At 38.8% G+C, this 144,179-nt stretch overlaps 3 protein-coding genes across 3 annotated transcripts; 1 reads left to right on the forward strand and 2 right to left on the reverse strand.

Annotated features, from left to right (window-relative positions):
- Positions 1-234: 234 nt before the first annotated feature.
- On the forward strand, positions 235-7,920 carry SPX (spexin hormone; the record flags this gene model as incomplete). Its single annotated transcript, XM_003926563.3, has 5 exons — positions 235-336; positions 523-580; positions 1,139-1,201; positions 2,417-2,485; positions 6,535-7,920. Coding segments are annotated over 5 exons (351 nt in total), but the record flags the coding sequence as incomplete, so codon positions are not given.
- A 3,192-nt stretch (positions 7,921-11,112) lies between these two features.
- Positions 11,113-72,146, reverse strand: GYS2 (glycogen synthase 2). Its single transcript, XM_003926564.4, has 16 exons — positions 71,724-72,146; positions 55,155-55,336; positions 51,024-51,215; positions 49,294-49,476; positions 43,765-43,909; positions 38,205-38,322; positions 37,900-38,020; positions 35,101-35,207; positions 34,361-34,420; positions 33,774-33,852; positions 32,887-33,000; positions 23,782-23,908; positions 18,286-18,381; positions 16,233-16,396; positions 15,078-15,158; positions 11,113-12,944 (listed from the first exon to the last, which is right to left on the reverse strand). The coding sequence occupies exons 1-16, from the start codon at positions 71,842-71,844 to the stop codon at positions 12,723-12,725; spliced, it is 2,112 nt and encodes a 703-aa protein (XP_003926613.1). The 5' UTR covers positions 71,845-72,146; the 3' UTR covers positions 11,113-12,722.
- A 17,671-nt stretch (positions 72,147-89,817) lies between these two features.
- On the reverse strand, positions 89,818-112,718 carry LDHB (lactate dehydrogenase B). The gene is made up of 8 exons (XM_003945155.4): positions 112,610-112,718; positions 109,424-109,558; positions 100,407-100,524; positions 98,534-98,707; positions 96,296-96,469; positions 92,741-92,858; positions 91,415-91,538; positions 89,818-90,192 (listed from the first exon to the last, which is right to left on the reverse strand). The coding sequence occupies exons 2-8, from the start codon at positions 109,550-109,552 to the stop codon at positions 90,025-90,027; spliced, it is 1,005 nt and encodes a 334-aa protein (XP_003945204.2). The 5' UTR covers positions 109,553-109,558; positions 112,610-112,718; the 3' UTR covers positions 89,818-90,024.
- Positions 112,719-144,179: the final 31,461 nt, after the last annotated feature.

The following is a 144,179-nucleotide window of genomic DNA, read 5'->3' on the forward strand; positions in this document are numbered from 1 at the left end:
ACAGAATCATTTGATTTTACTAAGAAAAATGCACGTATTTACTTATTCTTCATTTGCGTGAAGTAGTAAAAATAACATTTCTAGATATGTTTTTTTCAATTAACTAGAAGATAGAAGGGAAACACCTCCAGAAACTGAGTACTGAAACAATATTTCGAGAAGTAAGGGATTTGTAACTGTCCAGGAGGTCAAGGAAGGAAGAAGAAGATCCTATTGGCACAGAAATGACCCTTTCTGGTTGATCATATCATACAGGGACTCAGAAGTCTAGCAGCAACAACCTTGGCTCTTTTCCTGGTGTTTTTTTTCCTGGGAAACTCCAGTGGTGCTCCGCAGGTAATCAAATGGAATAAATAAATAAATTTAATTAATTAATAAATTAAAAATGCGCACTGTGTGTCTACTCTGCTCTTTCTTTCTTCCTTCTTATTTTATTGTCTTCTGTTTTTTCTTTATTTTGCTGTATTAGAGGACTGAACTGCAAAGTTTAATTAACTGCTCTTCCCTTCTCCCGGGTTTTAGAGACTGTTGGAGAGAAGGAACTGGACTCCTCAAGCTATGCTGTATCTGAAAGGGGCACGTAAGTTCCAAATATTTTGCTTTTCCTATAATAACGGAATACCCTTAGGAGTGCATGAATCCCTGAACAGATAGATGGAGAGTTATGAAGAGAGAAAAATATCGAGTTTATTCCCTTAAATCGTAGAGGCCATCAAAGAGACCGGTAGGTGAGGGAGGGGTGGGAGAAGGGAAGAGTCCCTGAATATTAGAAATCCTCCATCCTTATTAGAAATCCACCATCCTTAAATGGAGGTTTGCTTGTCTTGGTCCAAATGGGATCTCGGGCTGCCTGGGAAATAACCGCACCGGCCATGAACCCGACCTCGGCTCCAAAGCGCCCCTGCGGCGTCTGGCCAGGCGCGGGGCTTTCTCCAGGTCTCCAGGTCTCCAGGGCGCCTGGCTCCGCCGGAGGTTGCGCTGGGAGCGCTGGAAGCTCGACAGCCCCCCGCGACCCTAACCTGGAGCAACCTGCCCCCTCCCCACGCCCGGGGACTGCGCGGTGCCGGGAGGAGCTGCGGTGTAAGCCCGGGTTGTCCCGGGCAGGGCGGTCGTTGAACCCCGGGTCTCGCCCTTGCAGAGGGTCGGCGCTTCATCTCCGACCAGAGCCGGAGGAAGGACCTCTCCGACCGGCCACTGCCGGGTGAGTGACCAGGGTGCAAGTTCGCTAGTCCTGCGCTTTGGGAACAGGATGGGGCGGGCAGGGCTTGCTCCGCGCTGGCGCCAAAATAAAGTATCTCCCCACCGGGAAGACGCGGCTCGGAGTCGCCCTGAGCTGCAGTCGGCCAGGGCGCAGCCCACGTGCGCAGCAGCAGCCGGACGCCGAGCGCCGGAGCCGGGAGCTCGCGCATCCAGCCCCGCGCCAACAGTGGCAAGGGCGGCTCAGGCTGGCGCTGCGGCTACCCTAGCTTTACCCGCTTGCGGCTGCTGAGCCAGCCATCCGGCCGCCAGGGTGTGCAGAGGTCCCCAGGGAGTTAGGGCCTGAGGTTCAGCTCAGCGGGGTAAGGAGAGAAAGGAAGAACTATGCAAATGCTTCTAGAAATGTATCCGCGTGTTTCTGCAGGAACTTTACTCAGCCTCCTCTTAAACACTTACTAACAAAATGGGAACTTACCTAGGAACTTCAAATGCATGCTTCTGTTTTACTAGAAAGAACTGTCAAAGGCTCAAAATCAAAAGAGTAACATGCGGGCCGTTAAGGATGGGACCACGGACTGTTCTTTTTCATGGTGAACCTTTCCACCGTGCTGTATTAAAAAAATAACAGCACAATTCGATAGAATTGTGGAGATCGAAATGCTAAAAGTAAAAAGTATACTTACTTTGAAAAATATCAAACACTGTTTGAACACATAGTAGGTGCTTAAATTTTAGTGTAGGCTCCTCAAACATGCTGTGTAATTGTGGTTATTTATTTCATGAGGGTAAAATTTGTTTTTCAACTTCAGTTGCCCCAAATTAGAAATCATGTTTTGTGCTGAATCGAATCAGAACAATTTGTCTTTTTTCAACTTAGATTTGAAATAACTTTGAATTATTAACAGATACTCCTTCAGTCAAATAATTACCTCATATTTGGCCAAAAAGGTAAATTATTATCTAAAATTCTCTTTGATATTTTAAAATTATCTTCCATACCTGGTTTGTAAACTTGACATACCAATTGTAAGTCATTTCCAAAGCAAATGTGAAATGTTTCCATTTATACAAAATTAGTCTTCTGCGTAAGGAGCCCTTTCTTGAGAGGTCAAAATCTATTTCATAGAAGTTTTTCTAGTGTTGTAGCATGTTAGAATAAGACTTACCAATATGAATATATAAATGCTAACAGAATCTGTATACATTTTCGTTTCTCCAGAAAGACGAAGCCCAAATCCCCGACTACTAACTATTCCGGAGGCAGCAGCCATCTTACTGGTGACAGAAGGTACTAACATAGTGGCCTCTTTCACCTGCACTGACAGAACAGCTTTGCTTACTTTCAGGATTCTGTGTTAAGTGCAATGCCCCTTGCCCAGAAATTTACAGAGATGTTTATTCTGTAAAGACCAGTATATTTCTCACTGAAGCGAGTCCCAAGAATATAAAAACATTTCCTTGCAAGACTGGGGAATTTTATATGAATTTTGGCATTCTTAGCCTATGGTAACTTTTATTTATTTATTTATTTTAGAACTTTTAAAACTGAAAAAGCTCAAAGTCCAACTGCATTATCTTATAGTTGAACAAACTGAGGCCAAAAAGATTAAATAATCACAAATCCAATTGCTCGTTATTCAAAGTTAAACCAAAGGAAATCAACAATTTTTTTTTTCTTAGAAACACAGCAGTTTCATATGGTTCACCCAAATAGATATGGGCCAGTTCTGATTCCAAACCTGTATAACTTTCACTATCCTATGTAGCTTTTTCTATACCAGGATTGGATCTAATCTTCAAATAGAAGTACTGTGTCCATGTAGCATTAAAACTACTGGTTGAATTGTGGCATCTTGGTAACGGAGCAACCACGTTTTGGGAGTCTAACAGACTTGGGCTTAAATTCTGGCTCTGCTGCTTGTTAGCCTGGTCAACCTGAGCCTTAGTATCATTATCAATTAAATAATGAAATAATGGTATTCATGTGCAAGGTCTCTACAAGAACCCAATGAAACAAGTTATATCATTCTTATTACTATTATGAAGTCATGAACTGTAACAAATAGACTGAAAATTTTCTCTTTCAAAAATTGTAATGATGCCATATTTGTGAAATAATTTACATTTTAAAATGTGTAAAAAACATGTAGTCCCAGCTACTCTGGAGGCTGAGGCAGGAGAATCGTTTGAGCTCAGGAGGCGGAGGTTGCAGTGAGCCAAGATCATGCCACTGCACTCCAGCCTGGGTGACAGAGAGAGACTCCACCTCAAAAACAAACAAAAGAACATGTGGTTAGTGGTCTGGTGGTCGAAGCACATGCTGCTGGCCTAGTTCTATAACATCTGTGCTATTGGAGAAAACGTGTGCTCTGTGCCTCATACTGGACAGCCCATGTGGGAGAAGGGAAGAGAGCAGAAGGCACTTTCTGGCTTCAAACTTTGGCTTTGCTGTCAAAAAATGCCTGTGAAAGGCAAGTGGAAGAGAGTGGGATTAAAAAAGTCTTTTGAACTCAGAGCAAGACCAGGGATAAGGCATGAAGAGAAGACAGTGCTTTTCAGATATTGGATATACACTATCCTCACACTAACCCTAGGAGGTAGGCACTCATCCACATTTTACCCATGAGAACATAGAGGCTCAGAAAGATTAAGAAACTTGCTCACCATCATACAAGAGGTGCATAACAGAACTGGGATGAAAACAGGAGGAAACTTGGTCTTTGAGAATGAATAAGATGATCTATTAATTTTCAGCCGAGAGATGACAAGGTGAAGGAATATGAGTCTGGTTATGATACATAGGGTAACAATAAACGCAATGTGTCAGATATTATTGCTAATCTTTCTAGCTCAGAAAACTGAGCTTTCAAGAGATGGCCTTACCTTTTTAGGATCACATAGATAGTAAGAAGTGATATCAAGATTTTAACTCAGATCTGTGTGATTCTATAGCTCTCTCAATTATTCCATGCCACCTCTCATATGAATTGGATCAAAGAGGAAAGGCTAGAGTGGAGAACCAATAAGAAATTCAGAAAATAATACAGGAGTGAGGTGATGAGGCCCAGTCAGTCAGTGGGAATGGATGCAGGGTCTCAACCCTGAGGTATACCAGAAAGAATAGATGAGTGGGATAGCTGTTCACTAAAGATGTAAGAGAGAACCCAAAGTCAAGCACATTTTTAAAGTGTTGTGTTTGAGAGTTTAAAATGGTGATGATGATAATAAGGAGTGGAAATTTTTGTGAATATGGAGAAGGATTCAATTCAAAGTGACAGGGACCTTCTAGTCAATAAAGTTATGTGGGTCAGAGTTCTCCACTATTCATCTGTGGACTGGTGACATCAGAATTACCTGGAGAGATCACTGAAAAAAAAAAAAAAATAGAGATTTCTTGGCCTTAGGCCTAGAGATTCTAATTCTGTACTGCTTGAGTGAGGCCCAAGAATCTCTGTCCTTAAGGAGTTCTTCCACACTATTCTGATGATTAGTCAGGTTTGAAAACAATAAGAACTTCAGAGGCAGTTAATAAAGGTTGAAATCTTGAGAATGGAGATACCTTCTAGGGCTTAGATATAATGGGAAAATGGAAGATAATAAAACACCAAAAAATCAAGGAAATGGGGGAAAATAGTATCCGTGAAGGGACATTAAAAGGAGCAAGCAGAAAGGTAAGCGGAAAATCAGAATAACCGAGCATCCCAGAATTTATTCAGTAGTGATGCTATTGATTACTGCCCTCTTGAAACTTTCCAAGGATGGAAACTATCAGAATGGTTAACTATAGCAGAATGGTTAGTAAGAATATACAGCTCAGGGGACTTTAAACAGTGCATCACAGGACATCTCCCCACCTCCCGTCCAGTGACACGACTTCCTTCTACTGTGCTGTATCTCAAACCTTGTGTAGACAGAATTTGGTACAAGAAGGTATACTGCAAAGTTAAGAGAAAGTGGGGTCCAAGGCTCCGGAGAGCTGGCATTACTCTCAGAACTCTTGCAATGAAAAGGTGTGAAATAGTTGAGTAATGGGTAGAAGATGCTGTATCCAAGGTGATCTTTTAAAAATCCTAGATGTGGAACCCAGCAATTTTTGAAGTCAGTAAGAACAGAGCTCTGATGGAGATTAATAGTGACGTTTTAGATTTGATTGTTGGGAAGATGTGCAGAGCCAGAAAGGAAAGTGACCTGTAATGGACAAGAGAGAGCTAATTTTAAAAAGGAGAGGTATCTTCATTAGTAATTTGAGGAAAGGATGTGATTATAGGTTCCCATCTCTTTTTTGGAAAATAAATATGTATTTTTTTAATTACTGAAGTTTTCTAAGTAGATGGTCTCTGAAGATGAAATGACTAATTTTATCAGTCTAAATCGATCGAAAAGTTTTTGATTCCCAAATGATAAATTAATCACTAGTATTAATCACTTTAGTACTTTTTTCTATACTCCCTTGATATTATTTAGAAGGCTCTTATTTTATGTAGTGAATATTGGTTTCAGAGGAATTTATACAGGGATAGTGTTCTGGTTTTGTTTTGTTTTGTTATCTTCCTTCCCTTTAAAGAGAAGCCCATTCTCTGCAATGGTTTAAAGTGTGCTAGAAATACAGGTTACGATGTAACCCAGGTATTCAAATTATATTGCAACCAACAGAAAGAATGTGGTTTTATCTAGAGGTGATCTTAGATGAAATTTGAAGATGCACTTTGCCCTAGCACTTTTTCTCCCTACCTTATTGTAACTTTTAGTCATTCTATCCTGTTTTTAGAGTCCCAGGAACCTGCTATTGTTCGACTCTTTAAGTATCCCCACCTCAGGCTCTAAAGTTTTGCCATCTCACCCAGGATGAGAAACTTTCTCATTTCCGCCCCCAGAACTCTAGCTCCCCTAATAAAAGAACATTTGCAAATGTGTTCCTATGTCATCTTTCCCGAGTAAGATCCATTTTCACAGGAAATATAAAGAGATAGTCCTTTGATGAAAGTGAATTATTTTCGTGGCAGGTATTTTAGACATAAGTCAGTTTGTGAGAGCAAGACACATGGCTCTTTCAGATTTTTACCAGACGTCCCATATTGTAGTTTCATTCATTATAGAGATTCAGATTTAAAATATGAAACCCCCAATGTGTCCCAAGCTGAGAAGAAAAGACTTTAAACTGAACAAATCAAAACCTGTATTGTTTAAATTCTCAGTAGCAGAGTTCACGAGTTAACATAACTTAGAAGGCTAAATGTTTATTTACTGAGATTCTCTTTGTCTTACCTTTTCCTCTATTAATTTTCCTCTATTACATGCAGAGCATATATTTATTTTAAACAATTTGTTTTCTTACAGATGAAGAAAAAAACTTTGATCAAACCAGCTTCCTGGAAGATAGTCTGCTAAACTGGTGAAAATATACTAGATTATGTTTAATTATGGTTCTAGTCTCTTTGAAAACATGAACCATATGAATAAAACCTTTGGACTCTTTTATTCCATTTGTAATCTTAAGAATACACACAGATAGTTTTATTCTTTCAGAAACAGAAAAAATATATAGGATGCTTAGCTGAGAACATCATCACCTTCTTTCATTGCTTCAGGTCCTGTTTAGATCACCAAAAATGCTGAGATCACCTTGTGTCTTACTCTTGAGTTTCTTAGAATATTTATAATTATAAGGCTGAAGACTAAAGTGTTCTTTCCTTTTTTTTTTTTTTTTTTTTTGTTACCCACTTCCATTTTGTTTTCACTCAGCAGAAATTCTCCCTCTCTGTTTTCCTTTTAACCCATCCCAAGGAGGTGGGATGAAGGTAAGAAGCTTGGCAGGATGGGAAATGGAAGAGTATGACTCTCTAGAGCTCATCCAGGAGTGGTCAATTAAGAAGATAAATTGGATGGCTGGGGAGAAGCCCTGTGATAGGAACACTTCAGTGTGGTTGCTGGGAGGAGACAGTCATTGAGGTAGCAGGTTTGCCAAAGGTCCAGAGCTTGGAGCTCCCTTTGTAATTCTCGTTGGGAACTACCTTGCATTCAGTTTAGAAACATGTATGTAAAAGTTACTGGGAAATAAGCAATAAAGACACACTCTGTTGTTTACATACTGGAAGAGGGAACAAGCCAGTTTTGTTAAAAGTAACTCATTTTCCATGGCCAAACAGACTCAGCAGATTCATGTACTCTGCTTACTCTAATTGACTAGACTCTAGATTTTATTTGACCTCATAGCATTACATAAATCACTCTGATAACGTAAGTACACAGTAATATGCCTGATTTCCTCCTTTTTAAAAGCCAACTTGAGTTCAGTACCATCTGAATATACACACACACATACATACTCCTGTGGCAAACATAATAATGTATTTATTTAAAATTACAATTTTAAATTATATGACCATCATGTTAATCATTTTTTACCTAATTCAGAGTTGTTATTGACAAATGTCATAAGTGGAAAGTATTGTTAATTTTTATTGTCATAGTATGTAGCCATTATTTAATAGCCCAAGAATATCTTTATATGAATATCTCTATAATGTGGAATTGCAATTTCACTATGTTAAGTAGTCAGAACTCTGCTTTATGTGTATCTTGTTTCATAATAAGGAAACTAAATTCAAGTTAATGTAATGTTGATCTCTGTCAAAAAATAACTTGTGAGCATTAAAAAAGTCTATGTGACGTTATAATAGGCACTTGTCATTAATTATGGTTTGATTTGAAAGTAGATTTACTAGGTAGTGCTTACCTCCAATTTATTAAAATTTTTTTTTCCAAAAGCATTGTTTTTGTTTATACAGAGTCCTAACCACTTTACCATTAGGCGGCGTGGGATATTAAAAATTATTTACTTATCAGACACGAACTTTTACATATTGACTATTCAAATAGTATGTGTATTCAAAGAACCCTTTTAACAAAAATCTGTCTTATGAAATAATTCTTCCCACAACTAACCAGAACAGTCTCAAAAATTTCATACTAATCATTGTTTTAAAAAGCTGTCTCAATGACCAATAGCTGTTAAAATACAGCTTCACATATGCCAAGTACTCAAATTCCTAGAATGTTCACATGTACAGATGTGCTAATTAATTACAAAGGTCCCTCTTCCCAATTTTCTATACCTTTCCAACTCTCTATGGTGTCTGCATACTCTTTATTCCTAGCTTTTTAAAAAACTGAAATGGGTCAGGCATTGTGGCTCACGCCTGTAATCCCAGCACTTTGGGAGGCTGAGGCAGGAGGATCACAAGGTCAGGAGTTCAAGACAAGCCTAGCCAATATCGTGAAACCCCGTCTCTACTAAAAATACAAAAATTAGCTGGGCATGGTGGTGCCTGCCTGTAGTCCCAGCTACTCAGGAGGCCGAGGCAGAAGAATCGTTTGAATCCGGGAGATGGAGGTTGCAGTGAGCTGAGATCGTGCCACTGCCCTCCACTGCATCCCAGCCTGGGTGACAGAGCAAGACTCTGTCTCAGAAAACAAACAAACAAACAAAAATGAGCAAGTGATCATAGATCAGAAAACTTTCACATTGTGTGGCTTGTGTATCTAGCCTTCAACATAGATATATGGACTAGAATACCCTGGTCTCTAGGTAGGGCTTTCAGCCACTTTCCGCACAGTTCCCACTGCCTTTCCCTTTTTCTTCCCTTTTTTGTATCTATAGCCTACCTCGGCTATCTGGCCTCCATTGTGGGATCTTAATTATTCTTTGCTTTTCAGAAGTTGCCTTCTCTCCCCCAATACCACCACTGTGGTCCTAAGAGAGGAGAGAAGAAGGCAAAAGGGCCCTGGCTTGCTCAAGTCAGTCTCTGGCTTGCATTTCTTCTTTACCTGGTTATGATAAATAAAAACGTGTATCTTATCAACCTTGAATGACATTATTTTATCGTGACTAAAAAGAAAGGGAAGTTGGGAATGTAACTTCATTCTGTTCAGTCTCTTTATACTGAACTGTAAATTTCTTTAGAATGAGGTCATTTTCATCTGATTTCATCCTCACAACCACTGTGTGAAATGGGCCATCTTATCACCCATATTACTCATAGATAATTGGGCTCATTCCATGAAGACTCTTTGGACCTCTCTAAGTAGACTTGACCAGTCCCCCTTCTGAGTCTTCCTTGTACCCTGGAAAACTATTAGTATACACCCATAACATTTTGTACTCTCATCCGTTTATGTGAAACCAGGTCTGTGCAATCTAACTCTTACCATGGAAGGAACGGTAGTGTCTTGATCAGTGCAGGCTGCTGAAACAAAATACCAAAAACTAGATGGCTTATAAACAACAGAAATTTATTTCACACAATTCTGGAACCTGAGAAGTCCAAGATCAAGGTGTCAATAGAACCAGTGTCTGATAGAAGGCCCATTCTCTCATAGATGGCACTTTCTTGCTGTGTCTTCACGTGGTGGAAAGGGCAAGGTGGCTCTCTGGGGCCTCTTTCATAAGGGCAGTAATTCTATTCATGAAAGCTCTGCCCTCATGATCTAATCATTTCCCGAAGGCTCTGCCTCCTTTGTGGATACCACCACACTGGGGATTAGGATTTCAATACAGACAGGGCCAACTTATGATGGTTTGATTTATGATTTTTCAACTTTACGATGGTATGAAAGCAACACACATTCAGTACACTCCTTGACTTACCATGGATTTATATTCTGATAGGCCCATCATAAATTAAAAATATCAGTGGGTTGGCCTGGCATGGTGGCTCATGCCTGTAATCCCAGCACTTTGGGAGACTGAGGTGGGCAGATCACTTGAGGCCAGAAGTTCAAAGACCAACCTGGCCAATATGGCAAAATCATGACTCTACTAAAAAGAAAATATAAAAATTAGCCGGGTGTAGTGGCACATGCCTGTGGTCTCAGCTACTCGGTAGGCTGAGGCATGAGAATTGCTAGAGCCTGGGAGGCTGAGGTTGCAGTGAGCTGAGATCACACCACTGCACTCCAGAGTGGGCGACAGAGCAAGAATCTGTCTCAAAAATAAAATAAAATAAAAAGAAAATATGAATGGGTTTATCTAAACATAACCCCATTGGAAGTCGAGGAGAACCTATATATGAATTTAGGAGGCACACAAACATTCAAACTACAGCAGGTGGTACAATCCATAAAACGGGTCTTTCTGTCAGCTGATCAGGCACCACACACTTTTTTTCTATAGTTCCTGTCCTTCAACTTGTGAATATGTACATTCTTTAAAATCAAAAATTTTTTGAATCTCTGTATCTCCCAATAAGACCATTTATTTATGCCACTATTATGTACAAGGCACTGTACTAGACACAGAGCCATCTTCTAACAATCATAGTTGCTTCTCCGTGGGGGAAAAGGACAAAGAAATGACCGAGTGGAGGGATGGCATCACCTAGCAGCAGCCATCTGAATAGGGGACTGAGTACAGGAGAGAAGGTGACTCCTTCACATGCTGTCAAAGCCACGTGTTTGCAAGTCAGCTAAATTCCATGTGCACTATCACTTGTACACACTTCTTATCATAGAACTATTCTTTCATTGAACAAAAACCACTTACATCTTGAGGTATTTTACTATGTAGCCATGTTTTCAACAGCGGTCAAGCAACCAGTTACCAATCAAGAGTATCATTTGAGCCGGGCGCTGTGGCTCACACCTGTAATCCCGGCACTTTAGGAGGCCGAGGCGGGTGGATCACGAGGTCAAGAGATCGAGACCATCCTGGTCAACATGGTGAAACCCCGTCTCTACTAAAAATACAAAAAAAAAAAAAAAAAAAAATTAGCTGGGCATGGTGGTGCGTGCCTGTAATCCCAGCTACTCAGGAGGCTGAGGCCGGAGAATTGCCTGAACCCAGGAGGCGGAGGTTGCAGTGAGCCGAGATCGCGCCATTGCACTCCAGCCTGGGTAACAAGAGCGAGACTCTGTCTGAAAAAAAAAAAAAAAAAACAAAAAAACAAAAACAAAAACAAAAACAAAGAGTATCATTTGAATACACATGTTATGCCCCTTTACTAGGGATACATTTTCATGATTATTGTAACAGTGAACTCCCCATTTATTACAAGATGGTTCTGGTACTTCAGCAAATAAGCCTATAAGTACATCTCATATTTTTTCTACTCTCCAGTACAGAGAATTTCAAACTGTTCTGGAGATGCTGGGTTAACTGGTATCCAAAAAGCATTTGTCAAACGGTAGATTTTAGGTCCACTATTTCTCTTATCTCTGTACATCTAAACAAAGTAAATTTCCAACCACCTTCCATTTTGGTCTGATTTGCTGCTTGTATCCAACAGTCTTCTACCTTTTTCTAGCTAATGGAGCAACAGAAGGGCTGGATTACAGTTTTCTAATGGTCTTGAACCATCTGACACCTTGTGCACTATTCCCTTTTTGCCATCAATAATCCAGCACTAAGAAGACCAAAGCTTTTTTAGAGCCCCTTCAGAAGGAAGTCACTGTGAGTTAAATCGAACTCACAGTGAATAACTACTTATGAAAAAAAAGCAGTCCAATAATGTGATTTTTGTTTTTAGTTTTGGTGCCAATTTAGATTTAATTACACTTAAACTATAAATCTGCTAAATTAATAATCATTCAAGTATGACTCTGCACATTACAGAATATGTTAGAGGCACTGTTCTTATTACAACTAAATAAATGTTCTATTTTTTTCTAATTATTTTTTAAAAGATAGCTTCTCTAGGAATTATTCATGACAGCTGCTTCTCACATATTATTTGAGTATCTAAACAATTTCAGAACAAGGCATTATCAATGAAAGTTATTAAATATTAATGTATTTATTTACTTGGATTTAACAACTTATCATCTATGAAGACTGACCAAATTTTAAAAAACAAAGTTAAACAATCGAAAAATGTTACAGTAAGATGATGGTACCACGCACATGGTAATAGTTATCATTAATTACAACATCAATTCTAGATTTCAAAAGTGACATAAATGTGCATTAATATGCATCAAAATATGGACTTAGGATAGCTATTTGCTCGTGAATTTTGTCTCTGTAAAGCTACGTATAAACCATGGTTCTGATGCATGTGAAAAATAAAAATAATTAGTAAAACTCTAGCTATTTAAAATATGTAGGTGGTGCACATTCATGGGTAAGATCAGAGTTTTCAGAGGGGAAATGGGAGTTTGTGTGGTGGGGTAGAGAAGTTGCATAAATACTAAGCAAAGGTTTATGATGATAATTTAAAAATAAACAGAGTAAGAGAAAAATCCTTACCACTTAAATTCACCATTTTAAAAACACTTTTCCATTTTCTGGTTTTAATTAGTGCTCCTCATGCCTAACTTTATGGGGGAAACAAGTGTTGGGGAAAAATAACATCGATCTTATTCTAAATTATGAAATTGTCATTCACTCAATTTCTTCCACTTTTTGAGCAGAGAATAAATTCCATTATAATACTTAGAAAGAGAAAATGAAATTTGTGACATTTTTATTATTTTAAATAATCAGTCTTATTTTGCTTTTCTAAATAAGCTCTGTTCAGCACAAGCAGAATTCAGTTCTTGTATTCACCATGCAGCTTTTTCTTGCCATGAGGAACGCGGCTCAGTGAAAACGGTGACTTGATATTTAACCGATCCCTTTCAGCCTCCTCTTCCTCATCGTATCTCTCATCCTCCACTTCATCTTCCACGTCGCTGCTCTGAGGACTAGAGGCCTGAGACCCTGAAGGAGAAGGTGGTACTGAGGAAGGCCTGGGATATTTAAATCCTTCTGTCTGCCAAAGACAAAAATAGGACATAAACATCATAACAATTTCTTGGTTTCCAATGATGTAAATTCTATGCATGCACATTCGATTTTTTTTAAGTAGTTATCTTTTGTAGTCTGTTCAGGTGCTATTAAACTTTGATTCATTTTGACTTTGATACCACCAACCTCAAGAGGGATTCATTAAATATATAGCTATTTTTTATTAAGTACTGAAATGTGCCAGGTGCTATATATATATTATATCATCTCATCTTTTAACAACACTCTGATGAATTTGTTTTTTCCATTACAGAAGAAAATGGAGGGTTAGAGAGGTCAAGTAACTTGCCCAACCTCACACAGCAAATAGATAGTAGAGCAAAGATTTGTCCCAGGTCTGTGATGACTCCAGAAGCTTTAGTCTCAATTGCATCTTACATTGCTGATACTGTTAGTCTCTATGTCATCCTTCAAATTTGCTCAACAAAGCTGCTCAATGTGCATAGCCTGGAAATGCCATGGACAGCTACCACTAGAAGGCATGCTGGAAGTCAGGCCACTTAATTAGCCCAACAATTCCACCAGTTGCTGTTATTTCACTTAATGACAAAATACCACTAGATTTTAATTAATTTGCCCTTCTACTTGAGATACTGAGATAATTTATTTGATAAACATAAACTGAGCACCAATTATGTATCAGGCACAACAATGCCACTAAGAAACCAGATGAAAAAACATGATTGGCATGCATATGATTGAATGGGGAGATGGATGTATGAAAATGTCATAGTGCTCGTCACTCTGTATTTCAACTGTTTTATACATTACTATCATGTCACACATGTACAGTCATTTTGAGGTTCAGATACTTTACCTGTAAGCAATACAACAAAAGAACTGAGTTCTGCACTTAGGACCTAGCTTGAAGTAGGTGCTCAATGCTTATTCAATGTAACAACTGAATAAATAAGTATATAGGCAGATAAATGGATGAATATTGCTGAATTATCATTAAGTGGAATGACCACATCTAAATAAGCTAAGCAATCCACTCTGAATGCTAGAATCATAAACACGAAAGACAGAATTTATAGATTGAGGGTTTATGAAAACCTTATCACCTTTTTTATGGGAAAATTTTACCTCAGGTTGACTTTCTAGATCTGTTCCTCTGGAAACTTGATATATAGGTGGAACATAAGTCATGTTATTAGGCATAATTATTTATGACAACAGTCACCCCTGATTGAGAAATTATATCTAAACTGAAAAATCTATAAATACTCGATGAGGAGCCAGAGTTTTTGGGAATCTCTAAATGTGATGGCTCTTGTAATTGGGCATATTCCTTGCAGGGAGCATGAAAGCTGGTTTCCAGGGATTTACATGAGATAGAGGCTTCCGTGGGGAATGGAGCTACCAAGCTAAGGTGATCTCATTTGCAATGGTATGGGTCTTATCTTCTTGCACCTAAGTTGTCACCTAGTATGTAGGGAGCCAAAGATGTTTAGCTCTTGGACTGCTGTGTAGACTACTGCAAGGACCAATCCCAGTAAAGGGAAATGCCTGATGCTACCCTGCTTCGAGCGGCGCCTCCTATCTTCTGCCCTGCTACGTGAATCTGATGACAAATGTGGCCTTTGGCAGTCTCATGAACATAAATGTCTAGTTGGATTTTAGAAGAAGACACCTTGGTGGGCATTGCTGGATGGAACATAAATGCTCATCTAGTTCAATTCCTCCTGGGGTGCTGAACTTACTCTATTTTGCCAAGTGATCACACTATATTTAAACACTTCCTTGGATAGCAAATTCACTTTCGATTAAAGCAGTCCAATTTATTACTGAACAACTCCCTAAAGCCTAAATGTCCATCAGAACCATTTCAAGCATGCAGATAGAGAAATATTTAATTCAGGGACGCTTCTCTAATGACATGAATTAACTGTCTATTCATCTTATATGTAAGGCTGACTCTGAATTGAGAGCTTTAAGATAGTCTGATTTGTAAGTTCCTCTCTCTCTTCTTTGCTTTGATTCAACATTATGGAAAAGTATTATAGCTTGTGTGCAAGTTATTCCAAATTTAAAGGCATTATTTAAGCTTATAAAAAGAAATATAGCTTTCAAAATAAACAATACATTGACTATTTACCGTTGGTGGTGATGTTAGTTCCACGTGGAATTTATCTGGAAAAGCTCTGCTTAATGTCAGGTGTCTGGCATGCTGGTAATACTATTGATAGAAAGCCAAATCACAGGTTAAAAATAAAAACCCTTAGATATCCCAATAACCAAGTTATTAAATAAGGCTTTTTTCTCCTAGTTCTGAAACATACATTTTTTTTAAAGTGACAGAATCTATGCATTCTACATATGAGATTTAGGAAAGAAATTACAGTTTATAGTTTTATTATTTTTCAACACACAGGCAAAGAAATACTATGAAAATCTGGGGGAGAATGCCCAGACCGGTCATAATGAGCTCTGAATTGAGCATTAAGGTGATTGAAAACACTGGTTTCATTTCACAGAGAAGCAGTGTGGCATGGAAAAAAGATAGTGCCTGAATATTCAGATAAATCGGGTGTAAATCCTGCTTCAGACCTTAGATAAGAAATACCACCTCTAAAAGCCTAGTGTATTTATTTTCATTCTAAGATGGAGATAGTAAAATTAATCATCCAGGTCGTAATGAGCGCTGGCATTTGTGTGTGCAGATACTCAGCAAATGGCAGCATCTATCATTCGGCCAAGAGTGTTCAGCACTATGCAGACAGACCCATTAGGTGAAGGCAAAATCAATCTGTTTATTACGAAATCACCACTGCAGAGCTACGTGAGCATCCAGGTGTTTATAAACATATTGCACGATTGAAGGGAGGTACTTCCTGTACTCACCATTTTGAAAAACTGTATTATTCCCACTCCCTGCTATAGTTAAGAAATATGACCACACTATTTCTCTAGAGACAAATGTCGTAGGGACTTTTCTCTTGATGTTTTCCTCAACTTCACAAAATGTTTCCTTATACCAGTAGCACATCAAGTGAAGCACTGACAATGGAATAACTGAAGATTAGTGCTAGATCCGGATGAACTTGCTATTACGGTAAGACTCTCAAACTAAATTTGAAGTATTGGGTGTAGGACTTTGTAAATTCATTTAATTTTAAGAAGTACATGGAGACACTGAGATTTTAACAATTATAATATTGGATTAACTTTAAAGATTAGGACTAGAATCAACCTATGTATAGTTCAGTGGATTTTTTTAAGTGGTCTGCTGTGTTTATCAAAACTTGCTTACTCTGCCTAAGTATCTCCAATCCAGAAGATCTGAGAGCCTCTCAGTTCGGTTCCTCTGGATAATCCTTTGGCGGCGTGACTGTTTGCAAAATCCATAGAGAAACTGAGTCAGCTGATTGCAAGAATCATCTGGAGAACGGAACCGCCTGTCAACGATGTAAATACCTGAAAACACAAAAGCCAAAGCACAAATAAAAGTAGGACTCATCTTAAACATTTGCCTCTTATGACTTACTCTTTGGTTCCATCAAAGACCTATGCATTATCTCCCCCTTACTCAGCAATTGCCTCCACGGTATTCTTTTCTAAGACTCTAATTCCCTTCTAATGGTTTGTAACCATCACCGACATACAGCCAACAAAGTGGATCTTGCTGAAAATAAATTTGGCGGTCTAGGAATCAGTGGATCAGTGATCCTCCATGAGGTTGCTCACTAACCAGAATTTCCGGGGCAGGACATGCATATCTGTGCCTTTTAGGCTCCCCAGTGTTCCCCCTGTGCAGCTGTGGCTGAAAACCACAGCTCTAGCCTGAGGAAAGAGCAACACTACACCTGTAAAAGACTAAGGGAAAGCCAGGGCTCTGTGGCTCACATCTGTTAATTCCAGCACTTTGGCAGACAGAGGTGGGTGGATGCCTTAAGTCCAGGAGTTCGAGACCAACATGAGCAACATGGGGAAATCCCATCTCTACATACAAAATTTAGCTAGGCGTGGTGGTGTGTGCCTGCAAACCCAGCTACTCGGGAGGCTGAGCCAGGAGGATCACCTGAGCCAGAAATGTGGAGGCTGCAGTTAGCCAGTATCAGGCCACTGCACTCCAGCCTGGGCAACAGAGTGAGAGCATGTTTCAAGTAACAAAAAAAAAAAAGACCCAGGGAATTGGCAAGGTATAGGCAGAGAATGTATCTCATTCTAACTTCTTACTGCTAGGCAATATGAGCAGATAATGGTATGCAAATTATTTTGCCATCTTAAACAACTTAAATAATTTAGGTGAATATTGCTAACTGGGCATGGGCCTTTAAAATAATAACAATAATAATAATAATAATAATATACGTACTCTCTATCTAATGACCAATATATGTACTGTAAGTTCATGGTTATTGTAATATCACTTCTAGGCAGTAGAAGGGATCAAAATTCAGAGGTAAAAAAAGGTAAAGCACAAAGTTTATCCAAGTTTGCACTCTTTTTGCAGTAATATATTAATATTAACAGCATTCTTATGTTATTTAGGGACCACATACTTAAAGCTCCTTTTTCCACCACTTTTAGTTTAGGTTGAGGGGGTACACGTGCACATTTGCTACATGGGTACGTTGCGTATTGCTGAGGCTTGGTGTACAAATGATCCCATCGCCCAGGTGATTAACGTAGCACCTGGTAGGTAGTCTTTCAACCCACATCCCCACGCAAGCAGTTCCCAGATGTCTATTGTTTCCATCTTTGTGTCCATATGTATTCAGTGTTTAGTTCCCACTTATAAGTGGGAACATGCAGTATTTGGTTATCTGTTCCTGCACTAATTCACTTAAGATAATGACTTCCAGCTGCAACCATGTTGCTGCAAAGGACATAATTCTATTTATAAATCTACTTTTTTTTTTAAAGACAGCCTGAGGCTCTGTCACCCAGACTGGAGCACAGTGGCACGATCTCAGTTCACTGCTACATCCGCCTCCCAGGTTCAAGCGATTCTTGTGCCTCAGCCTCCTGAGTAGCTAGGATTTCATGCATGCGCCACTACATTTGGCTAATTTTTTTTTTTTTTTTTTGCATTTTTAGTAGAGATGGGTTTTAACAATGTTGTCCAAGCTGGTCTCGAACTCCTGATCTCAAGTGATGCACCCACCTCAGCCTCCCAAAGTGCTGGTATTACAGCCATGAGCCATCGTGCCCAGACTAAATCGACTTTTAATTAAACAAGAAATGTAAAAACATTAGTTTATTATCAGGATAGCTTTAGAGTTAGGCTCTGTAAAGACCCTGTGTCTTGTTTGGTTTGAGGTCACATCTCCCCAGGTTGGGTTAATGATGAAAAACCTCACCGTAAGCAGTAGGATCAGCCACGTGCTCCTGCATGAAACAGCCAAACCCGGAGAGATTCGTGGTCACACTGGGGATCCCCATCACAGTGCATTCAGCTGCCGGGGAAATAGATCAAAACTCCGCTTCAGACCAGCGCCTGTATCTTTGTATGCACTCAAAGGAAGAAAAGGCCCTAGCCCTCCTAATAACGGCAGTGTTCACGTTGTGCCAGGCCCAACAGTAAACTCTTTATGTGTTTCATTAACTTATTTAATCTCTCAACAACCCCGTGAGGTGGGGCTACCATTAGCCCCATCTTACAGCTGAAGAAATTGAGGCACAGAGAAGTTAGTAACTTGCCTACCTTTGCAAAGCCAAGGTTCGTTGTATAGCTGGGATTTGAAGTCAAGTACCCGGCTGCAGAACCCTTGGGCAGAACTGCCAGGCTCTACTGCACCTTCAATCCCAGCTGGTTTTGTTTTTAGCTTCTTTCCAGGCTTTGTTTCTATGTACTTGGCAAATTTATGGAGTAGGTTAAATACATTTGGACACAACCAGCTTCTTCCTCCATTTAAATCTCTCTTGGCATATATTCCTTTCCCTGTCTCAGGAGCTCAATAAATGGATGATCTCTTTCAGTCCTCCCTCACCTTTTAATCAAAACCTGTTATCTAGGACATAACTGATACCTCTTAAAAATGTTACTAGTCTCAAGGATGTCTGCATTTTTAAGAATTTATATTTGGTAATGGAATTACCCTTGGTTGGTGAGTGGAGACGGATGAAAAAAGATCTTCCCATGCCCATGAAGTGATACAGTTTAGACAGCAGCCTTATCTCTTGCTCTGCAAATGTTTCTCCCCTTGGTTTAGCTACATAGCTACGGAGTTGTGGTTCTCTAACTTTAGTGGCAGGTGGTACAGAGGAGGAAAGTGGGATGGGGACTATCAGCCCTTTTGAGAGTCTGATGAACATTTTGGAACTCGTCTCCAGAAATATGCTTTTTTTCCCCCTTTTTACACCTTTTTCTTTCCTCAGACTTCCTCCTGGATTCAGCTCCACCTTCTATGGGAGTTGGGAGTTGAAGAGTATCCTATTCTTTTTCTTTTTTTCTTTTTCCTTCCTCCCTTCCTTCCTTCCTTCCTTTCTTCCCTCCCTCCCTCCTTCCCCCCTTCCTTCCCTCCCTCCCTCCTTCTCTCCCTCCCTCCTTCCTTCCTTCCCCCCTTCCTTCCCTCCCTCCCTCCTTCCTTCCCTCCTTCCTTCCTTCTGTCCTTCCTTTCTTTTTTCTTTAAGTTCTGGGATACGGGTGGTGAACATGCAGGTTTGTTACACAGGTATACATGTGCCATGGTGGTTTGCTGCCCCCATCAACCCATCATCTAGGTTTGAAGCCCCGCTTGCCTTAAGTATTTGTCCTAATGCTCTCCCTCATCTTGCCCCCACCCCCGGCATGGACCCCGATGTGTGATGTTCCCTTCCTTGTGTCCAAGTGTTCTCACTGTTCAACTCCCACTTATGAGTGAGAACACACAGTGTTTGGTTTTCTGTTCCTGTGTTTGTTCACCAAGGATGATGAAAATTTTATATACTTACGTGTCTTCTTATATGTATCAATTCACTATGTAGTAAAATTCCAGGTACCCATGAAGTTCAGTATATATTCACCATATTAATTTAATAAAATAAGTGCTTATATTTATTTGGCTCTCTGAAAACACATTTTGATGAATACGTTCTGGAGAGAGATCTAGTAACGCATAAAAAGATTATTCTAAAAAAAATTAGAGAGCTATCTAATACGCTTAAAGTGTGCTTTGAAGGTAAGACCCGTGACAGTCAACAGATCAGTGACTGCCAGGAGTCAAGGGTAGAGGGAGGGAAGAACAGATGGAGCACAGAGAATTTTTAAGGCAGTGAAAATGTTCTGTATGATGCTGTAATGAATACATGCCACCATACACTTGTCCAAACCCACAGAATGTACACCACCAAGAGTGAACCCTAGAGTAAACTATGGACTTTGAGTGATTATGATGTGTCAATGCAGGTTCGTCAGTTGCAACAAATGTCCCATTCTAGTGGGGGATGTTGATAATAGAAGGCTATGCATGTGTGAGACCAGGGAATATATGGGAAATCTCTGTATTTGCCTCTCAAGTTTGCTGATAATAAAAAAACTGCTCTTAAAAATAAAGTCTTAGCCGGGCGCGGTGGCTCAAGCCTGTAATCCCAGCACTTTGGGAGGCTGAGGCGGGTTGATCACGAGGTCAAGAGATCGAGACCATCCTGGTCAACATGGTGAAACCCCGTCTCTACTAAAAATACTAAAAATTAGTTGGGCATGGTGGCGCGTGCCTGTAATCCCAGCTACTCAGGAGGCTGAGGCAGGAGAATTGCCTGAACCCAGGAGGCAGAGGTTGCGGTGAGCTGAGATCGCACCATTGCACTCCAGACTGGGCAACAAGAGTGAAACTCTGTCTCAAATAAAATAAAATAAAATAAAATAAATAAATAAAAAATAAAGTCTTACCAAAAAAAAAATGTTAAATGTATGCCAACAAAAGTCGCATTCTTTCTAAAACTGTGGGCTAGAGGAAGAGCAGCCAGCTCCCTTGGGATAATGTAAAACACTGACTCATTCACTACGGAGTATTCCAGAAACTCCCTTATTTGTCTGTTTGTAATATCTTTTATAACATCTTCTTTGGCCTTTATCTTAAAACATGAGCTACAGCTCACCTATCGTTTTTGGGTTAAGTGTAACTTTGCCCTGTAAAATGACACTGTGGTGGAGAGTCTGCTGTGAGTTCTGTAACATTTTTTTGACCTGACAGAAAGGACTTCCCACTTGCCTCAGTCACTCATGCATTTGGTTGTGTGTTCCTGTATCCATGATACTTCCAATAGTAAATTGTGTTACTAGAAATAATAAGGTCAAAAACAAAGCGTTCAATTCAACAGTGAAATGTGTGCTTTATGTATCTCAAAAGATAGATACCCTGTTGCAAGCAATTTGAGATGTTCATGTGGACATTTCACAAGTAAGAAGATACCACCTCACAAAAGTAGACAATTTTTAGATCTGCAAGACAGATACCTGAAGGAGTTAGATACAAACATTTGCTATGTCACGTTTCACGATAATCCTTTGCCTATTTTCCCTAAGAAATGTTAACGTTTTTATAGCTGCTGGCAAATCATGCTTGGTGAAACCTAGAACAACAGAAAAGGACCTTATGACCAAAGATGTGCAGCCCTAATGTTGTTCCTGCTGTAAATAATATAGAATTCTATTTTTGTAGAATTTTAAGTTACGTATTTTAATTATAGGGTAAGAATGCAAATAATGGCCAGGCTCATGCCTGTAATCCCAGCACTTTGGGAGGCCGAGGTGGTTGGATCACCAGAGGTCAGGAGTTTGAGACCAGCTTGGCCAATATGGTGAAACCACGTCTCTACTAAAAACACAAAAATTAGCCGGGCATGGTGGCGGGCGCCTGTAATCCCAGCTACTTGGGAGGGTGAGACAGGAGAATCGCTTGAGCCTGGGAGGCAGAATTTGCAGTGAGCTGAGATCGCGCCATGGCACTCTAGCCCCGGGAAACAAGAGTAAAAATTCATCTCAAATAATAATAATAATAGAAACATTTCTTCCTCTTCATAATTCAACCTGTTATTCCACTTCATCTTGGCCTCTGCTGCTCCTTATTTGAGCTTTATGTTAATGATGACACTGAGATACAAAAGGTAAAATTTATTATCTCCATTATAAATAAAAACATTTTCTGAAGTTTTTAAATATCACAAGTGAAGAGGCTGGGTGCAGTGGCTCATGCCTGTAATCCCAGCATTTTGGAAGGCTGAGGCAGGTGAATCAGTTAAGGCCAGCACTTTGAGACCAGCCTGGCCAACATGATGAAACTCCATCTCAACTAAAAATAATACAAAAATTAGCTGGGCGTGAGGGCATGCACCAGTAATCCCAGCTACTTGGGAGGCTGAGACAGGAGACTCTCTTGAACCCAGAAGAAGGAGGTTACAGTGAGCCAAGATCGTGCCAGTACATTTCAGCCTGGGCAACAGAGTCAGACTCCAGCCCAAAGAGATAATAAAATCACAAGTGAAATTTTATTTACATTGAGCAGAAAAATCTCTAATAATTAATAAGAGATGGAAAAGGTATTATTGTATTCTTTGCATTGTCATGTATTTAAAGTATTTATTTCCCTTTTAATTAGACATTTCAGTACAAATACAAATTGATCACTTTTTATAAATTTTATTTATTTATTTATTTATTACTGAGACGTAGTTTTGCTCTTTGGCACAGGCAAGAGTGCAGTGGCATGATCGTGGCTCACTGCAACCTCCGCCTCCCAGGTGCAAGCAATTCTCCTGCCTCAGCTTCCTGAGTAGCTGGAATTACAAACATCTGCCACCATGCCCAGCTAATTTCTGTGGTTTCTTTCTTTTTTTTTTTTTTTTTTTTTTTTTGAGATGCAGTCTCACTCAGTCACCCAGGCTGGAGTGCAGTGGTATGAACTTGGCTTACTGCAACCTCTGCCTCCCAGGTTCAGGCAATTCTCCTGCCTCAGCCTCCTGAATAGCCGAGATTACAGGCATGTGCCACCATGCCCAGCTAATTTTTGTATTTTTAGTAGAGACGAGGTTTCACCATGTTGGTCAGGCTGGTCTCGAACTCCTGACCTCATGATCCACCCGCCTCAGCCTATCAAAGTGCCGGGATTACAGGCGTGAGCCACCGCGCCCGGCCCAAATTGATCACTTTTGATGCTAATGGCAATTATGCTAGGAAGGTCCAGAAAATAAAAATACCTAGTGGATCTGACAAATCTACCATCTGTTAAAATAAAATAAAATAAAATAAGGAGGGAGGATGAAGGAGGAGTTTCTAAATGGAATGATGTCATTGTTGACAATACTTACCACTGAATTGCTAGTCTCTCTTAGTACCTATTATTTTGAGGAACAGGAATGTGAAGAAGGCTTTTCACTGTACACCTTTTTACATTTGTTTTCCTACCATGTGACTGTGTTCTCTATTATATATTAAATACAGCCCTTACATTTTTAGAAAAAATTCTTCCGAAATAAGTTTTAAGGAACTACATTACTAGACTATTATTTCTTATTTCTTATATTAATCCTACTTATAGTCAGTTTCTCCTTCACACTAATAAAGGGGACAGATAGAGATAGCTAAATAATATATTATCTTCATAATACATCCCTTTTTCTTTGGAATTCAATAAGGCAATATCTCACATACCTCCTAAAATATGCCCATACTGTGGTATACTTGTATAATCTTTATCTTTATTCTTAAGTAATCATCTACAAACCATAAAATTCATCCCTGAGAGAAATTCAAAATTTAAAGCTGAAGAAATTAAATCTTAGAAATTTAATATCAACTTTGAATATTATATATATGCACATAGAATAATATACTAACAAAATTTTAAAACATTCTACATTCAATACATGACACATACCTGGAGTATAACCCCAGGGTTCATAGTATGATGGAAATACTCCAAGGTGACAACCTCTGACAAACTCTTCATAATCCATGGGTAGTAAGGGGCTGGTGGAGGATAGAAACTCTGGGTGCAAAATCACCTGAAAAAGGAAAATACTAATTTAAAAAAGAAAAGAAAAAGAAGCAAGTAACGTGAAAACATCTTTCATCTGGTTATCTCAGTACTGTACCAGATTCATGAAGAAAAAAGAGAGAAGACAAAAGAAAAAGGAAAAGGCCTTGGTGGTTTGTTCTCCTCTCTCCATTCTGTAAAAGTGTCTACTCTACATATTTAATGTTTTCTCAGATTCCAAGGCTTAGATTGAAGGATAAGGAGTTAGCGTGCTCATTTTTGCTCTCACACTAAACTACGTCCTCCAATCCAGCTTTGACATGCAATAAAGATTATATTTGATTATCTAATTGCTCCTGTCTTTACTCCATTTGTTCCCAACTCTAGCAGGAAAGAGGGAACTATGTAATGGACCACTCTCACATGCCTTAAGCACGACTTATTCAAGTGAAATGGAACTAAGGCACAGGGAAGACGTTCTCGGAATGCCATCTAGACTACATCATGCTAGAGGACTTCATGCGAAGCCACTATCCTCTCTCACCTAGAGGCCATCACCTCCTAACATACTTGCCTGCTTCTTTCTGTTCCACTACGGTCTCTGTCAACACAGCTAGACTGATCCTTTAAAAATGTCAGCCACTCCATTGATTAAAGTTGTTCAGTGGCTTCCTATTTTACCCAGAGTAAAAGCCAGTGTTTATCATAGCTTCTAAGCAGCGGGGTGCTGGTAAATATTTAAGAGCTGAAACACTGAAGTATAAATATATATTAGTACATATATTTGTTATAATTTTCAACAATGTAAATGATGTATATGTAGTTACCAAATAATAAAAGATAACATGTAGATGTTTATAACAACTTTATTTGTAATTGCCAAAACTTGGAAGAAACGCACATGTCCTTCAGTAAGTGAATGAATAAATAAATTGTGGTACATCCAGACAATGGTGCTAAAAAGAAATAAGCCATTAAGTCATGAAAAGAAATAGAAGAAACGTAAATGCATACTACTAAGTAAAAGAAGCTCATCCAAAAATGCTACATGATATATGATTTCAACTATGTGACAATCTGGAAAAAGTTAAGCTATGGAATCAGTAAAAAGATCAGTGGTTTCCAGGGGGTGGGGTGAGGGAGTGATGAACAGGCAGAGTACAGACAATTTTTAAGGCAGTGAAACTATTCTGTATCATACTATGATGATGAATACATTTGTCAAAACCCATAGAATGTATAACACCAAGAGTGAACCCTAATGTAAACGATGGATCTTGGATGATAATTATGTGTCAATGTAGGTTCATCTATTAGAACGAATGCACTGCTCTGGGGAATGCTGATAATGGGGAGTTCTGTGCATGTGAGGGGGCAGAGAGCAAACAGACACTGTACTTTCTGTTCAATTTTGCTGTGAACCTAAAACTGTTCTAAAAGACAAAGCCTATTAAAAATGAATATAGACAATACTCCTTATTGTGAACTCTATATAGTCAATTAATTCTCACAATTTGCTATTCTTATTTTTGCCAAAATTTTGTATTCATAACCAATTTATGGTCTCAATTGATGACTGAATGTAGCTCTGACATAAATGTTGGTTGATTTCCTTTGTTAGTTGTTAGAAGGAGCTGAAATAACAGAGGCATTTGTTGGAACTTCATAAGTTCATCAGTAATGCAAGTGACTTCTTTTCTGGGTCAGATACTAGTTTTCGAACATGGAGAAAATAGTTTTTTTGCCACTCACAATGCAAAAACTACAGATCTAGAAATCAATACGAAGTAAACGAAGCCAAGATTTGTAGTGTTTAACTATTTTCATTCTAAAAATACTCCCACTACCACCAAGGCCATTTTCAAGCTACCAGTATAATGTTGCTGAATTCAGAGACAGGGGAAGCAGTAGCACATCATTATAAAGCATTTGCACCATAAAGATCTCACAGACAGGCCGGGTGTGGTGGCTCAAGCCTGTAATCCCAGCACTTTGGGAGGCCGAGACGGGTGGATCATGAGGTCAAAAGATCGAGACCATCCTGGTCAACATGGTGAAACCCCGTCTCTACTAAAAATACAAAAAAAAAAAAAATTCTCACAGACATCAAGAGCCTCAAGTGCACAGGTCATGGTAATGTGCAGTAAATAATTAGGATGAGATTAATTCTGAGCATTACCTTTCATTTAATATTGTTGACTTATTTTTAAGTTTACGTAATGTAATTTTAGCAACAGCTGCATTTAAAACTGTCTCCCAAAGTCTCTGAACATTTAACTATTGGCTCTTGTGCACCTGTAGGAACCAGTTCTGGGACAGCACTGCAAACAAAGAAGCAAGAGCAGGGACGTTCTGTATTTGCTGTTCCAGTTTGCTCTGAACCTAAAGCTGCTCTAAAAATAAAGTCTATTAAAATGTATATATACAGTACTCCTTATTGTGAATTCTATATAGTCTATTAATTTACACAATGCGCTATTCTGCCTAGCATGTTTGTTTGTTTGTGGGCCCATATTTTGCCCACATGCTATTTTATCCTTCTGGTTCCTACTATTCTATCTGTCTCTGAATTCAGTGATATCACGTTGAGAGGTTGACAATGGCCTTGGTGGCAGTGAGAGTTTTTAGAGAATGAAAATAGGCAAATACTAAAATCATGGCTTGATTTACTGTGCATTGATTTCTGGACTCAAGACAGTGATGGAAAAATATTAATAGTTCAGGTTTAGCCTCAAAATGTGTTGTATCACTCACAAGGTAATAGCAATCACATTGTGAGTGGCACAAAATATTACTAATGATGAAAGCATGCCTATAATTGGAAAGTTGTGACTACAATAGCTATTTAACTTGCTAACCGTGTGAATGAATTATCCTATTTCTCCCACTTACTACAGTTCTCACTGAGCTATTATTAGATTATCTCTCAGCCTCAGCCATACCTAAGAGGTTATTGAAAATAAATAACATCTGATATAAAAGTACTGGGAATCTCACATTTACAGAAAATTCCAAGTGCAATATGAAGAGAATTAATATATTTTCAAAACCATTCATAAACTGCTGACTTGATATCCAGCATTCCAAAAATACTTAATGTATATTTCCCACAAACAAGAGCATTCTTACATAATCTTTCATAAACATAAAAATCAGGAAATTCATGTTGATACATACCTTATAATCCTTAAACCCCATTTAAATTTTTCTGATGATCAAATAATGATTTTTAAACCAAAGGATCCAGTTCAGAATTACATATTGCATTAGTTGTCATATCTCTCCAGAGTCCCTCAATTTGGAAGAGTTCATGGGCTTTTTTTGGCTTTCCTGACTATATTATATATGATATATATATATATAATATATATATATTTGGGAAGACTATAATCTATTTATTTTGATATATGTTCCTCAATGTGTGTCTGTCTTATACTTCTTCATAATTAAATTTAGGTTATACATCTTTGGCAGATACATCACAGAAGTGATGCTGTGTTTTCACTGCATTTTAATCAGGCAGTAAAGGTTTTCTATTTTTTTCATTAATGATTATGTTTATTTTGATCTCTTGATTGAGGCCAAGCCTTTTTGGCTTCTCCACTATAAAGTTATTCTTTTTTCTCTTTGTTATTAAAAAGCATTGGGGCAGTTATTTTGAAGCTGTGTAAATATCTCATTCCTAATTAAACTTTTAATTACTACTTGCATTGGACTTCTGGTTTCTTATGTCACTCAGTGCATCCTAATTCCTTCCTATCCTTATTTATTTCGACACTCAAATTGTCCATGATTTGGCCAGTGGGAGCCCCTTCAAGATTGTTCCTGTATATATTTAACAAGTCTTCATTGTTCCTCGAGCATTTCTTTGATTTCTGACACAAGAAGTTCCAGGCTCATCTTTTACTTTTTAACCTGTCACCGTTCTAGAATCACCCAATTCCAAAGGCAGCCCTGGTTCTCTTCAGTAGCAGATGGTGTTTAGAAATCAAGACCCGGCTACTAGGTGTGCTCATTGTCATTGGCCTATTACTTCCCCCAAATGCTCTGAGTAGACAAAGAACACACACACAAACACACACACACACACACACACACACACACACACACACTTGGTTTTTGCTAGCTTTAATTTGCTACATATTGGGTCAATTGTCTTCTGTGTAGCTGATCTTTCTCCACACACTCCCTCACATGCACGGATGCCCTCCTCGCTCCACTCTGGCTCAAATATTGCTTCAGGCTGCTCCTCATTTCTCAGCCTGCTTGGATTCTGAGATTCTGACGCCTTTCTCTGAACTTCCACAGCACCCTCCCTGTTCTAGTGCAGATACCTACCTTGTGTTGCCTACCTAATGGCTTTAGAACTTAATTGTTCTGGAAAGCAAAAGGGAAGAGAAAGAATAGAGACCGGGTGCGGTGGCTCACACCTGCATTGTGGGGGGCCAAGGCAGGTAAATCACTTGACGTCAGGAGTTAGAGACCAGCCTGACCAACACAGTGAAATCTCGTCTCTACTAAAAAATAACAAAAATCAGCCAGGTGTAGTGGCACACGCCTACAATCCCAGGTATTTGGGAGTCTGAGGCAGGACAATCTGCTTGAACCTGGGAGGCAGAAGTTGCAGTGAGCAGAGATCACGCCACTGCACACCAGCCTGGGCAACAGAGTAAGATTCCGTCTTAAAAAAAAGAGAGAAAGAAGACAAACTATTTTTACACAAGCACACTATCCTTTTCATGTTTATTCATGAAATAATAAGTATACATTCTTCAGAATAGATTTCTTTGAAGAAAAACCCTAATTTGGATATGTAACAATTATCATTATATTTGTATAACATTTTATATATTACAAATATACATATTACCTCATTTAATCTTACTGACATTGTGCAATAGATAAAGAAGCTAAGACATAAACAGCCCATTAAATTACCAATTTTAAATTGATTTTATCACTTTATAATCTCATCATATGCCAAGGATTAAAGTAAAAAAAATTAGCAGACGTGGTGGCTCACACCTGTAATCCCAGAACTTTGAGAGGCTGAGGTGGGCGGATTATGACGTCAGGATTTCGAGACCAGCCTGGCCAACATGGTGAAACCCCGTTTATACTAAAATACAAAAAAATTAGCTGGGTGTGGTGGTGTGTGCCAGTAGTCCCAGCTACTCAGGAGGCTGAGGCAGGGGAATCGCTTGAACCCAGGCAGCGGAGGACACTGTGAGCCGAGATCATGCTACTGCACTACAGCCTGGGCAACAGAGCAAGACTCTGTCTCAAAATAAAAAAAATTCTTAAATATTTGTTTTATTGAAAAGTTTTACTCCTTGGATCCTCAAGTACATTACAAACATTAGTTACATCTCAGCAGATCCATAAGAAGGAGATCAGTTAAACTTAAGAAGAAATAAAATGATACAGGATCCAAACCCTAGTACCTAAGAATTCAGTCACAGAAATCACAAAATGGCTAAGTAAAAGTGAACAAAAATATTTACATTCATAGAACATGATTTGAGTTTTTACTGTGTGCAAAGTACCACACTACAAAAAGAGACAAAAGACACAGATACCGTCAGATACTGTATCTGGGCCATCAGCAAATTGGCAACCCATTGTACTCTCTTGGCAAAAAACAAGAAAGAGAGATTTGAAAAGCATTGTGTCTACTTCAGCATTTCCAAGCTTAGGAAAATTTGCACAGTCCAGAGCCCATTTTGGAACATGAAAACACCATGGTTTATTTGTTTGGCTCCCAGCACAACTAAAATAAGAAAACAGCTGCTCTGGCCCTAAACCAGCCAATTGCAGAAGCCCAGGGATGAGCCGGGGATATTAGAGGTCAATTCAAGGTTATAAAGAGGATTAAATGAGATCCTGTATACAAAAACCCCCAGGAAAGCTCCTGGCTCTCAGCAGGCCCTACCTAGATCAGTAGAAAAAACAAAACAAGAAACAGACAAAAACTTGTCTGACTCTATTTTTTCTAGAAGAGAAGTCATGTTTCAGGAAGTTAATTTTTATATTGTGGCAGCCCAGGGTCGAAACATGAAATCTTCAGCCTGAGCTTTCCTCAGCTAAGGCAAAAATGATAAATTCAAATTCAAAATAATCTGCAACGTTTGCTGAATCAAACATGACATTCATATCAAAAACCTATCAATGCACTCTGAGAGTTTACAACCACTCTACAGAGTTTCTAAAGTAAGCAGGTGATTAAGTAGGTACTTGACTTAGCACAGGCCTACGTTACTGCCAAGTTTTAAAAGAATTCTGTTAATAAAACGTAATACCTGATTCTGAATTGATGGGAGTTTCTCTCAGTGCTTTGAGTATATAGCGAATATCAGGAAGGTGCTGTACATTTATTTTTTGTATGTCTGTGGCTGCCTTATGATAATAATAAATGAACATCTCAAAATATTCACAACTAAAGCTGTATAGACATAAACTATGAGACAAACTTTGATCTTCACTCACCCTATGAAAGTCAAGTGCTTTGATATCTCTGTGCCTTTTCATCTACTTTTTTCCCTCTGCCTGCCGAGTCCTCTTTCCTGTAATTTTCATAATGAATTTCTGATCATTAATCAAGATCTAGCTAACCTGTCACCATTTTTATAAAACGCCTTACCAAATCCTGCAGGCGAAGATAAATCCACTTTCTTCAACTCTCACCAAACTCTATTCACATCTCTCTTCTAAAAATAATGAGTTTCCATCATGTGTCAGATACTGGGTTAACTACTAAAAGAAGCTAATAATTATCATGTATTTACTATGTGCCAAGCTGTTAAATGCAGCAGCGATTTATGAATTTTTGATGAGACGGGTTTCCACTCTGTCGCCCAGGCTAGAGTACAGTGGCACATTCATAGGTGGCTACATCCTCAAACTCCTGGCCTCAAGTGATCCTCCAGCCTCAGCCTTTTGAGTTACTGGGATTACAGGCAGGAGCCACCGTGCTTGGCCTATGTCTAATTTAATCCTCACACTTCCAAGTGTGAGGCTATTTTATCACCATTCACAGATGAGAAGACTGAGGTACAGACAGATGCAGTGAATTTTCAAATTAGATAAGTGGCCGGGATTTAAAGACAGTCTTCATGGACTCCGCCTGCGGCTGCCTTCTTTGTAAATCTGCCAGCCCTGGAACAGTTCAGCTTGCTTTCTAGAGATCTTAGTCCCAGGGATCTTGACTGACAGCACCAATTGCCTTCCCTCTGGATCTATTGCAGCAACTGCTCCTAACCTGCAGGAACTGGCAGAAACTAGTACCAGTGTGAAGGCATTTCTGCCCAACAGGTGCATTTAATGGGCAATTTTTGTTTGGGGAATCCCTATCCCTGTTAATAGGAATCCCTATTCAATTGCTCATAGAATCAGACAGCTATCTGCCAATCTGAAACTATTTTGGTAAGTAGGAGGTACATATAAAGATAAAACAGAATGGAAAGGTTGCTGAATATAAGAAAAAGTTGTATGTAGTAACATTAACACTAACATATTTAAAATAAGTTAATGGTAAACCAATGTAAACACAAACACACACACACATAAAATAGGCTTCTTTTGTATTAAGAAAGAAAGCACTGGGCTGGGCGCGGTGGCTCACGCCTGTAATCCTAGCACTTTGGGAGGCCGAGGTGGGTGGATCACCTGAGGTCAGGAGTTCAAGACCAGCCTGGCCATCAGGGTGAAACCCCATCTTAAAAAAAAAAAAAAAAAAGGAAGGAAACACTGTAAAATAGTTCTGAATTTGTGTTAGCTGTGGATTGCACTATTGAAAACTATTTTTTTCTATTTTTTCTGTGTACATGTGTATGTATGCATTCTTTTTTTTTTTTCCTTCCATTAACTGACAAGTCACGTTGAGTGGTCTTGGGCCATTGCTTTTTCCCTGCGTCAGTCACAAGTGCTGCTGCTGTGTGTATATTTTTTGTGTATTAGTCAATTTTTATTAATTCTTGTTTTTTATTAAATACACTTGATTTTCCTTTCTAGGAAAGAAGGAAGGATGGAATAAGGAAAGGAAGAAAGGAAATAAAGAAGGAAGAAAGAAAAAAGAAGGAAGGAAGGGAGGGAGAATGGAAGGAAGGAAGGAAGGAAGGAAGGGATCATGGGTGGGTGGAAGGAAGAGAAAAAGGAAGGAAGAAGGAAGGGAGAGAGAAAGAATAGAAGGAAGGAAGGAAGAAAAAAGGAAGGAAGGGAGGGAGGGAGGAAGGAACGAAGCAGGGAGGGAGGGAAAGAGGAAGGAAGGACAGACCAGGCATTTTTAAACCTGGACTGCAGTCTCTGGCTCTTCCTGCGTCATCCTTCCTTCCTGCTCTGATCTGCATCTCCCTGTCTGCACTTGCCTTCGACTCCTTTATCCTCTCACCTTGGTGTCCGCTTCTCACAGAACCTAAACTGAGACAATACATACGAGGCATGATTGTTGCCTCAAAGAATTGAGTTCTTCCAGAGAAACTGACACATAACATTTTTAAAAATACAATTTCTTGTGATAACTCCTATAACTACAGTAGATATAAAGTGTCTCGAGAATGCAGATAAGGAAGCACTGTTCCTGTCTGGAGTAGAGGAATGTGTGTTAGGGAAAGGTGCAAGGAAGTAATGACTTTTAGGTTGCAGCTTAAAAGGATGATTAGAATGACAGGTAAGTATTTCAGAAAGAGATGATAACATCAGGAAGGACACAGAGGTATGAAAGTGTCACATATTTTAGAAAATAAGGTACTTTTCCATTCCTGGAAAATTGTTTCATGGAAAACACTTTTAAAACGTAAGTCAGCAAGGCATTCTTCATTTAGAGCTCCGAATTTCAAGGGACCTTCCAGCCTCAGTCTTCCCAAGAGCAAGGGAAGCATGAACTATTGCCAGCTACATGTCCCATCCCTCCTTTTCCCACTTTCCCTCATCCCTCCCTTCTATCAGCATGTGTAGTACATAACATGTGCCAGGCAGCAGACAGTTCCCCACATAAACAGTTAGATCTACCTTGACTCTGTCTGTGCGATTGTTGAAAAGTCCAATCCGTCTAATGGTGCTGAGGATGGGGTCGGTGGAGTCATCAATCATATTGTGCGTGGTCACTGGGGGCAATGACTGTCGCTGAAGTATGAGAGGGAAGGAAATGTCAATTTCGGAGAGAATTAACAAGGGTGACTAATTTCAACAATAGATCATTGATATTTCATGCAACCTTTACACCTTCAGTCTTTTGAGAGGGCACTAATGATGATGACTAACTCCTGAGCGTGTTTCCAAGGAAGATAATGGGTTGAGGAATTTCCTCCGTTTACTATGAACACATGAAGCTTTTGTTTTCCGCCTGCAGCTGCTATATGAGGGACTGGACTTCTTGACTGCTTCTGGGACTTATTTGGAATATAAAGGTGTCCTGAAGTCTTGACTTAAGATGAACTTTACTGACTTCTTTTAGCAAGGCTGTCCTCCGGTATTTGATTCCTCGTGTCACAGCAAGCATTCTGATGCAAGTCTAACACATTTATTTTACCTCTTTTATAATAATTCCACTTGACTAAGAAATATTCTTTTCTCTAATGTGACTCAAATACTATGTTTTGGAAATATTTAGGACTTTTTGTAGTTACTACACTATACACAATTTTAATATCGAATATATTGATTCAGAAATAATTTTGTGAGTGGAAAGACAAGTTTCATGAGATTTTTTAAAATGAGCCCTTAAAAGCACTAATGAAAAAACATACAAAGTAATCATTTAAGTGACTATGTAAGAATGTCTTTTCTAGCCTCAGGTCTGAACATTTTCCAAATTAACACATTTCAATAAATTAAAATACTGACTTAGATAGAATTTAATAACTATGGGACATGGTGGGTGCTTTTTTCCTTATTACCTGAGTTGAAAAGATGGCTCTTTTCATAATTGTTATATCATCTCGATCTAAAATATTGTACATGTCAGGAATTTCTCCTCTGCAAGGAAAAAAATATTAATAACAAAAATAAAAACAGTTGGTACTACTTCAGTGATTCTTAAGCATCAGATTATATGTTAGATATTTCATGTATTTTAATAAATAATGTTGGTTATTCAATTAAGTAAATATGTTCATATAGACTTAATATATAAGTAGATATTGGATGCATATTATCAATATATATTTTGAATAAAAATCTCATGAAGTCTCCCTCAGCTTCAGATTGATATATCAACCTTTAATGACTTCCTCATTGAATTAGAACTTGCCTGCATATAAATGTATTCTTATTTGTACAGATGTTTACAAGTTTTGTCAAATGAAGGATAAAACACTGTTCATATGACATAATACATTTTCAAAGGTTATTAATTCCTTTATATTTGGAACAAAATATGTTCAAACTCTTCAAACTTAACAACTTACACAGCATAGCATATTGTCGTCTAAGTTGTTAAGTTTGAATAGCGAAGCCTTAAAAACAAAGCATTCCAAGCACCTACCTTAATAACGCATCATAGAGTTTTTTTCCAAACTTTTCCTTCACAGAATGTGCAATGTCCCTGTTTCAAACAGAAAGACTTATTGTTTAAACAGTATGACAATGTTTAGTCTTTATTTATCGTGATAATACTGTTTTTTTTTTCATTGACATTCTTTGAAATTACATTCTTTGAAATTGCAGGTATCTTTTTTATAGCCTCTTCCATTATTTCACTACTTTCCAATTCAGCTTAAGTTAAAATCTCCAGAGCTGTGGCAACAGAATACCATGGCCAGCACAAAGAGCTTAAAATTTTTTTGCTTCATGTTGATTGAAATAAGGTAGAGGGCAGAGAGGGAGAGTAGATGGAGGTATAGATGTAACAAGATGGGAATTCGGTGATCGTTGTTGAATCTGAACTGTGAGTATACAGGAGGTCCTACTACTGAGCTTTTTACTTGACGTATTTTTAGAATTTCACAATAAAACGTTTAAAAATGCTTGACTCATCTTTTAAGATTTCTACAGGGCCTTGTTCCTTCAATGGTAGCTCATTTCAAAATTTTTATAACATGTATAATGTTATAGGCATCACAATCATCTAAACGAGTAGCACAATGAAAAAAGGGCCAAGTATTATTTGTCTGTAATAATCTTAAGGAAAAAACAAAGTTCAAGGCAATACATGAGAAATCCATTCACTTAAAAGACATCTTTTTACATTTATTGCTTGAGAACATTCACAGGATGTGAGATTACCACAGCTGTTTTCGCACTGCTTGTCCTTTCAGGGTTTCCACATTGAAATTATTTGTCTTGGCAGGCATAATGAAAAACACCACCACTGTGACCTCACTTTTGTGCATCTGATGAGGAATTAGAAAACACAACAGAGTCAACTATCAAAGATTTTTAAAAAGTATAATAGATGGAACTTAAACATTGAAAAGTAGTGTTTTTCAATATCAGTAGATAAAAAGACTACCAGTAGATGAAAGGAATAGTTATTTATGATTCACAGACAAATTATATTCACCTTCCTGAGACTGTTTCAGACATTTTAAATTTTCAATCAGTATTTGTCAATGAACAAATTGACTTTCAATCATTTTTGTCAATTAACAGTTAAAAAGTTCAAAAAACATATTTTCATGCCTTTGACAATCTGGAATAGATAACAATTGCTATTGATGACATTCGCTTTTCTGTGGTCAAACATATAGCATGAATGAGAGCTAATATTACAAGCTCAATATTAGTTCTTTAAAATTTCACAGTGGAAATTTAATGAAGATTTAAGCGTTGGTAAAAGCTAAAATAATATTTAATTTTTCTGCTTATCCACGTTGATTTACGACAAATAGATTATTTACATTTTTCTGCTAAATGTCTTGATTCATATGATGTTATATTTTGGGTTTTGTCCCTAAAATAAAGAAGCAAGCACATACTGAGCACTTCTGGGATAGCAGGCACTGTGCTGGGGTGCTTTAAATAGACTGATAATAATCATGTACAATAGGCATCATTGTCCTCATTTTATTAATGTTGAGAGAAAGGAATGAGAGGTTAAATATTTTGCCTGAGTTCCTATAACAGGTTAGTGTCAAAGCTGACATTTGAACTGCTGGCTTAGCGTATCTCAAAAGGAAATGACTTGTTAAGAAGCCATAAGAGGCCGGGTGCGGTGGCTCACGCCTATAATCCCAGCACTTCGGGAGGCCGAGGCGTGTGGATCACGAGGTCAAGAGATCGAGACCATCCCGGTCAACAAGGTGAAACCCTGTCTCTACTAAAAATACAAAAATTAGCTGGGCATGGTGGCGTGCGCCTGTAGTCCTAGCTACCCGGGAGGCTGAGGTAGGAGAATTGCTTGAACTTAGGAGGTGGAGGTTGCGGTGAGCCGAGATCGCGCCATTGCACTCCAGCCTGGGTAACAAGAGCGAAACTCCATCTCAAAAAAAAATAAGCCGTAAGAATGAAAGCATAAACTCACTTAAAACCATGAACCTCTATGAATGTTCATGTGTTCTGGAAATGACTGACTAGCTCCCATGTGAGGCACTTTACCATCTGGTATGTAGCTTCGGCCCTCTGGGGCCTAACATTTTATAAGGGAAAGCTACAGAAGGTGTACAATAGGAAACTCAACCTAGAACAGCCTATGTGCTATCAAAAAATAAATGTACTATGTGGAAAGAGAATGCCTTCTTTTAACTTCTCTAAGTATTACAGTTATCTTTTATGTCTAGTATAATAGTAATCTGTCTTCTCCTCATATCTATAAAGTATATATTTAATAATTATCTAAATACATTTATTAATAATGTACCTAAAGGCTCTGTATATTTGATACAGTTATGTGTCCATTATAAAGCTTGTTGAATGGAAATATACTAGGAGATATGAAGTAAGATTATTTAAGAATAATCTTTTAAGCCTTCAGTTCTATTTTGCGTAGTTGGATTTTATTAATGAATTGCTTTCTTATTAATGTGGTTTTAGTAAATTTTTTAGCCTATTTGGTTACTGTCTGCTCTAAAGCAAGGATACATCTTTCTTCAAGAAACAAAAATTTAACTGGAGGATAGTACAAAGCTCAGGAAAGTTTAGCTTTTCTCATCATCTCACTAAAACTGAAGTTCTACACTGTTCTCCTGTAAATATTTTCCTATTACTTATTCTGTATGCTTATGTGATGGGATTCGAATATAAACCAATAGCTTCCATCAATAGCTATGACATGGTACCATTTTTTATAGTTGCTTCTATTTATGCATATTGTATTGCTGGATTAGTTGAGAACCCACTTTGTATCCCACCTTCCTGAATTTAAAAAAAAAAAATGATTTCACGTTGTTGGGAGTAAGAACCTTCTTTTTCCTCCTTCATGCTTTCATGTGGTGGGATACCCAGTAGTTCAACAGTTTAAGACTCTCCATTGCAGGGAGGAGGTGTGGCTGGGGAGGTGAGTGAACCGAGCATGTATGTGTCTGCCTTGTTCTATAGAGAGTTAGTGCTGTCCGGTTTGGCTGCCAGCTATATGGCACATGGCACCTTCGAAGGCTTGCTTCAGTCAGGGGAGGAGAGTGATGGTCAGATCTTCCTATGATTAAATGGCTAAGAGTAATAACAAGGTTCAGTATTAGGATGCCACCGTCATGTGCATAAGCCACATCTTCCATTACAACCTTCAGTGATCTTTTGAAAATTGATATTTTGGTCTCCATTCACTTGATTTCTCTCTATATATTTTTCAATTGATTACAAACTCATGTGGGGAAAGGGGATGTTATAATGACTTCTTAAAACATAGCATGTATAATGGGATAAGCTTAAGATTCTCCTAAAGAAGAAACAAAGAAGACATTATAGACAAATACACAAGTCAACAATGTGCCAACTCCAAAATGTAAATCGAAAGGCTGAGGCCATTTCTAGAACATGGTTATTGTTAATTCTCTTGAAAACTATTTAAGATGCTAAAAAATTCTTCACTTCCCACAGAAGAAAGTTCTCCCTACAAAAGCATTATATCATGTCCTAGATCTTTCTTACCCTCAGCAGGAAATTTAGCCTAGATAAGGATTCTAGGAAGATGTCAGCTCCTTTGTTTGAAAACTCATACCTCCCAGCAATGAAAAGGAACAAAGTCTTTTCAAGATCAAAGTCGAGGTGACTAAAATAAAACAAAACAGTTTCAAATGAAATACAGCAACAGCAACAAAACGTACACATGAATTCTGTTAAAGTACAAAGGGGCTGGGAAAGATAAACATTTACTATTACAAGTCTGTTTTCTCTCTACCAATGATCCTTCATATCTGATGCTACTTTTTTTTTTTAAATAAAGAAAATCATACCCATAGAAATGACCTCGAACGAAATCTTGGATTCTGGCCTTGTACATGGCATGCAGATTTTGAAACTCATGCACTGCTGAAAATTTCTTAACATTCAAGCCATTTGGAGTAACTACATCTAGAAAAGCAGAATAAAATTATTATGAAATTTCTCTTTTCAAAGAGGGCACCATTATAGAAAAAAAAGTATCTTTAAATCCATAAAGTCTGATGTTTACTAACATTTCTAATTTCCAATCACCATAAAATTTAAAATGTATAAAACTTCCAATTCATAAAAAATTTCATAAAATTTACAACAAATTTGATCTTTTGATTGAAATAGGAAATCAGAAATAGCTGACCAAAATAACAATGAGGGACTGGTACAGTGAGACAGGTTAATCAATAGCAATAATAATTGTTATTACAGTTTTCATTTATTGAGTATTTACTGTGCATCAGGTGTTGCTCTAAAGGTTTACAGTGTAACTCCATTTCCTCAACAAACCAATGGAGTAAATGCTCTTATCTGCATTTTCAGAGGTGGAAACTCAGGCACAGAGTTGTTTAAAGACCCTGTCCAAGGACACACGGCTGGTAAGTCGAAGCAGAATCCATGCAATCTGCTCCTACATACTGTTTCTTTGACTCCGGCTCTAAACTACCTCCAGCCATCTTGTTTTCCACAGGTGTATGGGACAACTTTCATGCGTTTAGAAAACTGGAAAGACAACCTCTTCTCATTTCTATTCTTATTTAGAATGTCTTATTTCTAATATCCACTGATTCATTCTTCCCAGGAGATTTTGTTGCTTAAGCAGGAAGACATTCTTGATGTTCCAAATATTGGTCTGTGACAAGAGCGGGATCATTCAGAGCATATGCTGGAAACTACCTATTGAGTTGAATACATGGCTTATCACATTTAGTAACAAAAAATCAAAAGCAGGAAAAAAGAAGCTATGTTAAAAAAAATTTAGCACAGACCTATGAAGATTTTTGTAATTTTAAGGGTCTTTTCCAGCCTGGCCAACATGGCGACACCCTGTCTCTACCAAAGACACAAACATTAGTCAAGTGTGGTGGTGCATGCCTGTAGTCCCAGCTACTGGGGAGGCTGAGGCAGGAGACTCACTCGAACCCAGGAGGCGAATATTGCAGTGAGCCAAGATTGTGCCACTGCACTTCAGCCTGGATGACAGAGTGAGAGTCCATCTCAAAAAAAGAGAATCTTTTACAGTTACCTGGCTATTCTGTTGACATGGTTCCACCAAATCAACCCAGGCATTTTGGTCAAGTTTTGTGATTAATAAGAACTTAATGAATGTTTATGACTTTTTATTAAGTAATCTGACATCTGTTATACTATTTTACACAGCCAGCCACAGTAGCATCAATCTTAGGTAGCCAAAGTTTGCAGTGAAAGCATTCATGTGAATAATTCCTAAGTGAACTGTGCGGCGTGACTAGTAGAGTATGACGATTACATCTTAACATGTAGTTATCTTTCTACAGTAGTTATGTAAGGCTCACCTTGTGCCAGACCCTGTTATATCTGAAATATAGTACTTTTTAAAAATCCCTATGAGGTAAATTGTTTTCATTGTCCGCATTTTAAAGATGAGGAAGTTGCCTTGCAGAATAGTAAGTCATTTGCCTAAGCTCAAATAACTGCAGAGTAACAGAGGCTGGATTTAGAACCAAAGGAGCCTGGCTCAGCGGTCTCCACCCTTATAATGCAGTGGTGTCAAAACAACTGTACCATCCAAAAAGCTACAGAAGGCAAGAATGTATGTGAATACCAGCTTATCATGGATTTAATCCTCAGGAACTTTCTAAATTGCTCCACAAACAATTACCAAGAAAAAAATAAATAAATAAATAAAAAAGATCTGTGTCCTGAAATTGTCCATTTAGTAGCCTAAAGAGTTATAGGCCAATGAGGTCTTCTAACATCCATATTTATAGCAGAATAATCTCACACGCGCATGCCTATATGCAGTTGCACGCTGGTAAAATTGAACAATGAGTACACCAGGAAAAAGAGAGAAAAAGAGAGAGACGGGGGAGAGGAAAAGAGAGAGAGGAGAGGGGGAGAGATAGTGAGAGAGAGGAGAGAGAGAGAGAGAGAGAGAGATTATTTTAGTATTTGCCTTTCTTCAAGGTGCAAATATTCCCATCATGACCTTTTTCAAGCTACCAATGTAAATGCGGAGTTGGGAAGAAAAGTGCAGTAACACTATTATAGTATTTCCATCCATGCAATATATACACACATATATATACACACACACATATATATTTATTAGGGATTGTAATTCTCAGGAATTTTCTAAATTGTTTCAAAAACAATTACAAAAATAGATCAAATATTATATATATATAAAAATATATATAATATATTTATATATATATTTATATATATATATATAAAACAATTGGTTCTTGTGAACTAGCACGAGCTGGTTTTAGCACATCACTGCCTACACAGCTTAAGAAATAAGGTTTAAAACATGTTTTTATGCCTCATTGATGGATAAGGATTATATGGACACTTTTACATAGTGACATAATTAAAATAGTAACTTTACCTCTAGAGCAAAAATACTTACATAGAATTTAGTCATTACAAATTGTGTTTAAAAGGATTCTCTCAATGTTTACTATGCTAGCAAAGGCTATCTTCAACTTGTGAGACATTCTACTCTGTAGTCGGCATTGCTCTAAATTTAATCTCATGAATTAGTTAAATTAATTTAATTATTTAATTTAGTCTAGTTCACATAAGTACATGAATTACTACACAATTAGCGTATATAAGTTATATGCTCATATCATTTAAATTTTTAAAAAATCTAAATATAGACCTTGAAAAGCTTCCTTTCCACTTCTGTTTCCCAATTTGTTCCTTTCCCTGGAAGCAACGTTGATCACTAATTTCCTGTATTTGTTCCCAAATAGAAGACAATGGCAATGTTACCCACCTTTCTGACGTTAGGCAATGCCAATACAAAGGAAAAACGTTGACTAAAAGATAGCATTAGCTAGAATTTATGTTAAGGCATTAGCACAGGTTCAAAAATCAATCATTGCAATACTATTAATGACTATATTAAAGGGAAAATTACAAACTTTTTTTAAAGCAACATAGGACACTTAAGGCATATGTGGTATTCAGTTATGCATCTGTAATTAGCAAATGTATAATACTGCCTTCTCTCCAATATTTTAAAGAAAATACCGTCTTTTCAACATCCTAAATTATTTTAAATCAAATTTATGGCCAAAGTATAATGATACAGTAATAAATATGGGCTTTTGCCAATGAGTATATTGTGATATTTTGAAAAATATCTTGTCCCATGCATGTTTTAGTCCCAGCCAACATTTGTCTCTTGCTCGGTAGCTGTGCCCTCAGCATTAAAAATAATGGCTGTAGTTAAACTTTTAATTGGGTAGGACTTCAAGAAAAACTGAGGAATACAAAGTCATAGTTACACTATGTAATCCTTTTTTTTTTCTTCTTCAAAATGCTCTTGGGAAGGTTTATATGTTTAATGATCTACTAAAAGTCCATTGACCTTCTTGAACCACAAAATGTTCAGAGATTTCACAATTTCCATCACAGCCACCACATGATTCTACTGCCAATCTGAAACAGACTAGATTGCAGGGTTCACAGTTTCTGGTAGAACTTTTCAGGTCAAGCTAGCTTGAGGGCACTTGGTAATAGATGAGAACTTGAGGGAAATCTAGACAGTGATTGATACAAAACAATAATTGTTGATATTTTATAAATCTTTGCAATGGACCAGGGACTGAGTTGTTTTTTCCATATGTTAACTCTTGGAGTCATTGCAACGTTTCTAGATAAAAGAAAGAATTATTATCCACATTATGCAGATAAGGCACAGAGAGCTTAAGTAACTTCTATAATGTCACACAGCTAGTAACATATATTCAACACAAAATCATTTTTGATACTGAATACAGGCAGTTTAGCACAAAGCTCATGCTTTGACCACTCTGTAGCTATGTTCTTCAGAACACAAAAATTTCAGAAAATAGAGACAGCAGGACCTAGAATACAATCTTGGAGAATGTCCACTTTGAAAAGTAAAGGAAAGCAGAAAAATGATTAGAGGCACCAGAAAAGATTATACTGAAAAGAAATTAGAATGTGCAGTTTCATGAAAAGAAAAAGATGTTCATCACCTTTAAATGTTAGGGAATATAAAGAAAAATAAAAAATATTAAATGACCCTGAATTTGGTGAAAGGAGAACGGAGGAGATGGTATGACATTTGGCAGGGTAGTAACCTCAAGAGAAATTTTCACTTTAAAATAGGCAAAAACAAAGAAAGCATTTTCGTGAGCTCAGAAAGGTACTGTAGACAGGAAAAAGGAAGATTCAAGAGAGAAATGAATATATTGTTGGAATCAACTCCCAAAAGAAGAATGAGAGTAAGAATACAAGTGACTCTGAGAGAATTCATGGAAAGAAAAAAGAATACCATAGGTTCTTTCTTAATGCTGCCACTATTCAAATTACCTCGGATTCTTGTTCTATCTTGTCTTGCTTTTTATAATCTAGTACCTCAAAATACCTCCTCTACACAATCTGCTATCTGAAATAAGGACAACTAGAGATAAGACCACAGGAGTTAAGCAAGGAGGATATATTAATTAGGACGGTTTGGTTGCAAGTAATATAAATCTACTAGTCCTGGCTTAAGTATAATATAAGGAATTTATTAATAGGATGCCAGAGTGTCTCATGGCAAAGATTTAGCTGAGCATCAGGAACGATTTTGAAAAGTGGTCGAAATCATTGTGGAGAACATAGAGTTCTCTCTCTCAGTCTGTTTTTTCTTCTTACAGCAATTCAGTGTAGTTTAAGCTTTGCATCCAGTGCAGCAGAATAGAAAAACGAACACTACCAACAGCTCAAAGCTGACTTTCTGTTACATGACAGTGCGTGCAGAGACTCATTTGAATGGGAGCATTCTGATTGCTCAGCTTATATTAGGTGTCTGCCTTTGGGCCAATCAGCTGTGGCCAGGTGACAGGGCCATGTCTTATGAGCATGAGTTCATCAATGCAAACTCTGGTTGGGTCTGTGGACAGCTCCTAGAAAAATTTGCAAGGAATCTGGAGATAAACAACACGTTTCTACCAACGCAGCACCAATGAGGCAATGTTACAAGATGTAGGCAGGACTGGGATAGTCTCACACAAATTTCTATTTCCTTGGCTATTTTCTTAAAAGACTAGAGTCACCTGAGCTTCCTTACACATGCCAACTCATTATGACAGCCCAGATCATACCGAGGGTATTTCAAGCACAGCTCATTTATTCAACAAGCACATACTGAACACTTAACCGTGTTCCAGACATGGCTTTGTGTTGGTTTCCTGGCAAACCTACTGAAATTGAGAATTAAAATGCATGTAAAGAGCTGCATGGTAACTGAATGCAATTTTTCCTCAAACTACTACTTCACGGTTAAAAAACAAAATCCTCATAGTCTAATGTCATTTGGAACTGAAAGAGAGACGATTCAGGGATAATAATTACCAGGCTTTCTCTTCAGCATATGTTCGGCCTCTATTGCTGTTATTTCAGAAACGGTGGTGAACACGTGAGCGCAGTGGACGGAGGCTCGCTCCATGCAGTATCGGTGGTAAATCTGCCTTTCCCCAGCCTCTTTGTCTATGTTAAACTGTGAAAAACAAAAATAAAGCACACCTTTGCTAACACATGCCCTTCTACACAAGCAAAACAAAATCACACATTTCACCATCTGGCTTACCTCAAGGCTATATAAAATTTTATGACCGCAAAAAAAAAAAAAAAAAAAAAAAAAAAAGTAATAGAAACTTTAATTAAACCCATTACTAAAATATACATAAGGACTTACACTTTAAAAGGCATTGTTTACTCCGTTTCTCCTTCTAAGCTGCTATTTAACTCCCTAAGTAAATGATTTTTCTATCTTGCTGTAATCACATAAAATTCTTGAATTTTTAACATTTAATTACACTGCTAGTTATTCTACATCTTGGAATACTGAGCTAATGCCTTTCCCCAAAGTCCTTAATATATTTTCCCTTAAACAATGAAACGAAGTTGACATGAAACTTGACATCAAAAATAAGAATAATTATTACAATGCATAATTCACTGAAAAGGAATCTGAAAAAGGGAAAGAAAAATGCTTTTCCTTGGTTATAGAACGTCCCCTTTAGACGCAAAGAATGTATAGTTACTCTAGTTAGATAGTGTGCCAGATTATGCAATCATCTATAATTCTGGGTAGTTTAACTTAAAAAAAAGTCAAATTCCCAACAATCACTCAAATAATTGGCAACTGTTGTGGGCTTTTGCCATTTCACTTGGTTACTGAATGTAATGTCTCACATAGTTGCATATGAAACTAGCAGTGTCTAAGACAGAAAGTACATAAAGTTTCTGACATTATAGAAGTAGAGTGCTTTTCATAAAAAAAGATCGTTAGTAACTCTTCAGCACTAGTGTCAAACAGTCCACTAAGCACAGTAACATATTGAATCCTTACAAACTACTGAGACACATATTTTACCTTCATTTTACGGAGAGATAAATCGAACATTTTATAGGTCAAAAAACTTGTCCAAGGTCACATTCCTATCAAGAATCTTAGTAGAACCCTAATTTGATCCCTAATCAGCCTGACTGATGAATGAATACCGTCTTGTATTCGTCTGTTTTGATATCATTTAGACTTCAACTCTATCAACAAGTTAGTTCCAATAATTATGGCTACATAGAGAGAAAAATGCTAAAAAGAGACCCATTAGAGGAATCTCATGCTTAGGACAAGGAAGTTCCTAGACCATTCTTTCACAACTGTAATATTTGCAATCATTTCTCTGAAAATGTTGAACTCAGGTTGTATATGACATGCTTGGATCAGCAGGTTTTCTTAAAAGCTCTATGTGGCAGGTCTAATTCATGAAACCAAATCTCTCATTTAACCAACTTTTTTTTTCAGCAATTTATGCATCTCTATCACCTTAATGGAAAAAATGGGTTAAAAATGAAATGAAATGGGTATGTGTCTGAATGTTAAATGTTGTCTTATCTGTGACATATGTGTTTGAATAAGTTATAGGATCAGAGCAGCACTGATTCACTCTGGCTGAAGGTAGGCAAAAGTATCTCATACTACACAATAATGGTAGTCAGTATCACCTTTACAAATGTAAGACTTTCAAGTGCAAAGACCAAGACTTATTCATCTTTCTATCTCCAAATTGGTTGGATGAATATAATGGCATTTGAACTGGGACATGAAAGTTTAATTCTGGGGAAGTTATTTTTAGCTGAAATACTAGTTGCCCTAAAGAACAAGTATAGAAAATGCTATGGCATGTGAAGAAAATAGCAGGATGTCTGATGTGACTGTAGCATTGGGTGTACAATGTAAGAGAAAGACGCTGGTCAGACAAAATAGGGCCAGATCACTGAAATCCCTGAGGATGAGCCTAGTAATTTTGCTTTTGTCCTGAAAACAAGAAAGCCCACTCTGAAAGTGTTCATTTAGAGGTGTGGTAAAAACAGAGCCAACGTTTAAGAAAAATAACTGGAAAGAAATAAGGAATATTTTCCATCCCATTGAGTATTTTTGTGAATTTCAAATCAGATAACAAATGTCAAAGGCTTAGAAAAGTACCTGGCATAGGGAAAGTGCTCAATAAATTTAGCCATTGTTATTATTAATTATTATTGCTGTTGTAGAGAATCATATGTCACAGGTAAGACAGCATTTAACATTCAGACATTTAGAGATGGGAAGATAGATTTTCTAAATGAGCAGGCTGAGCGTGCATAAACACAGCCTGGCGATCTCACGAGAGGTCCGGGGAAGTCAGGCACGTGTGCATGCTTCTGCCTTTCTCTTCTCCTATGGGGTGCCCTTATCTTTTAGGCCTGTAGTATACATGGCCACAGCGGTGGATTTACAGAAACTATCCATTTACACATGTTATTGTCCACTTTTCCACATATTTATGATTGTATTTTAAAATCTCTGTACAATAATTCCAACATAGAACATAGCTGGACCTGGTCTTTTGACAATGGGTTTTCCTTTCTTGCATTTTAATATAGTTCGTAATTTTTTACTGAATTCTGGATAATGTGTATAGAAAAACAAAAAATGGGTAAAGTACATATTAATCAATGAAACACAGTCCAGTGACAGATGTGGATAACCACATAATTGAAATTGACGAGCTCAAAACTTGATCAGAAGAAATAGTTTAAATTCACCAAATAATTGTCGAAAGCTTCCTTCCCCATTTCCTAATCCCAAATGGCACTGTCTTCAGATTTCCGTCTATGAAATTCTGTTACTATTAAGAAAAGAAAGGGCCGAAACATAAGAAAACTAAAGGTTTTAGGGGAAAAAAAGCATTTGTCACATAGCTATTAGAGTTGAGGGGATAATTGATCAATGACTGAACTTTAAAAAATGAGTTTGGAACACCGCACGTTCTCACTCGTAAGTGGGTGTTGAACAAGAACACATGGATACAAGGAGGGGAATATCATACACCGGAGCCTGTTGGGGGACGGGGGACTAGGGGAGGGATAGCAGGGGTGGGAGGTTAGGGGAGGGATAGCATTAGGAGAAATACCTAAAGTAGATGATGGGATGATGGAGGCAGCAAACCACCATGGCACGTGTATACCTGTGTAACAAACCTGCACGTTCTGCACATGTACCCCAGAACTTAAAGTATAATAATAACAAAAAAGAAAATCATAAAAATGAGTGTGGAGACATATTCTTAGAGGTTCTCAGAAATTTCATATGCTGACCAAAAATGGTTAAAATGTTATTTAAAATAATAAATTTTACTAAAAACTTTAACCAGCATTAGAGTTTTTGTAATTGGCTCCTAACAAAAATTGTTTTCAGTTAGCAGTAATTTGAGTAAAATTGTTCTAATATTTCTGATTTTACAAAACATAATTTTATTCTTATTCTCATATTTGTCCTATTTTTATTTGTCTATGTCAGAATGTATTAAAACATCCTGGTTCCTGCATCAAAGATTAAACTATGACTTACTCTTTTTACTGAAATTTTAAAAACTTTTCATGTATATGATTTGGTATTTTTATGTATCACCCAAATTCTAAACTTAGTGTGAGCATGAAGGCTTCTGTTGTGAAAAATGTTTATGAATTTAACCCAAAATTGATCTATTCTGCTAGATAGAACATTTTACTAGAAAGATGGTTAGGGGTCTAACTACACTTAACTATCTCAACCAGTGAAGGCCTTTAAACTAGGGAGATAGATGATTATATCTGAAGAAAGTATGACAAATACTGCCAGAAAGGGTAAAATTGTAATATATAACATATACTATAATGCATTTCTTCCTTAAAACCAAATAAGCACATCCTATGTATATTATTAGTAGCTTTTAAAATTAATGATTACTATGTAAGATTCAAGAATTCTGAAGTGAAATATTCAGTATGCCACTCTAATATTTTCTTTCACTAAAGTCAAAGTGCACTCCTCTCTAGGAAACAGGGTTGTTGAGCTTATCAGCTTCTCACAGATCACTGGTTTGCCCTTATTAGTCCACCATTACTATAAGAACCTCCCACGTCTCAGGTTTTCTGAATTCCTTGGTGACTTTATTTTAAATGTACAGCTTATGTTTCTAGTTTGACCTTTAGATTAGGCTGACCTTTTTACAGGGAATGGCTCATCAGGACCCCTCATTGCTTTACAGATGTTAAAGTTTTTCAGGAAGAACTTTCTTGTGCTCTGTCTTTGAGATAGTAGTATAACTTTTCAGTAGCATTATTTGAGTACTATTTATGTATTACATGCACACACACATTCTGTTTTATAGAATCCTAGAAGTCTTTAACTTAGGAAATCTAAAAATCAACTTTCTAACTTCCTAGTTTTCCTGATAGTGAAACTGAACCTCAGAGTGCTAAATAGATTTGATTGTTAATATAGATACCAAATCTGAAAAACCCCTGAATTTACATTACTCAAATGCTTTGTTAACATTTTTAACATGGGCCAGGCGCGGTGGCTCAAGCCTGTAATCCCAGCACTGTGGGAGGCCGAGGCGGGTGGATCATGAGGTCGAGAGACCGAGACCATCCTGGTCAACATGGTGAAACCCCGTCTCTACTAAAAATACAAAAAATTAGCTGGGCATGGTGGCGCGTGCCTGTAATCCCAGCTACTTAGGAGGCTGAGGCAGGAGAATTGCCTGAGCCCAGGAGGCGGAGGTTGCGGTGAGCCGAGATCACGCCATTGCACTCCAGCCTGGGTAACAAGAGCGAAACTCCATCTCAAAAAAAAATATTATTAACATGAGGGTATAAAATACATACTTTTATTAATCTAAATTGACATACGAAAAATAGGAAAAATAAATCAAAACTGAATGATTTTGGCAGGTCATAGAATCAGGTAATCTGCTACGATGAGCAAAAATAACTTGTTGTTCACCAAGGACCCATATCCCTGTTTCCAATAACTTCTGTTTTATTTGATCCCACAAAAATACCCCCTACGCATTGTAAAGTTACAGGGAAAAACTGACCTATCAACCTATAATATGGCTTTTAATCAAATGTTTGCTTGGAGGATAGATGAAGTAGAAGAAGTAAAGCTCATAGTGCAAGTTTGTATGTTTCAAATCCCAGTTCTCTACCTGCCACTCAGAGCTGTGTGTAGATCCAGGATATTTACAGCATTTCCATAGCCTTAGGCTAGAACAAGGGCCCAACCTTGCACCTACACCCTGTCTTTGCCCCAGTCATATCCCTTCGGAACTATGGTTCCAAAGTGGGACAGAAATCAGGCCTCTCACCTCTATACTCTAGTGTACTCTGAACAAAGTTGAACTATATGAGCTGTCTGTCAACCCAAGGGAAGCTTTGTCATGAATATTGATCAGCTAAAAGGGCATTTCTGCCATCTGGTTGGCAGATGAAATGTACAGATCAATACTTACCCTTCAGCTTCAGCGATCTGAAAGAAGGGTGAGTAAGAGGGAAGGAGGAAGGAATATTTACCTTGTCAAGATGGTTGTAGAAATCAATATTTGCTGCACAAAGATACCTCCCAAGTAGTGTGGCATGGGTTGTAAATATTGTGGCAATAGGAAGTTTTCTGGCTCGAGAAAGGATCAGTCCAATTCCAGCCTGCCATTCATGGAATTGAGCAATGACATGTTTGCCATCTACATGATCTGTCACCTACATTAGAAAAAAAAAAAAAAGCATTCAGAAAAGTTGCTGATGAAGCTTGATTGCAATCATGGTCCACATCATAAGTGGAGTTATGGTGTCGATAAATTCTTTTGCAATTTAAAATAGTCTAAATGTAAAGCATGAATATTTAGCAAAGAAAGTACAGGATTCAGTGGCATGTTCATTAACCCCACATATTTTTATGTCTTAATCCCTCTGTTTCAGTGATGGGTCTGATTTTTTTGTATGCACAAAAGAATAAATACTAATATTAATGATAGGTAATGAATATTAATAAATGGGATAAATGTAAAATAAACTCAAAAAATATTTATTTACTGGATGAATAAATAAATTCTTAAAGATATCACTGAACAGCTGAATCAATTGGTACTACTCACTTATAAGCTTATTTTTTAAAAACGACTTAAAATTTTTTTAATTGACATGACATGTGTTTATTTATTGTGTACATTTTAATATTTGCTAAAGGAACTGCCAGAAAGAGACTTGAAAATGCCTTCTATATTTGTAGTGGCCCAATTATGGAGAAGCAAATGTTGTCCAAAAGTATATAACAATCTGATAATGAAAAAAATGCATTTGAAGAAAAAAGGACTTTTATAATATTATTCTTTTCTAATAAACAATTACTTGAATTTTCAATGACTTGAAAACTCTAAAAGCAATCAATGATTTTCATGTGTATATTCACATATTTGATTTTGAGAAACAAAGACAAAATGCCATTACATCATTTTAAACTAAATAATAAAGTATTCTACACTTTAAATTCAGCTTATTTGGGTTTTCTTTTTCTTGAAGCCAAAAAAATAATTAACTGATATATTATTAAGAATGTGGAATTAGAAAGAGGCTAATAAAAAAGTGCTTAGAATCAAATAGCAGCTTTGTAACACACTGAAGATTGGGGTCTAATTTCACACGGGGTCTAATTCCAAATCAGGTGGGCAACCGTCTCCTTGCTTTACAGAGAGACAGGTTGTTTTGCCCTTACAAAATATTAACATTCACACTGGCTCCACAATGAGAGTTCATTTCCTTAATAGAGACAATAACAAAACACTGGAATTCAAGAAGGCTGAGCAGAGAATTGGGAAGGTTAGAGAACTAACCTAAAACAGTGGTTATCACATGTAGTGCCCATCAGAACCACCTGGAAAGCTTATTAAACAAATAGCTTATTAAACTATTTGCTATACTTAAGATTCTATACGTCATAAGTTATTTTTGCATATATATTGATTATCATCTTTATATCGGGCAAATATAATTAGATGTTTTATATACATCATGCCATTTAAATTTGACATGAGGTAAATAGTAATAAGTATCATTATTACTTTGTTCCAAAGTCTGGCATTTAATTTGCAGAATGCTGAATATTTCCTCAGATTTCTGTAAACTGTATTAGGACAAGCCGTAATGGCATCGTGTCAAAATTTGCTTCATCTAAAACTCATGGGATCATTTTTGAGCACTGAAAGCTGTTGTGCTGCTCCTCTGTTGTATCACTGTATAATAAACCATACCTCTTTCAAGAACCAGGCAGTTAAAGATCCAAATATCAGCATATCATTGGCTTCTCGGTCATGATAAGGAATGCCGACACTGCAAGCTTCCCAGAGGTCACCCTTCCACCTATCCAGATTCCAAGCTGAATAGCCTATGTCAAAAAGTACCACATAAGGACTTCCTTCTATCAGCCATCTTCCAAAATGCACCTGTCATATAAAGAACACATAGCCATGTAGTGATATTAAGTCATCCAAGACAGGACAATGTATTTGCACTCTGAGGATATAAACTTTATGTAGTACTCAATAGCAGATTAAATGAGTTACTCAGAAAAGACTATTGATAACATATAACCTCTGCTTTTTGAACCTCAAGCTGGAATGGGCATGCATCCATTCGTCTAGAACCTCCGAATTCTTGCTCATCATTAAATTTTAAAACAATGTATCTAGATCATGTAATCTCTGTTCATCTATCTCTAGTCACTCTCTTGTGACCTTGAGCTTACAGGGTTTAATATTATAGCCTCTGCTTTTACGAAAGAGCCATGAAGTGCTTTGTATCTCTGAAAATCAGGGCATTCAGATATAATGTCTCCAGTGTTGCTTATTTGCTTATTTTCTTTTATGCAGCAGGACTAACAATATTTCCTGCTAGAAGAAAAAGCTATTTCTATAAACCAGTTTGATTTATCTTACTATTACTATCAAAAAAGTGACACAAAATGTTTCCCAGTATGGTTGCTGCCAGAGGTTTAACTAAACACATTGCCCTAGATACATTATCTCTTTAGCAGCTCAAAGTATAATTCTATTACATTCTTCAAATTGACTTTGATTCCTAAATGTCTTCTCTTGTACAAGTTTTAATGAATTAGCTCTCTTATTTTTTCCAGTTGTATGTATACAATCACTTACATATTCAAGTTTCAACTTCCTTTTTAACGCCATATTCCTGTAGTATTTTATTTGTTCTTTTGTCTTAATTTTTTGTGTGTGTTTACTCTCCTATTACATGGTATACAACCTCATAAACTACTTCCGATCCTTTCTGGAACTCAGCAGAGGCTAACATTCTCTTTGAATATGAATCCAGGCTTTTCTAGAAAATAAAATATATTCATATTGCTTACATTCTGGCACTTCTGACTCCACCCATGGCTGAATTTTACAGGGCTCTGAAGCCCAATTTGATCAGTTTCTACCATGGGGGCCGGGCATGTGTGGGGATGCTCTTTCTTTGGTCAACCTTGAAAGACCCTCATTATGTTTCTCTTGTTTCATTATGACTTAGTGTTTATCATGCCACTGTTTCCTTTTAAGATGAAATTTTCCTGAGCCCCAAACAACTTTTCAACACTTTTTCTCCTTGGGAAATTTATTGCTTCATCTATTTATACACTGTGAATAACATGTAATATTATTATATAATATTTACTCACTGCGTAACATGTGCCACATGATACAGTGAGCTAAGATCATAAAAAAGCATTGAGACTATCATACAAATAAGAGAATGTAAGCTAGCTGGTATTGACCTCCAGTCAGTTCCTGGCTGCAACATGAAAATATCCCTACGCTAGAAATCCATGTAGTCTTGAGACCAGTTTCATTGTGTTTCTCATCTACCTCTTTCTTTACAAGAACTTCAAATGCAAGCCCCTTCTAACATCTCATTTACTTGCATTCTGATACTACAACAGGCATTGTTCTGTCACATTTCTAACATTCTCTACGCTGCCTTCACTAAGAAGTGTTTTCCTAGTACTCTTTGGGATCTCAAGTTCCCTTGTAAATTATACATTCCACTCCTTAAACTTTGCATGCACCTCCTGGACACCACTACCCACACAGCCTCTCAAGTGAAGGCTTTGCATTTTTTCACCCCCAGAAACTCTATTCCTGGGATGAGTAAGAAGGAAAGTTACTGATTTTTAAAATTCTGCTGAAGCTTTTAAAGCCTTATCCATTATTTACAAATAAAACACCTTTGAAATGTATGCTATCCAAAAATATTACCTTTCCTTGTTCAGCAAAGATAAGGTTACATTTTGACCTTATCTTAAGCAACTTCAAAGTCCAGATTTTTTTATCCTGCACACTTAACCTCATGGTTACTTGACCTTATGGACTTAAAAGACTTTCATGTCCACCTAATTTCAGCTACTCAAGATCATGACTACATTGTTTCCTTGTCAAATCCCAAATTGTTTCTCCTCTAAAATATTCCCCTGTGGCATTCTGTTACCCAATGACAACTCTTGTACTTCCATTTCTGTCACTCTGTTTTTCCCAATGTATATATTTTTCTTTCTCCCCTTTAAAGCCTCCAGTTCCTATAACCCTCCATTTTGTCCTACAATATCATCTTCTTTCTGGCTTTGCTTACTTTCCTGTCTATTCCTTATTTAATTCCTTCCTTTTCTATCTATTCCAATGTGATAGCCATCAATGAAACTATTAATTCAATCACCTTCACAATTACCTTCAATTTTTGGGCCACCTTGACCCATTTGCATGAATGCTGAAACGAAACAACACTGGATCTTCATCTATTCTGCTTCCTGCCCTGTCACTCAGACTAGATTGCGCCTGGACAGAGTCACAGCTGTGTATATTTGTGCCACTACAAAGTCATGAGTACATCTCAAGTATGTCCAAAAATTCCTTGAACATCTTGAACAAATTCTTTCTTGAACTTCCCTAGTTTCGACACTTGCCTCTTAATGAAATGACCTTTAACTCCTCCTTCAGGAAGATCATCAAAATCATTGGGTAAGATTGTCCTGAATTCTTCATTAACTTGTCTCTAGTATTTGCATTTACCCTTTTTTGCTGTTTGAGTAAGACAAGTGAAATATTATTCTTTCAATATTGCTTTGGATCTTCCCGTTCCCATTCTTGGCGATTTTACTCTCTTTAATCCTCCATTTATTCTGAGCTTTCAGCTTCACCTTGTCTGCTAGGTATTTCCTTTTTGCAAATAAATATGCTCAGGTCTTACTCATATTTAATAAAACACCAATTCTCAAAACCATGTCATTCTGCAACGACTTGATTATATTTCTTCTTCATAGAAACATCTCATAATCACAACTTCTGTATCTTTTTCCTGACCACTTATTTATTCCTTAACCAACTGAAATGTGATTTAACTTTCCTTTCTCCTCTAAAACTGTACTCCTCCATGTTCCCAATGGCCCAAATATTACCAAACCCAACAGACCCTGGATCAGACCTTTGTTGACTGAATCCCCTCTTCATAATTCTCTCCTCCCTTGACTTAACATCATGATTCCTGTTGTAGCTGCAACGAATTACCACAATCCTAGAGGCTTAAAACAAATCTGTTATCTTACAGATATTGAAGTCAGTAGTCCAAAATGCACTAAAATCAGCATGTTGACAGAGCCACAATTCACCTGCAGTCTCCAGGGAAAAACCTATTTTCTTACCCTTTCCTACTTCTGTAGGTCACCTACATTCCTTATAGCCTCTTCCTCCATCTACAAAGTACATCCCTCCAGACTCCAGTTTCATTGCTACACCCCCTGCTTGATTCTAATTCTAAGGCCTCCCTCTTATGAGGACCCTTATGTTTACATTGGGCCCACCTAGGTGATTCAGGATTATCTCCCCTTCTCAAAATCTTTAACTGAATCACATCTGCAATATTCCATTTGCTATAAAAGGTAACATAGTCGCACCCTTTGAGGATCAAGATTTGAATATCCTTGGTTCTACATCATTAGCTTTGCTTCTACATTTGCAATCTCTAGCTTCTTGTAATGTAGATGGCCTAACATGCTAACATTCCACAAGGTTTGGCTGAAAACTTTTGTTCAAATCTATACATTTCCACTGAATAATTTTACCAAAACCCATGACTTCCATTTATGTACTAATGACTTCCTCAAAAACATGTTTACCCTATAGCTTCTGCTGAACTCCAAACCAATTATTCTTCCTCCTTAGTTTTCACCAGGTGTCTCAAATGGAATCCATTTAAAGGTGAGTTCATCATCTTTCTCACAAATCTGCTTTTTCTCTAAGTAGGTGAATGGTCTTCTGAGTTCATGTTAATTGCAGTTTTTTTTTTTCCGTAAGTTTACTGAGAATTGCCAAGTAAAGTGTCAGTTCCTTTACCTGGCAGCCATGCTTATTCATTGCGTCCACTGCTCTTCTGACGGCATCATTTACAGGTTCACACTGTTCCACCTGAGTCTTCATATTATGCTCAAAATACGGACCTATCAGAAAATAGTTGTCTCCCCATTCATCTGCTGTTGTTTTGGCCTTTGTCTGAATCACAGTATAGATGCCTCCGACTGTTAAAAGAAAAAAAGGTTTTATTATCATTCAGATTAGCAATTAATTTTAAGTGATAAGGGATGGAAATGAGTTCAGATTTTTAAATTAGCATTTAGGATCCACTAAGCCCAAGGGTTTGTTTACCTGTCTAAATAAATAGTTTACCTTTCCAAATAAACATGTTATTAAGGGACACTAATGAATGGTTACTGTTTTGTTCAATTCTGTGCATATTTTAAAGTCCCTTCCAGGTGCATGTGAAAGAGCAGCAGGTGGGAGGCAGCAAAGAGGTCAAATAGCTTCAGAAAAAAATCTGAAAAGACAATTGGAGTAAAGCACTACTTGCCTAAAGCTCCAATCACTTTGTAGTGTCAAAAGTCAGGACAAATACTCATGTCATCATACATGCCCTCAAGCAGCAGAAATCACTTTCACCCCTCTTTCTCCTTCTCCTACGGTGGTCCAAAAGGGGCTCAGGATGTTCAAATAACAGCCGCTGGGGTTTGCAATTATGAGCAAATCTCCTAAACTAAATAGTCATTTATCATTTTTTTTTTTTTTTTTTTTTTTTTTGAGACGGAGTTTCGCTCTTGTTACCCAGGCTGGAGTGCAATGGCGCGATCTTGGCTCACCGCAACCTCCGCCTCCTGGGTTCAGGCAATTCTCCTGCCTCAGCCTCCTGAGTAGCTGGGATTACAGGCACGCACCACCATGCCCAGCTAATTTTTTGTATTTTTAGTAGAGACGGGGTTTCACCATGTTGACCAGGATGGTCTCGATCTCTTGACCTCTTGATCCACCCGCCTCAGCCTCCCAAAGTGCTGGGATTACAGGCTTGAGCCACCGCGCCCGGCTAGTCATTTATCTTTTAAAGCACCAAGCAAGGTATTTTTCTGATAAGGAGAAAGTGCTTATAGATTTTCATAGAAAATGCTTGGTCCAACCCCGATGCCAAATCCAATAACACAGATCCGTATTTTCGTTCTCACATGATATTTCTCCCTTCCTAGAATCATTGTTTCATTCTCCCCTCTGATATTGCTGCTATCTCTATTAACACACAAATCCAGACAATATCGATCCATTTGGAAAATACACACACTCTGGGATCCAGCAAGTCCACATCTAGAAAACTGTCTTGGGGGAAAATTAATGACAGTGTCAAAACTGTCCTGGGGGAAAATTAAGAAGAGTGATAAAATGATGTTTACTGGAGTATTATAATGGCAAAAAATTGGAAACAACTTATATTGAATTAGTCAACTTATTTAGCTGACATAAAGTTCACTTAACTCGTGTGTCAAATGGGGGTAAAATAATATTAGCTTGGAGGGAAAGCCAGGCTGTAAAGGAGGATTAGAAATTAGACCTGGCCTAAGCAAAGAATTTATGACTAAGTCCTCAAAAATAAACACAACAAAAACAAAAATCGACAAATGAGACTTAAACTTAAATTCTTCTGCACTGCAAAAGACTTGATCAACAGAGTAAACAGATCAGCTACAGAATGAGAAAAAATATTTTGCAGACTATAAATGCAACAAAAGGCTAATACACTGAATCAACAGAGAACTCAACGACCAAAAAACCCAACCCCATTAGAAAGTAAGTGTGATGGTTAATACTGAGTGCCAACCTGACTGAATTGAAGGATGCAAAGTATTGATCTTGTGTATGTCTGTGAGGCTATTGCCAAAGGAGATTAACATATGAGTCAGTGGGCTGGGGAAGGCAGACCCACCCTTAATCTGGGTGGGCACCATCTAATCAGTTGCCAGCGCAGCCAAGATATAAAGCAGGCAGAAAAATGTGAAAAGGCTAGACTGGCTTAGCCTCCCAGCCCACATCTTTCTCCCTTGCTGGATTTTTCCTGCGCTGGAATATCGAACTCCAGGTTCTTCAGTTTGGGGACTCGGACTGGCTTCCTTGCTCCTCAGCTGGCAGATGGTCTGTTGTGGGACCTTGTGGGTTAATCTGCTTAATAAACTCACACACACACGCACACACACACACACACACACACACTCCTATTATATATATTCATATATATACTACTGTCTATGTATGCATATATATATTCATATATATTTTAGTTTAATTAAGCATTTTAAGTTTTATTTGTCTATTTTTGTGTTATATATATATATATATATCCTATTAGTTCTGTCTCTCTAAAGAACCCTTACTAATACAGATTTTGGTACCAGGAATGGTTCTAGAGGAACAGAATATTAAGCGTGGAGTTCTTTCATTGGTTTTGGGGTTTCTGGAGTTGGCTGCTTAATATGATTAGACCCAAAATTCTAAGGACTCTTGTTCTAATAGTATGAAGAACATTGATAGCCCTTGGCATGAATTGTTTAGAGAGTTATGTAAAATAAATGCATTTGACACTCCTGATTTAACGTTTATGAGAGGCAAGGAATTTAGTGACTCCTTACATAATACTTTTGACTACATGTGGAGAATCAAGGAACATAGTGAAGTTGGTTGGTTGCTCATAAGTTCACTGGACAAAGTTATGAAAGAAAATGATGAATTCAGGAGTATATCAGCTCTCCAGCTTTGTGCCATAATCTTATTCGGAGAGACTTTGATCATCTTTCACTTCCACAAGATATCACACTGGTCCATTACATTGATGACATGCTGACTGGGACCAGTGAGCAAGAAGTAGCAAACACACTGGATTTATTGCTGAGACATTTGCGTGCCAGAGCATGGGAAATAAATCTGACTAAAATTCAGGGAACTTCTACCTCAGCAAAATTTCCAGGGGTCCAATGGTGTGGGGCCCGTTGAGATATTCCTTCTAAGATGAAGGCTAAGTTGCTGCATTTGGCCCCTCCCACAACCAAAAAAAGGCACAATGCCTAGTAGGCCTATTTGGATTTTGGAGGCAATACATTCCTGATTTGGGTGTGTTACTCTGGCCCACTTAACGAGTGACCCAAAAGGCTGCCAGTTTTGAGTGGGGTCTAGAACAGGAGAAGGCTCCGCAACAGGTCCCGGCTGCTGTGCAGGCTTCTCTTTCACTAGGGACACATGACCCAGGAGATGCAATGGTGCTTGAGGTGTCAGTAACAGATAGGGATGCTGTTTGGAGTCTTTGGCAGCCCCCTCATAGGTGAATCACAGCAGAGGCTTCTAGGATTTTGGAGCAAGGCCCTGCCATCTTCTGCAGATAACTACTCTCCTTTTGAAAAACAGCTCTTGGCCTGTTACTGGGCTTTGGTGGAAACTGAACGTTTGACTATGGGTCATCAAGTCACCATATGACCTGAACTGCTATGAACTGGGTGCTTTCTGACCCATCTAGCCATAAAGTCTGTGTGCACAGCAGCATTCCATCATCAAATGGAAGTGGGATATACGTGATCGGGATTGAGCAGATCCTGAAGGCACAAATAAGTTACATGAGGAAGTGGCTCAAATGCCCACGGTCTCCACTCCTGTCACCCTGCCCTCTCTCTCTCAGGCTGCACCAATGGCCTCATGGGGAGTTCCCTATGATCAGCTGACAGAGGAAGAGAAGACTGGGGCCTGCTTCACAGATGGTTCTGCGTGACATAGAGGCACCACCTGAAAGTGGACAGCTGCAGCACTACAGCCCCTTTGTAGGACATGCCCCTCACTGGAATAGACACTTACTTCAGATATGGGCTTGCCTATCCTGCGTGCAATGCTTCGGCCAAGACTACTATCCATGGACTCATGGAATGCCTTATCCACCATCATGGTATTCCATACAGCACTGCCTCTGACCAAGGCACTCACTTTATGTTATAGTGAAACAAGTGCAGCAGTGGGCTCACGCTCATGGAATTTACTGGTCTTACCATTTTCCCCGTCATTCTGAAGCAGCTAGATTGATAGAACAGTGGAATGGCCTTTTGAAGTTACAATTACAATGCCAACTAGGTGAAAATACATTACAGGGCTAGGGCAAAGCTCTCCAGAAGACCATATATGCTGTGAATCAGTTTCCAATATACGGCACTGTTTCTCCTGTAGCCAGGATTCATGGGTCCGGGAATCAAAGGGTGAAAGTGGAAGTGGCACCACTCACCATCACCCCTAGTATTCAGCTAGAAACATTTTTGCGTCCTGTTCCCATAACATTATGTTCTGCTGGCCTAAAGGTCTTAGTTCCAGAGGGAGGAACACTGCCACCAGGTGACACAATAACAATTCCATTAAACTGGAAATTAAGATTGCCACCTGGATACTTTGGGCTCCTCCTACCTTTAAGTCAACAGGTCAAGAAAGGAGTGACAGTGTTGGCTAGGGTGATTGGTCCAGGCTATCAAGATGAAATCAGTCTACTACTCCACAATGGTGGTAAGGAAGAGTATGCATGAAATACAGGAGATCCATTAGGGCATCTCTTAGTATTACCATCCCCTGTGATTAAGCCCAATCCAGGCAGGACTACAAATGAAGGTTTGGGTCATTCCCCCAGGAAAAAAAACAAGACCTGCTGAGTGTTTGCTGAAGGCAAAGGGAATACAGAATGTGTAATAGCAGAAGGTAGTCATCAACCACGTGACCAGTTGCAGATATGAGGACTGTAATTGTCATGAGTATTTCCTCCTTCTTTTGTTAAAAACATCTTTGTGTATGTATACTCTTGTACTAAGAAAATATCTTCATTTTATTTCCTTTTTCCTTTATCATGTGGCATAAGATTTATGGACTTCATATCAGCATTTAAGTATAGTTAACTTTATGTAGTAGCATTTGCATTGGGGATTGATGTGTTTTCAGTTGCACAAAGGATAGTTATAGTATGTTAGGCATAATTATGACCTTATTGCTGTCTTTATTTGAAGATAACGTATGATCTCAGGAGATGTGAATTGGTTCAAGTTGACAAGGGATGGACTTGCGATGATTAATACTGAGTGTCAACTTGATTGGATTGAAGGACATGAATTATTGATCCTGGGTGTGCCTGTGAGGGTGTTGCAAATGGAGATTAACATTTTAGTCAGTGGACTGGGAAAGGCAGACCCATCCTTAACCTAGGTGGGCACCATCTAATCAGTTGCCAGTGCAGCCAGGATATAAAGCAGGCAGAAACAAACATGTGAAAAGCCTAGACTGACTTAGCCTCCCAGCCTACATCCTTCTCCCATGCTGGATGCTTCCTGCCCTTGAGCATTCAACCCCAAGTTCTTTAGCTTTGGGACTTGGACTGGCTTTCTTGCACCTCAGCTTGCTGATGGCCTATTGTGGGACTTTGTGATTTCGTGAGTTAAAACTACTTAAAAACTCTCTTTTATATCTATATCTATATCATCTATATCTATATCTATATCTATATCTATATCTATATCTATATCTAGCTATCTATCTACTTTATCTATCTGTCTCTCTAGAGAACCCTGACAAATACAGCTTGGGACCTGAGCAGACATTTTCCAAAAGAAGATATACAAGTGGCCAATAAACATGACAAAAATGCTCAACATCACTAATCATGAGAGAATGCAAATTAAAACCACTATGTGATACCTCCTCATACCAGTCAGAATGGCTATTATTATAAAGTTCAAAAACAACAGATGTTGGTTGGGATGTGGAGACAAGAAAACACTTATATACTGTTGGTAAGAATGTAAATTAGTATTATGGAAGACAGTGTGAAGACTTCTCGAAGAACTGGAAACAGAACCACCATTCGATTCCTCAATCCCACTACCGGATATGTACCCAAAGTGAAAGGTATCTGCACTAGTATGTTCAAAGTAGCACTGTTCCCAATATCAAAGACATGGAATCAACCTAAATGTCCATCAGTGGAGGACTGAATAAAGAAATGTTTATATATATATATATACACACACACACACACACACATATATTATATATACACACATACATACATATATATATATATATACGCATGTGTATGTGTATGTGAGATATTTGTTTATTTCTACTACTTAGCCATATAAAAGAATGAAGTCATGTCTTTTGTAGCAATATGGATAGAACTGGAGGACATTATCCCCAGTGAAATAACTCAGAAACAGAAAGTCAAACACGGCATGTTCTCTTATAAGTGGGAGCTAAACAATGGGTGTGCATAGATACACAGGATGAAATAATAGACAATTGAGACTAAAAATGGTGGGAGGATAGGAGTAGGGTGGGGACTGAAAAGCTAATTATTGGATACAGTGTTCACTTTTCAGGTGATGGTCCACTGAAAACTCAGACTTCATCCCTATGCAACATATGTATGTAAGAAACCTGCATTTGTACTCTGATACAGCTTGGCTGTGTCCCCACCCAAATATCATCTTGAATTGTAGTTTCCATAATCCCCACATATTGTAGGAGGGACCTGGAGGGAGGTAATGGAATCATGGAGATGGTTATCCTCATGCTGTTCTTGTGATAGTGAGTGAGTTCTCACAAGATCTGATGGTTTTGTAAAATGCCTTTCCCTCTTTTGCTCGGCACTTCTACTTGCTGCTTCTATGTGAAGAAGGACATTTTTGTTTCCCCTTCTGCCATGATTGTAAGTTTCCTGAGCTCTCCCCAGCCCTGTGGAACTGTGATCCAATTAAACCTTTTTCCTTTATAAATTACCTAGTCTCAGATATGTCTTTATTAGCAGCATGAAAATGGATTAGTACAAACCTTCTGAATATATATAAATTTTTTAAATATAAAATAAATTAGATCTGATTGGAAAGACAAAAATTGAGCAAGTAAAATGTCACTCAGTGGGTTAATTACAAAGGGTGAAGAAACTGGGCAAATGGATGTCATGGAGATGAATTTTTAGGCAGAGGCATTGGTTAGAGCCAAGACCCTAAACTGGAAGCAGAATGTGCAATGAAAGAGTAATAGGATTGAAAAGGATAACCAGGTAGGAGGATATAAGGAGGGGTGAGGGGAGGAAGACTTCCAGTAAACTTAGGCAGGTTATTTCCCATGACAGTGCTAAACAGTAATGACTTGAGAATACACAAATAGTCTGTCAATTACTTGAGCAATACTATCTCCATGAGCTAGAGCAAGGGGATGACTCAAGAAATCCTGTGTGAAGTCCTGGAATTAATACGATCCTGGCACCAATCTACAACTCAATTGCAAAGAGCAATTTTGTTACTTACATGTTGAGAAGAAAGCTTCGTATTTTTCACTGCTATCTTTCAAAACGTATTCCAATTTATCAGAATACAGGCTTTGATAGCTACTATATTCTGAAATGTATTATTCCAGTAGCTTATACTTTACATAGTAAATCTTATCAATAGTCACAATCAATGGCCACAAGTTAGAATTGCATCTGAAGACATTACTTTAAGCCAGAGCCATGCAAAACACACTTTTTGTAGAATTGCCTTTTGAAAGGCGAGACGCAAAAGGCAAATGTTGGGACTATTATATGGTAACAATAGGCTTTATTAATTTATAAAAAAGAAGAGCTAATATAACTTCAAAATGCAAGTAATATTCATATGAGCCTACACAAACTAATTGTCCCTAAGAATTTTATATTTAAGGAAAAGCTTTTTACTGCATCGGAAAAAGTTTAAACTGTCATTGAACAAAGTCTGATAATAAGGACACTATCGAATCACAGGCCAAATGCCACATGATGAGGACAGAATGGAACACGTGAGGAGGATATATAAAACTTGGAAGCAGAAGCTTCCAGACTGGACAAGAACAGCCATGATTCACTTAACCATCCAACAATGACTCTAAGTCAACATAAATTGATGTCATCTACTACACCTAAGTATTTCCTCAAATTCTGGACAATTTTAGGGACCATCAAAAGTATTTGTTGAGGAAAAATAAATTTAGCCAATTTGTAAGGGCAACTAAAATGAAGAACTTTTCTTTAAAGTGTGGGAGTTACATCTTAGCAACATATTTAAATATATCTAAGCTTTCTTCAAAACCACTATCCACAAAAATGCAAAATTTCCAAAGAATTTCTCCTCTTCTGTAGGCTTATTTCCTTCATCTTCATCTTTTGCAGGAGAATATACCACAGGTTTCTGAAGGTAAACATTTATTAAATGCTTTATTTACATTTTTTATTTTTGAAAATTTTTTTTATTTGCAACTAAGCCTCTTGCTCAGAGATCTTAAAACATCCTTGTTTGTTAGATTATGTATTTCAAATTCAGATACACTTTGGTGGTTACAAACATTTTTATTTCCCGAATAACTTAAGAGGGAAAGAAAAATCCTTTATTTGAAGGAACAAATGATTTGATTTGGGAAATGAAATAAAAAGATAAACATAGATAATTAATTTGCTACTTCTTTCACTCAGCTGAGGCCTTCAGATAGTCCCCCACATAGCCTCAGAGTATTTAAAATATGATTATACCCTTTCGGTCTATTAGAAATAAAAACATAAAGCTTTAAAACTTCAAGGGGAGGGGCTTCAAGATGACTTAACTAAAGGCATCTGATTCTTGCCTCCTCCACAAAGAACCAAAATAGTAAGCAAAAAATCCCACATAAGAGAGAATTCTGGAATTCAACAGAGAAGTGACAGAAAGCATCTAAGGCCATAAGGGGGAGGGAAGCAAGGAAGCCTACCTAGTAGGGTTCCTCTCTGAGCCCAGAGAGGCTCTGCAATGCATGGAAAGGTAAGAGAGTGACTCCCAGTGGTCCACATCTCCATTATGGACTCCAGGAATCCTAGCCATAGGAGAGTCCCTTGACCACGTGGGCCTTGAAACTAACATAAGAAACTGCCGGCCGGGCGCGGTGGCTCAAGCCTGTAATCCCAGCACTTTGGGAGGCCGAGGCGGGTGGATCACAAGGTCAAGAGATCAAGACCATCCTGGTTAGCAAGGTGAAACCCCGTCTCTACTGAAAATACAAAAAATTAGCTGGGCATGGTGGCGCGTGCCTGTAATCCCAGCTACTCAGGAGGCTGAGACAGGAGAATTGCCTGAACCCAGGAGGCAGAGGTTGCAGTGAGCCGAGATTGCACCATTGCACTCCAGCCTGGGTAACAAGAGCGAAACTCCGTCTCAAAAAAAAAAAAAAAAAAAAACTGCCTAGCAATCACACAAAGGCATTGCTCCAAAGAAGGAGCTCTTACTGTGTTCCATCCCTGGTATCCCCATTCCTAAGCAGCAAGGTGTCATTTTGAGAGCCAAGCCCCCATCAGATGACATCTTTCCTCAGACCCGAATATCATATGCATCTCCACATCCCTGAAGCCCTGCTAAAATCCTTAACAAAAAGCCGGGCGCGGTGGCTCAAGCCTGTAATCCCAGCACTTTGGGAGGTCAAGGCGGATGGATCACGAGGTCAAGAGATCAAGACCATCCTAGTCAACATAGTGAAACCCCGTCTCTACTAAAAAAAAAAAAAATACAAAAAATTAGCTGGGCATGGTAGCACATGCTTGTAATCCCAGCTACTCAGGAGGCTGAGGCAGGAGAATTGCCTGAACCCAGAAGGCGGAGGTTGCAGTGAGCCAAGATTGTGCCATTGCACTCCAGCCTGGGTAACAAGAGCCAAACCCCGTCTCAAAAAAAAAAAAAAAAAAAAAAAAATCCTTAAAATACTTGATAACCAAATTCAACAACATAACAAAGAGACAATCCACCATGATCAGGTGGGTTCCATACCAGGATGTAGGAATGGTTTGACATACACAAGTCAATAAATGTGATACACTACATAAACAGAATGAAAAACAAAAATTACTAGTAAACTAGTAATACCCCTATGGAAAACTGTGGAGATTCCTTAAAGAAATAAAAGTAGAACTACCATTTGATCCAGCAATCCCACAGTGGGTATCTACCCAGAGGGAAAAAAGTCATTATAGGAAAAGGTACTTGCCCACACATGTGATAGCAGCACTATTCACAATTGCAAAATAGTGGAGCCAACCCAAATGCCCGTCAGTCAATGAATGGATAAAGAGACTGTGGCATATGTATATATGACGTACTACTACTCAACCATAAAAAAGAATGAATTAACTGCATTCGCAGTGACCTGGATGAGATTGGAGACTATTATTCTAAGTGAAGTAAGTCAGGAATGGAAAAGTAAAAATGGTATGTTCTTATGTGTGAGCTAAGCTATAAGGACGCAAAGGCATAAGAATGATACAATGAACTCTGGGGACTAGAGGGAAGCGTGGGAGGAGGGTAAGGGTTAAAAGACTACAAACAGGGTGCAGTATACTGCTCAGGTGATAGGTGCACCAAAATCTCACAAATCACCACCGAAGAACTTACTCATGTAACCCAATACCACCTGTACCCCAATAACTTATGGAAAAATAAAATAATAATATATACATAATTTTAAAAATTAAAAATAAAGATATGGCCTCAAAAAAATGTAATCCTCAGTGTTGGAGATGAGGCTTGTAGGAGGTGATTGGATCATGGGAGAGGATCCCTCATGAATGGCCTAGCATTGTCTCCTTGGTTTCTTGCTCATTTAGTTCACATAACTGTTTAGAAGAGTCTGGGGCTAGTTTTGATGGCTCACACTTTTAATCCCAGCACGTTGGGAGGCCAAGGTGGGCACATTACTAGAGATCAGGAGTTTGAAACCAGCCTGGCCAACATGGTGAAACACCATCTCTACTAAAAATGTAAAAATTAGCCAGGCATGATGGCACATGCCTATAGTCCCAGCTACTCGGGAGGCAGAGGCATGAGGATCACTTGAACCTGGGAGTTGGAGGTTGCAATTAGTCAAGATTGCACCACTGCACTCCATTGTGGGCAACAGAGTGAGACTCTGTCTCAAGAAAATAAATAAATTGATTAATTAATTAATTAAGTAAGTAAGTCTGGAACCTTCCCCTTCTCTCTCTTGCCCTTTCTCTTGTCATGTGATATACCAGCTCCTGCTTTGCCTTCTGATGTGAATAAAAGCTTTCTAAGGCCTCACCAGAAGCCAAGCAGATGTAGGTGCCACGTTTCCTAAACAACCTTTACTTTATTAATTACTCAACCTCAGATACTTCTTTAGAGTGATGCAAAAAAGGCCTAATACAATCCCTATTTCTTGCCATATAAACGTTAATTCAAGATGAATTAAAAACTTAAATATAAAACCCAAAACTAAAAAACTACTAGAAGAAAACATGAAGGAGACACTTCAAGACATTGGTTTGGGCAAAGATTTTATGGCTAAGACCTCAAAAGCACAGGCAACAAAAGCAAAAATAGACAAATGGGGCTATATTAAATGAAAATGCATCTTCACAGTAAAAGAAACAATTAACAGAGTGAAGAGACAACCTGTTGAATGCAAGAAAATATTTGCACACTATTCATTTGACAAGGAACTAATATCTAGAATATATAAGAACCTCAACAATTCAAGAGTGGAAATCCAATAAGCTCATTAAAAAAATGAGCAAAAGATACGAATAGGCATTTTTCAATAGAAGACATAGAAATGCCAATTGGGTATGTGGAAAATGCTCAACATTACTAATCACCAGGGAAGTGCAAGTCAAAATTACAGTGAGATATCGTCTTATGCCAGTTATAATAATCATGATTAAAATAAATAAATGACTCACGCTGGCAAGAATGTGAAGGAAAAGGAACTCTTAAGCACTACTGGCAAGAATGCACATTAGTACAGCTGCTATGAAAAGCAGTATGGAGATTTATCAAAAAACGAAAAATTGAACTATCCATAAGACCAGCAATCCCATTACTGGGTATTTATCCAAAGAAAAAGAATTCAGAATAATAAACAGATACCTCAACTACACTGTCTATTGCAGCATGATTCACATTAGCAAAGATATGGAATCATTGTAAGTGTCCATCAATAGATGAATGAAGAAAACGTGATATATACACACAATGGAATAGTATTCAGCCGTAAAAATATAAAATCATGTCATTTGCAGCAACGTGGATAAAACTGGAGGTCTTTATGTTAAGTGAAATAAGCTAGGCATAGAAAGACAAATTTTGCATGTTCTCATTGATATGTGGGAGCTAAAAAATGTTGATGTCATGCAGGTAGAGAACAGAATGATAGATACCAGAGGCAGAGAAGGGTGTGTAGGTTGTGGAAGGAAGGGAGATGAAGAGAAGTTGATTAATGGAAACAAACACACAGTTAGATAGACGGAATGAGTTCTGATGTTTGATAGCAAAATAGGATGAATATAGTTAACCACAATATATTGTATATTTCAAAATAGTAGAAGAGAGGACTTGAAATGCTCCCAACACATAGAAATAATAAATACTTGAGGTGACGAATACCCCAAATACCTGACTTGATCGTTATGCATTACATGCATGTAACAAAATGCCACATGTACATCATAAATATATTAATAAGAGAAAGTCCATCTCATATCGGTTGAGGCCTGATGATAAATAAATCTTTGTCCCTCCAGACTTTTCCCTGTACAGTCTTGCTATAACAGTCTTTACTGCTATTTCTTATATTCCAACACCATTTTAGCCTTTTTCTGTCCTCCTCATATTTTTACCTCGGTTTTTACTGTTTATACAGCACACTTTGCCCCAAGATCTTTCTTAGCAAGCTAGAATATAAGCAAATGCAATAGCGTAGAGACAAGGTCATTCCTATTTTCAAATTCAGGGTATAAACCAAGGAGATTTACCAACACATACTTTTTTTAATCCGCAAATAAATAGTTTTATTTGGACATTTTGAAAAAAAAAAAAATCACTCAATATCATTAATGAATTGTCATTTTACCGCAACGTAGGTTGTTGAATTTGAACTTAACCTTCACTTTCAAACAAGTACTTTGTATTTTATTGATCTCTATTTTCCTGGAACAACATGGGGCCTATGTTTAGTGTAAGGACAAAGTATCACACCTTTCATCTGAAAGAAAAGATAAGCTACCATAGTACGTATAACAATGAGGTGGTTAAAACCCTAAGTCGTCATCTGGTAACACTGCAAATTTACTAAAATCACTATTTCAAAGAAGTACAGAATGGATATCAGCCAAAATAAGTATCTCTCTCTGTTTCTCATTCTCTTTCTCTGTCTCTTCCCCCATCTCTCTCCATCTCTGTCTTTCTCTCTCTCTCTGTACACACACACACACACACACACACACACACACACACACATACTATACACATATAGAGACACTTCACTATTTTGTAAATGCTTAAAAAAACTACTATTTCAGTGTGTGTGGCTACCAATCTGACCCTCATGTTTCAAAACACAGTTGCAGAAGCAGAGGAAGTCATTATACAGTTAGAACATCATGTTATAAGGCAGCAGGTCTGGTAGGAAGGAGACGAGGTGCTACTTGTGACAATGGTCAGCAAATATTTGTGTTCCCAGTACTTTTCTAGGTCCTCAGTTAAAATTAAAGCAGCTGCAATCTTGGCAGTGGGAGGTGATACTCACGCTTTGAGCAAGACCCCCTGAACTGCCACCAATTATACCTACAATGGCAGCTCCAAATGTTTTATATGAAATGAGCATAGATATGGCATGCCGAAAGAGAAAGGAGTAAGCTAGTGCTTACCTTGAAGCTGTGCAACCAAGTATAATTTTTTTATAATAGATTGTGTGTTTCACGTGGTGTGATAACAACTTGAGATGACATTTACATGGCCATTGGCATATCCACACCAGGCAAAGAAATCCTAATTACTATGTATCCTGTGATTAGAGTAACATTGATGTATATGTATTTTTTTCTATTCTTTTCACTTTTGTGTTTGAAAATGAGTTACGGACTCAAAGCAAAAAATGAGCTAATTTCCTCATTCTATGAATAAATTTTATCAAGAAAGAATGATAAGCTAATACCTACAGAGTGTTTATTAAATGCTCGGCACAGTTCCAAGTGATTTACAATTAGTATTTCTTTTAGTTTTCACATCTTTACAAGAAGATGCTGCTATCTTTATTTTTTAGATGGAGAAACTGAGGCTATGCAATAAATTTTAACATTACCTAGGTAATGGTGTAGTTGGAAGTCCAAATCAGGCAGTCTGACTTTAGAGCCCACAGACAGCAAAATAGTAAGTAAAGGAAGGGAGGAACAAATTGATGGATCTTTTTGCTTCTATTTGTTTGTTTGAAACAGGGTCTCACTCTGTCGCCCAGGCTGGTGTGCAATGGTGCAATCTTGGCTCACTTCGGCCTCACTAGAACACCTGGACTCAAGCGATCCTCCCGCTTTCGACTCTCAGGTAGCTAGGACTACAGGCGTGAGCCTTCATGGCCAGCTACAGAAAATTTTTTAATTTCTGTAGAAACAGGGTTTCCCTATGTTCCCCAGGCTGATATCCAACTCCTGGGCTCGAGCAATTCTCTGCTTAGGCCTTGAAAAGTGTTGAGATTACAGTTGTGAACCACCGTGCCTGGCCTGGACGGAGCTTTAAAAGTGGTGGTGGGTGTGAAGAAAGAGGAAGAACAAAAACTGTATCACAAAAGAGAAACATCATTAGGTCTTGGGAAGGATGGAGTCCTTCTCATTCTGCTCTAGGGAAAAGCCATTTGGAAAACTTCCGTGTTAACGAAGAGCCCAGTGGCTTAGTAGTGAACTTGAGAGCACTTGTTCTTTATGATAATCACAGGAGACTTCAGGAAGCTGATAAAAGCGTGGTCTTCCTCTCAGAACTTTTTCATTTGTTAATATTAACCTTGAAATTTATTGCTTTTATTTGTTAATCTATTTTATTATTTGATAAGGATTCATCAAGTGTCTATTAGGTATCAGGCACAGAGAGATGAGGGACATAGAGTTAAGAATACAGAACTGATTCCCAAACTTCAAGAACTGACAAATTTGTAGAAGGTAGATGTTGAACTTATAATACAGTCAAATGTGATGAGTGTGAGACTAAGAGAACAAGGTATTCTAAGACTCCAAAGTGTACAGTGGAGTGGGATGTGGTTTCTAATCCGGTTTAGCTAGAAGTTTGGGAAAAACCTCTCTGATGAAGAGACGTTTGAGCTGACACTTGAAGGATTAATAGCTAAAGGAGAGAAAGTGTTGTATATGAGAGAACTATATATACCAAGACACAGAAGTATTCTCTGCTCAAAGATCTGAGTGGGGCTCAGAGAGGGAGAAGGAGCGGAGTATGAGAGAAGATGGGAGAGACCTGCAGGCCTTAGATTGTGAGCTCATGGGGAGTTAATAGCCTTAAGGAGCGTTTTGTCTCCAGGCTATGAACAGTGAACTCAGCCTTCAAAACCATTACTTTTTCTTTCTTCTTCTTTTTTTAAAATTTATTTTATTGCATTTTAGGTTTTGGGGTACATGTGAAGAACGTGCAAGATTGCTGCATAGGTACACACGTGGCAATGTGCTTTGCTGCCTTCCTCCCCATCACCTGTATCTGGCATTTCTCCCCATGCTCTCTCTCCCCAACTCCCCAACTCCCGCTGTTCCTCCCTTATGTCCCCCCAACAGACCCCAGTGTGTAGTGCTCCCCTCCCCGTGTCCATGTGTTCTCATTGTTTAACACCCGCCTGTGAGTGAGAACATGCGGTGTTTGATCGTCTGCTCTTGTGTCAGTTTGCTTTTCTTTGCTAATGTTCCTCAGTAGTCTTGACACTTTTAAACTAGAGAATATAAATCCACAAGGAATTGTTTTATAATTTTATGGATGTCTTTATTTTGTATTTATTTACTTATTTAGCCAAACTGCAATTGTCTTGATCGAGTTATAGATGTCTTTATTTTAAAAATCATTTACACTGTGATTCTCTGCCTTGCCTTCTCCTACCCAGAACAAATGAGGTTGTACCTCACTCACAAACTGGTTTATCTTTACCAACTTAATTTTCTTTATTTTATAATTTCTACATAAGCATAGCATTGAAGAAAAATTACTTTCATTCTTCTGAATAGCAGCATAGTATTTTGCCTTTTGAGAAGCTTCTATTAAAACTTTTACTCCAGGCTAATTGTGAGTTAGTAGCATTATTAAGTAGTTCATATAATCAGTAAGAGAATGTAGAGTTGAAGTTTCCATCAGGTTCTAATCACATATTCATCTTCCAAAAATAAAATGTTTAATTATACTATTTTGCTGGGACAAATTTTAAAACAAAATATATAAATATTAACTTTTTATTTCTTTTAAAACAAAATATACAAATATTAACTTTTTATTTCTATTTTGTCACAATATGGATTTGAAATTTTAATTTAAATGCAAATTCCATGGCAACAGCTAATATTTTCAATTTTCTTCCTCTTCAACATATACACAAGTCTGTATTCATAGCCTGTTGTAACAGACAAGGTTAAATGTAGCCTAAATTTACATTCCATTTAAATGCTTTCCTCATTCACTGGGAATTGGTTATTACTAGAGAATCATCTGTGAAAGGTTACTCCGCATTCTGCAGTCACCTAGCGAATACCCACCTTCAAGGAGCAGTACAAACCTTTATTGGTCACTTCCCAAGCAACTTCAAAGAGCAGTAACTCCTCCACAGGAAGTTCCTCAACTTGCCACTGGGGAAGCCCACTCAGGGATGTCACAGACAGGGATCTGCCTCGAAGCATTCTTCCTGCAGTCTTCTGAGACTCCTTTGAATCCCTGTTTCAGTTAGTTGTAATTCCAGGAAAGGTGCACTTTGAGACACAAAAGTTAGAGCTGGTGATTACCAGGTGGTGGTAGCTTCTCTTGGGAATACACTAGTAGTGTAAAATCTTATGTGCTCCCCAGAGAATTCCTGGTGGAGGGAGGAATTCTTCCTCCTCTTTCCCGTCTTTCTGGAAAGGTCTTGTGAGGACAGTATCTACCCTATCAGTATCTACCCAAACAATCCAGAGCTGTCAACAGAAAAATTCTCTGATTCAGGGCATAGGTAAGCACCTCATGAGATAGGCAGGGCATGACCCAAGTCCAGCTTTTTAGCCCTTGGCCTTTTGACCAGACTCCTAGATTCATACAGTTACCAATGCTTATTTCATCATTTCCAAAGTGATCCAATATTGGTAACTCCTCTCATACAGTTTGTGGGCCTCCAATTATTAAAATTGATAAAGAATAATTGAAAATTGATAAAGAATAACTGATAAAGAATAATTCAGTCTCATTATAATTATGTAGACTGATTGGGACACATTTTTATGCTTTAAATTCCTTTGAATTTAAAGAATTAAGTATTCTTCTTTTTTTCGATTCCTATTTCTAGAGCTTTTAAAGAAATATTCCTAGCTATTTTATTCTACACTTATAAATTGAATTTTGGTGATGGCTATAGATCTTGATCTCCCTTAATTACTTTTCTTAAAATTTTCCCTGTGGAAAAACATAAATTTCAGTGTGTCTTTGGGTGTAACATGAAAAGAATGTAATTCTGACTGGTCAATAATCATCAATCCATAGTTATAATGAGGTAGTACAAATTAATCTTTGTCGTGTTTGTACATTTCCTTCAAATATTAAAATTGATAAAGAATAATTCAGTGGATGTAAATGTTCAAACATGGGAAGAAAATTGCAAAAGAAATTAGGTTCTAAAATATCATCTGGATCAGATTGCAGATAAATGGCATATATTTGCTTTTCCCTGTGTTTCTATGTATGTAAATATCTATGTTTCAATTTATTTACACACCCATACACACATATCCGATATTGTACCTACGGAGAGTTGGTGATTCACAAACAAGCTTAATTTTGAGTCATCTTTACAGATTTAGCTAAATTTAATATTTTTACATTATTATTCTCTAGAGCAGTAGAAATGAAGCTCATACAAAATATCCTTCACAGGCTGGGCGCAGTGGCTCAAGCCTGTAATCCCAGCACTTTGGGAGGCCAAGGTGGGTGGATCACGAGGTCAAGAGATGGAGACCATCCTGGTCAACATGGTGAAACCCCATCTCTACTAAAAATACAAAACATTAGCTGGGCATGGTTGCACGTGCCTGTAATCTCAGCTACTCAGGAGGCTGAGGCAGGAGAATTGCCTGAACCCAGGAGGCGGAGGTTGCGGTGAGCTGAGATCGCGCCATTGCACTCCAGCCTGGGTAACAAGAGTGAAACTCCGTCTCAAAAAAAAAAAAAAAAAAAAAAAAAAATCCTTCACATTAGAATTACAATCAGAATTGTCAGTAATTTGTTACTTGTTAATACTATTTTTGTACCTTTTATTAGGTTTCAAATTATTTTCTATACACTTGGTTTTCGTGACTTACGCCTATTTTAGTGACTCAAGAGGGGCAGAACTACATTTCATATTACATTAATAAATCTATGTAAGTCAAATAGATTAAATATGTCAGCCAGATGGGATAGTACACACCTGTTGTCCCCAGCTACTCAAGAGGCTGAAGGGAAACAATCATTTGAGCCCAGGAGTTTAAGGTCAACCTGAACAATCTAGTGAGACCACATCTCTTAAAAAAATTAATTAAAACTAAAATAAATAAATGTCTTCCATGATTTTGTGACACATTTGATTCTTATCTCTGTTCAGAAAAATACCTTTAAGTACATAGCTTATTATCCATTTGCTTGCGTTGCGTGAAAAAGATTCTATGAACAATTAAAAAAATCAAGTAGGAAAATAGAAGTCGATTGATCATATGAGCCCAAATGATCAAATGATTGTCTTCTTTATAAAATGGTTTGCTTATGTTGACATACCTCTGAGAGTCCTGCAAGTACACATTCCAGTAAAACCAAACCTAAGGACATGCTGACAGGAGTGAGAATGAGATGACAGTGTGGTGATAGAGTTCACGTTTGCAGTGTTCTGTTCCAGCAGCCTTGAGATTGGTTCATCTAGTGTCACACAGGCCGCAGGAGCACCGATACATATTCTCCAGCATATACCATAAGACTGATTTATTTATTTACATCCGTTCCAGGTATCAACTGATTAGTTGTGACTTAGGCACTTGTGGCACCACTTATCTGCTGTGTAATCTTGAGCCAATTTCTTACCTAAGTTTTGGTTTTCTTGAAAAAATGGGGATGAGGATGGGATCATCTGAAGGTCACTTCACATAGTGCCTGGTACTAAGCCAACCACTTTAGTAATCTCAGCCTTTTTCATAACACATATGATCATCTAGTAAGAGCTTTCTCTAATGACAGAGGTTACCACTGAAGAGGAAAGGGGTAAAAAGGAGACTTCAATTTTTCTTTTTCTTTCTTTTTTTTTTTTGAGACAAAGTTTCGCTCTTGTTACCCAGGCTGGAGTGCAATGGCGCGATCTTGGCTCACCGCAACCTCCGCCTCCTGGGTTCAGGCAATTCTCCTGCCTCAGCCTCCTGAGTAGCTGAGATTACAGGCACGCACACCATGCCCAGCTAATGTTTTGTATTTTTAGTAGAGACGGGGTTTCACCTTGTTGACCAGGATGGTCTCGATCTCTCGACCTCGTGATCCGCCCGCCTCAGCCTCCCAAAGTGCTGGGATTACAGGCTTGAGCCACCACGCCCGGCTAGACTTCAGTTTTTCTTTCTTTTTTTTTTTTTAAATGTTTTACCACCTGTATATGTTACCTGATCAAATGCTCAATTACAGAAAAAAAGTTTTTCAGAAAAATTATCTTAAGATCAACGAATATATTTTATAACATCCTAAATGAAAATAGGTAGGATATAAAATAAAATAAGTAGTATGACTGATACAATTTTGTAAAAATGTACTATATACCTCTGTTCATGACGTATATGTAATAGAAGGCTGGAACAGACACAAACAAAAGATGAGGAGGCTGCATGTAAAAACTCTTACAATGGTTGTCTTTAATTGGTAGTTAATTATGATTGATAGTTATGTGGTATTTTTGTTTATTTGTGTTTACACATTTGCTATAATATATGTACACCTATAGCCACATCATATATAAGATGAATAAACAGCAAAAGTTTAATCATATAAATGAGTGAAATACACATGATTGTTTCACATATTCGCACTCATTATTTTGATTTTTTGAAATTTCTAGTCTTTAGTCACCATTTGGCATTTTTGCGTCAAGTACCAGCACTCTCAGTCACACGACTGCTCCTAATGATCCCTCATAGTCGACTTACCCTTTTGATCCAGTTATTCTCAACATGAGAACATCCTTTGCCAATTCTTTGCTTGCTAATGGTGAATACCATTTTCAAAGTTGTTCATTAAGAGAAATAAGGCCGGGCACGGTGGCTCAAGCCTGTAATCCCAGCACTTTGGGAGGCCGAGGCAGGTGAATCACGAGGTCAAGAGATCGAGACTATCCTGGTCAACATGGTGAAACCCCGTCTCTACTAAAAATACAAAAAATTAGCTGGGCATGGTGGCACGTGCCTGCAATCCCAGCTACTCAGGAGGCTGAGGGAGGAGAATTGCCTGAAGCCAGGAGGCGGAGGTTGCGGTGAGCCGAGATAGCGCCATTGCACTCCAGCCTGGGTAACAAGAGTGAAACTCCGTCTCAAAAAAAAAAAAAAAAAAAAAGAAATAAAATTAATGGAACCATATGAAGTATATCCATGAGCTGGATATATTTGCATATATTCATAGTATCTGATGAATTGCCTTCTTTCAGATATTCGTGCAAAGAAAGGCAGTCATTTGTGCAATAGATTTGAAGAGGAATCAGGAAAAGTTCTCTTCTTCCCGTATACCTGAACACTCTCCTATAATGTTTGCGCTAAAAGCGCAAATTGATGAGACGGGAGCAGAAGAGAACAGTCATCCAGACAGAAAGGGAGAACGGTTTTCTCCAAGTTGAGGAAGCACTCTCAGAAGTCCCTGATACCAAATTTTATACTTATGCTACCATTTAATCACCCAATGAAAAGAGGTGAGAGGGCAAGTCAGAACAAATGAAGATTTATTCTTGGTTCCCTTGTTAAGTATTCCAGCAGAGGTCACTAGATACATTTAGAAAACCACACATTTGCTTTGACATTTTGGAATCTTCGAAGTCTTCCAAAAAGGCTTTAGACTTCCAGGGCTTGACTAGCCTGCACCTGCATATCCAGAATGACTTAGTTAACATATTTTTGGAGCACCTACTATGTGCTACTATTCTCATCACTGAGAATATTTTCAAAAAACAGTAGTCTCTGCCTTCCTGTGAACACATATACATTAATCTTGTAAACAAATTGTTATTTCAGGTGCTGCTAAATTTTTGGAGAAGAAAAGCTGCGAACAATAGAGAGTGCTATTGAATGGAAATGAGTGCTTTAACTGGGGAAGTCAAGAAAGACTCTGGGCAAGTAATATTTGATTTAGGATATAAATGATGAGAAAGTGGCCACATTTGAAGATCTGAGAGAAGTGATAGCAAAGCCTGTAACTCTTACAGAAATGGAAAGAAGACCAATGTGGCTGAAGTCAAAAGCATAATGAATGAAAGGAATCCTGGAGGGAATGAGGTCAGAGGAAAGCCGGAAATGGATCACAGAGAAGCTGGTCAACAGCTTGGATTTTATTTTGGTTGTAGTAGGAAGTCATTGGAAGGTTTTAAGCAAGGGACTTTGTGCAACAATAATAACAAAAACAAAAACAAAAAAAGAGTGTTGAGAAGTATAAGGGAGGAGGCTTGGAGACTGAGGTCATGAAGCCTGCATATCCGTCAAAAATTCTAGAATGTAAAACTTTATTCATTCGGTGGATAATCCCTATATTCTTCTAAATGTCATAAAAGCAGAAATGAAAGTTAGTTATTTAGCATTTAGTCTTTGCCTCTTAAGATTAGAGAGAGTACTTTTGTTTTCCAACATATTATCTCTATATAAGTTTATGTTCTTATCTGTCCATTGCTTGTATGTACTTTATTATGTATGTGGTGATGTTGTTACTATAGAAACCAGAGAATTAAAAGCTGTACGTCAGGGTACTGTGATCATGATTCTTGCTCTCATGAAGTCTGCATTCCAGCAGAGAAAGCAGGTCTTAAACAAATAACTAAAGAACTTTGAGGGTGATGAATGGAATACAGAGTCTGTGAGAGCATGTAACAATAAAATTAACTTGAAACAGAGTATTAAGGACGATGTCCCTGAGAAAATAATATTTAAATTTAGACTGAAAATAGGGGAAAATCTAAGGAAGAGGGGTTCCAGGCAGAGAACCTAGTGCATGCAAAACCCAATAGAAATAAAGAATGTGGCAAATTCAAAAAACTGAAAGATCAGCACATTGAGATTCAACAACCTTGAGGTAGAAAGTGATATAGAAATGAACCTGGAGAAGCGGGAAGGGGCTGACATGAATTTTGAATTTATCTTAATAATAAGGAAAAGCCATGATAGAATTTGAATTATTTTATTTTTTTCATAGTTTTAACTTTTAAGTTGAAGTGGAACACATAAACAGCAAAGTATAGAAATTATACCCCAGTGGGTTATTACAATGCAAACACCTTTGTGTAACTATTCAATAAAATATTGGAACGAACAATATCAGAGTGAATTTTTTTTCTGAGAACTGATTCCATGGTGTGACATATTTCAAACAGTGGATCATTCTAAAGATTTACACTTTCCACAGATAATTTTCACTGCATAATAGAGAATGAGTTAAGGAGGGATGAAACTTAAGGTGATGTGTTTGTAGCATTTTGGAGATTTATTATGTGAACATTGAACTCCTGAAAATTTAATTATATAGGCTAGACAAAGAGGAAGTAGAAAGAACAAGAAATAACACTTTAAATAGCCTGAGATAATCCATTCAATAAAGAGACAGGATACCCCAGAATGAGAAGCCTCTGGGAGACTGCGCTTTCTACAGTCAGTCTTCTCAGAATCTGAGCCTCTCACTGTCTGAATGTGCTGAAAGCGCTGACACACACATTTTGACCAGAATTTCTACCTTACATGCTGGCTTTAGAACCCAGCATCAGTTAAAATGACTCCAATGTGTCTAGACATGAGAAGGTGGCTGGTCGAGTGATGGCAGTGAGATTAGAGAAGTGAGTAGTCATATCGGCTTGAGGTAGCAGTTTGTGGAGTTGATTGGTTGTGGGGAAGGGTCAGTGCCTAGGTTTCTAGTATGGACAACCAAGTGGATGGTCATGCAGTGTACAGCTATAAGAAATACTGAGCGTAGGAGGGAAACAGATTTGCTTGAGAGATTAGAGAATGACTTCTGTTTCAGATGTGGTGAGTTTCAGACACCAGCCAGATGCTCAGTAGGAAGTTAGATATTATGTCTATTAAGACCCCGAGATGAGAGATCTGGGACACGGTAACCGAAGCCACGGGAGTGGTGAGCTCTGAGGAAGAGCGAGTGCAGGTTGGATAGGGTAAACTGCATGAAGCAGAGCTCCAGAAGGGTCAACTTTTAAGGCAGAGGCCACAATGTGGTACAATGAGTTTAGATTGGCACGTGCAGTCCTGCCACAAAAGAATCAACCATCTCTCAAAAGAGACTTCACATAAAGCTTTGGATTTCTCTTTTCTCTTCAAAAATCAGATGATCTGGCCACTCTGGATTCTATTTGCATGCCTTCATGACAATAATCAGCCGGAGCTAGGTAAATCTCTCCCGAATTCACCACAGTTATCTCAGTCTCCATGGGCCTACATTAACTGTCGGGTTTCTAGAAACAGTTAAGCTCCTGAGTTAATTTTTTTTTCTATGTACATTTGCAGTTGCTGATCAGGAAGCAGCCAAAGGTAAAGCAAGTAATTATCCTTAAATTAAACTTACAATCTAAGCTGACAATGCCCATCCATCACACTGAAGATGTGAGAGAGGTTTTTTTTAACCTCGGCTGCTGAGATTATCTTAGCATAGACTGAATTGTATCTGTATAACCAGAACCTGTGTTTTGAAGAGAGCTTTTGGTTTGTTGATCCCTCTTCTCCAATTTTATTTTAAACTCTTCTTTTACTATACAAGATTAGGAAAGGGAGCTATTGCTTCTCAACCTTTTGGCTAAGATGAACTCTAGGAAAGGTAGCTGTAGCCCCTATGGATAAAGAAGTAAAACAATAAGGTTTTGGATAAAAGAGAAAGCAGAGGGATAATCTCTCTCTGGGAAGAGATCCAGTCATCCAGCAAAGTTTAATCAGATGTGTTGCTTTCGTCCTTATCCTGTTCTGTGACATCTGTGTTTCTATTTTCCCATGAATAAAACCAATATTAAAAATATTTTCGGCCGGGCGCGGTGGCTCAAGCCTGTAATCCCAGCACTTTGGGAGGCCGAGGCAGGTGGATCACGAGGTCAAGAGATTAAGACCATCCTGGTCAAAATGGTGGAACCCCGTCTCTACTAAAAATACAAAAAATTAGCTGGGCATGGTGGCGCGTGCCTGCAATCCCAGCTACTCAGTACGCTGAGGCAGGAGAATTGCTTGAATCCAGGAGGCGGAGGTTGCGGTGAGCCGAGATCGTGCCATTGCACTCCAGCCTGGGTAACAAGAGTGAAACTCCGTCTCAAAAAAAAAAAAAAAAAAAAAAAAAAAAAATTTCAAATAAAAGTTTACAAAAACAGAACCTGAAGAGAAAATGTGCAATGATGAGAGCTTAAGTGCCAAGAGTGGAAGCCAAGGCCTGATGATACTTGAAGTTTACCAGGAGAGAGGTTAGCAGAGTAAGATTATTAAGAACTAGGGCTTTGGAGTCAGGCCAGTCTCATTTAGAAGTGGACTACTTACTAGACTGTAAAATGGGGTGATGTATTTTCTCAAAACAAAGAAGAAAGAAAATTTAAAAGACAAAAAAAAAAAAAATGGAGGTGATGATATTCACTTCATGAAGTTGCTGTGGGGATTAAATGAGTATGTATGTATGAATGCCCTTTGTACAGTGTCTGCCAAAGCCCGCGTTGGCTCAGAGTTCAGGGATTCCAAGCCACATGCATGAAGTCAACCTGATGACCAGCCAGCTCAAGTTGCTCATCCTCCTTCTGTAAGAGACCATTAGTTGGCTGCCAACTGGGCTCTCTTTTCTCCAAGCTCTGATCAGGTGAGGGATGTTGACATGCAGGTTAGGAATACTGAACTATAGGCTTACTTTTCTGACATTCTCCACCAAATTTAGGATATGAAATACTGTCAAATATTATTTGCATGGTGATTTTGTATGAAGTAGAAGCATATATACTATGCAGAGGCTTATAAAATATACAGTGATATATTTTACATATGTACATATATATATATATATATATATATGTAAATGCCAAGTATTACAAGGATAAACAAGCCAGGTAATGAAAGTGGCCATGTTAAACTTTTTTTTTTTCCAAAATGATGTGATGAAAATAGTCAATGAAATATTTATTTTTTAATATGAAGAAGAAAACTCTAATGTTAGTACAGCTGTTGCACTAAATTAGTTTTTATCAGGTGGAATGACTTTGAGTAATTACCTTTTTTACCTTCTGTATTAATGGTCAGTGTAGTTAGGCAAACCTGAGAATTAGTCCTACCCCACCTTGATGAAACCCACAACACATGAGACCACAAGTAACTCCTTTACCATCAAAGCACATAAAATAACTTCTTGAGAACCCATTTTTAAAATTTATCTGTTTCTGTCAAGAAAATCTCTATTTGCATATGGAGAAGGCATAAAAGCACATTCTCACTGAACACAGATTCTGGATGCGGTAGCATCAGACCAAGAAGAAAAGCCATAACATTTTTGACCTTGACATAACATCACCCAGCCCTATTATTATCAGTATTTTGAGGAAAAATTAGATATTAAGATTTAATATAACTTAAATACTCACTTTTTTTTTTTTTTTTTGAGACGGAGTTTCACTCTTGTTACCCAGGCTGGAGTGCAATGGCACGATCTCGGCTCACCGCAACCTCCACCTCCTGGGTTCAGGCAATTCTCCTGCCTCAGCCTCCTGAGTAGCTGGGATTACAGGCACGCGCCACCATGCCCAGCTAATTTTTTGTATTTTTAGTAGAGACGGGGTTTCACCATGTTGACCAGGATGGTCTCGATCTGTTGACCTTGTGATCCACCCGCCTCGGCCTCCCAAAGTGCTGGGATTACAGGCTTGAGCCACCGCGCCCGGCCCTAAATACTCACATTTAATGTTTTTATAAGATGATATTTTCCACAAGATCGGTATTGGGTTCTCAGTCACTGTACTTGGAAGAGAAGTATTACTTTATGTGATTGGCTGTTCTGTGCGCACTTTGACTAGAAAACAAACGATTCCTGTAGCGCTGAAATTGTTTCCAAGGGGATCCTGTGGAATCACTTTCCTGATAAGAGAAAATAAAACTCTTCGGTGTTGATTTAGGGTGGAAAGTTGATAAAAAGTAGAGGGGTATTAGAAAACGTCAAGGGATTTTTTTCTTTCTTTCTTTTTATTATTATACTTTAAGTTCTGAGATACATGTGCAGAACGTTCAGGTTTGTTACACAGGTATGCATGTGCAATGGTGGTTTGCTGCTCCCATCAACCTGCCGTCTACATTAGCTATTTCTCCTAATGCTATCCCTCCCCTAGTTCCCCACCTCCTGACAGGCCCCAGTGTGCGATGTTCCCCTTTCTGTGTTCATGTCTTCTCATTGTTCAACTCCCACTGATGAGTGAGAACATGTGGTGTTTAGTTTTCTATTCTTGCATTAGTTTGCTGAGAATGATGTTTTTCAGCTTCATCCATGTCCCTGCAAAGGACATGAACTCATCATTTTTCATGGCTACTTAGTATTCCTTGGTGTATATGTGCCACATTTTCTTCATGCAGTCTCTCATTGATGGGCATTTGGGTTGGTTCCAAGTCTTTGCTATTGTGAACAGTGCTGCAATAAATATATGTGTGCATGTGTCTTTATAGTAGAATGATTCATAATGCTTTGAGTATATACCCAGTAATGGGATGGCTGAGTCAAATGGTATTTCTGGTTCTAGATCCTTGAGGAATTGCCACAGTCTTCCAGAAGATTGAACTAATTTACACTCCCCCCAACAGTGTAAAAGTGTTCCTATTTCTCCACATCCTCTCCAGCATCTGTTGTCTCCTGACTTTTTAATGATTGCCATTCTAACTGGTGTGAGATGGTATCTCATTGTGGTTTTTTTCTAAGTTTATATGCTAGCCCATAGTTGCCAAATACGTTCTATTTGTTTTAAGAGGCCTTTCTAACACAGTACAAGGAAAACTGGTGGGGGTGCAAATACATGCTTCAGCATAGAATATCTTAAGGATTAAGAATATTGGTTTAATTTCGGGAGTTGCCTGTTTTTAGATACCTGATCTCCAGCAAGTTTCTTTAAATGAAATCAGCTTTTTGCTAAATGTCTGTATAGCTGCCTAGTTAAAACCACAATCGAATTAATAAATCCATGATGAATTGACGAATTAGAGATGAAAGTAAAGCTGCTCTTTTTTTTTGAGATGGAGTTTCGCTCTTGTTACCCAGGCTGGAGTGCAATGGCGCGATCTCGGCTCACCGCAACCTCCGCCTCCTGGGTTCAAGCAATTCTCCTGCCTCAGCCTCCCGAGTAGCTGGAATTACAGGCATGCACCACCATGCCCAGCTAATTTTTGTATTTTTAGTAAAGACGGGGTTTCACCATGTTGACCAGGATGGTCTCGATCTCTTGACCTTGTGATCCACTCGCCTCGGCCTCCCAAAGTGCTGGGATTATAGGCTTGAGCCACCGCACCCAGCAAGCTGCTCTTTATACTACCCATAAGGCATATTAACATTATCATGGTAAAAAAAAAAAAAAAAAAAAAGGTTTTCTTTTTTTTAAAGAAATCATATTTAGAACCTCTGGTTTTGCTAATAAACTCAAATGTATTTCATGAATGAAGGTAAACCTTAAGAATGCTTACTTTTTAGATTGTGAACTATGCCGGTTTCCCATTCATCCTGGAAACATGGTCACCTGGCTGGAGAACGTAAATTCCACAGATTTCTGGAGATCAGATGTAGGCATGCAACTAATTTTCACCAAAGCAATACGGGCAGAATTAATTTATGACCTTGACTTTGCTTTCCTCCAAAACCCATAATTTATTTTAAAAAAAGATTTCTTCCTGAAAATATATTTTATAACATTATAATTAGCTGAAAAGTAATTGATAAGTAAAAGGAAGATTATTCCTGCGCCTGACCCAGTCAAAAGTGATTGAACTGCAATACAAGCAGATAACCGCTCAGGTAATCAACACTCCAATTGTAAAGCATGTAATCTCTTCTAAAACAATCAAGGAAGAGTTAAAAATACAAGCAGTGTATTAGTATTATCTATTTGGCAATTAGTCTAGCAGTTCTTATCTTCAGGGGAAAGATTGGCAAATACACGTAGACAGTAGACGTGTCATTAAAAACTGATGTTATGAGTCCTTAAGTCTTAGGAAAAATTAACTTCTGGATTGAAGTCAAAATACTGTTTGTTCTGAAAGCATTTATTGCATCAACTTTGCTACTGGTTAAAATTAGGCATTGATTGAGAAACAGGACATAAAGTTTTCAGAATATTACTTGTGGAAAAACAAGCAAAGACCTTGGAAGTCGTTTTTAACGTTTTAATGTTTTATTTTTAACATTTTATTTAACGTTTTTAACGTTTATTTTGTCTCAAACCATGTAAACCTTAATTAAGAGTTTTTAAATATCCAAATACTTTTACAAGAGAAAAAAGTCTGCGCATCTGAAACTAGATGAATTCTACAAATAATGAAGACTGGCTTTTTAAGTTTTTATCAATTACTAGTTCAATACCTGCCACTAGTATAAATGAACCTGTGGTTCATTTATATCACAGGTGCTTTGGGCGCGTGCTAGAACATATGTATGAAATTAGGAATTTTATATTGATTGTGTAAAATATTAGAAATCACTGCAACCAAAATGCACATTTAAAATAAATGGTTTTTTTTCTTCTTTAGGGAGGAGCAGTGTAGTTTTTAGAATAACAGGAAGAGAAAGTTGCTATCTGTTCTAGACATCTGTTTCATTCTCTTTGGATTTTTTTTTTTTTTTTTTTTTTTTTTCTTTGAGGACTTCAGAAAATTGTGTTAGCTAGAATTTTACTCTTCTTATGATGGTAATTATTTACCAAATGATATTTTCAAAAAACAGCCTCACGGAATACTGGCCTCCTTATATATGGCCAGAGAATGATCATCTTCTGGTGCAATTAATTCATTCTCTAGAGTAAACATGGCAGGTAGAAATCGGACTCATTAGAACAAAACGCAATGAGGAATACTGCTCACCCAGTTTATTGGTGAAAACTCCAGACCTGAGTGTATTTCAGGAGGCTTTCATCCAGTTAACATATTTAATGCATAATAATCTTTGGAGAATTTTTCGAATTCAGGATTTTATGAAGACTACAGGATTAGCTATATAAGAATAAATTCAAGCAGGGCGCGGTGGCTCAAGCCTGTAATTCCAGCACTTCGGAAGGCCAAGGCAGGCGAATCACGAGGTCAAGAGATCGAGACCATCCTGATCAACATGGTGAAACCCTGTCTCTACTAAAAATACAAAAAATTAGCTGGGCATGGTGGCGCGTGCCTGTAATCCCAGCTACTCAGGAGGCTGAGGCAGGAGAATTGCCTGAACCCAGAAGGCGGAGGTTGCGGTGAGCCGAGATCGCGCCATTGCACTCCAGCCTGGGTAACAAGAGCGAAACTCCGTAAAAAAAATAAAAAAAATAAAAAAGAATAAATTCACATTGAACAACATGACCAACTTTTAAATAGTTATCTTAGGCATAATCTATGCAGTAAAACACAAATGATAGTTCCATTATTCATTCCTAGTTTCTTCCTTGCAAAGAATTGCTGAAAGCCCTGACCTAGAAGCGACTGAGAGATCTTTCTTCACACCATTTCTGAACCTCTCTTTTTTTGGAGCTGTCCAGATTTTATTTGCCTCCAAAATAGACTCTGAGGAAGCAGGTCCCTGCCGCCTGCCCCAGACTTGTCATCTAACCCTTAGAACCAAAATGTAATGCTCCAGCGGCATCGCAGCCCTTACACCATGCCCTGATTTGCTTCTCTTCCCATGCCGATATTGTCCCTTCTTCTAGGAACAGTCCGCTGCTTATTCTGTATTTGGCCAAATCCTCTGTCATCCTCCATGACTCAATCAGGTGTCATCATGCCAAGGATTCTTAAGCTCCCACCCTCCTAGGTCGTGTTAGATATTTCTCCTTAATACCTTACGTATATTTATGACTAAATTTGTCACACTTCATTTCATAGTAATTTTCTGTGTTTGCATCTGTTTCTCCTGTCTACGCAGGCTGATGAAAGTGGAATTGTGTTGTTTTCATCTTTAAGCCCCCAGCCCCTAGCACAGGATTTGGCCTGCAACACGCAATAAAGCCGGCAGGTTTTGCTTCCTGCCACTTTTGTGTAGTTTTATTTATTTAGAATCCACCTTCTTTAGACATTATTTGAAACTATTTACAACTATCTCACAGGTTAGTGAGAAGGTAGCACAATTCTGAAGTAAGTTGAAAAAAAAAAAAAGAACAAAAACAGAGATAAAACTTAGCCAGCAATGAAGTTGAAGCTAAATGTGAATTTAGCTAAAACTCCTCAAAAATTAGCCTCAAATTTTGCTCCAAGTTTTCTATTAGTCCACATGAAACAAGATTATTATTTATTTTATTCCATTCTCCATGTTCACAAAATCAATTTCTCAGTAGATACTGTTTTTACCTTTAACAGAATTTTGGGTGTCCAAATGCATTTTTATTATGAAAATTCAGATGACCTTACTATTTATGACTCGATTTGAGGCACTTGATGAAAGTATTTAAAAGTTCTTTATTTATTTTATTTATTTTTTTTTTTGAGGCGGAGTTTCACTCTTGTTACCCAGGCTGGAGTGCAATGGCGCGATCTCGGCTCACCGCAAACTCCGCCTCCTGGGTTCAGGCAATTCTCCTGCCTCAGCCTCCTGAGTAGCTGGGATTACAGGCACGCGCCACCATGCCCAGCTAATTTTTTGTATTTTTAGTAGAGACGGGGTTTCATCATGTTGACCAGGATGGTCTCGATCTCTTGACCTCGTGATCCACCCGCCTCGGCCTCCCAAAGTGCTGAGATTACAGGCTTGAGCCACCGCGCCCGGCCTAATTTTATTTATTTTTTGAGACAGAGTCTCGTTCTGTTGCCCAGGCTAGAGTGCAGTGGTTCAACTACAACTTTGATCTCCCAGGCTCAAGCGATTCTCCTGCCTCACCATCCCAGGTAGCTGGGACTACAGGCATGTGTCACCATGCCCAGCTGGGCATGGTGGTGGGCATCTGTAATCCTAGCTACTCGGGAGGCTGAGGCAGAAGAATCGCTTATACTCGGGAAGTGGAGGTTGCAGTGAGTTGAGAGCATGCCATTGCACTCTAGCCTGGGTGACAAAGCCAGACTTTGTCTCAAAAAGAAAAAGTCTTCTTATGTATCTATATGAATATTATCTAAATATAATACTTAGGTTTAACATTGGCTTTTTAATATTGAAATATGTTCTGTTAATGCGCAATTCACTAAAAGTCTGTTTGTGTCAAGCACCGTGCTAGTAACCTGCTTTCCCATCCCCGCCACATACCAGTATTAGGGATAGAAACAAAGTGTAATCAATTTTTAAATTTTAAGTAAGCCGCTGGCAATGTCTCCTTGCAAAGCCCTTGGCTAATCTATAAGTGTTATTTTTGTCACTGCTAAAAATATCCTGTGCATTGTTCTAAGAATGATGTAGCTGATTATAAATGACTGTTAAGTTTTCAGTATGACTTGAAAAGTGCCAGCTGCCTAGTGGTAGGTGGGAGTCACAACTTCCAGGTGGCCATCAAGTTCCTACTGCTACCAGGGTGTGCCCAGCAACCACCAGTGCTTTGGGATGCGGGTGGCCAAATACAATGTCAATAGAACAAACAAGAGATAGCCTGGGAAGTGAGTTGTCATCGCCTTCTGATTGTTTATTTTTCCTTTTGGGAGAAAACATTTCTATATTACGCAACCCTGCTGCACCTTAGGGTTTTCTACATTTATTAGAAAGTTGCTTTTACCCCAAACCATATTTATCTCAAAATAATCTTATCACCTTTTTGTCTGTTCTTCTCTGATCCCTAGTGATAAAATCTGCTGGCTATTTAAAAATAAGTTTAATAAAATCTATCTTCTAGTGATGCAAGATTTTGTTTTTCCTCCGTATCACTCAGCTAAATTTATTGGCTTTGACATTGACCCAGGGAATATCTGAATCCATGTATTGATGAGTCAGGTGTTACTGGGCATCTCCTCTATTCCTAAGGAATGTTATTAGTTCCATTTTTCATGTTTCCCCAGACAGTAAGAAAATAACAAAAGTGCTCCAATTGAATGTGTGAGGAATCAAGCGGTTTTTTTTCCTTGATTTTATAGCATCTTATTTTGTTATTTATCATCCAAGTGTGTGTCCTCCATTAGATTAAAAATTATCGAACAGGGCCGGGCACGGTGGCTCAAGCCTGTAATCCCAGCACTTTGGGAGGCCAAGGCGGGTGGATCACGAGGTCAAGAGATCGAGACCATCCTGGTCAACATGGTGAAACCCCGTCTCTACTAAAAATACAAAAAGTTAGCTGCATGGTTGCGTGTGCCTGTAATCCCAGCTACTCAGGAGGCTGAGGCAGGAGAATTGCCTGAACCCAGGAGGCGGAGGTTGCGGTGAGCCAAGATCGCGCCATTGCACTCCAGCCTGGGTAGCAAGAGTGAAACTCCATCTCAAAAAAAAAAAAAAAAAAAAATCGAACAGGTACTATGCCATATAGTTGGAGAGTATGTCATTTTGAAATGATTGGTTAGCCGAGACAGATGCATAAAATAACAGTGATAGGAATTATTTCCTCCTAATATAAAAAGCAATTGGGAGGCAGGCAGTCAATAGCTGGTATAGGCAGCTGCATGCAAACTGAAAGCCCAGCCTTCTGCCAGCTCTTGGTTCTGCCATCCCAAGGATTTTGCATTTCTGTCCATGGTCCAGGACAGCTTGATAAATTTGAGATTGTGGTCTTCCCATTCTTTTGGCGTGAAACTGTCTTTTCTTTTTTATGACAGTAGAAAATGTTTTTTTTTTCTCCACGTCCTTATTTGACAAAATTAAAAGTTGGAAAACTCGTGTTCGTGCTTCCTAACCTCCTACACAAGCATCCATTCCCCCTTTTAGACAAAGTTTAAACAATTCTAAACTAATCCATGAAATTGAAGTTTGGAAACTATTGGCTTGTTGCAAATTCGACATTCACATAGAAACTGGAACAATGAACTAGAAGCATGTATTAACTTAATCCTCCTCCTTACATCTAGATATGATCACCATACCAACAGATTGAGTAGCTTTGGAAATGCAGTGTGAAAAAGGAATTTAATAACTGTGTCCATCTCCCTTTCTGTAATACAGAAATAATAGTAACCTCATTATGTGCTGGGGCTGGAGCATTAAAGAATTTCAATATTCTTCTAAGAAAACACAAAAATATGACAATTTTTTCAGTTTTTCTGCATTATAATACACTTGAGAGAGGATTTTAAAGTTAATTGCCTGGATTGAATCCTGGTTCTGTCATTTAGCTGCTATTACCTGTGTGCCTCATGTCTGTTTCCTCATCTGTAAAATGAGGACACAAAATACTTCAAAACAGTGGCTCTCGGTCATGGGTGATTGTCCTCACCCTCTCCCAGGAGACATTTATCAAGGTCTGCAGACATGTTTGGCTACACCTTGTGGGCAGAGGTGTGTGACCGGCATCAATTGGGTAAATCAGGAACACTGATCCTGCAATGCGCAATGCAGCACCCGCTACACAGAAACACCCAGCCCAAAATGTCAGCAGTGGTGAGGTTAAGAAACACTACCTTATAGGATAGTTAGGATGATTTAGACAAGTTACTTGAAACAGGAAAGACTACCTAAATGTTAGCTACCATGACGACAAAGCTATGTGCTAAGAGTTTTACACGATTTTCTCATTTAAACAACCCATACTGAAGAGGTATTTCTATCATCACTGTTTTATAGGTGAGGAAATTCAGAATTAGGAGTGATCAAGTAGTCAACTTGACCAAGATCACAGTTAATCAATGATAAGGCCAACACTCAAGTCCAGGTTTATGACACCAAAGCCCATGTTTTAAACACTACCTAAATTTACCCCTACATATGACATGTAAGTTGGGAACTTTTTGTTAAAGGAAGTCTTGTCTACCTATGTTCCCTGTGAATTCAAATGTTATGCTATCTCCAAGTAGTCTGAATATGAATAATCCAGACTAAACTTCCATTTGCCCTCATTAAATAGAACTAACTAAGTTTCCATTTTAGGGGTTCTTCCTTTTAAAATGGGCTTCCTTGTAAATGTCATATACATTGACATCCATTACAACTTCTTCAGTTATTACCTTAAACTGATAATCATATTCTCAGGACAACAACTACAAAACTGTGGCATATGTTGCAATAAATAATTTTTGTGTCATCCAGAGGGAGGAGTGTAGATGATGTTGGAATTTAGGGACATTTATGATATGTGGTAAGAATTACTTGACAGATTGACTGAAATCTTTCAGGAATCATTAAGGAAGGAATCCCAGAAATACAAGCACACTGCAATAGTTAATTTTATTTGTTCAAGAACTCGTATTGCAAGCATTAAACCAAGCATAGGCTTTGATTCTGTGAGCCCAAATTCACATATTGAAGAAGATCAGAGCAAACTATGATTCATGTACATGGATGAAAACTAAAGGCTCAGAGTTAATCACATTATAGGTTTTAAACTTCTACAGCCTAGGGCTCAGTAGTCACAGGTCTTTTAGGTCCTTCTGGATGTCCCACAGTGTATCTGCACTTTTCTTGAGCTGAGCAACCTCATCATCCTTGAGCTTCTGGTTGATAACGCTGGTTAATCCCCGGGCATTGAGGATACACGGAAGGCTCAGGAAGACTTCATTCTCGATGCCATACATCCCCTGCCAGAACAACAAAGCACTGAGGTTAAGACAAGGAACCATATGTAAAAATGATCAAAGACAGGAGGCTGAGGTGGGAGGATTGTCTGAGTCCAGGAGTTTGAAGCTTCAGTGAGCTGTGATCGTGGCACTACTCTCCAGCCTGGGTGACAGAGCAAGACCTCAACTCTAAAGAGGGTACAAAAGAGAATAATGAAAGGTCCTATGCTTCAACAGAAAGACTGGTAGGAAACTTGATAGGCACAAACTCATCCTCTAGTCTGATTTTCATCACATACAGGTCCACATTTCCCCAATACTTACGTTTTGAGTTAGGTTTTATACATAGAATATGCAAACATGCACTATGAGCTTTAAGTTGCTCACAGACTTTAAGAAAGAAATTTCAGAAAGTGGTAGCCAATCTACAAGGTCCTAGGTAATAATCAGAGACCATTAAAAGCAAGATTCTTGGACCACCTAAGAATTGCTAAACAACAACAACAACAACAACAACAAAACAATTTCCAAAACATTTTATCAGTTTGTGTGGGTAATTTATTCAAAAGGTCATTTAACTATATAACTAATCCAATTATATAATTATATTAAACATACCTTAATATAAGTTTTTAAACTTTGAATTTCAAAAATTTGGTACATACACAAAAGTAGACAGAATAAACAAATTCCTATAATCGTACCCTGAGACTCAGTAATTACCCAATTTTGACATACTTGATTTACACTGACTTATAGAAAATTAATCAGTTGTCTTACAAAACATTTTAATATAATTTTAGTTTTGTTTGAAAAATAATTTCTACCTGTTTTATACATTTGCTCCATAGCTTTTGAATTAAACTGTATTTGCTAAGATATCAAGTGCTCTATGAAAGGCAATCTAGAGTTTCGTATATCAACTTTAAATGAAACTCGATTACACTTATTCAGATGATCAATACTTTAAGAATGTACTAAGTAAAGAATCAGAGTTAATATTTAATTTGCAAAATTATACAAAGAAAAATGACTACATCTATTGAATGTCTTAAGAGTCTGTAAGTTATTGCCCTTGTTGATCAAGACTTCTGCTGATAAATGACAATGGCTTACATAAAACCTTCAGAGACAGAAATAACTATGAACTATGATGTTATCTGGTCTGGGCCTCTTGAAATTAATCTTTTTCTAGAATAACACTGCTAGAAATCATATTATATTTTGTAGTGGTTTGTCTTACCTTTACCATTGTTGACACGGGATGAATCCTGGATAGATTTTTCAACATGGATTCAATAAGATCAGCCACGCTTAATCCAATAGCCCAGTTGGTATATCCTTTTAGCTTGATGACTTCATAGGCACTTAAAAATTATAAAGACATCAATGAAATAAGACTCAATCATTACTGAAACCAGACCACCTGAGTTTGACTCCTGCTCTGTCTCTAATTATAATCTTGGGTAAATTATCTAACCTTTCTTGCCTTAGTCTGCCCTTCTTTAAACGAGGATATGAATAGTAACTATTTCATAAGTTTGAGTGTTAAATGAGTTAATATATACGTAATATGCTTATAACTTTAAGCACTATATGGTAAATACTATATAAATGTTTGATAACATTAGTTTATTGTATAAGTAAAGATTATAAAGTCACTGTGGTAAAAACATATATTTTCCAATCAATGTAACTTATTTGTAAACATATTTCCAAACACACAAAATCAGGAAACAATGAAAGTAAAAGGATAAACTATATCTCAATTGTGAGGTCTCACTTGCCACTGTCACCTAACATATTATAATCAACTAATAAAAATGATGACAATATCTTGCCCAGCAATTTTTTCAGCACAAATTGTAGCTCTCAAAACCCACAGAGGCCCTGGTACTTGAGCAGTAGCAGGAATAACTCTAGCTGAGTAACAGAAAATGGGGACTTAATGCAATTGACACCTGAGTAGAAGAACTTGGACCAGTTACATTATCTGGGTGAGCCATAGTTTTCTCATTTGTAAAATAAAGGGTTATGTTAATTGAAATTATAAAGACCTTTTCAACTTTTTCAAGGTTTTTTTTTTTTTTCTCCACATGCAGGTCAAATTCCTGAAAAACAATTACTAAAACTGAACTAAACAAAATGATTCTATATTTGAGACATCAGTTAGTCTTGTTATTAAAACTTAAACACTGTCAGCAATCAGCCAGCAAGTTTATTTATTTTGGGCAATTATGAAATCAATAGTGTCTAAGTTTACCTTTCTAAATAAATCAATCTTATTTGTTGAGAGGAGGCAATTTGAAGACTCTTCTCACTTGTTAATTCCACATTTTGCTCCTGTTACCGCTACAATAGACTTAATCTAGAGAGAAAAATATTTGCTTTCCCCAGAGAGACTGGTATGGCGAGTGTGACCAGTGTAAAAGTCATATCAGTTTCAAAAGATAACAGCTGGATAATTACATTAAGAGTTTATCTAAGCAGATAGCCATAGAAAATGTTTATAACTTCATTTAAGTAAAGATGAAATTAATCATCTAAAATCAAGCTCCCTTTCACTCACCTTTCAACCACCATCTTATGCACTTCCTTCCAATTTTCACTGTCATTGTCAGTTCCCATTTCTGGATTCAATTCCTGAAGAGAAACACCTGCCACATTCACACCACTCCACACAGCCACTGTAAAAAAAGGATATTGCAGATATTTCTGACGTTATTCTTAAAAACCTTTTCTTCTTTTAGTGCAATTTCACCTCTGATTCAAGTTACTAAATACCAACTGGAACTGCTCTAAGAAGTGACTCTCCGGTATAGTTCCCCACAAAAGGCAGACAAGTGCCTTCAAATAGCAACGTTATCTGACCTTTTAACTTTCAGTAATTTTAGTGCAAAGCAGAATTGCTGTGTCATAGTTACAGAGAAAATAAAATTCTTTGCCTCTCTCTAGGTGTGTGAAATCACAAGAGGTTCTAGTTGGGGACTATGCTAAACTTTGGTTTGAGGAATTTTTTACTTTTCTCCTCCATATTTTTCTCATATATGCTTCTTTATTCTAGAGCAAAGAAAAAAAAAATCCTAGAATAAGACCCAAATAAAGTATAATTATGAAAGTTCAGTAAAAATTATAAATAAGGGTCTACTTATTTTAAGGGTGAAGAGTGTCAGAAAGAACTACACAAAACAGGCCTTTGAATTGGGCCTTGAAACCTAAATTATGTATTTCTTGGAGACCTTTGGAGAACATTGTTCCTTCTCCTCCAAAGGTTTCCAAGGAGAACACTAGGTGTGGGATAGATTCTAGTGTGGCTGAAACAGATATGAAGAACAAAGCTATGTATAGCCAGATAAGATCCCCTTTTAGTCCACAACTTCTGGCAAGTCAGGGTAATTGGACATTTTCACAATTTTTGATGAAAAGTATGAAATGTACATAATCATGTCTAGTGAGCATGGTTTAATTATCTTTCATTTTATGTATACAATATAGATCAACGTGAACATTTTAAAGATGTTTTGGGAAAAATAACAAAGTCATAACAGAAAAGAACATTGGACAGGAATCAGAAGACATGATTCCAACTGTAGTTATGCCACTAGCTAACTAAAAGATCTTCAACAGCTACCTCACCTACTTTATCTTATTTTCTTCTCACTAAAATTAAAGTCTTGAACTAGAGGACATGTAATATCACTTCCCATCCATAGATCTAGAACTGTATAATTATAACTAGCACTTGCTGAACTTTTACTGTACACCTGACATTGTACTAAGTACTTTCTATATAGTACATAGGTGGTATAATTATCTTTATTTTGTAGATGAGGAAACAGGTTCAGAGAAACTAAAAACTCTCGTTAGTCACCTTATCTTGTTAAGATGGGAGAACCGAGCCTAAAATTATGGAGTTGCCTAGCTAAAAACTTCCCATGTTCAAGTTAATCTGATCAAGAGAGACACATAGGACCATTACAATTTAACCAGACAAAAATTCAGACAAATCCTTGGAGGTAAAAGAATTCTTGCATAGGCAGGGCATGGTGGCTCACACCTGTAATCTCAGCACTTTGGGAGGCTGAGGCAGATAGATCACCTGAGGTCAGAAGTTTGAGACCGGCCTGGCCAACATGATGAAACCTTGTCTATACTGAATATACAAAAAATTAGCTGGGTGTGGTAGTGTGTGCCTGTAATCCCAGCTACTCAGGAGGCCAAGGCTTGACAAATGCTTGAACCAGAGAGGGAGAGGTTGCAATGAGCTGAGATCGCACCACTGCAATCCAGCCTGAATTCTTGAATAAAGTGTTATGACGTGTCAGAAAAAAGTCAGTATTATTGTATTAAAAGGCACAAATAAATTATACTCTAATTTCAAGAACAAATTCGTACAACACCAAGATAAACCCTTTACTAAAATTGCATTTCAAACTCCCACTGAATTCAAAAGATTTATACTTTGACCTTATTGGGAGAAAATAATCCTTTACATATGTGGCAGAAATAAATTTAGTCAAATAAAACATTTATAATATAGTTTTTAATTGTCTCACCATGAAGCACTAAAAAAAGTGTAATGGGATTTTAATGTTGCTCTTTCTAGAATTACTGATTTATGTACAACAATTATTTACTTCAATTTAAGTTCCTAAAGAAAATATTTAGTTTTATCATACAGTCTCTTACTAAATAACAGTTATAATTAATAGTTTATTAAAAACAAGATTTCATTTCAGGTAAGGATTATTTTACATTATAGAAGAGTAGACATAATTCATGCCACCTTCAACAAACACAATGGATGTAACAGCTCTGTCTACTGAAAGGTCCTAGAAGCAAAAATACACCAGTAGCACAAGCACACCTATGCCCTGATCTTGGTTTCTAATTACCATTCCTTGCTGAAAGCAAGCAGGGCTCATTAAGAAAACAGCTGATTCTACTGCTGGGCAGGGAAAACTTCAAAATGAGGCTGGTGCAACTTATTGCGAAGGAAGTGCTCAAAAAATGATGGGACAAGTAAAAAAAAGACATAGAGTCAGTTTGAAAAGCCTGTAACTTGCCAAACGTGGGATAACTTGAGTGTTACAAATGATAGTGACAGAATATTTGGGGCATGAGATAAAAATCTGAGGCAACATTGATATCAACAAATGAATAAAGAAAGAAGAAAAAGTTCTGACTTACAGTAGAATGCAACTGACAAATATAGAATAAATGATGGAATTAGCAGATCATGTTTGACAACTATCGTGCTAATAATTTATTCAACCACAAATCACTAATAGATGCTAAACTTAGCTGAGAAAATCTGATGAGGAATCAGACATTTTCCTAGCCAGTATCAAAACATCTTCCCACAAATCACTTAAAAATTACAAAGGAAAAGTAGTAACTTCACACAGAGTAACCTAGCAAAATACACCCTTAACTGACCTATCACAGTTTTCTCATCAGTTTTTGGCCACACTGACATTATATGCCTTTGGATGTGATGCCATGAGAAAGCTATAGGGTCATTCTGTGGTATTTGTACCGAAAGTACATAGCTCAACCTAATGATAAAGAAACAATCAGCAAACCTAAATTGATGGGCATTCTACCAAATAACTCACCTGACTTTTGAAAAACGTCAAGATCATGAGAAACAAAGATAGACTGAGAAATTGTTCAGAATGAAGGAGGCTAAGGAGATACAATAGATGTAATGTGTGAACCTAGAATGGATTCTGAATTAGGAAAAAAGCTTTAGAGGAAACTACTGAGAAACTTGGTGAAATGTGAATTAGTGGACTGTGGTTTAGATAATACTCTTATCGGTGTTACACTTCCTGACTTTGATAAGTGTACTGTGATTATGAAAAAGATAATCTTAGTTTTGAGGAAACATATAGTAAACAACTTATGGAGAAAAGCATAAGAGGACTGATTTATGCTTAATTCATCAGGGTAAAGGTAAATGATAGAAAGATAGAGGAATAAATGATAAAGTAAGTTGGAATAGAAAAGTAACTACCATTTTTGCACCTGTTCCGAAGTACATCAAAGTCTATAAAATTTGAAATAAAAAAATTCAAAATGGCAAAACCAGTATCATAGGTATTTCGTTTGTTTGTTTTACCACTTGAGTCGCCATGTTCCCCCAAAATCCATCCATGGCAGCTGCTGGGATGAATGCCAAGTTTTTCAGCCATAAGGTAGCGAAATCTTGCAGAATCCAGATTACATCCACTTCCAATCACACGGTGTTTGGGTAATCCACTCAGTTTCCAGGTAACATATGTAAGAATGTCCACTACAAATTTTGGAAATAATATATAAGTAAACCAAAGCCAATTTCAACTGTTATGCAGCTTGGGGTGCCCAGGCTTCCCTTTCCCCACGTCCCCATGCCCCAAATGAAATGTGACCAGAAAGATGTAAATACTAACTTATCATAGTTAGAAATAACAGGAATGAGAGAGATCAAAAGAAACTTTTAAGCCTATATGAAGATAGCCAGACATGAAAAATGCAACACGGCTTTTACATTTGCATTATGTGAAACAAGAATACATAAGAACCTTGCAGATTAACTTGAAAAAAACAAAACAGGCTGAATCAGACTGTCACTTAAGTTTCCCCCAATTTTAACATTCCATAGTTATAAAGATTGTCATCATGAACAAAGAAGCCTTTGATTACTAATGTACCTAATCCTGCTACCAGAAATTTTTCTGGGCATGAGTATCTTTAAGTAAACAATTATGAGAATACATAGTATTAAAAAATTCTATTTAATAAAAGAACATCTATGCTCCTAAGAACCTTTGCTCCAGTGTGGCATATAGCCTTGAAACCACAGAGAAAAAACGTTTGCTGTTCCAGACAGGGTCACAGCACTTGCAGGCTAAACTGTAAAAAGTAAAAACTGCACACAAGCAAGGTGAAGAGCTGAAAGTTAATCCTGCAGCCTCCACCCCCACACTCATCTGTAGACAATGGCTGAGATAATTCAAGGACATTTGGTACAGGATAATTTTTCCTTGCCAACTTTGATTCAGCGGAAGTGACTCCCTGGAAAATCCAGCTGTGAAGCTGTATCTAGAAAGTTGCACAATCATTTAGCGATGCCTGCCTGAGGCACAGGATGCATTAACTCACTATGTGCTGGCTACTTATCATTCCTATTCTACATCTACCTGGCAAACATATACATGTATGAGAAGTTTTATATCTAAGACTGAACCATTTCACAAACTCCAATCTGGGTTTGCAGAGAGTAAAAATATGGAAATAACTTCTGTCCTTGCTGGCTACCAACTCTCAATACCCAAGATACGGTGGGGATTCCCCTAGCTCTTATTCATAATCTTTCTCTATGTGAAGTGTAAGAGATAATCAATTCATTTTATTTACTATTTTACCAATGTGCCTGCTATGCTCACCAACATGCAGTAAGTTTGGTGGCAACTATAGACAAAAGCAGTGTCAAATGGAGCACACTTTAATTGTCAAGGCTAAAAAAGTGAATTCTTTCTAGTCAGAAGCTTTAATGTTCACACTGTAGATGTAAGTTAGACAGGAAAACAATTTTTAAGTCAGAGCATTTGGTGTTAGCATATATTTGTCCATCAATACAGTCTATTTCTATCTTTAAAACAGACTTGTTTAATGGCTTTCTGATATGCCTCTCTTCAAGGTTAATCTGTTTCAATTCTGTATAATGGGATTTTCCAGAAGGCAAAAAGTCAAATATGTTGAAATGTTTCTTACGAAACTACATTCAAATGTTTCTTTATGCATCCCAGGATAATCCTTAAAAAAATTTTTTAAAGTCTTTAGAATCTATAACCAAGCCAGATGAAGCAAAAACATGAAATTGCTTTTCTTAAAAAAAAATTTATTATGTTTTTAAATTTATTTTTTAGAAAAAGAAGAAAGAGAAAGAAGGGGCTGGGCATGGTGGCTTATGCCTGTAATCTCAGCACTTTGGGAGGCTGAGGTGGGCGGATCACCTGCCAACACGATGAAACCCATCTCTTTAAAAAAAAAAGAGAGAGAGAGAAAGAAGAAGGAAGGAAAGGAGGGAGAGAGAGGGAGGGAAGGGGGAGGAAGGGAGAAAAGAAAAAAGAGAGAAAGAAGGCAAAAGAAAGAGAAAGAAAGGAAGGAAGGAAGGTGTCATGAAATTGCTTTACATAAAACTCTTCTCACATTTTTCAAACATTTGGTGTTTGCAAACACCACTAAGGCCAATAAAAAAAGACATGTAAATTGCTTCCGTAAGTGAATACTGGGACTGATTTTAGTCCAAAACAGCAACAACAAACATCCCAAAACACTGAACTTAACAGAACAGAGGCTGACAGTATTACAATACCTGGGTTGGAAACCACAATTATGATGCAATCAGGACTATACTTGACGATCTGAGGAATAATGAATTTGAAGACATTAACATTTCTCTGCACCAGATTGAGACGACTCTCCCCCTCTTGCTGACGGACTCCTGCAGTTACCACTACAATCTTAGAATTGGCGGTCACGGAATAATCTTTAAAAAGAGAGGCAAAAACAGGTACTTTAAATGCAACTCTTCAATAAAATATATCCAATATGATATGCTCTAAAAGCCTAACCACACATAAGATGCTAGAACGGATATGTGAATTAAGTTTTCTGTATTGTAAGGGTTTGAAGTTTTTAATGTTTCTATGGCTTCTTTTTTCTCCCTTGAACTACACTGCAATAATCCAAACATCAAAATGCCTCTGAAAATAAAGATAACCCCAAAATATGTTTTTGGCTACGAATTCAATGAACTATCAGGAATAAAATGATGTATAAACAGTGAATCCAATAGGTAGCCAAAAAAAAAAAAGAGAGAGAAAAAAAACTGAATCATTTTTAAGTTACTTTTATCCTAAAAAGTTAAATTTAGGAAGGGCAAAAAGACACTGAAGTGTTTGGTATTGTCTGGAAACTAAAACATGGATTTCTAATACGTTTGTAGGAAGCTTATTTACTTTTCATCACTGCAAGTTTCCCAGGAGATTTTATTTTTTTCTTAAGGAAGTGTGTCCTTTTTAAAAATATACAGATACTGCAATTTGATGTGATCATCTGACTCAATAGTTACAGATGATTCACATAATTAAACTGGATTACAGTGTACCTTTTGATGGTTACTAATACTCTGGTTCCTCTCCCATAAAATGAAGGTAATTACAGTCCCTACATTTCATAAGGTTGTTGCAAAGATGAAGTTAGATGAAATATGTGTGCAAGATATTTCACATGGTGCCCGGAATGTCACAAATTTATAAATAATAGCTATTATTTAGTTTTTTTCAAGGCATTGAAATTACCTTGTACCAATACTTTTGGGGTCGAAAACATGCCTGTTCTCAGATACATACAAACAAGCCATTGTAACACAATCGCCCAAAATGTTACATATAAAATGTGTAGAAGGTATGTGGGAGAGGGTTAATAGAAGCCATACTTCAGTTTAACCTTGAGGATAAACTGGACCCAGAACAAAAGAAGAAACTGCCAAACCAGATTCACCAGGATGGGAATACTGATTTTATAACAGAGACCGAGGGAGAGGAGGAGGATGGTGAGGCATGAGGAAATGCAAGTCGTATCCAAATTGAGATCTGTGCAGGCCCGTGCTAAAGGTTTTAGAATATAGACAAAGGTTTATAAAAAGATAAGACATTTTTAAAGAAAAGAATGCATTCAAACTTTCATTTTAGGGAATGCATCTGTTTTAGGATAAAGATAACTCATGTGGAGTGTGGAATACATAACCATTTTCTACATATACTTCCAATGGGAAAATGTCAATTTGCTATGTGTATATTTTAGCAGTAGCAAGTGGGTTTCTAGGTGACATATTGATGATCATGTATGGCTAGCAAACTCATTTTAGATAGCTGTCCATTAATAAATGAATATAAAATATATTAGAAATAAAAAGTAGAATATAGTAGAGAAATAAGAGCTATTTATAAAATGAGGAAAAAGGGGAAAACATTTTATAATTACATAACAATTTGGAAATAATTTGAATTTACTAAACTAGATTATAAATATTTTATTAACAGGTATTGAAATACCTGTTCCAAAACTTCAACTTTTCCTACTTAAAAATAAATCTATTATGCTGTAAGATGCATTCTAAGTGTATTTTGGGGGACATGAAAAAAAATTAACATTTGTTCACTTTGGGCATTAAGTGAAATTACCTTTATCTGCCACAATTTTGGGCGTCTGAAGAAATAAGCTCCCATGCTGCAGATCCATCATTTCTCCTTTAAGTTTATCTTCCAAAACATCCACAAGAGCAAGTTCATCAGCCAGAGACTGTAAATGCAAAAACAGGCATTAGAACCCTAAGCCACTCTAGGATGCCTCGGCTCAAAATCTAACCCAAAGAAAGATCTTTACATGTCCAAGCACCAAAGGTCAAAACATCTTAAGAATTTTACCATGAAATAAGATACTCAAATAGGATTCAGTTCACATGATACAAACTATACTTTAAGAGCATATAGACTAAAAGATTCATTATGAAACCAGCTTAGTTCAAGAGTGGGCCCAGTGAATACAAGTCTACATATTAAGAAGAGGGAATGGTGAAAATAAAAATACACTCAGGCCCAGAAACAACCTTGGACAATGTGTCCATCCTTGAAGTCACCCCAGTTAAGAGGTTTTCTGTGGGTAGATTTGGCTTAAATCACCAGGAATGTGAGTTTACTTTAGAGTAGGATTTGAAACCCGTGTTGAAGCTTAGAATCTTCGGGTTGGCTCTGATCCACTCAAATGTCTTAACAGGGAAAAGAAGGAGAGTTTTATGGACAGAGAGTCTAGGATTGGGAGATTTTTTCACAGGTGATCACTCCAAATGTGTGCCTGAGACTTGCCCAGTCTCAGATTTCTTTTGTTTTCTATTCCAGTTGTCATCCTCTGTCCCCTATCCAAAATAAAATCTAAAGTAATGAATACACTATTTAATCTTGATTGAAATATATATATATATACAGATGTATATCTGTATACACACACACACACACACACACACACACACACAGACACACACACATATGGAGAGAGAAAAAGAGACAGAGTCTCACTCTTGCCCAGGCTGGAGTGCAGTGGTGCAATCTTAGCTCACTGCAACCTCTGCCTCCCATGCTCAAGTGATTTTCCAGCCTCAGCCTCCTGAGTAGCTGGGATTACAGGTGTGCACCACCACGCCCAGCTAATTTTTGTATTTTTAGTAGAGGTGGGTTTTCATCATGTTGCCCAGGCTGGTCTTGAACTCCTGACCTCAGTTTCAGCCTCTCAAAGTGCTGGGATTATAGGGATGAGCCACCACCCCAGGCCTGGAATCACATTTTTTTTTTTTCAATATTCTTGGAATCTCTACATAAAAGTGGAAGAAAAAAAGGGGAAAAAAAAAGTGGTTGGTCTAGATACATCTAAACAAGCTGTCAGCTATGAAATTCCATTATCTTACGGAAGTCATAATTTATAAACTGTTTAAAAAGTGGTTATCCCTCCAATTGAAACATCACCAGAATCCTTGCTTTTATTGTTTTTATGGCTGGTAGCAAAAATATCAGCTAAGTAGAATATATCAGTACTGGGGCCCAGTTAAAAATGCCAATAGAGTCATTCCTCAATGTACAATACTCAAGGGATTGGTTCCAGAACAACTGAGTGTACCAAAATCTGGGTATAAGCAAGTATACAAAATGACAGTATTCACGGGATGTGAAAGACTCTCCATATATTTGGGTTTTGCATCCCCTGAATACTATATTTTCAACACATTTTTGGTTAACAAAAATCTGCCTGTAAGTGAACCTGCCCATACTGTTCAAGGATCAACCTATTCTAAGAACAGTAGTGTGACCAGCTACACAGGTGAAAGGTGTAGGGTGTTAATTGGCACAGGGGTGGGGGGTGTGGAGCAGAAATAACTGGAGTTCAGGAAGCACTTTGAAGAAGGTGGAGTAGCTCAGGCGGCAGGGGCCACCAGAGGGAGATGCATCAGAGAGCTGGGAGACAAAAAATAAGAAAAGCTGACCTACTTAGCTTGCTAGATAAAGCAGGTCTCGCTCCCTGTACGACAATGAATAAACACCGTCGTCTGTTGCTAAAATCTAAGTGGCTAGCCGGTCTCATGAAGTGAGTTACAGTGGGCTTGCTTGTGAGGATTTCTCTTACACTGAAAGCGTCCTGATGGCTGAATGAGTCCTTACTTCTGAGCAACCAAATTACTTACAGATTCTTGAAATGACCGTTCTGCGAGTTAGGGATCACGTAGAAAACATTTCTTCATTTCCGGTTATATCAAATACTGGCATTAATTTTTATCTATCTTTACTTAAACACATTTTGACATCTTTAAAGTTGCTTTTGTTGCTTTGCAAACCTCTGATAAGAACACACAAAATTCGCCGGGCGCGGTGGCTCAAGCCTGTAATCCCAGCACTTTGGGAGGCCGAGGCGGGTGGATCACAAGGTCAAGAGATCGAGACCATCCTGGTCAACATGGTGAAACCCCGTCTCTACTAAAAGTGCAAAAAATTAGCTGGGCATGGTGGCGCGTGCCTGTAATCCCAGCTACTCAGGAGGCTGAGGCAGGAGAATTGCCTGAGCCCAGGAGGCGGAGGTTGCGGTGAGCCAAGATCGCGCCATTGCACTCCAGCCTGGGTAACAAGAGCGAAACTCCGTCTCAAAAAAAAAAAAAAAAAAAAAAAAAAACACACACAAAATTCTCATTTGTGTTTTTTAAGTCCTAAATTAATGCAATAATAATAAACTTAATAAAACTTAATAATAGCTGTAACGGTTCTATTAAGGTACTGAGCACTGGGAATATCATTCTTATTTTAGTAACATCACATGTGTGCTGCAGAAGTCAACAGGGCAAAACAATTTAGTGCTTAAGTAGGAAAGGATGTCACAGGATCTCAGATCCTGTCTCTTTGTTTCAGTGGGTGTAGAGAATTGCCTGAGTAGCACATACTCTGCTGATAAGGAAGGAAGAGATCCAACACTTAAATAATAATTGAAACGCCGAATTTAGCTGCATCTGCAGCACTGACTATCCCACAAATGGAGAGGTGTGCAAACAGAGGATGTGTGACTAAGTACTGGTGCTGCTGTTTGGCTTACCTAAATCTCCCTCTGTATTCACATATTTTATAAAATGAACTTACCATATATATAATTCACTTAAGCTGTAAGTATGTTTAAAATGTTTGAAACAGCAAAATTTAGATTAACTTAAAAAGCAGTATTCTTTTTATGGATCAAGGTCAATTAGATACCAAAATATCATTTTTGAAAGCTTACTTAATATAACAATAAAACTGCTTTTAAAAACATATTTATTTCTGGGCGCAGTGGCTCACGCCTGTAATCCCAGCACTTTGGGAGGCCAAGGCGGGTGGATCACGAGGTCAGGAGATCGAGGCCATCCTGGTCAATACGGTGAAACCCCGTCTCTACTAAAAATACAAAACATTAGCTAGGCATGGTGGCGCGTGCCTGTAATCCCAGCTACTCGGGAGGCTGAGGCAGGAGAATTGCCTGAACCCAGGAGGCGGAGGTTGCGGTGAGCCGAGATCGCGCCATTGCACTCCAGCCTGGGCAACAAGAGCAAAACTCCGTCTCAAAAAAAAAAAAAAAAAAAAAAAAACATATTTATTTTTAATCCTGTGACAGACTTAAATAAAAAGAAAGGCTTTTAATCTAAAGTCTTGTGTGGAACAGACACAACCATATATTCCGCCTTTTCTTCCTCCTAAGTAATACATTACTATCACAGTGCCTTAGTATTTGATGGTTTTTATATCCAAGTGTTGGCCGGGCAAGGTAACTCATGCCTGTAATTCCAGCATTTTGGGGAACTGAGGCAGGTGGATCATCTGAGGTCAGGAGTTTAAGACGAGCCTGACCAACACAGTGAAACTCTGTCTCTACTAAAAATACAAAAATTACCAGGGCATGGTGGCATGCACCTGTAGTACCAGCTACTCGGGAGGCAGAGGCAGGAGAATCACTTGAATCCGAGAGGCAGAGGTTGCAGTGAGCAGAGATTGTGCCACTGCACTCCAGCCAGCCTGAGTGACAGAACGAGACTCCATCTCTCAAAAATGTGTGTGTGTGTATATATATACATATCTCCAAGTTTTTAGTATGTGTAAAATTTGTGGGAGGAAAGGGTATAACCTTTCTCAAATTATTAACTAAATGGGCAAGTGCCATTTATTCAATAGTTTGTGTTTCTTCCCCTCCAAAATGCTACTTTTATATTATTAAATACTATTTGAGCATGTTTCTGGCTGAAATGCCAAACCTGGCTTGTACAAATACCAAATTTTAATTATGGTTTACTTTTAAGCCAAGTCTTGCACAGCAGAACTACTTTGCAATTTGTCTGTACATACCTTGCTCCTCCTAAGAGTTTTGTTATCTGTGTTTGTACTATAAGAACATGGCTACAGGTGACTGAAGCAAAGATAAACACTCAAACCAAAGACAGACTTAGAAGCTAAGGATCGCCGGGTGCGGTGGCTGAAGCCTGTAATCCCAGCACTTTGGGAGGCCAAGGCGGGTGGATCATAAGGTCAAGAGATCGAGACCATCCTGGTCAACGTGGTGAAACCAGGTCTCTACTAAAATTACAAAAAATTAGCTGGGTATGGTGGCCCGTGCCTGTAATCCCAGCTACTCAGGAGACTGAGGCAGGAGAATTGCCTGAACCCAGGAGGCGGAGGTTGCGGTGAGCCGAGATCGCGCCATTGGACGCCAGCCTGGGTAACAAGAGTGAAACTCCGTCTCAAAAAAAAAAAAAAAAAGGAAGCTAAGGATCTAAGATAATCTTGTCTGGAAGTTCTTCATGACCCTTACGACATGATGACTTAAACACTCAGCTCCTCCTCTTGGTGGCTAAAATGGATAATGGGGCAAAAGTAAAAAGTAAAGTCTGTTTACTTTAAAAAGTAAAGTTTTATATCATCAGTACAAGATACAAAAAAATCAAAAGCTATGACCAAAGTTTGACAAAATATGAGTGCACCTTATAAGTAATAGCAGGAAATATTCATTTATTTATCATGTAAGTGCCTGGCATTAACCTACTACTCAGGTATACACTTATGATAAGTCTCTGCTGCGATAGAAAGCATCGGGAAGGAAACAGGAATTAAACAAAAAAATCTGGATAATCTCTGAAGGTAGAAGTGCTCTGAAGTGCATAAGGCAGCGAGATGTCGAAACTACTAGGAAGGAAATGTACTTTATATGGGAAGGCAGGGAAGGACCTGCCTGCAAGGGCATGCATTTGCAGTAAGATCTGAATGATAAGGGGTCAACCCTGTGGCCTAGGGAAGGACATTCCAAGTGAAAGGAAATGCAAGTGGTTGCTATTTGGGAGGCAGAGGGCAAATAGAAGAGATGACGTCAGAGATGGGACCATCACGTTGCACTGGCAGGTCTGTTGCGCCTGTGTGCATGGTGCCCCCGGAGTTGTGTGCTCTATTGCTTTGTTCTGAGAAATGAGCAGGGAGGGATCTGTGAGGCCTCATGGGATTTTATGTCTGTGTGGAGCATATGTGCACTGTAAAATGACTGGAAAGTTTTGAGTAGGGGAGCCACTAGTTTTATGAAAGCTCCCTATGGTTATTATGTCAGCAATGGGCTGCAGAGAGTGAGCAAAAGTAGAAGCCAAAAATAATCGAGTTTTCATATGGTGGGACATCGTACTAGGGAGCCTTAGTGGGCTTTGCAAGTCTAGCTACCGCATGTCCCCACTTAACCTCTCTGATGCTACACTTTTATTTAACTTCTGGGGGCAAAGTACACCATCTATGAGCTCAAAAAGGCCAGATCTGGCATGTACTCTCTGTGTGATCTTAGGTGTTTTGTTTTGTTTTTTTCAACAATAAAGTATAGATGACAATATCTTCTGACGGGTTCCAGAAAGGAATAAATGAAGTAATATACAAACACCCACATGCAGAGTGATTTTCCTTTCTCTATTAAGCTAGTGGGATTTCTAATCTTGACCGTGTATTAACACAATTTTGAACCACTTTTATTTTCACCCATTAAAATAATATTTAGCCATTTTTAATTGATTAAGTCATCTTTCAACAAGTCAATCATTCTTTCCTGTATTTATGTTTTCAAAAATATTCTTCATTATATAGTCTCCACATAATTTCTAAAGCAATGTACTCCATTTTGCTAATGATAAAAGGAAAAGGAACAGTAGATTGCAAACAGGAATCAGCCGGGCGCGATGGCTCACACCGGTAACCCCAGCACTTTGGGAGGCCGAGGCAGGGAGATCAACTGAATTCAAGACCAGCCTGGCCAACATGGTGAAACCCTGTCTTTACTAAAAATACAAAAAATTAGCTGGGTGCGGTGGAGGGTGCCTGCAATCCCACCTACTCGGGAGGCTGAGGTTGCAGTGAGCCAAGATCACACTATTGCACTCCAGCCTGGGCAGTAAGAGAGAAATTTCGTCTCAAAAAAAGAAAAAGGAAAAAAGAAAAACAGAAATCACTCTGAATCTGAAGATTCCAAATCTGTTAGCGGCAGGGCCTAGTCTCTAAAGCCCTTGAGTTGAGCCGAAGTGTTATCTAACTCTAGGTACAGTCTCAATGAAACTATTTACTGAAGAGAATTAAAATTTGCAATTACAACAATCCTAGAGGTACTTCTTATAAAATCATGGTAGCTCAGATATAGTTTCCTGAAAGGTCCAAATTTTGAGATTAACAAAAGAAAAATCTTTAGCTAGTATTTGCATTTATTTTTTCTAAATGCCTAAATGCTAGCATTGAATAAAAAGAAAATTGTAAAGTCACTATGGTGAAGAATTCAGAGCTGGGTTCAACATACAGCCCTTCCACTGCCATGTGTGAGGCTGTGTTCGGGCCCTTTGAGCATTAGCCATGTCATCCAATACCAAGTATATAAACAGTTCCTATCTCCTGTGGTTATTTAGGAGAAAGCATTTTCATTTTATCTTTGAATACGGCAGGTACTCGATGTTTTTTTCCAAAGAAATGCAAGCTGAAATACTTTTTGTTTTTATTGGCATGAACAGTGAGCACAAAATTGTGCTTATTTAAATTCCCTATAATCTAGGAAGCTGCTATCCTAAATGACAGTTACCTAGTCAACTGAAGCTAGCTAGAAGGAAATGCAAAAGGATAAAACTTTCATTGATGCGCACTACGTTTTTTAGTTATTTATTTTTTTTTTTGATAACCGTTTCTCAGTAAAGATTCCATTTGCTGGTTTAGAATTTAAACTTTGAAAACAGAAATGTGCTTGGTTAGGGGTTATTCAGGCAGCCTTTACATATGACACAAAGAGACACTGTATTCTGAAGGCAGGCAGCATTTTTGTTCTTGTTCCTACATTTAAGGCAGCCGTCAGAAGAAATAAGGAATCAGTTCAGTGAGATAAATTAGGAAAGGGCTTCTTTTCTCAAGTCTTTGAGAACTAAAGAAAGTGTAACTGTGGTTTGAACTATAAGGGATACATAGGAGGTAAGGCAAAAAGCTTACGGAGGTACACAGGAAAAATAGAGCCTTGAGAAGTGGATGGTGATAATAGTATGGTATTAGTGTTAAATCTCCTGATGTTGATAATTGCACTGATTATCTCAGAATATGTCCCATTCTTAGGAAATGTACTCTAAAACAGGGGTCCCCAACACCCAGGCACTGAATCTAGAGAATCTAGCTAATGCCGGATGATCTGAAGTAGAACAATTTCATCCCCAAAACCATCCCCCCACCTCAAACCTGTGGAAAAACTGCCCCCCCGAAAAGTGGTCCCTAGTGCCAGAAAGGTTGGGGACCACTGCTCTAAAGAACTTGGAAGTAATGGGCAAATATCGGCAATTTATTTTCAAATGGTTCAGAAGAAAGCCATATATAGGTAGATATAGACACATGTCATGGACAAATATATCTATTTCTTTTTTTTTTTTTTTTGAGACAGTCTTGTTCTGTCGCCAGGCACCAGGCTGGAGTGCAGTGGCACGATCTCCGCTCACTGCAACCTTTGCCTCCCGGGTTCAAGCACTTCTCCTGCCTCAGCCTCCCAAGTAGCTGGGACCACAGACGCACGCCACCACGCCCAGCTAATTTTTTATATTTTAGTAGAGATGGGGTTTCACTATGTTGGCCAAGATGGTCTTGATCTCTTGACCTTGTGATCCGCCCGCCTCGGCCTCCCAAAGTGCTGGGATTACAGGCATGAACCACCGCGCCCAGCCAAATGTATCTATTTCTATAGATCTCTGTATCTATAAATCTACCTATAAACACACATACAAATATATGTTTATGTACATATGATGAGAAAGCATAAAGAACAAAATGTTAAGAATTGGTAACTATAGGTGAATATTTGTGAAAGTTTTGTTTTTACTATTCTTAGAAATTTTCTGTAAATCTGAAATCATTTCAAAATAAAACCATTAGGTAAAAGTTTAAGGGGCATAATAGGATATTCCCACAACCTCAAAAAGCCAGACTCGGCACAGATTACTTATTAATTAAAGGAGGGAAAGGGATCTTTGCATGGAGAAGGCTTGCTGTGACCACTTTAGCCAGGGGATTAAGTTCAGCAGTAACGAGACAAGTAAAACATCATGTGCCTTCTGATGGTCTGCACAGAGAAGGACATGACATCACCTAGTCCTAACCCCACCCAAAAAATTCAACCAGAGCTAAATTACAAGAAAACATCAGACAGACAAATTGAGGGACATGCTACAGAATTCACCTGGATGCTACAAAAAAATCAATGACACAAGAAACAAAAGAAGGTTAGGTAACCGTTCCACATCAGAGAAGAATGAAGAGACATGACAAGTATATAAAATTCATTATCTGGGACTGAGGTGAAAATAGCTATAAATGGCATGATTCTGACAACATGGAGAATTTAAAATGTTAATGGTATATACTGAATGACAATATTGCATCAGTGTTAAAATCTCTAAGTGTAGTAACTATTATGGTCACATAGGGAGAATATAATTGTTTTAGGAGATAGATGCTTAGATATTTTAAAGTGAAGTGTGATTACATCTACGACTTTAAATTGTTCAGGAAAAAAGTCTTTTAAAGATATAATAAAATCCCAAGGTGCCCTAAGAAACTGTGTACACATGCTGAACTTCTCTATCATTTATGGTGTTCTTGAAATGTACCTTTCCCAGAATGCTGATAGCACACGCCATACCAACTTGTCCAACACCCACTACAGTGATCTTATTGTTTGGGACTGTTGCCTCTTCTTCTGCAACTGGTGCAATGAGTTTTTCCTTAAGAGTTGCCATTTTGCACTGCAAGGAAAGAATCAAAACATTACACATGTATCTACATATAAAATCCAAATAGAAATTATCCTTAAAATGTTATAATGCAATTTTGAATTCAAGTATAACTTAAAATCAGCCTAACGATATTCTAGAAAGCAGAACATATTTTAAAGAACCACAAGACCCATTTAATGGAATAATTCATTAAGGTAAAAACTTTCATGAAGCCCATTAGAATTCTTCTCTTAGGCCTATGATTCCATGTGTGTATTTAATAAGTTGTGAATATTTCTGGTTAAAAAAACTGTGAATATTTATCTTTAAATTAGCTAATTTGTTTCTGTTTCCCCTATGAAAAGAATGCACATGTAACTACGTAAACTAAGTTTGGGTCTAGTATTAACTTATATTTAAGCTTGGATAAAAAGAATTAACGGCCAATTATAAACATAATCTACTACCAATGGTTATTTTCATTCTTGTAAGATAGGGACTGTTTCTTCTACTGTCTGACATAAAATGTGTTACAGAGTACTGGACATAGAATCTATACTTAATACATAGTGACAATAAAATGGCAATGAATATTTTTTATGAAAGTCTGCAAAAATAGCAACCTGAATTCCTTTTAGGGCACCCAAGAAGCTCCTTGGAAGGTAGGTAGACATTTAATACATTGTACTTTCAGCGGATCATATTAGGTGAGTATCAGCCTTTGAACCAGTTTCTGTCTAACCATCCAAACTAAAGCCCCCAAAAGTTTAAAGAAAAAGAAAAAAAAAAAACCTGTTGGAAAATGAATGATCTGTACAGTAACACCAAATGTTATCTGTGTCATCAGATAACCAGATGTGTTTTCTTGGTAACTGAAAAAAAAATAGCAAAATCTATTGAAATAAACATCAATTCCAAGGCAATTTATACTACACTAAATATATACCACCCTGCCTTCTTGAACAGAGAATACAGATGGCAAATAAGTATTTTCTTCATAATTATAATAACCCTTTGTAATGTCCATTATTTTCATTTGCTTTTTACTTTTCATGTCAGACTGTCGCATCTGAGGTCACCCTACCTGTCTCAAACTGTGCCAATACTTCGTCCAGTTTTTAATTCTAATCTGCAACGGACTAAACAATAAATCTTATTAACTGTATATGTAAAGTAAGAGTTAGCAAAACTCTGAGTTGGAATAAAGTACCTGAATTTGGAGACAAGTGTTTAACAACTATTTTATAGCTACTTTTTCTCCAAAAAATTTTCCCCCCATCTTAAGGATAAAAGTATTCTTTCTCCTTTACAGATTACACAGTTTCTTGGCAGATGCTAGAGAGAGAAGAAAGATGCAATGTTGTGCAAATGCCTCTACAAATAGACGACCTTAAAATGAAATAAAACATGGCCTGCATTTTAAGCAGGCTCAGAAGAATGCTGCAGCTCTTCTTGAAGGAAGACACACATGAATAGTTGTTTTGCACTTAAGTTTATTGTTGTTAGATGGTTTGTTTAAAATCAGTTTGGTATATAGGGAGGCCCAGGAAGCAGTGGGAAATGAAAATCCAGAAATGGTGGCTATATAAATACAGATTCGTTGTTCTGAAAGATCTTTTAATTCAGAAAACTTCAGGCAGTATAATTTAAAGCCTCGAGCCAGATTTTCTACCAGACTTTTCTGGAGAAAGTGCTTTTCTTTAATTTTTCTTTAAAAGGAGTTTTAAGAAATGAGAAGAAAATGGTCTGCGTGATATGCAGGCCTATGCCAACATCAGAGCGCAGGATAAGGAACAAGAACGAAAAACAGGGTAAAAATCTCTTGAGTCTTGGTCCTTTACGTCTCCTCACTGCTGTGGATATAAATCATTACAAATAATAAATGAGTGCCGGTCGGGAACGGTGGCTCACGCCAGTAATCCCAGCACTTAGGGAGGCCGAGGAGGGCGGATCACGAGGTCGGTAGATCGAGACCAGCCTGACTAACATGCCGAAACCCGGTCTCTACTAAAAATACAAAAAATAGCTGGGCGTGGTGGCGTGCACTGTAGTTTCAGCTACTTGGGAGGCTGAGGCAGGAGAATCTCTTGAACCCGGGAGGCGGAGGTTGCAGTGGGCCAAGCCAATATCACTCCGCTAAACTCCAGCCTGGGTGACAGAGAGAGACTCCATCTCAATCAAAAAAAAAAAAAAAAAAAAAGGAAACAACGAGTTTCAGGAGCAAAGATCCTCTTAGCAGAATCTTTCTCATTGCAATCTTTTAAAAATGCAGCATTTGCTTTTGAATTCCTCCCCTCCCCCCAGGGCCCAGGCCCTCACTGCAGCCGGCACTGCGCGCAGAAACCACCTCTCCCTCAGGGCACAGGCAGCGAAGAACCGCAGATCACGCGGGCAGGCAGAAGCCAGAGATCTCCCCGAGTCAGGTCTGTGGGGACAAGCCTAGGACTTCCCTACTCGGAGCGCCCAAAGCTGGTAAAGTAAATAAAGCACCTAAGCATCAAGAAAAGGAGCCAGGAAAGAACTGGCGCGTGGTTCCTGGAAAGGCTGGGAGAGCCGGGTAAAGATGAGCGCGGGGCCAAACGTGCTGGTCATCGAATGCCTTTCTCCCCATCCCAGCCAGCGCAGGGGGCATTTCCCTATTACCGTGGTAGTATATTCAAATATTCTAGGTAAAGACCGTCCAGCCTTCATATTCCACCTGGTTCCTTCCCCGCCCCCCAGCCACTCGGGCACGTGTCCCCACTCCCGCCAGCAGGCCGCGGGGGTGATGTGGCCGCCATGAACCCACCAAGGACCAGTGGGGCCCGGTTTTAGCTGCAAATGCAACAAGTCTCTGTCTCCCCTGGCAGAAACCCCTTGGGCCGCCGCCCCTCCCCTCCGCCAGGGCACGACCCGCCCTGCGCCCTGCGCCCTGCACCAAGCGGCAGTGTCAGGGCCCGAGGCCGGATGCTCAGAGCTAAAGGCCGCGGAGGACAGAGGTGCTTCTTGGTCCTTCCCACGGCTCCCCGCACAGTGACTCCCCCACACGTCCCACTCGGCTTGTCTGTAAGCCAGGATTCAGGGTCCTGAGCAGAAACCTACCAGGAGAGAGAAGGCTCTGGAGACCGCAGAAACAGTGGTGCGGAGAAGACAATGTCAGCTGCGTGCGTTTCCTCCGGCGCCGGATCCGCAAGGAGGGAGGAGGGGGCGGGGCGGGGCCCCGGCACCTCCGCAGCCTCTTGGGTTTCTCCATTGTGATTGGAAACCCGAGCACCGCCTACCCCTCCCCTCGGCTCGCTCAATCCCCTTCAAGGACAAGGGCTCCAGTGCGCGCGCTCCCTCCCCCGCCCGCCAGATGGGGAGGTCACCTTCCCGAGGCCTCTGCACCCAGCTGGTCTCACATCTCACAGGCTCTCCGCATTATTTCTAAAACTTTCCCATCCCCGACTCTTCTGGACTTCAATGCTCTTGTTCCATTACATCTAGTCCAAACGGAAATAAATTTCTATGTTGCATTTCAGTTCAGCTTTAAAAGACTTAATACATTTGAATTTAGATCATCTCCGTTTTAAAGTTCATTTGATGAAAATAACTGTTTTTTTTTTTTTTTTTTTTTTTTTTTGACTCGTTTAAACAAACACGCACTGATTGCTTATTCGTTGCCTGACAAGACCAGTGAGGCCTGGTCCCTGCCTTCTGAAGTTCCTCTACAAATTCACCTGGTCTCAAGGTCAGGCTTTGCTCCCTAGTGGCAATGGTGGGACCACTAAGTGAGAGGCACTTGCTTTTCTAGTCCCTGAGCGACTCCAAAGCTGAATATTGTCATTCATTGTTTTCAACACTCAGCCGGTGCTTGGTACCTTAATACAACATTGATGACTAATGAATGAATGACAAATTGGAGGAATTCTGAAGAGTCTGGCTCCAGTTCCGTTTTCTTATAATTAAAATGTTTTCAAATATACCCTCACAAACTCCCTGCATGTGAAGTTTTTGTTTTTGTTTTTGTTTTTGTTTTGGTAAATGCATATTTCTTGTAAACGACCACTAATTCTGTAATGATTGCTTCAGTTTCTTCTCAGTGCCAAGCAATGGAGGTACAAACATAAATTTAACACGATGCTTTTTGAGGTGTTCCTAGTCCAATGGCGATAGACAAGTAGGCAACCTATTTCAATTACAATACAAGTGATAAGTGGCAATAGACATTTGTTTCAAGTAGAATAAAAATTCAGAGTAAAGAACCAGTAAGAAAAGGGTATGCTGAGAAGAATTCATAAGCCTCAAACTCTCCTAGCACAAATCATTCAGCTAGTGGGGACTTTGAATGATTGAAGAGATGGTCCAACAACAAATTAAAATGCTATGATGAGGAAAAGAGCTTGGAGGATAATATCAAAAGTATTACATTAACCCTAAATCCAAGTTTGAAACAAGAGTAGCCAAGTCAGCCTAGCAAGATATCTAGAAGCCACCCTAGGCTTCTTTTTCTTTCTTCCTTTTTTTTTTTTTTAGAGATGGAGTTTCACCGTGTTTCCCAGGTTGACCTTGAACTCCTGAACTCAAGTGATCCAACCACCTCAGCCTCCCAAAGTGCTGGAATTACAGGCATGAGCCACCACACCCACAGTCACTCACCAGGCTTTGCAGACTTTAATTGAAATACCTCTCCACTTATTCCTCTTCTTGCCATCTCCATTACTGTGCAACTTTGGAGAAGAGGGAGGAAAAAGATGAAAAGAGGTATCTAGTTCTTTCCTCTAGCCTCATGTCCATTCCTCCCCACAAGGTGTGCTAATCTGATTGAACAAAGTGAATGCTCTAGTATATAACTCTAAATACCAGGAGAGCATACTACCACTCTCAAACATTTGAGAATTATATACCCTGGCAAGTTATCTTTCATGTGTAAAAGATAATTTTATATATACAGTGATCCAGAAAATATATTCCCCATACTATTCTATTTTGAAATGAATCATTGGGAAACTATTTGCCAACATATTGAAAAAGAAGCAAAATTAGGAATCCAAGAAAGGGGAAAATAATGGCATAAAAATACAGGCAATGCTGGCTAAACCAATCAATTTAGAGAGAAGGACACATAATTCCCAGAAATGTAGTTATAAAACTGAAATGTGAATGTCAAAAACTGTCAAAAGAATATTTGTCAAAAGAAGAATATTGTTCTTTGAAAAAAATATTTATTGAGGACTTCTTCTGTGATGGGCACTGTTTCAGTAATTAAGACAGACAAATGCCTGCTCATGAGGGACACATGTTCTAGTGGAGGATCATAGAAAATAAACAAGTTAATGATTTTAAAATGATGGGATAAAGAATGTAAACCGGCCGGGCGCTGTGGCTCACGCCTGTAATCTCAGCACTTTGGGACACCGAGGCGGGTGGATCAGGAGGTCAAGAGATCGAGACCATCCTGGTCAACATGGTGAAACCCCGTCTCTACTAAAAATACAAAAAATTAGCTGGGCATGGTGGCGCGTGCCTGTAATCTCAGCTACTCAGGAGGCTGAGGCAGGAGAATTGCCTGAACCCAGGAAGCGGAGGTTGCGATGAGCCGAGATCGCGCCATTGCACTCCAGCCTGGGTAACAAGAGCAAAACTCCGTCTCAAAAAAAAAAAAAAAAAGAATGTAAACCATAACAACATACAAGTTCCCTGCCTGGACTTTTTCGTCCTGTGGGCTGTTGTGAATAATGTTTATGATGTGTTGTGACATAGCCTACTGCACGAGATGGAGTAATTCACTCCTATAGTAAATGACTGCATAATTGCTGTGTTTTTTGACTTCTTGTGCCTTTAAAAAAAAAAGTCTCCTGTTGTCAGATGTAAACTGCTTTAAAACTGTATTCATAGAATTGGAGAACAAACTAAAAACTTTAAAATGATCTAATCCAAATAAATACCTAGAGTTTGAGTGACTGGGCTCAAATTACTCCGCGATTTAAGAATAGGACCAAATCTTGCTGCTGTCTGTGTGCCTTTCTGTGGGAATTCTTGGTTAATTCTATTTTGCTGTTTTTATTCTTCAGTCGCCACAAAACCAGATTAGCTAATGTTATTAGGACTGTAAATTCCTTGAGAGTACTTTATTCACTTTTATATCTCCAAGTAACACAGTATCTCCAACAAGATACATTTATATCTCCCAGCAGATACCTATTTAACTTGAGGCACAATATGAGTAAATGAACCCTGAGTTAGGATTTGGAAGACATTCATCGATACATAGATTCTTTTACATAATTTTTTTTGCAATTTTTCTTATTTCCTAATTCTTAGGAATAGTTTGAGGAGTTGAAGTTCCTTGAAGCTGAGCTTCAGGTAGGTGAGGTGTTGCTATACAAGCAGTATATGATCTTAAATAGAGAGCAACTGGCCTTGGTGGGTATCTCTAACAAGAAGAAGAAAAAGGATCCAGGGAAAGAAAACAATATTGGTGGGGGAAAAAAAAAAGAGAACTGAGGGTTTAATGTCTTAAAAAGGAAAATAATTAGATTCTGATTGTCTAGCCTTCATTACATAGTTGTAACATAGAATGCCCTTTTCTGGATACATGTTAGCTGTTCTTTTTAGAAGACAGGTAAACTCTAAATCATACTAGTAGCTGTGAACTGACTCATTGTGGTGTCTATTTGGATATAGACTAGTTCATGCTAAGCAGTAGTGCTTGAATGACAGATGTTTAGAAGTAGTTTGTCGGTAAAAAATACCCTAGGCTCAAAGCCATAAGTATGCATAGATTTTTATGCCTTGTTCTTGCAAGCTGTTTTCTCTGGGTGTCTGAAACACATCATGGAAAACACTTTGACTAAAATCCTACTCATGGAAAAACTCCTTGCTGTCTTCTACTGGGGGACTTGATGAATCTGTGAGAGGTACCTCAGGTAAGCCTTGACTTGCTAAAGGTTCAGCCTTGCTAGAGTTATACAGAGAACAAAATATCCATGTATAGTGAATTATATACCAGATCCAAGTTCACAGGTTTTGCCTGAAAGTGAACTTTCAGGCAGATCAGCTGAAAGATCAGCAGAGCTAATTGGAAACTAGGACTGCCCCTGCTTTCCATGTGGTGTTCCCGACATTGTCTGGACGCTGTTTTGGGAAACAGAAGCACCTATTCTACATTCTCTGGGCATTCTGTGAAGTCGTCTGATGCCATCTATAGTTCCCCTTCCTGGAACCATGACCTATTATCCTTCCTGGTGCCAAGGACTGGAGTTGAAAATACTTATTTTCTTATTTCAGAGACCCTGAAGGAGATAGTAGCTTTTCTGTGCTCTGGCTGTACACATTTCAAAACATAGATTTTTTTATTTTATGTATTTATCTATTTATTTTATTTTTTAGCAAATGAATGGTAAAGAATCAGAATGAAAATGCTGATGATAAAACAAGTATTTCCCCTCTGCCTCCCTCTCATCCCCAGTTCTGATTCTCAGAGCAACCACTCATTCTTTCTGACTTCCTGTAGTCCGAAAGTCCAGCTGCTGTTTCCCTTCTCTCCTATACTCACTTAAAATATGAATACTAGTCCTTTAAATATACATTAATTTGTGAGGTGGAAAGTGTTATCACTGAGATTTTTTTTTTTTTTTTTTTTTTTTTTTGAGACGGAGTTTCGCTCTTGTTACCCAGGCTGGAGTGCAGTGGCACGATCTCGGCTCACCGCAACCTCCGACTCCTGGGTTCAGGCAATTCTCCTGCCTCAGCCTCCTGAGTAGCTGGGATTACAGGCACGTGCCACCATGCCCAGCTAATTTTTTGTATTTTTAGTAGAGACGGGGTTTCACCATGTTCACCAGGATGGTCTCGATCTCTTGACCTCGTGATCCACCCGCCTCGGCCTCCCAAAGTGCTGGGATTACAGGCTTGAGCCACCGCGCCCGGCTTTTTTTTTTTTTTTTTTTTTTTTTGCTAGAAAACCCTAGGGTTCACTTGCCTAAAGTTTTCTGAGTCCTGCAAAGCAATACGCATCCAGTAATTAGTATTATATGATTTTTAAAAAGCTTTCATTTATAGAAAAAAGTACTATGTACCAGGCATGCAGTGCATTAACTTCATGTAATAATGTGCTCAAATGAATTAAGTAGATGTAATGCTTACTTTACTTGCATTAACTTGCATAATCCTCATTTCAACCCTGTATGGTGGGTACTACGATTTTCCTTATTTTAAGGATATGGAGAAACTGAATCTTAGATGGTCAATAACCTGCACGAGATCACACGACTAGTAAGCAGATTGTGTGTGGGGGGTGGGGTGGGCGGTGCGTGTGTGTGTGTGTGTGTGTGTGTGTGTGTGTGTTTAAATTTTGGGATCATTCTTCACATACAGGTTTATTTATTTATTTATTTATTTATTTATTTATTTATTTATTTATTTTGAGACGGAGTTTCGCTCTTGTTACCCAGGCTGGAGTGCAATGGCGCGATCTCAGCTCACCGCAACCTCAAGCTGGGATTACAGGCTTGAGCCAACGCGCCCGGCTTCACATACAGGTTTATACAGATTTGTTTCCTTTTAAAAAACAGTTACTAAATATTCAGTCATTCAGAAACACCATGATGCATTTAACTGTTCCCATATTTTGAGACGTTACATTCTTTACTATAAATAGCATTGCGTAGATAGCATTGTACATGGTAGTCAGCTATATTTGTCTTTGCTTGGGTAGAATCTTTGAAAGTGAAATTCCTGGGTTAAAGAGTAAAACACACTGTTTTTTTAAACGGCAGTACCTTTTGATTCCAACCTCCAATCTGCATATGTCTTACTATACTCTCATCATACTGGGTATTGATAAACTTTATTTGTCCAGTTTGTCAGATGAAAATGGTATTTGGTTCTCTTCTGCAATTATAGAGGCAGTAGGAAAAAAAGGAAGTGGTGTTTTGTTATAAATTTATATAACTATGATTATTGGTTGTGTATACTTTTTTTTTCTTTTCTTTTCTTTTTTTTTTTTTTTTTTTGAGACGGAGTTTAGCTCTTGTTACCCAGGCTGGAGTGCAATGGCGCGATCTCGGCTCACCGCAACCTCCGCCTTCTGGGTTCAGGCATTCTCCTGCCTCAGCCTCCCGAGTAGCTGGGATTACAGACACGCACCACCATGCCCAGCTAATTTTTGTATTTGTAGTAGAGACGGGGTTTCACCTTGTTGATCAGGATGGTCTCGATCTCTTGACCTCGTGATCCGCCCGCCTCGGCCTCCCAAAGTGCTGAGCTTATAGGTGTGAGCCACTACGCCCGGCCCTACTTTCACATTTTTTTAATTTTCCATTATCTGCTCATCTACCAAGGTGAACGGACTTCTTATTTTGTTTATCTACTTAGCAGCTATTCACTTTACTTCTGAAAACAACCATGGAGCTTTCTATCCTCTTATCTCTTCCTCCCTTAAATACATCAAAGCTTCCCGGGGGAAAAACCTGTCTGAAACTGGAGAGGAGAGACTGCAAAAAAAAGAAGCCAGTTATGGCATCCGAATGTCCTGCATCAAAAGCAGCCTAAGCCAGCCTCCTCCCTAGGCTGTTTTAGGTAAACAGACCTCACTGACTATAAAAGATGTCCTTACTGATATATTCTTTTGACCGAAATTACAGTGTCATTGTTATTTCAATACTAATACAAGAAAAACTTCAGCCAAATTAAATTTTTTTTTTTTTTTTTTTTTTTTTTTTTTTTTTTTTTTTTTTTTTTGAGACGGAGTTTCGCTCTTGTTACCCAGGCTGGAGTGCAATGGCGCGATCTCGGCTCACTGCAACCTCCACCTCCTGGGCTCAGGCAATTCTCCTGCCTCAGCCTCCTAAGTAGCTGGGGTTACAGGCATGCACCACCACGCCCAGCTAGTTTTTTGTATTTTTAGTAGAGACGGGGTTTCACCATGTTGACCAGGATGGTCTCGATCTTTCGACCTCGTGATCCACCCGCCTCGGCCTCCCAAAGTGCTGGGATTACAGGCTTGAGCCACCGCGCCCGGCCCAAATTAAATTTAAAGAAGTTGAATTGAGCAGTCAATGTTTTGCAAATTGGGCAGCCCCCCAAATCACTGCAGATTCACAGAGACTCCAGTGCAGTCACGTGGTGGAAGACTGACAGACAAAAAAGGGAAATTACCTAATGACGTACAGAAATTGGAAGTGAGGTACAGAATGGCTGGATTGGTTACAGCTCGGTGTTTGCCTTATTTGAACACAGTTTTAATACTCAGCTGTGTGTGAGTGATTGAAGTATGGCCTCTGGGATTGGCCAAGGCTCAGTTATAGTTACAGACGCATACTCCTAAGTTACGTTTTCAATTTTGTCTGACTTTTAGGCTAGGTTACAGTTTATCCCCAAGGACTCAAATATAAAAGTATGGAGTCCTTCTCGGGCCATATTTAGTTTGCTTTAGCAATACCAAAATACTAAGAGTAAGGGTGATTTTCAAAAATGTTTTATTTTGTGTTGATTTTCAACTCACAAAAAGTTGCCAGAATTGTTTGCTGAGTTCCCATGTATCCATCACTCAGCTTCTTCCCATAATAACAACTTACTTGACCATTGAGCTTATTAATATCTGAAAATTGACACTGGTACATTGTAAACTGAACTATAGATCTTATTCAAAATTTATCAATTTTAATATTCGTATGAGTATTTTTTAAAAGTACATATTTCCTCATGTTAGGCAATTTGTGCAATGTGGATAGATTGTTTTGCTAACTAGAAAATAAATGTTAAAAATAATTAAAAATACATCAAGCGGCCGGGTGCGGTGGCTCAAGCCTGTAATCCCAGCACTTTGGGAGGCCAAGGTGGGTGGATCACGAGGTCGAGAGATCGAGACCATCCTGGTCAACATGGTGAAACCCTGTCTCTACTAAAAATACAAAAATTTGGCTGGGCATGGTGGCGCGTGCCTGTAATCCCAGTTACTCAGGAGGCTGAGGCAGGAGAATTGTTTGAACCCAGGAGGCGGAGGTTGCAGTGAGCCGAGATTGCGCCATTGCACTCCAGCCTGGGTAACAAGAGCGAAACTCCGTCTCAAAATAATAATAATAATAATAATAATCAACACAAAATAAAACATTTTTGAAAATCACCCTTACTTTTAGTATTTTGGTATTGCTAAAGCAAACTAAATATGGCCTGAGAAGGACTCCATACTTCTCTATTTGAGTCCTTGGGGATAAACTGTAACCTAGCCTAGGTTTTTAGGCAATGTCAGTGGACATTAACATCGTCGGGAGCTTGTTTTACTTTTAGAGTAGAAAATGTGGTACAGAACATTTACCTCTGGCGTTTTGAGAGTGGATTGGACATTTAGGTTAATTATTATATCTTACTCATTATTTAAGACAGGTTAAAATGTAACTTCTTGCCGTGTTCTCATGTACCACGAAGGAATTTGTTCCTAACCTTATCCATCACCAATGGTTGAGATCAGTCAGCTTAATGGGTTTCTAAAGGCCATTTCCAGGCAGCTGTGTTTACCCTTCTCTCCAAATGCTCATTGATACTTCCTAAGCAAAAATATGACAAGGAACACTTCACTTATCTGTATTTAAACATAAAAGCCCTTAGCTTAGTGTCTCTTTTTGTTTTCTCTAATTTTAACCTATGACAAAAAGAAAAAAAAAGCATTAACAAACAAAAAACAATCTGAAAACAGAGAGGTGAACCAAAAGCAACCCCTAATATTCAGAGCTCTGATGCTGTAGTTGATTTTTTTGTTTTCTGCTTTTTGTTTTAGGGATGGGGGTCTCTCTATGTTGTCCAAACTGATCTGAAACTCCTGGTTTCAATCTAGTTTCCTACCTTTGTCTCCGAGTGTTCTGGGATTACATGCATAAGCCACCACTCCCAGCCCTGATATTACTTAAATAAAATTTATTAGATAAAAAATGGGTGCCACTGGGGAGTGGAACATAAGGGAACTAATATTTATTGACATATGCTGTGGCTAGATGCCATACTAAGTGCTTTGAATGACTCAATATAATCTCGGTGGTGTAGTCAAAAGTGTAGTCACGATGTTGACCTTGAGACAAATGTCTAATAGTGTTTAATGAATAGAAATGACAGTGTAAAGGGGCAAAAGAAGCATTGTAAAGCCAGAGGCAGAAGGTACAAACCAACTTCTGCTAATTCAGTGATATTGTACTGTTAGATCCTCTCCCTTTAATTATCTTAATTTTATTCTCTGAATAATTCGTAATTTTTTTAATAAAGAATTGAAAAAACATAGGAATGTATAAGAAAAAGCAAAAGTCCTCACTTTCCCCATATCCTGATTCTTCTCCCTAGGGGTAATTGTAATTAACTTATTAATGTGCCTCCTTTCTGTCTCCCACAACTTAAATGAAAGATAGAGTTGAAATTTTGCTAGTAAACAATAAGATTCTAATAAATCGTTTTCAGATGTAAATTACTTACTCTTCATGCTGATAGTTTTACCTTGGTAAATTATATTTCCTAACTTCAAAAATTGGATTTCTTAGATCGTATGAGGAATAATATATCATTATATGTATATTTTTCTTACTGGTTTAGAATTTAATAAAAGTAGTTAAAATTGACTGAGTTTAAAAGTTACTAAAGTTTGGCCAGGCGTGGTGGCTCAAGCCTGTAATCCCAGCACTTTGGGAGGTTGAGGCGGGTGGATCACGAGGTCAAGAGATCAAGACCATCCTGGTCAACATGGTGAAACCCTGTCTCTACTAAAAATACAAAAAATTAGCTGGGCATGGTGGTGCGTGCCTGTAATCCCAGCTACTCAGGAGGCTGAGGCAGGAGAATTGCTTGAACCCAGGAGGCGGAGGTTGCGGTGAGCCGAGATCGCGCCATTGCACTCCAGCCTGGGTAACAAGAGCGAAACTCCGTCTAAAAAAAAAAAAAAAAAAAAAAGTTACTAAAGTTTATTACTGTGTGCTAGGTTCTTTAACTATATTATCATACAATAACGTCTTTAATCTCCATGACAACCCTTTAAACTAGGTGCTAAAACACTCCCTATTAGACAATTGGGAAATTTGAGGCACTGAGAGGTCAAATAAATTGGCTAAGACCACAAAGATACTAAGTGGTGATGCTAAAATTCAAACCCAAAAGTAATATCCCAAGATCCCAGAACCAGAACTGTTAACCACTATACAGTACGGAAGCTATTGAGCTAGTGAAAGGGCAGGGTACACACACAAACACCACATACATACACACACACACACACACCACACACACACACACACACACACCACACACACACCACACACACACCACACACATCACACACACACCACACACACACACCACACACACACACCACACACACACACCACACACACACACCACACACACACACCGCACACACACCACACACACATACACACAGACCACACACACACACACACACACACACACACGAAGCTGGTAATATCTTAGAAATCACAGCTTTGCTCCCATAACAAGGTGATTTTCTACTTCCTATGAAAAAACCTATTTTATTGTTTATTGTTTGGGTTTTAGAAAGAATTTGACTGAAGGTCGCAAGGCAGAAAAAGAGACCAAAGCAAGTTTCACAGCCGGAGTGGAAGTTTATTGGAAAGCTTTAGAACAGTAATAAAAGGAAGGAAAAGAAATAAAAGAAGAAAAGTACACTTGGAAGAGGACCAAGCAGGTGACTTGAGAAACCAGGTGTGCCTGTATTATTGTTATTCTTAACGAATAAAGTTGATGTTTTCTCATGAGTTTGGATTGTAATCCCGAAAGACCTGAATACCATAATCCTGGATGTTGCAATCCCGAAAGATCAAAATCCCTAAAGTCCAAATCCCTGAAGTCTAAACCCCCGCAAAATCACAATCGCATGATAATTAAATCATGTCTGGTGGAACTATTACCCTGTTATTTTATTTGAAAATTAAGTGTGAGTGATTAAGGAGATGCGTGTGGGTGCCAAGTTGACCAGGGATGAATTTGTGGACTCAGTAATGGGTGTCAACTTAACTGAATTAAGGAATACCAAAAAAAAAAAACCTGGTAAAGAATTATGCCGGGCGCGGTGGCTCAAGCCTGTAATCCCAGCACTTTGGGAGGCCGAGGCGGGTGGATCACGAGGTCAAGACATCAAGACCAACCTGGTCAACATGGTGAAACCCCGTCTCTACTAAAAATGCAAAAAATTAGCTGGGCATGGTGGCGCGTGCCTGTAATCCCAGCTACTCAGGAGGCTGAGGCAGGAGAATTGCCTGAACCCAGGAGGCGGAGGTTGCGGTGAGCCGAGATCGGGCCATTGCACTCCAGTCTGGGTAACAAGAGCGAAACTCCGTCTAAAAAAAAAAAAAACAAAAAAAAAAAAAACAAAAAAAAAAATACAAAAAAGTAGCTGGGCATGGTGGCATATGCCTGTAATCCAAGCTACTCAGGAGGCTGAGGCAGGAGAATTGCCTGAACCCGGGAGGCGGAGGTTGCGGTGAGCCGAGATCGCGCCATTGCACTCCAGCCTGGGTAACAAGAGCGAAACTCCGTCTCAAAGAAAAAAAAAAAAAAAGAATTATTTGGAGGAGTGTCTGCAAATATGTTTCCAGAGGAGATGGCTCTATGAGCCTGAGTGGTCTCGGTAGGGAGGATCTGCCCTCCATGTTGGCGCCACCATCCAACCAGCTAAGGGCTTGGAGAGGATAGATAGAGAAAGCAATCTGGTCTCCTTGAAAGTAGAGAAACTTTTCTTTTGCTTCCTTGGACACCAGATCCCCTAACTTGCTGGCTCTTGGACTCCAGAACTTATATCAGTGGGCCCCAGGTCCTGGCGCTCTCAGACTGAGAGTTACAACATTTACTTCCCTTATTCTCAACATAAAAACATTGAAACTTCCTCAATAAATGAAAATGTCGGCCGGGCGCGGTGGCTCAAGCCTGTAATCCTAGCACTTTGGGAGGCCGAGGCGGGTGGATCACGAGGTCGAGAGATCGAGACCAACCTGGTCAACATGGTGAAACCCCGTCTCTACTAAAAATACAAAAAATTAGCTGGGCATGGTGGCGCGTGCCTGTAATCCCAGCTACTCAGGAGGCTGAGGCAGGAGAATTGCCTGAACCCGGGAGGCGGAGGTTGCGGTGAGCCGAGATCGCGCCATTGCACTCCAGCCTGGGTAACAAGAGCGAAACTCCGTCTCAAAAAAAAAATAAATAAATAAAATAAAAATAAATGAAAATGTCTTTTTTGTACATCTGCAGTTGTGAAAGAAAATTTCACAAGGTCTCAGTTCTTAGGGAGACTGCAAATGCCATGGCAACCCATTGCAATCTTTGATTGGTCATGTCAGAAGACTTATGTTGTCCTTCATAGTACTTCAGATGACTGTAGTTAAAAAACTAAGTGCACACAATTACCAACTACGGTGATATGCATTTATATATTTTGCTTTTTAACCTATTTAAAAATATAGTTTGTCTGCTCATCACTGTTGTACCTGTGACACTCTATAGCTGAGTGTTTATACTTGCAAAAATACATATATTTTACGTATTTTATTTTGTAAACTGGTCTATGACAATAGACCTTTACACAATAAAATAATGGCAATAGACTTTTATATAATAAAAATATTTTATTTTATTATGGCAAGTGTTCTATGAAGTATTCTGTCCTGCTTTTATGTTTCTCAAATAAATATTCTTTTAAAATGTAAATAATGGGAGAGAGATCCAAGATGGCTGATAACTAGCAGCCCGGGATTGTAGCTCCCAGTGAAAACGCAAAGTATGAGAGGACGCCACACCTTCACATGAATTCTTATTGCTCACGCACCAGGAGATTCCCAGCGGAGGAGCCCCACGGGTCGCCAGCGCGACTCTTGTGACTGGCGAGGCGGTTTTGCCGACGCCTCGGAGCGTTGGTTCTTGGTGCAGAGTCAGAAAAGCACCATCAATCTTAACACCACTGATTTAGTCGGTGCAGTGGGTTGCTCAGATTTTGGTGCTGAGAATCAATAAGTTGGACGTCCACTCAGAAACCCAATTACAAAGACGGTAATTATAAAGACCACAGATGGATAAATCTACAACGAAGGGAAGAAAACAGTCAAAAAAGGCTGAGAATACCCAAGATCAGAACGCCCCTTCCTCAGCAGGGGATCACAGTTCCTCATCAGCAATGAAACAAGGCTTGATGGAGAAGGAGTGTGTTCCAATTACAGAAGCAGGCTTCAAAATGTGGATAATAAGAAACTTCTGTGAATTAAAAGAACTTGTTCTAACACAATCTAAAGAAACTAAGAACTTTGAAAAAAAGGTTTGATGAAATGTCAACAAGAATACAAAATTTAGAGAGGAAAATAAGTGAATTCATGGAGCTGAAAAACACAATACGAGAACTACGTGAAGTATGCACAAGTTTTAACAGCCGAATTGATCAAGCAGAAGAAAGGATATCAGAGGTCAAAGACCAACTCAATGAAATAAAACTAGAAGACAAGATTAGAGAAAAAAGGATAAAAAGGAACGAGCAAAGTCTCCAAGAAATATGGGACTATGTGAAAAGAACTAATCTACGCTTGATAGGTGTACCTGAATGTGACGAAGAGAATGAATCCAAGCTGGAAAATATGCTTCAGGATATTATTCAGGAAAATTTTCCCAACTTAGTAAGGCAGGATAATATTCAACTCCAGGTAATACAGAGAACACCACAAAGATATTCCTCAAGAAGAGCAACTCCAAGGCACATAATCGTCAGATTCACCAGGGTTGAAATGAAGGAGAAAATACTAAGGGCAGCCAGAGAAAAAGGTCAGGTTACCCACAAAGGGAAGCCTATCAGACTCACAGCAGATCTCTCAGCAGAAACCCTACAAGCCAGAAGAGAGTGGGGACCAATATTCAACATCCTTAAAGAAAAGAACTTTCAACCAAGAATTTCACATCCAGCCAAACTAAGCTTCATAAGTGAAGGAAAAATAAAGTTTTTTGTGAACAAGCAAGCACTCAGAGAATTCATCACCACCAGGCCTGCTTTACAAGAGCTTCTGAAAGAACCACTACACATAGAAAGGAACAAACAGTATCAGCCTTTCTAAATAATACCAAAAAGTAAAGAACATCAATATAATGAAGAATTTACATCAACTAATGGGCAAAATAGCCAGCTAATATTAAATGGCAGTATTAAACTCACATATATCATTATTAATTCTAAATTTAAATTGACTAAATTCCCCAATTCAAAGATAGGCAATTTGGACAAAAAACCAAAACCCATCGGTATGCTGCATCCAGACCCATCTCACATTCAAGGATACACAAAGACTCAAAACAAGGGATGGAGAAAGATTTACCAACCAAACAGAGAGCAAAAATAAATAAATAAAAAGCAGAAGTTACAATTTTTGCCTCTGATAAAAAAAAAGAAGAACATTATATAATGATAAAAGAATCAACGCAACAACAAGAAGAGTTAAAGATCCTAAATATATACACACCCAATACAGGAATACCCAGACATACAAGACTTATAAAGAGACTTAGACTCCCACACAATAATAGTGGGAGACTTCAACATTAATATTAGACAGAACAATGAGACAGAAAATTAACAACGATATCCAGGACTTGAACTCAGATCTGGAACAAGTAAACGTAATTAACATTTATAGAACTCTCCACTTTACACAAAATATACACTCTTATCAGTACCACATCATATCAACTTAGAAGTTTAAACGAAATGTTGGTTGGCTCCTTGTTTGTTATTCTCTTCCCTCATTTTCTTTCATGTCTCCATTATTAAGGACAATTATAGGCATACCCATATTTAGACTGCATTCTAGCCCGGGCAACAAAGCAATACCCCCATTCTCCCTCCCTCTTCCTCTTTCTCTTTCTTCCTCTTCTTTATTCTTTTTCTTATTATTCTTTTTTTCTTTCAAAAAAATGTAAATAATGTTATTTGAAGAATTTTAAATCATCTTTACCATAATTATATTTTCAAGATTTTGATCTTTTAAGATTTCAACATTTGGAATTATGGCATGTGGGACTGTTTCCTTCAGAATTATTATAAGCTCCCTTTATCCATAACTTTTATGGTTTTCTTTCCTCTTGTGTTGGCCTTTGGCAAAATAAAAGCCAAACAAAACAAGCCCTTTTTCTCTCTTAGTGGTCTCTATGCATGGAATGTGTGGAATTATATCTTGTGGCCCAAGAGTTTTAGCCTTCATTAGCTTATTAAAGTCACATTTCCATTTAATGTACAGTTTCAACAGTCAGAGCCTCTATCTCATAAGACCAAAGACATTTTAGTCATTTTTCAACTTTTCTGCTCTCCAGCTCTGTCTGGGAACTGCTGGGTAATGTGCACAGTGTTCCTCGAGTTAGTCCTCGTTACTACTCCCGGTCTCAGGCAGTGGTAGGGCTTCATTCCATTGCTTCATTCTCCTGCAGGGCTCCTCTTCCGTTTTGAGACCAGCTTCTCCCAAGTGCCACTTGCTTTTCCTTGGCCTGTTTCACCTCAAGCATGATAACAGACCATTCTCTCCAGTGGGAGCAGAGATTAGGCTATAATGTTTATTAAAATTTATCAGACAGTTTAGGATTATAAATCATTCTATTATAAGGACACATGCACATGAATGTTCATTGTGGCGCTGTTTATAATAGCAAAGGCTTGGAACCAACCCAAATGCCCATCGATGACAGACTGGACAGGGAAAATGTGGTACATAAACACCATGGAGTACTAGGCAGCCATAAAAAACGATGAGTTTGTGTCCTTTGTAGGGACATGGATGACCTGGAAACCATCATTCTCAGCAAACTGACACAAGATCAGAAAATCAAACATCGCATTTTCTCACTCATAGGCGGGTGCCAAGCAATGAGAACACATGGACACAGGGAGGGGAGCATCACACACTGGGGTTTGTTAGGGAGAACTAGGGGAGGGTCAGCGGGGAGTGGGGAGTTGGGGAGGAATAACATGGGGAGAAATGTCAGATATAGGTCATGGGGAGGAAGGCAGCAAATCACATTGCCATGTATGTACCTATGCAACAATCTTGCATGTTTCTCACATGTACCCCCAAACCTAAAACACAATAAAATATATATATTTTTAAAAAGAAATTTATCAGATAGTTTAGGAAGAACAGAAGGGAATTATAACACAGAAAGCCTGAAACTGGAATCTATGGATAGCCACTCCAGAGTCCACAGATGCAAGCGCCTCTCCGGATGGCACTCTTAGCTCCAAACCCAACTACAAATTGTAGAGTACTGCTTCCCTCCAAAAAGGATTAGCCTTGCACGTAACTATGCCACTGATTCACAAAGTCCAGGGAAAGGAAGGTGTTTCCACTTCTACCCTGCCTAAGCTGAGCCCGTGAAGTCCCCATTTCCTGCAATTTAGGGAATAATTGCAGGTGGGGATAAGGTCTCATTGGTTGACAGACAGCCCTCACTTCCTCCTCCGTATCTATAGGGGTATAGACTTGCTTTTTGGAATCCCCGGAACATTGAGATACATTGGCACACTCCTCATGTATGCCATTGTTTGGTCTTATGTGACTCCATGTGTAACTTCAGCAATCCAGACTTGTTTAGATGGTTTTTAAACTTTTGTTGCTTTATTGCACTGACACTTTCATTGAGTAGAAGTTAGGAGAACAGACATCTACCTCTTTCTCCCAATCTAAGGACAAAGCCCTTAAGTCAGTATTAAATATGATGATAAATTCAGTGGGAGTGCTTTTGTTTTTATTAGGAATAGGTGCTGAATTTAGCAAACATTGTCTCTGTATCTATTAATATGATGATTTAGTATTTATCTTTGATTACACTGACTTGTTTTCAAATATTAAACAACCTTGCATTCCTGGGATAAACCCTACTTGTGGTGTCACGTAATAGTATTCCTTTAGTTTACTGCTGGATTTCACTTGCCAATATTTTGCTGAGAATGTTTACATCTTAGATCTCTAGAATTAGTCTATAGTTTTCTGGTAACTTTTTGATGATTTTGGTATCGGGCTAATGGTGACCTTAGAAAACTAGCTGGAAAGTATATCCTCATCTGTTTTCTGAAAGTTAAGTGTCTCGATTTTACTATAGTTTATAAAGAGTGTGGGAGTTTGTTTGGCAGACATTTAAGTTACTTATGGATCAGCTTGATACTAAGGAGGCTTGTTTTTAAACTGTTGTAGCAGGTCTAAACTGTTCTTGCTCTGAGACTGATTTATTCATATTACCAAGGTTTATACTTCTGGGCGATGTATTGAAACCCCAGGTCTTCAACAGGATCTGTATGCAATGGCTGACTTGAGTTTGAATATCTCCAGATTCCCTTTGGGTTCTGAGAATCATTTCATCTACATCTCCTCTCAGTGCTTCTTCGGTGCCCTCCTGTCTTATGTGTACGCCACACATTACGGCTGGCTGAGCTTTCCTGCACTCTAATCTCTGTCTTTTCAACTCAGTGAGACTGCAGTGTTCCGCTTGGACTTTACCTCCCATGTGTTCCAAAAAATCCCTTCAGGAAGAAAGTCAAGGCAATTGTAATGATCATCTTCTTTCTTAGTTTTCAAGGATCATATTCTTGTGCCTATTTCCTACTGTAAAGACTGGTTTCTCCTGTCTTGTTCAGTTTTCTAGTTGTTTACATTGGCAAACCTAGAATTGTTTACTCTATCGTGGCCCCAGAATCTTTTTACATAATCAAGCATTGTGAATAATTCTCAATTTCCTGCTATATCAGATAAAAAAAGGTGCTTTAAATGGTAAAGATGCAGGCTGACCTGCATGATATTGCATATTTAGAAGCGGTTTCAGAAATTCTGAACGTTCCTTTAAACTACTACATTCAATATTTTGTAATTATAGTAGTGGAATTGTTAAAACTGTTGTATCACAGTTCAAACAAACATTTCTTAAATATTCTATAAAGATTCTGAATCAGTGGGTTGGGGTGTGTCTGGGTTCAAATTCAGGCTTTCCCATTATTACCTATGTCACAGTGAATAGACAATGTCATCTTTCTTAACTTCCTCATCTCTACAAATAGCACTGGATTGTTGCAGAGCTCAGATCAGATAAAGTGGCAGGATATGCCCTATACCTGCAACCAAGAAAGGACTAATAGTCCCGAGTGTAAAATTCCCTAAATCATTTTTTTTAACCTCAAAAGGGGGCAGGGTCCCCTTTATAGCTTCCATAGCACCTTCTACATATACCTGTCTGGGCCACAGCCTGCAAACCCGTGCATGTAAAAGGGGCCCCTGGGAGCAGCGGGACACACTGTACCTACTCACACCAGCAGGTAGAGTCTGCTACTTTACTTGTGCACTGCAAACCTCTAGAGGCTCATCTTTCAACTCTGTATCTTCAGTGCATAAAACAGTTCAAGACATATTGCAGAAAATAATTTAATGGTTGTGATATCGTGTAATGTATATTTGATCTTCTTCCCTGTTTCCTGGTATCCAACCTCTAAAATCCATGGAATCTCCAAAGTTACGTATCTTTTTGTTTGATAATGAGTTGATTGGTGGCTAGTGGTCCTAGGTAGTTTCAGGATAGGGGCTGGTCAACCAGGAAGACCAAGGCAGGGTTAGCGGGCTGGAATTTTTCAGCCTCCTCCCACACCCTGCCGCCTCCAGGGAGCGGACAGGGGCTGAAGGTTTAGTTGATCACCAGTGGCCATTGGTTTAATCAATCATGATTCTGTGATGAAGTCTCCATAAAAACCAAGAGAACTGGATTCCGAGACTTTCCAGGTTCCTGGAGGGTGGCATTACTGTGGAGGGCGGCATTACTGTGGAGGGCATGAAAGCGCCACTCTCCTTCCACATGCTTGCCTTATATATCTCTTCATCCATATCTTTTGTAATATCTTTAGTAATAAACTGGTAAACCTGAGTTCTGTGAGCTGCTCTACTGAATTAATCACACCTCAGGCGGAGGATGTGGGAACCCTGATTTACAGCTAGTTGGTCAGAAGCACAGGTAAAATAAGCTGGGGCTTGGCATCATAAGTGGGAGGGCAGTCTTATGGGACTGAGCCCTCATTCTGTGGGATCTGATGCTATCTCTAGTCTCCGAATTGAATAGAATTTAAGGACACCCAGCTGGTTTCTGCTGCAGAATTGCTTGTTGCTTGTTGGGTGGGGAAAACCGCACACACCTGGTGTTAGAATTGCTTCATAGCTTGTGAGCAGAAATCCTCACACATTTTGGAGAACAGACCAGAGGTCACAGAAGTGTTCCATGTGGATTGTGCTGTAGAGAGTAGAGAGAACAGAAAAATGTCTGGGTTTTTCTGTATCTTTATGATAGATTCTTTTTTTGTTAAATAGGCCGATGAATGAAGATGATATGAAAACATAGAAGCCTCAGACCCATTTGCTGATGCTCCCTCTCTCCCTCCTCCTTCTCCTCCTCCTATTCTTCTTTGATGTATTTTGCACGTTTACCTTGATGCACTCCTGACCTCTCTTTCTAGATACAGGTTTGAACCGGTTAGGAAATAGATGTTTACGAGTCTTTCAAAATCCTCCTAAGTGTAAGTGGATGATTCACATCAGGGCAACCTGAGACTCATGTCTCCACTTTGAATGTTCCACTAGCCATGAGAAAGAAAGATCATCTTAGGGCATGCCTGCAGACTTATAATTTCACAGAGAAACAAACCTGTAAAAGGAGAGTACCATTCATTATTATATTTGTACATTCTTAGCACAAAGTAATCAATAGGTATTTGATGGATACATTTTTTTTTCTTTCTTTCTTTCTTTTTTTTTTTTTTTGAGACGGAGTTTCGCTCTTGTTACCCAGGCTGGAGTGCAATGGCATGATCTCGGCTCACCACAACCTCTGCCTCCTGGGTTCAGGCAATTCTCCTGCCTCAGCCTCTTGAGTAGCTGGTATTACAGGCACACGCCACCATGCCCAACTAATTTTTTTTTTTTTTTGTATTTTTTAGTAGAAACGGGGTTTCACCATGTTGACCAGGATGGTTTCGATCTCTTGACCTCGTGATCCACCCACCTAGGCCTCCCAAAGTGCTGGGATTACAGGCGTGAGCCACCGCACCCGGCCCCTTTTTTTTTTTTTTTTTTTTTCTACCCTCTCTCACTGAACTACTGATACTTTCTCTTTTCAGCATTCTACAGGACTGGCCTTTTTAATGCGTATCAGTGTAATTTAAAGAGTACAGAGTGTAAAATTTGCTCTTACTTTGATTTGGAAAGTCGACTGCTATTAAATCTACTGTTGGGGTGACCCTAACTTAACCTTCCTGGGTTTGGGTATTAGCTCTTCTTGCATCTGTCCTAAATATTGGTGCTTCCTAGGATTTAGTGTGATGCCAGCATCTCACCCGCCGTCTATGCTGCTTTGGCTATGGTATCCCTCCAGTGGCATCAGCAATTTGTTACCCTTGATCGCTACCTCTTGACCTCTCTCCTGAGTCTAGACCTCTGTTTTAGCTCTCCTGGATACATTTGCCTGGAAACCTTAGAGGCACCTTAGACTCAGCCTGTCGCTGAAGAGGCATCTCTACAACATGCTATTTCTTCCTTATGGCAGCTGTCAAATATTGAGAATATTTTAGCCACAGCAAATTATTTATCTGAATGTATGTCGTAAAATGTAACAAAAAATGTCATTTATTTTTTAATATGCTTAGATTCTCTATGAAAGATTAACAAATACTGCAAATGGTGATTGCTTCTGGGGAGGAAGAAAGATTACTTTGTATTGTTTATCTTTTGATAGCTTTTAAATTTTTTGCCTTAGACAAGTATACTTCTTTATACAACAATAACTAACAGCGTAATGAAAAGAGAGGGGAAATATTTATCACAAACATTCAGGTACCAGAAACTGACCACTTGAGAACTCACCCACAAGGGAACTGGCCCATTTCCTTCCAAAGTATAGTTTGCTGAAAGTGAGCGAGCAGATAATTTATTCATGAGTACTTGCTCCTTTTAAACAAGCTTGCTCAAAGGCAGTGGTATTGTTTCAAGTACTCTTGAACACAAGGTTAAGGGTTCTGAACTTTAAGCCACCTGAATTTAAATACTGAGTGCATGTATCACATGCATATGTACACCATTCATTCAAAAACATTTCTCAGTGACAGGCACTGAGGGAAGATCTGAGGACACAGAATTAAAAAACTCAAAGTTTCTGCACTCAAATTGCTCAGTCTAGAGACCCCATTGATACCAAAGCCCACCAGGGAAGTGCTGGGTAGAGGAGGGCCATGGTCACTGGCTAGGGTTCCACCTACCTGCTGGCCTAAACCCACAGACCTAGGTAAGGACAGGCATTTATTTCTGTTTTCCTGCCCAAATGTTACATTTCCCAAGACCACCCTGGGCAACCATGCCCCCCCCGTCCTGTGCCTATAAAAACCCGGGGACCCTAGCAGGCAGAGACATAAGCAACTGGATGTCAAGAGGAACACATCAATGGAGGAACACACAAGTGGCTGGATGTCGAGAGCACACCGCCAGGCACAGGCACACCGCCATGCTATTGACTGGGGAACAACACGGGTTTGGCTGGGGTGGTCAGAGGAGAGCCCGGCTGCTGAGCAAACTGACTCCAGCAGGAAAATCATCTTCCCACTCTGTCTTTCTTCTGGCTCCCCCATCTGCTGAGAGCTACTTTCATTCAATAAAACCTTGTATTCATTTTCCAAGTCCATGTGTGATCCAATTCTTCGGTTCACCAAGGCAAGAAACTCAGGGTACAGAAAACCCTCTGTCCTTGCGATAAGGCAGGAGTCTCACTGAGCTAACACAAGCTGCCTATGGACGGCTAAACTAAAAGAGCACCCTATAACACACATCCATTGGGGCTTCAGGAGCTGTAAGCATTCACCCCTAGCTAGACACAGCTGTGGGCTCAGAGTCCCACAGCCTGCCCACCTGCATGCTCCCTTTAGGGGTTTGAGCAGTGGGGCACTGAAAAAGTGAGCCACACCCCCATCATATGCCCTGCAAGAAGGACAAGGGAACTTTTCCCATTTCAGCATGAAATGATGTGTCATTGTGCAGGCGATATTTGGGTGTCTGGCCTTGCCATGAGCAGAAAGGGTTTAAGCAGCCAGATAAGGCTTTCTGAAAGACAGGGTGTATACCCACTCCTAAGGTGGAGCTGAATAGATAGAAAAGAAAGAGGAGGTGAACAGGAGCAAAAACAGAGACCTGGAATGGCAAACTGTAAACTAGGGAGAGAAAAGCAATTCGGAGTTGTCAGCACTTGTGTGAGGTAGCTAATGATGACTTCCGATGCATCATCTTCCTAACTGAATTCAAGAACTCAGGCTGTGTGTGTGTATGTGTGTGTGTGTGTGTGTGTGTGTGTGTGTGTGTGTGTGTGTGTGTTTAAAACAGGGAATGTCTTATGTGCCTAATATTTTTACTTCCTGAAAAATTTTTGTTTATCTTTTACACTGCCTAAAGTCATATCAATTGATGTTAAGTCTTCCTAACCTTTCAGTAAACCCATAAAAATCTCTGAATCTTCTATATAAAATTGTGTGTATATGCATATGGACATTTTCCCAGGGTGAGTCCAGAGAGCTTATCAGCGGCTTCCCAAAAAGGATATCTCTCTTTCTCTGTCTAATTCTCTCTCTTTTTCTCTCTCCCTCTCTCTCTTTCTCTCTCTCACGCACGCACACACACACACACACCCAAGACAAGAATACTTCATAAGTTACAAACTTTTAAGATACAGATAACTCTGGAAGGATTAAAGAAACTCATTTATTCCAGCCATTCCCAAACATTGAGCATTCCACCGCCAATGAATGAGAAATACTTTACCCATGTGAAGGGTAATACATTTACCAGCTGAATACATTTCTGGTGGTTTCATATTGGTTGACTTGGGAATCCAGGATGCATATACTACACTATTTTTTATACATAGTCGCTATTGTACAAATTCATATAAACCCTTAGATTAAAAGTGTTTAGGATATGGAGCTATATTATTCCAGAGAACACTTCTGTCATTTTTCTGAGCCACAAGTCCTCCCAGAAGCTGGGGCGTTTACTGTGCAAGCTTTCCTCTTCTATGTGTTTATACAGTGTGGGCTGTATAAACACAGCCTGTTAGCGTATATTTGAAAGTAAATTGGTAATCTTGAGGGAAAACTATACTGTATAAATGGGGTTAGAAATGTATTTCCTTTCTTCCTTAACTACGCTTATTTTTCAAGCAAACAAACAAACAAAAAGGACTTTAAAAATAGCATTGAAAGAAACTAAGTTACAGAACTATTTCTAACAGAAGATTATTTTTTCTGTCAGTCACAATGCACCTACAAGAAAAGATAAATGAGACTGTGTGAGATACAAACGTATTATCAGAGACCAATGATACGCATGGTCATTTTCTAAATTAATTGACAGTTATGTTCTTCTTTTCCCCAGCTAATTATGTCAGAGCATTTCAAGTTTATTATGACTCTGGCAATGAAATTGACACACACACACAAATACAGTGAATGAGTTCAATTTTGAGAGATACCATACAGAAAAGAGAATACAATGGACTTTGTCTTACTGAACTGACAACTTTCTCCTCTTCGGTAAAATCTTCCTTCTTTCCTTGCTTTCCTGTATTTATGACACATATTCAACTGAAAATTGCAAGATAAACATATACAACATACCCATTATTATGGGAAAAATGATTTTATACATTCTAAGAAAATACATAGTTGCAAAAGAAGAACACAGAAATAGTCAAGGAATAATGCCTAGGGAATGTTTTGTAAAGAGTATTTTGAAGCAAGGTAGGTACATGGATTGAAAAAGAGTAAAGCAAAACATTTTTAAATATGTAGACTGAGGCCGGGCATGGTGGCTCAAGCCTGTAATCCCAGCACTTTGGGAGGCCGAGGCGGGCGGATCACGAGGTCAAGAGATCGAGACCATCCTGGTCAACATGGTGAAACCCCGTCTCTACTAAAAATACAAAACATTAGCTGGGCATGGTGGCACATGCCTGTAATCCCAGCTATACAGGAGGCTGAGGCAGGAGAATTGCCTGAACCCAGGAAGCGGAGGTTGCGGTGAGCCAAGATCGTGCCATTGCACTCCAGCCTGGGTAACAAGTGTGAAACTCCATCTAAAAAAAAAAAAAAAAAGGTAGACCTAGTGTAACAGATGGAAGTGCAAACAACAGTGATGATTACGGAAGGTATATCGTTTGCTAACCAGGACTGAGGGATGAGTGTTGCAGAGCAGAGAGAAATGCTGAATGTGGAGCAGTTTGTAAAAGGCCTTAACTGTTAGGAAAATGTGGCAAACTGATTTCTAAGCCAAGCATATAATGTATGCCTTTTGAATGATTCTTGTGCGTTGTCAACAGAGCCTACCCTGTATTTCACATATTTTCTAGATATCTAAGAAACAATACAAAATAACAGCCATTTGAATACTGCTCTGAGGCTTAGGCCATAAAATTCCAGGGAAGGAACTGATATGTGGAACAATTTCAAGGACCTTACACAATTTCCAAAATAAGATTCACTAAATTTACTGTAATTTGTTAAAACCACTGTTCCACATTTACAAGTTGAAGTGAACCTCAAATTAAACAATTATAAGGAAATGGTGATGTTTTAGCTCTTGAAACTTTCCAAGGACAATGAATAAAATAACTGGAAATTCAAGTTTGGGCCAAAGTTTAAAGCCTTTTTTTTGAGACCCAATCTCTCTTTGCAGCAATAGATGCAAAAGTTGTGATTAACAGTAACGTTCTTAAATACTGCCACCTACTGGTTTTCTAGAAATGCTGTGCAAGTTAAATGAGTACTTCCAACATTTTCTGTTTCAGTCTGACCATATTCATCTCTATTCATTCCATGAAATCATTCTTAATTAGAGACAAAGGCAACTGGAAAATATAGAAGTAGTGCTAAAAAGTTGTATTTTTCTTTTAATTTAGGATTTTTGTTGCTTTTCATAAGTTTAAAATTGTTGATGTTTTGCTTATCTTCTCATTAGACATCAGAATTAACTAAGAGGCTAAGTTTTAGACTGAGACATATAGCTCAACCAGGACTCCACCACTTGCTAACTTTGTAGCTTTAGGTAAATTGCTTAAAACTTTTAAACCTCAGTTAACTCTTCTATGAACTGGGACACTCCGAAGATTAGCATTACTAAATGTGAAACACTAGTACTTAGCATGCATTCAATAAATAACAGTTGTTTATGGAAACTATGCTCATAAATATAAGGACAATCATTTGGAGATTTAAAACAGCTCTTATTGAGGAAGGCGTTTGGGATCTTAATCCAAGTTTTGTGTGTGTATGTGTGTGTGTGTGTGTGTGTGTGTGTGTGTGGTGGTGGTGGTATAGCTTCTGCAAGGCCAACGTACGAAGTCTGATTCTCCCATTACGGGAGACTTCGTCAGGGAGCATCAGGGAAAAAGTACCGAAGAGATAGTTATGAAGCAGTTATGATGTATAAAAAGCATGTTGCTAGTACTGTTAAAGAATTGAGCGTTGACATCTTTTCTAGGAGTCACATACCCAGGAAACATATGCTCAGGGAAAAATGAGGATTTTCCTTCTCTCCATGCCCTGCGAGCACTCAACTTCCAACATGAAGGAAAACTGTGTTTTACATTTCCTGTGTATGCAAAAAAATGATTAGGTGATATCTTTAAACACCAACTCCTATCCCCCTCCCCAAACTCAATGACAAAAAACCAAATCAGGCAGGGCATGGTCGGTGGCCAATGCCTATAATCTCAGCACTTTGGGAGGCCAAGGTGGGTAGATCACTTGAGGTCACGGGTTCAAGACCAACCTGGCCTCCAAGGTGAAACCCTGTCTCTACTAAAAATACAAAAATTAGCCAGGTGTGGTGGCAGGCACCTATAATCCCAGCTACTTGGGAGGCTGAGGCAGGAGAATCCCTTGAATTGGCAAAGTGGAAGTTGTAGTGAGCTGAGCCACTGCACTCCAGCCTGGGTGACAGAGTAAGACTTCATCTCAAAAACCAAAAATAATAAATAAATACATATGTTTGTTCATGTTTCTTATATATGGCCTTTTCAGTTCCTGCAAGGTAGTATCTACTTTATCAACAAAGTGAATGTCCTTTAAGCCTTTTGGTTTCAGTTTTATAAGGTAGTTGCCTTCAAGTTTTTGTCAGTTTTGCCCAATCTAGACTTTATGCCACCTATTGTCAATTGACCAAGGGCACGATTTGTGAAAATCTATCTGACGCAGGTATAGGCAGAAAAACAAGACCAAAGCTGAGAGGAGAAAAAAAATCACGATGCAACATGAAAGTGCCGGGGCGTTTGAGGAGCCAAAGTCTCTGTTGGCACATTGGCTTTAATACCTCCCTGAGATATTCTGCCCCCAGACACGTTCTGGGAAGCTCAGGAGTATTTGACTAGCCTGGCCCATGCTTGGTCATCAATTTGGGATGAAAAGTATCTACTCATAATTTGATCATTTAACGGTTCTTGGATATTGTATCTTTTTTGTTAAGTGGGGCTGTTTTCTCTGAAGTTTCTTTCATTTTGATACCAGTTTTTACAGACAAAAGCTTCCCATCTTCTAGGAGCTAATTGACTTTTAATGGATTAATTTATATTTATGGAATAAAACAGACAATTGAATTTATTCTTTGATGCTGTCATTGTTTTCATAATATAAATTGCCTTCCAACCTAGACTGTCAGTCTTGCCAACCTGATGACAATCTTGACTTATCTATCTCAGAACTGAAGTGACTACAGTAGTAGTGATAATGCAGATGGAAGTTTCATCTAGCTCTTTTGTCCTGCTTTGAGTACTACATTTTTGAAGGTATTAGTTATTTTCATTGCCTTAGATCATAAGTTCTGTGAAGTAAAGAGTTCTGGCCATTGGAAAACATTGTCTTACAGCCTTAGTTACTGTACATTAATCTCTTATGAATTCAGTCAACTTTAAAATCTAGTTCCTAGGGTTTGGGATTGTTATGGAAGGCAGCTAAGAAAGGTGAGCCTAGAAAAATCCTTGTTCTGGCCTCTCAGCAAATAGCTCTGGAGAACTGTGGGTCAAGATGGCCAGGGGGGAGACCTATGTTAATTCTAGCTAAATAATAATAAGCTTGCTTGGCTCAGAGTACACTGAAGTTTATACACCGAACTAAACTATATTATTGGTGCAGTTAATTAGAAATCAAGTGGTAACAGGAGGCCTAAGGTAAAGACCATCCGAGAGCACAATAACACCAGGGAACACCTCAGGGTGGTTGTGGAGCAGGGAATACTGCTCTCGTCCCACGAATGTCTTCTCAACGTGGAGATTGCATGAGGGTTTCATAAGAGGGCTTATGCAATGATCTCTGAGAAGGGAGGTGACCTCTGCTCATTAGATCCGGGAGGGTCTTTGCAGATGGGAGCTGGCAAGGAGGAGAAAAGCCTTGCAGGGCAGAGATCATGGAACACCTCAGGCTCTACCTAGGTTCTTAGAATACGGAGTGATTTTTTTTTTTTTTTTTTTTGAGACAGAGTCGCCAGGCACCAGACTGGAGTGCAGTGGCACAATCTCGGCTTACTGCAACCTCCGCCTCCTGGGTTCAAGCAATTCTCCTGCCTCAGCCTCCTGAGTAGCTGGGATAACAGGCGCATGCCACCACGCCCAGCTAATTTTTGTATTTTCAGTAGAGACGGGGTTTCACCATGTTGGCCAGGATGGTCTACAATCTCCTGACCTTGTGATCCGCCAGCCTCGGCCTCCCAAAGTGCTGGGATTACAGGCGTGAGCCACAGCGCCTGGTCAAATATGGGGTGATTTTAATTACTCTATGTCCTCAATGCTCAGGAGATAAAAGCCCCTTGATGCACTGGGTGTGGTCAGACACACGGTTCCTCATCCGGCTATATTTCTGATGTAGCAGCACCCTGATAACAATTGATGATAAACTAGATCACTAGTTTAGCATGTCTTAGAAGGGTCTCAAGTGCTCTCCCCTAGGCTTATCTTACCTAACTCCTTCACCTACTGAAGGGGACTTCTACGTCCATAAGCTCAATGAGATTATGAACATAATAAAAGTGTTTGAAGCCCAGAGCTCGGGGCCAACAGGGTTCGCAGGTTTGCGTTGGTCCCCTGAACCCATGCTGTAAATTCTACTCTTGTGTCTCTGTCTTTATTTCCTTTTCTCAATCCCTTGTCACTGCTGAGACTAAGGGCACCCATGTACAGGGGTCGGGGCAGGTACCCAACGGAGAACTGACTTACTGATAGAGAAAGAAGGGACACCCTATTTGTCCTCAGAATCCGTTCCTCTTTTGCCCATTAGCGTATTCTCTGTGTCTAGTACAGGGCTTGGAAAACAGCTTATGCTCAAATAATGTGTTTATTTGAATAAATGAGATGAAAGGTACTAACAGCCCTCTTTTTAAAAGCAGGAAAATGGCAACCATCATCGATTTCTGAGTCTCCAGATCTCAGCACTCTAAAGGTCCCTGACCTATATCTAGCAGAGAAAATTATTTTCTTGCTCATCATTTTTGGGGAATGCTCTCCCCTTGCCATGCCAGGCATATTCCTCTTCCCAATCAGTCAGAGATCACATGTGGAGCTATTCTTGGATTTTGAAACCATCAGCCTTTGCCAAGGTGTGTGGAACTGCTGGAAAATTATGTAACTCTGCGTGTATCCACCTTTCTGTTGCAATGTGCCCTTTGTCTCACTCTCTTTAAGGACAGATCTTTATGGCTGGCCCTGAACACCATTCGTTTTGTGTTTCTATAAATGAATCTTTGGGGATTAAACAACCTCTCCAGTTTGCAGTCATTCTCTCTCCGTCTCTCTCTCTCTCTTTTTTTTTTTTTTTTTTTTTTTTTTTTGAGACAGAGTCTCACTCTGTCTCCCAGGATGGAGTGCAGTGGCATGATCTTGGCTCACTGCAACCTTCACCTCCTGAGTTCAAGAAATTCTCTGCCTCAGCCTCCTGAGTAGCTGGGACTACAGGCACACACCACCATACCTGGCTAATTTTTGTATCTTTAGCAGAGATGGTGTTTCACTATCATGGCCAGGCTGGTCTTGAACTCCTCACCTCGTGCTCCACCTGCCTCGCTTTCCAAAGTGCTGGGTTTACAGGTGTGAGCCACCGTGCCCAGCCCATTCTCTTCTCTGTTTCCTATTCATATATATATATATTGTTTTGTTGTTCCTTTGTACTCACTTAAGTTCTCTTGGTTCTTTACTCTTAAGTAACTCAGATGTTCCCCCTTTTTAATCCCTATTTCTAAAGCCAACCTCCCCCTTCAGTCTACTTCAGATCAGTTGCCTTGCAATAAGAACCATCAAGGCAGACAGTGCCTTTAGAAATTGTATGGATAGCCATTTCATTCCATTCTTATTTCCACATCAAATTAAACAAGAGACAACTATTATTCTCCTATCATCCTGGTGCACCTTAGCTCAAAGGCATCTCAGAACCTACATTTGCTAAAAAATTCAAACCTGAGGCTTGCCGATGTCTGGGGTCACTCAGAGGATGCAAAACCCAGTCAGTCAGGGTGGAACTGAGGAGATTTTTCTCCATTAACACCCACCCAGGTGGTCAAATGCAGATTTAGATTGGCTTTCGAGTGGAAGATCTTTTTTTTCTTTTTTCTGGCAGGTGAGTTGTTACACACTCCTTAGCGGATAACGACTTCCATGACCACCGTCCTGCTTGGAGTGGAAGATCTTCACAGAATGAAGTGCCTTAACAAGTTAAGGATATTAGAATTAATTGATAAAGGGCAAATAAAAAATTACTGCTTCCTTTCTCTTGTGTCTATGTTTGATATCTTTGGAAATTTTTGAAAAATTCTGTTATTATTTCTTCACCTATTTCACTAGACAAAGAACTTGGCATATTCACAGAACAGAAAGGCTGTCAGAGTCACTGGTACAAAATGAGCAAGGGAAGAGTGATGTCCTGAGATTGGAAGGTTAAGTATAGGCCAGGTTATGCAGGTCCTTGTAGGCTAATAGTAAAGATTTTAAAGTTATTTGTCCTTTTTATTATGGAAATTTTCAAATGTATACCAAAATGGAGTTCTATAACTATTTCCAGTATATACAACACCAGTTCCAGTTACTGTAAGGGTTATTGCCAAGTTTAAAATGAGGAAACGGAGGCCAGTATAAGAAAATTAAATGCCAATTTATTTAGCTCCCGGGTGAGGTTCCATGGTCCCAGGGAAAGGGGCCAGGGAAGTCACGCCTGATTTCTCGAGGCGTGGAGTTTTATAGCGAATGAGGGTGTCTTGAGGGGTGTTATGAGGGACCAGGACATGCACGGGGCAAGCTGCTCTTGGTAGGTAGGTGGGATTCCTGGTGAGCGGGCCGCCCAGGGGGAGTGGGACCTGGATGGGGCAAAATGCTATTGGGCAGGTTTTGGTGGGGCTGCTTTTAAATTTTGGCGGAGTTTTCTAACAGCGGGCGAGGTGCAGAGTTTAGTGTTGAGTGCAGATTCTGGTGCGGAGTGCAGAAGTGGGCGTTGGGGAAACTACCTGGCCGCGCTAGAAGCTGAGGGCAGGGCTTGATGTTGAGCGCGGAGTGGTGACGTAGTTTTCAGGCGCAGAGAGGGATGGGCGTGTCCGAGCTCCCAGCGAGGCAACCGGCCTTACATTCCGAACCCTTTTGATGATATAGGACACCACTTCTTTCTGGCTACTTCCTGCTGAGTAGGGGCAGAGTGGGGTGGGGGTGGGGGGGTCATTTGGCTGGTGCCTCGGTTGGGAGCTGGACGTAAGGGTGAAGCAGCATTTGGTTTACGGCCACGCTGGAGATTTCCCTCATGCAGGCCTGTAAAAACCTGAGGATAAAAGGGGCTAGCATTAGCAGAAGACAAATTACGATAATGGGAGTGGTAACAGGGGTCAGCCAGGTCAGCATGGGGGATTGCCACCAGTTGAGAGGCAACACTGGCGCATTCTGTTTTCTTTGAAGGTCTTCCTGGAGGCGAGAGTGTCGACGTTCTCTTCTACAAGGCCTGTTTCACTGACATAGCAGCAGTACTGTTCCTGAAGAAACAGACAGGTACTTCCTTCTTCTGCCGTTAGCAGGTCTAGGGTCCGTTGGTTCTGGAGGGTTACCTGGGCCAGTGACGTGATTTGTCACCGGAGGGAGGCCAGGGAGGCAGCCGACGCTTTGATAGCCACGGGAAGCTTGTCCTCTAGTTGAGCAGCTGAGGTGACACTGTAGCCTAGGGCGCTGCTACCCAGCCCGGCCGCCACCAGAGGACGTTAGAGAGAGACCAATGACCATTGGGAGGAAGACTGCTTGTCTGTCTCGGTGATTAGGGGAGGGTTGAAGGAGGGATAGAAGTTCAGCCTGTTCGTACACCTCTAACTGCGGGATCAAGGTGACAGGCACACAAGGGAAAGGGAAGGAGGCATTAATAAGTTTCATTAAGGTTCCATTACACCAGAAGTATCCTCCTGCTGGCGCGCAGAGGGAGGATTTTACCTTTACTGTGGTGTTACAGCTGGGACTGGAGCTGCTGGCTGTCTCATAGCAGGGAGAGAAATTTTGAGGGTGTACTTGGGACAAGGGGATATCCGTTAAGATGGTGCTGGGTCCCATAGGTGATTGTGACAGATTGAACCCGGACCTGAGGGGAACTGCAGCTAAG

The sequence above is a fragment of the Saimiri boliviensis genome, chromosome 7, assembly GCF_048565385.1.
Source record: "Saimiri boliviensis isolate mSaiBol1 chromosome 7, mSaiBol1.pri, whole genome shotgun sequence".
Classification (NCBI taxonomy): Eukaryota; Metazoa; Chordata; class Mammalia; order Primates; family Cebidae; genus Saimiri; species Saimiri boliviensis.

Bases quoted from the DNA above. Each gene is read 5' to 3' on its own strand.
- LDHB (XM_003945155.4), bottom strand. From the start codon at position 109,552: ATGGCAACTCTTAAGGAAAAACTCATTGCACCAGTTGCAGAAGAAGAG. The intron at 98,708-100,406 runs GTAATTTCACTT...CTCTTTTTAAAG, and splicing joins CAAAATTGTGGCAGATAAAG to ATTATTCCGTGACCGCCAAT. The intron at 92,859-96,295 runs GTAAAACAAACA...CTTTTTTTACAG, and splicing joins GGAACATGGCGACTCAAGTG to TGGCTGTGTGGAGTGGTGTG.
- GYS2 (XM_003926564.4), bottom strand. From the start codon at position 71,844: ATGCTTCGAGGCAGATCCCTGTCTGTGACATCCCTGAGTGGGCTTCCC. The intron at 55,337-71,723 runs GTTTGTACTGCT...TTCTTTTAACAG, and splicing joins TTGGGAAGTGACCAATAAAG to TCGGAGGCATCTATACTGTG. The intron at 43,910-49,293 runs GTAAATATTCCT...TGTTTTTCACAG, and splicing joins TCTACAACCATCTTGACAAG to TTTAACATAGACAAAGAGGC.